This window comes from Camellia sinensis, chromosome 9 (genome assembly GCF_055761805.1).
Source record: "Camellia sinensis isolate YWXY chromosome 9, ASM5576180v1, whole genome shotgun sequence".
Lineage (NCBI taxonomy): Eukaryota > Viridiplantae > Streptophyta > Magnoliopsida > Ericales > Theaceae > Camellia > Camellia sinensis.
Genome location: NC_138969.1, coordinates 2,298,559 through 2,429,479, shown reverse-complemented (window position 1 = coordinate 2,429,479; position 130,921 = coordinate 2,298,559). Strand labels below are relative to the sequence as shown.

Here is a 130,921-nt window from a genome sequence, read left to right as displayed (position 1 = left end):
CTCAAATTTTCTTTTTATTTTATTTAATTTTTTTATTATGATATATCAATTGTGATGAATCAATTTTTCATTGTTTTGTCCAATTCTTTCTCTCAATTTTTTTCGATTGAAACTTTTTTCTTTCTCAATTTCTTTTTATTTTATTTATCTATTGAGTATCGTCGGGTGGTTTATTCACGTGGGCTGGATCGTGTAAATTCGGGACATGACAATTTGGTATCAGAGCTAACCAGGTTTGAAAACCTTGAGCTCGCGGGAAGTGGTTAGCCATAATGGGTTTATCATGTTCGGTGAGGACATTTGTATGTTGTGTGCTAAATGATAACATGCTTATGTGTTACATTTTATGTGGACATGGGGTTGAGACTCATAGATATTATTCGGTATCTAGTTGACTAACTTAGAGGTCTTATTGGAAACGCGCTTGATCGACGTTGTTTCTAATGAGAATTCTAAGGGTGTCCTGGAACAAATAGCTATCTTTGTAGACTTAGCTCAATTATGTTTTACGTGTTATGTGATAAACGATGTGTGAATTTATTGGAGTCTGAATGCGGTTGTTTGAGTATTTGTTTATATTATAGTACTATGTTAGTATTTCAGTGAAGGGTACTTGTGTTATGTATCCTAGGTTGCGTGTCTTCTCTTTAATAGAGATGTTTTAGACGATGGTAGTTAACGTTGTGTAGGTACCTCAGTGTGTGCCATATAGGTGATTTGTTGCGTATCAACATAAGTTGTGACTTGGTGTTGGTTTGTTCTTAGTGACATTTAGCATGTGTTGAGAGAGACGTTGGTGTTTTGAGTCCTTTGTACTTGGTGGTTTGGTGGAGTTGTTATACTCATTTAAGTGACGTCGTGTAGGTTTGGTCTTGGTTATTAGTCAGTGGACTAGTGTGTTTTGAGTTAGTTATGACCTTGGGTGGTCGGAGGTTGTAGACACTCCATTTTTGACTGTCCTCAAGACTTGGACGTCATCATCTGAACACTCGATGATCATCCATGCTCGTGTTCGTTTTGAGTTCCCGGAAGTCTTGGCCGCGCGCCCTGCCTCAGGATCTCTTAACTTGTCTATTTTGTACTTGGTTGTGGACCAAGCACTTGTGTTTTGCTTCTGAGGGAAGAGGGTGGCTTGTTGGCCATCCTCTCAACCCATCGGCTAAGGCATGATGCCATCGGCCCTGTTTTCTTGCCATCGGCCAAAAGTGTTGGTCGATCGGCACTCTTTTTGGTCGATCGGCACTCCTTTTGGTCGATCGACCATATTTTTGAGCCGAGACCTTTCCATCTGCTTTTTGAAGATATTTTCTGCCAGCTGTGACAGCTGGTATGCACATTTTGCATCCTCTATACACGTGTATGGAGGGATTTGTTTCAAGACTCAAGCTTGTTCAGCAAGCTTGAGAATTGGATTTCTATAAGAAGGGAGCCTCCCCTCCCTTTCCAGAGGTTGAAAATCTGAGATACAAGTTCTATATCTCTCTCTCTCTCTATATATATTTTACTTCTCTCTCTTGTTTAGCCTTTGTTTGTGCCCAAAAGTGTAATATCTTCACACTATTGCACACAAACACCTACTAGAACACCATCCTTTGGTTGCTGAGGTACTACAGAGTTGGTTTTGGAGTTCTTGGACTGGTTTTAATCAGAGAAGGGTGTTGGAGTTGTGTTCTTGAAGGTGTTCTTCAAGGGTGAGTAAACTACCTTTTAATCCCCCATTCTTGCTTAAGCTTTTAGACCTACTTGCATATTGTTTTAAGTTGAACTCTAAACTACAAAAAGTTCTGTTTTTTTATGCTTAAGATGATTGTTTAAGGCCACTTTTTGGTTGGGGGTTGTTTACCCCCCCTTAGGCCTTGTTTGGCCTTGTATTGTGCCTTTCTTTTTGAGCTTTGGAACCATCTTGTTTTGACCTTTCTACCACTGAAATCCAGAGGATTTTCAGTGGTAGAAAGGTGGTTTTGGAGTCTTGAATAGGAAAGGGACACTCCCCTCTCCTTGTGTCTTATATGCTTGCATTGTTGGCTCATAATAGTAGCATGTTTACTTAGCATGTTTTGGTCTCATCTCAGCAAGTATTTGGTGTTATTTTTCCATGCTATACCTCTATCTAAGGTTGGTTTGATGGTCTCTTGCATGCACCATGTACTTGTCTTGCAATCCTCTCTATTGCCTTAATGTGCACCTTGCATTTGGACCATCATTCTTGCATGTTTTGGCTCAACTCAAAGGAGCTTTTAGCTTTGTTTTATCATGCTTGAGCTCTGATTTGCATTGTTTTAGTCATGAATGCATTGTTTTGTATAGCCATGGTTCAATCTAGCTTGTTAGCTTTGAGTGTCCAAGTCATTAGCATGCGTTGTTTAGGCTTTTCTCATGATTTGGCATCATTTGAAATGATATTTCAGTGCACACTTCATGGTCAAACACTTGCCTTTGTCATCCTTTCAATGCTTTAAAGAGTTGGTGTTTTATGCCTTAAGAGTGGACCATTGTGCATGCCTCCATGCTTAGACCTTTAGGATGCCATCTCAGTGGATTTTTGGGCTTATTTTGATATGCCATAAATCTGATTTTTATTGGTTATGTCATGCCATGTTTGGTTCTAATAGATGTAGTGCAATCATCTTTTTTGGCCTTGTATGCATCATATTTTGTGCTCACCTTTCTAGCATGTTTTGACCTCATTCCTTGCATGTTTTAGACTCACTTTGGCATGCTTTAGGACTATTTTGGTTTGCTTAGGCCATTTGCTTCATGTTTTGCATAGCCTTAGTGCAAGATCCTTGGCTAGCCTTAAGCCTTGAGCTTTCTTGCATGACATGCTTGACTTGTTTGAGTGGTTTGGCATCACTCCTCACATGATTTCAGAGCTTATTGCATTACCGCATTCTCATGTTTATCACACCTTGTTCATGTTTGAGGGTTGTGTTCTTGTTGCCTAGCTTATGGGCCAATTGGCATGCATGCTTGTCTTGCATTTCATGTCTTCAATTCATCACTTTGGCCACTGATTTGTGCATGGCTGAGGTCTGCCCATTTTGGTTTAAGTCCATCTCTGCATGTTGTTGCATGCTTGACATGTTGCATGTTGTTGCATGCCTGTCCATCTTTGCATGCCATGCATGCTTGTATGTTTAAGTTGCATCTTGCATGCTTGTTAGTTTGCATTTTGCCACATGCTTGTTTAGGTTGCATGGCATTTGGCATGCTTCTTACCTTAGCTTTGTGTGCATGTTTGAGTCATATTGCATTTGGCATGCCTATGATGCATTGCATAGCTTTTCCATGTTGCATACATTGCATTGTGTTTGGTTTGGGGTGTCAAACCAAGCACAAGGACCGAGGGACATTTCGTACCGGAGGTGACGAAACATGCCTCAATCCTCGGTCACCGACACTCTTGATCCAACATGATAGAGTGTGAGGCATTCATGTGTTTTAGTGTATTCATTCCATATTGATTTGTGCAATTCGGCCTCTTTGGCCATCATGCATCGAAATACGTGATCGATGGCTCGAGAGTCGAACACTACACTCCTTTGAGTTCCAAATATGATAAAGGGTGTAGTTGCACAACATTATCTTGCAAATGTATTTCCATGCCCTTGTTTGTCTTCTGTTGCAGCAAAAGGAGCAGTCTGCAGGAAGAGATGGCCGATCAGCTATCTGCGGTGCCGATCGGCTAACTATTTTTGGCCGATAGCCTAAAAAGTGGTCGATGACCCTTTTCCCCTGGCCGATGGCCATAACTTTTGGCTGGTGGTCTCTCAGAATGTCCATGATGTGGTTCAGAGGCATCACAGAAGTTTTTACAGTTTTCAGAAGAGCATAAGTGTGCAAACAGAGGCAACATGGGGCATGGCAACGGATTTCCGAGCGAAGCCGATCGAGCATGCATTTGTCCCTCCTCTTGAGGCCGCTTTACTGTTTTGTAACTTAATTAATTTGCTTAATTAGTTAAGGGTTGTGTAATAATTAATTAGTTTGTTAGTTAGTTAATTAGTTGATTTGTATTATTTATTCGGACCCTCCGTCGAGAGGTCCAACTGTTGTAATAAGTGTGCGCGAGTGTGTGAATGTCTTCCAACCCCACGTCTTTCTCCCTTTTACTTAACTGCTTTCGATGGTTAGTTTTAGGGCATGTTTTGATTAGCATCCTTATGTTTGCATGTTTGCATTCATTCATTTGTCTTGCATGCACCGGGCTTGGCGCATCATACTAACCGCATTGTATTTCAATACATCTACTTGAATACGTGTTCAATAGCATGTTATCAAGTTGCATTTCATATGCCATCTTAGAATAGCCGAGCCTATTTCTAGTTGCATTTTGCATGTGTTGTATAGTGATCCCAGTTTTCCTTTCCTTTGATTATTGCATTCCGGACTTGATTCCGTGGTTATGTTGTTGTCTTATTCTCATTTACATCATTTACTCTTTGTATTTGAGTCTTGGGTTGTGTTGGGCAGGTTTGGAACAGGTTGGTTGGGTTAGAAATCAAAAGTTGATGCCTAGATTTTGGCCTTTATGCTCGAGCGGGCCCTTTATTGTTGCTTCTCCGCTCGAGCGGGAGTTTTGACGCTCGAGCGTGAATATCCATCTCCCAGTATTTTGTCTCTGCAGGTCGTCGTACGTTCGAGCGGGAGTTTTGACGCTCGAGCGGGACCTTTCGTTTTTATTCCTCCGCTTGAGCGGGGAGTCTGACGCTCGAGCGGGGACCATGGTCTGCAAAACTTCTGGAAATGTGCAATCGACGCTCGAGCATGAGTCTGTGTCTGACACTCGAGCGGGGAGTTCTACGCTCGAGCGGGGTGACTTGTATATCAGTCCGAAGTTCGACTTTTTGGATCACATTTTCAACTCCTTTTCTCTCTCTTACTTTTCAAAACCTCCATTGGAGAGCCTCTCTCTCTAAAACACAACTTCTCACTAGGGTTTGATCTAGTTTGAGTGATCTCCTACCTTGGTGTCTTTGTAAAAAGTGTAGAGCTTAGCTTAGGCTACATTTCTATCCGAAAATCTTGGGATTTGGAGTACTTTGAGTTTTCTTCATCTTCTCCGTTGAGCTCCGAAATTTGAGGTAGGGATAACTACTCATTTTTATGGTCTTTGACATAAACTATTAGTCATTTTGATTTAATGTTGATATTGGGTAATTTTGGGTGTTAGGGTTTTCAAAATGAGAAAGAGGGGTTTCGTTATTTTGGCCCACACTTGTGTATTTTGGGTCATAAAATGAGGGTATTGATGTTATTGAAGATATTTAGGACCTTTGGGTCAATATTGAGAAAGAGGGAGAAAAGCCCTAATTTGATGATATAAATTAATTTATATAATTAATTTGGGAATGTTATGGAAATATGAAATTGAGTTGGGAATAATGAAATTGGCTCATTATGTAGTAGAATGGTGGAGTTGGATTCGTTAATTACTCACCTTTGAAAATGTTGATAATTTATCTGTTGGTGCATTTATTATCTGTTTAGAAATAACTGCTTTGGGCTATCGGTGGAAGATAGTCTTGCTTGTTGTAGACACTGCATGATGATTAGGTGAATTAAAACTAATCAATTTGAGTATGTCATTGAGTATGACGGTTGGAAAAATACAACGAATTTGTGTATTGGTTGTCATTGTATATGATGAGTATTTGAATATATGGGTGCCGAAAATCGCGGATGAAATTTCTGTAAAATGGCAATTCAAAAATATCTATACATGGGTGCTGAATTCTGCGGACAAAATTTTCGTAAAATGGCAATTCTAATATAATTATACATGGGTGCCGAATCCCGCAGATGAAATTTCTGTAAAATGACAATCTGAAAATATCTATACATGGGTGCTGAGTCCCGCGGATGAAATTTCCGTAAAATGGCCATAAGAAAATAATTACTCATGGGTGCCGAATCCCGCGGACGCAATTTCCATGAAATGGCAGTTTGAAGTATTGTTGGCATGAGATGTAGTCTCACTTAAGTTGTTTGGCCAGGTTCTGAGCCGAGTCTATAAGTTGAGAATTGGATAAGTAAAAGATTATGGAACTAGATTGTATTGTATGTTGGCTTATATGAGTTGAACATTTATCTAGTGCTAATGTTTTAGTCATTGCTCATATTATGTTTAGCGTATCTCTACTAGGTGTTGACTCACCCTATATGGGACATCATTTTCAGGTACAGGTGTTATGCCACCTCCAAGGACGTAGCTTGGGAGGCTTGAGGCTGTTAGACCACTTTTTGTTGTTTTTGTTGTATTACATATATATCAGGCCAAAGGCTTATTTTGTGTAGAGTTAGTACTCTCCTTTTTGTAACCAAGTGTTGACTTGGAAAGTTGTAAGCCTATAGGGCATTTACTTTTGTTGTCAACATGTAATATCTTTCGTAAGAATACTCTGATGATTGTAATATGAAATCTCTTCTATTTATCGTGAATGTATGTTATGATGGGTTTATTTTTTAGGGTGTTACATGTTGTATTAGGCATCTTAACATAGCTAGGATCATGCATTGATTACTAACTAGCTTCTTTTTTGGCTCGGAATACTAGGTAAGCTTTTATGCTTTAGCATCTTGCATGAGTGTTAGTGTTGCCATGATAGCATGCTTACCATGGGGCTATGTGCTTAACTGCTATAATTGCTTGAATGCCTGTGGGTGAAGGTTACATTACTTGAATTGGAACAATTCATCGAAATGTGAGTTTTAAGCCCACTTGAGGGTGGCAAATCCACGTCTTACCCTACTTGTGAGTAGCACCTTCAAACCATTTTCAGACAAACAAACATGAGATGTTTTGTTCCAACTTAGGCGATCTAGTCTATACTTGTGTGTTGTGCACATCACATAGTAAGATTAGCTAATTAACCGGAATAAGAACACGTGTTTTCAAAAACAAAATATCATGTTAGTAAAGGCCGATCTTTGATCAGCTGAGTGGGGGTGCTCATTGCATGACCTTCCCCTCTCGTACCCAAGTTCCCGAGCCGAGGCAACTTTGGTGATGACGGACACGTGGCCTTAGGCACGAGTCAGGGTTTCCTAAATTCCCCCAAAATAAAATATTTAGGTGGCGATTCTGTATCTGGCAAAGCAGTCCATGTTTGACACTTCTTTACAAAAATCAGTTTTCCAAAACGATTTGCCGGATTTGGACTCTTTGGTGATTTATCAGTCTTGCATTGCACTTTGCGAGATTAGATTCAGAACCGTGACATTGAGTCCGAACTGTAGTAGTCCAATGAACAAAACGAATTTTTGTGCCAATTCGCGCGCGGAGCCCGGGACGTTCAGGCACGTCTACAGAGGTGTGTGGTGTAGTATGGGGGTGTTCCCTAATTGAGTGAGTTGTTTAATTCTAGTAACCCGATGAAAGGGTGTAGGTGGTGTTGGAGTTTTGGGACACGAAGAGTCGGGTTGAACTAGTATGTGTCGATGGTGTTAGTGTGTGGTTCCGACTATGGTGTTGGTAACCTAGAGGCTAGTGTTGTGGAGTGTGGTCGGTTGGGATGTGATTGGTGGTTGACTTTTCTCGGCGTTAATGGAGTTTGTTGGGTCATTTTGGCTTGGGGTTCTCTTTGAAGATGATGTATGATTGAAATTGGTGAAGTTGTTTTCTTTGTAGTTAAGTGAGGTAGTTGACTGGATGCTTGGCAGGTTTATAGTTGACTTGGGTAATTCGGTAAAACATGAGGTGTGTTAGGAGGTCGTGAATGGTGTGAATGGTTTTGAGTTGGTGTTTTAGCGACGGATTGTTGCAGTGGGCTGGTCTAGGGTTAATCTAATGGAATGATGCGGTGTGGTGTAGGGACGTATCCAAAGGTGGAGCATTCTTTTATTCTGGATATGGAGAGACTTAGGGTTACTCGTGTTTTGAGAATAGCGTATTGTTTCATTGGGATAGACTTGTATCTTAATGGTAGGTAATGTTAGATGATCTTGGTCTTACCTGGTTGGTTGGTTCTTGTGAAGGATGTTAGTCCTTATTGTAATACTGGTTGTTAGTGTTTGGTGGGTGGTGTGTTTTAAACACCCTGTGTTGTATTCCGGGCTATGGTACTGCGGATTTTTCCTCAGTTCTAGGATTTATTTATTGTATTTGGGTGCGGGAGATGTGTATCTCAATTCTGGTTAAGTTAAGAGATGTTTTTGGAAAGGTTGGTGTGTGACCTATGTGTAGAGTCACGATGTTTTGTGTTTGTTGGTTGAGGTTTGGAATGACGGTGATGAGGTGATTGTCTTCAGAGGTGGGCCGTGTTTTGGCTCACGTAGTGTTCTAGGTTGGTTGGGAGAGTAGTTGGGAATGTAGTGTTCCATGACTCGAGTGGAGGAGGTTGAGAACTTCTTTGTTCTTCTGTGGAGTTAGAATAGTATGACTTTGAAAAGTTTGTAAGTGTTGTGTGTATGTGTCGGGGTTAGGTTTAGGGTGTTTGTTCTGTAAGTATTAGCAACTAGTAGTTTGACCAAGGGACTTAGTATTTGGTTGTACTTGTGTAATGGGAGACGAGATAGAATGTGGATTAAAGAGTTGACTTTATTTGTCACTAATGGATGGGGGTGTTGTTTTTGCTTATTGTTCAGTTTAGGTTGTTATGTGGTAACGGTGGCGTTGTAGCGTGGTCGGTTTTTGTGAGTTGGCTTGGTACGAGAAAATAAATATGTGAATTTCGTTCTTGTGAACATGGTCGAGATTGTAGATACATTGGCAAAATGAGGGATATAGTGCTGAGATTACCCATTTGGGGTTAAAAGTGAGATGTTGTGCAATAAGTAATGGAGTTTTGCATGTGTGGTGTGTAACGGTGTATGATTTGTGTATTGTTGTTAGATGATGTGGCGAGGGGGATGGATCATTGGACTATCCCAGGAGGTTGCCTCGGTGTGGCAAAAGTGCGTTTAATGTATTGATAGAGTGGTCTAATGTTCATTAGTGCTGAGCCACTTTGGTGTGTATTTTCGTTGTTTGGTAGTTTCATGTGGAATCTCTCGTATTGGGACAATTCTTGTTGTGATTTCGGTTTGGAGAAGGACTCCGAGTGAAGTAGTAAGATTGTGTGGAGTGATTGGTGCGCTTTGTCAGAGTTGTTTTAACCTTATCGGTTCTTGTGCGTGTGGTGTGAAGTGTTAGTGTGTGCGTTGACTTGAGAGGGTGTGTTGTATTTAACTTGAGAAGTCCAATTCGGACTCAAATGTGAAGTGAGGATGTGCATGCCACATAGGCATACGTGTAATGGGTGAATTGAGAACTAGAGTACTATGGGTTAACATTGAGGAATCCAGAGTAATTGAACGAGTATGGGAGGTTACGTAGAGAACTCCATTTCGGAGTTGGTGAGGTTAGGCAAGATGTTGGTGTCAATGTTAAGATAGATGAAGGTAAGTGGTATGTCAGTGTTTGGAGAATGGTGCGAGATAGTGGTGTTGGATAGTTGATTGGTTGGTATTTGGATTGGTAGACATATAGTCACCTCGGGAATAGATTGGAATTGAGGATTGTGTAATTGAAAGGCATCTTGGTGAGGCATGTAAGTCCCGTATGGACAATTGGGAAGTTGTTTTGAGTTTGTGGTAACCGATTTGAGGTTACAGTTGGGAATTTTGGTCTTATACTGTGCTTTTGTGCCATTATGTGATTGGTGGGTGTAAAATTTCTTTCTTTTGTGTTATTGTGTTGCTTGCATTTTGGAAATTTCTAGGGATTCTCATCGCGGAAATTTGGTATTGTGGCATCACCGTGGGTGTGATGGGTTTTCTTGGGTGGTCGTGTTGTGGTTCACCAGAGGAATGCTAATGAATGGAAAAATTTTTTTTTGAAAATGAAACTGATTTTGGTGTTATGAGTAACACTTGTGGTTTGTAGAAAAACGGTTTGGAAATCTCTAAGTTTTGTTGTGGATGGTTGAAAATGTATTTGGATTGTGATGGTGCGGTTTGAACACCTTTTTGAGAAAACAAAGTGTTTTGAGACAAGTGAGAAAAGTAATGAATTTTCTTTAACTTGGATATGGTATCTTGTGTTGTGATGTGCATTGTGATCTAGCTTTAGTTGCTAGTTATGTGCTATGTGTCTACTTTGTGGAGGTTTAGAATTTTTCCGAGGCTTCTTATGCCGTATTCGTTGTTTCTTAGCCGTATTTTACTTTGTGTTCTCATTCCGAAAGTTGATCGAGAGTCTATTGTGCGAGGAGTTTTATTATTCTCTGTGTCTGAGTGTTTGAGCACTCTGTGGTAATTTGGGTATTGTCGGTGGTTGAGGCGTAGATGACGTCTTTGGATCTAAGGAGTTATTGTTGTTGTTGTGGTGGTGGTGGTGGTTGTTTATTGTCTCGTAGACCACAGCGAGTTATGTGGATGGAAGAGGTATCCGTGAGGTTTTCTTACTATCCTTGATGTTCGAGTGTCTTTGGGGCCTCGAGGTGTTGGATCGAGATCCAGGAACTTATCCAAAAATGGATCTAAGTGTGAGGTGATGTTGTGTTTACCTGTATCGTGGGGTGGCCTTTTTGGTTTTTGGCGTTTCTTTAATTTCGGGGATGAAATTTCCTAAGATGGGGAGGTTTTAACGCTTGTATATTTTATACTATTGGAGGGTGTAATTAATTCCTTTATTTTCATTTTGGGAGTCTTTAGAGTTGTTGTATCTTGGTTTTGGAGGAGTACAATTCGATTTAGACTTATTGGGATTGTTCGTTCGTGCTTGTTTTCGTCGAAAAGTTCTTTGGGAACTTGAAAATTATGTTTTCGTGTCGACACTAGCCTTCATGGGGGTCGACACCATCTTGTTGCCTTACTCTTGGTGTCTCTGCTAGTTTATAGGGTCGACACTAGGGGTTCCTATGGTCAACCCTTGTCTGCTACTGTGTCCTGGGTTTTGAAATACAATGCAGTTAGTATGATGCGCCGAGCTCGATGCATGCAATACAGATGAATGGGTGCACGCATGCGAAGCATAAGTATGCTAATTGAAACATGCCCTAGAGCTAACCACTGAAAGCTGGTAAATAAAAGGGAGAAAAAAATGGAGATTGGAAGACATGTAGCGCACACACGCACGCTTATTACAACAGTTGGCCCTTTCGAGGGAGGGTCCGAATAAAAAAGGCTAACTAGCTAATCTAAGCTAATTAAACTAATTATTACAAAACAAATTGAATAACTAGCTACAACTAATTATTACAAAACGAAGCTAATTAACTAACAAGCTAACTAACTAGTTATTACAAAACAAATTGAATAGTTAAGCGCATTAACTAATTAAGTACAAAACCAAATAGCTAACTAAGCAAAAAAGCTAAGTAAAGCAAATAAAAGGGGGACTCGAAGCGAGAAACGCATGCATGCTCGGTCGCCTCGTTCGGAAATCCACCGCGATGCCCCAATTTGCCTCTGTTTGCAATTGCTCTCAGAACACTGCACCAAGCTCCAGATAGTTTCTAACTCACCTTGGGGACCCTCAGAAGGGCTGCCGACCAGTTATTGGTGTTGCCAACCAACTGCCGACCACCTACCATTGTTGCAGACCAGAAAAGGTGGTCGGCTAGCTAGTTTTTCTGGTCGGCCGACCAGTTTTGTTGCCACACTTCCAGTTTGCTGCAACAGAGAACAAGAAGGGGCATGGCAATGTATTTGTAAGATATGTGTGCACAACCACCCTCCCTGTCATTTCATGATCTCAAGGGAGTGCGGTTCTCGACTCTCGGGCCACCAATCGTGCATCTCGATGCATGATGGCCAAAGAGGCAAGATTGCACATTTCAATGTAAATGAATGCACACATAACACATAAATGCCTTAACCTCTATCATGCATGATCAAGAGGGTCGGTGACCGAGAATTGAGGCACGTTTCATCACTTCAAGTATGAAACGTCCCTCATTTCTCGTGCTTGGATTAACACTTAATCCAAACAAAATGCAAAGCAACAACAAGCATGCAAACATGCAATGCAACCCAAACATACTAAACACATTGTAAGGCATGCATACTGAATGCAATGCAACATGAGCAACTTATCAATGCTAATGGCATGCATGCACAATGCAAGGCAACATAAGCATTTTAACACAAAGCAAACAATAATGCAAGCATAATGAAATGCAACATAAGTATGCATTAACAATGCAAACAACAAGCCTGCAAAACACAATGCAACTTAAGCATGCAAACATGATGCAATGTAACAACATTTGAACAACATGCTCAATGGACTTAAACTAAAAATGGACAGACCTCAATTATGCCCAAATCAGTGGCCATAATGCTAGGAAATGAAGGCACAAAAGCATATACAAGCATGCACACGCATCGGCCTATCAATTAGGCATAAGAACACAACTCTCAAAAGTGCTCAAGGAGTGACAAATGTGGAAGTGTAACAACACTATAAGCACTGAAATTAGGTATGAAATGATGCCAAATCATTCAATCAACACAAGCAAGGCATGCAAGGAGTCTTTAAGGCACAAGGCTACCAAAGAGGACTACTCTAGAGATATGCAATACATGGCACAAACACATGAACCAACCATGGACAGAGCTCAAATAGGTCAAGACAAGGACCAAAACATGCCAAGATGGGGGCTCAAAGGTCTAGGCATGCATGCATACAAGCAAGGCCATAAACAAGGCAACAATGCACAAGCCTTAGAGGCACTCAAAGGGTGAAAGAAATGTTAACATGGCAATGCTACATGCTCTGAAATGTCTTGTTAAATGATGCTAAATCATCCAAACAACACAAATGAAGCATGCTATGAAGTTCAAAGCTTGAAACTAGCATAGGCATTTGTACTATAGCTATGCAAAACATGAAACATATGGCTAAGGCAATCCAAAACTGTCCTAGAACATGCCAAAATGAGCTTAAAACATGCATAGAAGGAAGCCAAAACAAGCTAGCATGAAGGGTATAAAGCATGGAATATGTAAGGCCAAAAGGGATGGTTACACTACACCTCCCAAGACCAAGCATGGGATGGCTTCGCCAACAAAAATCAGAGTTATATCATAGCAAAATAATCCCCAAAACACATTGAAATGATGGTCCGCAAGCTTAGGCATGAAGGTATACACAATGACTCATGTTTAGGGCATAAAGGACCAACCCTTCAAAGCATTGAAAGAGTGACAAATGCAAGTGTATGACCACACTACATGCACTAAAATCACATATGAAATGATGTCAAATCATGTAAATAGTCTAAGTAATGCATGCTAGTGACTTGGAAACTCAAACCTAACAAGCTAGAATGCACTATGGCTATACAAAGCAAGGCATGCATGACAAAAAAAACACAAATCAGAGCTTAAGCATGGTAAAACATGGACAAAAGCTTCTTAGAGTTAAGCCAAAAACATGCTAGAATGATGATCAAAAGCAGTGATACACATTAGGCTAGTGAATGGAAATGCACTATAAGTGCATGGAGCATGCATGGGGCTATCAAACCAACCCAAAACAGTTCTAAGGCGTGTTAAAACAACACCAAAAACCTACTGAGATGGACTCAAAACATGCTAGAAAGACATGCTACTTCATGAGGCATACAAGGCTAGTTTGTAACATTTACACTACAAGTGTATAACGCATGCATGAGGTGACAAAACCAAATCAAAACAGTGGTATGCCATGTCAAAATAACCCCAAATACATGCTAAGATGGAGCCAACATAAGCTTAACAAACATGCTCAAACATGAAGCAAATGAAGTAAGCATACAAAACACAAGGAGAGGGGATAACCCTCTCCTATTTGGGACCTCAAAACACCATTTCCACCACTGAAATTCCTCTGAGTTTCAGTGGTGAGAAGGCCAAAAGGAGGTGGTCCCAATAGCTTAAAAGGAAAGCACAAAAACAAGGCCCAACAAGGCACAAGAGGAGGTAGACCACCCCCAACACCAACAAGGCCTTAAACAAACATGCTAAGGACTAAAAATCAAAACTTTTTGTAGTAGAAAGTTAGGCCTAAATAAGCATGCAAATCGGTCCAAAAGCTTAAACCAAAACAAGGGTTTTAAGGGTTAGAAGCTCACCCTTGTAGAACCACTTTAGAGCAACAACTCCAGCAGCTTTTTTGGATCAAAACCAGTCCAAAAACTCCAAAACCAACCTCAAAGGGCCTCAGCAACAAAAGGGTGGTGTTTGAGTGTGTGTTTGTGTGCAAAAGTGTGAAGAATAGTCACTTTAAGTCACAAAACAAGAGAGAAATGAAGAAGTATAGATATAGATGATATGTATAGCTCAAGCACAATTTTCTGAACCTAAGGCAAGAAGGAGGAGGTTCTCTTTTATAGAGAACCAAAGGTTAAGCTTGTTGAACAAGCTTAAGGCCTAAATCCATCCCTCCATACACGAATAGAGGATGGTTTCTGTGCCCTCCAGCTGTTACAGCTGGCTATAAAATATCTCCAAAAAGGTGCTGGAAAAATAAATAACTATTTTTAAAATTATATTTGTCGTTTATTTTTTAAAAATAAATATTATTCAAATATATAATTATTGATATTTAATTATTTTAATTTTTTATATAAATATTTTAATTAACGAGCCTTAAAAAGTAAATGAATCAGATCATCAAAATTGATCTTAGAATAATCTAATTATGTCCAAATACTGTTTCAAATTAAGATGAGAACTTGGCTCAAACCCTTAGTAGGACAGTTGTGCATCATGGTATTTACCCGAAAAAACACTCACGATTAGTGAATGAATGACTTGCAGCCTAGTTTTAAAATGGAAGAGAGAGAGAGACAGACTGGGTAATTGAGAGAGAGAGAGAGAGAGAGAGAGAGAGAGAGACTGGGTAATTGATTGAATGATGGAGACAAATCAACATTCCATAAAAGAATTCGAAAGGCATCATTGGAGAATTGGTATTTTCAAGGGTGGGATAGAAGGGGGACCAAAAAACCAAAATTAAGAAGAGAGAGTTGGTCGAGTGTTATGATGGGGATGTTCCGACTTCCAATACACGATGGAAGGATGTGTCATAACTACTATTTTATAATTAGACAAACACAGGTATTAATCTAGCCAATGTATGTTGAGGTCAACTCCATAATTAAAATTAGGAGGGTACAAAATATTATTTAATATGTTAAAATTATATTGATTTATATTAATTCGCACTGTTTTATTCGCTAATTACGAATTAAATTTTAAAATTTATAATTCGTCTATGAATTGCTCTGCTCCGCTATAGTTAATATATATATATTTTTTAATCTTTAATAAAATATCAAATCAAAAATGAGTATGAGAGATATTCAAGATGTGAAACTTGTTACAAATTAATAGTTATATATATAAAAAATATTTTGTAAAATTAGTTTGTGTTATATATATGAAAAATATTATGTAAATTAATATTATATATTATGCAAATGTTGATAATTTGTTAAGAACATTCTTCAATCTGCCACAAACTGTCCAAACCATAATTTGGTCATCTATCAATTCGTCATTTAATTTATAATTTTACTTTCAAAGTGTTCGAACATACTGAGCACACTCCTAATTAAGGCCATTCAAGCATGCATTGTCCTACTATATGTGGTTACTATATATATCATGGAGGATGCAACTTTGCTCGAATTACAAACTAACACTTTCTATTTCTTTAAGAATGACCTTGATATCCTCGTGCCCCACGTCAAACAATGTTGAACATAAAACCAACATTATTCTTACTCTTTTGGCGAGAATCTGTACTTCTTTATTAAAGAAGTTAATGATTTGAATCTTTCACTTATGTGAGGAATTTTTTGATTTTCTTCTCAAAATACATAATTAGATATAGTTTCAATTTAAAATCTTCAAAAATCTTCGATCGCTACTGATTACAATGCAAAATTTCTTATTAATTAATGATATATATCATTATGGGATAGTATTGGACAACGTAATTTGTAAAGAATTAGTAATAATGTAGTATTTTTGTTGTTTTTTTGGTTCAACAGGCAAATGTGTCTAGGCTAGCTTACATATAGCTCATCTAATTCTCTCCTCAATTTGATCAAAGGTAGGCTATTCATGCCGGGACTAGAAAATTCACGATAAATTACTTTCTCACAATCTGATCCCAACCCTCATGTAATATTCACTATACTATTATGATGTGAAATTTCTTTAAGTAATTTTTTTTTTTTATTTGATTCATATAAGATATATCCTTAAGTAATATTTGATTGACTAGAATGAAAATAGAAAAAGAGTAGATTTGTTATTCCTTTTTCTTTATTATGAAAGGATATATATCTTAGACTATGTGATTTTGCAAACAAGAGTGGAATAAAGAAAAGAACAAAAAAATAGAGAAAGATGAGGACAAGGGAAGAAGGAAGAACAAAGAGAGCAATGACTCTCTCTCTCTCTCTCTCTCTCTCTCTCTCTCTCTCTTGTGGCTATATTATGATAGATAATATTCATGTGCCTTTAACGTTTTGTAAGTCTTTGTTTATTTGTCTCTTTTAGTATCCTCCTCTCATTTCTGGATGTCCTTTCTCTTTCTCTCTCCTCCTCTTCGTCTTATTATTCAGTGCCCCCATCTCTTGTCCCACAAGCACTTTGTGGTCCACTTTTTTTCACTCCCTTGTTAATCAAACCGGTTTGAAGCCATATAATCCCGGTTCAGATTTTGACCCAATTTCTTGCTTTGCTGGCCTAACCCTACCTAGACACATTTATCATTAGCCAGCCACAGTTTTAGTCCTAAACTACCAAACCCGACTCCAAATCAAAGACTTGTCATAACAATTTGGATAAAGCTAGCTTATTTGTCATCTACTATCACCATTGCCATTACACCTACTCCAATCCCAACCATTAAACTGAGCTCCCACAACCACCATCATTAACTAATCTACTACCTAGTTTGGAATCACTTATCTTAAGACTGTATTTAATTCATAAATTTTGAAAAAAAAAAACAAAAAATATTAATAAAATATGAATGAAATATAATTATATATATGTTTCACGTATTTTTTCTCTCAAGCTTTCTAAATCTCAAATTCATGCACCAAACACAGTGTAAATCTAATTTTTTTTAATTAATTTGTCTTTAGTGAATGCGCTTGATAAATTCTAAACTGAGAATCAGAGCTTCGTGAGTGACCAAAGTCATCCATGAACCGTGACTTGTCGGCAAAAGGATACCGCAAGTATCATTTGCGACAAAGAAGCCCCTTCGATGGTTAAGTCACAAATCCGAGACAAAAGAATGAGAGCAAAGCAAGCCAGAATAGAGATTGTAAAACTACCACGCACAGCCGGAACCATAAGCAAAGGGGTACAAATAAAAAACAATATCTGCGAAATCCAGTAACCTAAAACATTAATTCTAGGTTGTGATATGCCAATTTCTAAAAGTAACATTCATCAGCTTCTTGACAGATCTGCCAAATCAAATTCATTTTGGTATTTATTTGCCACATGCTTTATTAAATCCTAGTATTTCAAGTACGAGTGTTCCCAATTCAACCATTCCTCTATCTTTTGCTATTTGGAAAATGATTTTCCCCCCAAATTTTGTCCCCCCCAAACAGCCCGATTTTTTTTTTTTTTTTTTTTGTGGCCTTTCCCTCTTATATCGCTGTGCTGAAAACAGAGGGAGAAAGAAAGAGAAGATAGAAGAGAGAAGAAGAGAGGAAGAGGAGGAAGATGTTGATGGCGATGATGATGTGTTAAAAACAGAGGGAGGAAGAAAGAGAAGATAGAAGAGAGAAGAAGAGAAAGAAGAAGAGAGGAAGAGGAGGAAGATGTTGATGGCGACGATGATGTGTTGATGGTGATGATGTTGCTATTGGTGAAGATGTTCGCCGATGATGCCGATGAAGATGTTCGCCGATGACGATGTGTTGATGGTGATGATGTTGCTGTTGATGAAGATGTTATTGTTGATTATTATTATTTCAAATTTTTTTTTTTTTGAAAATCAACAAAACAGATTAGATCAGATCTGTTTAACAAGTTGATTATAATTTTTGTTTCAGCTTCATCTCACACAAACAGATCAGATCTGTTTAACATAAATTTGTTCAACATAATTTTTTTTTCCCCTAAATCAGATTTGTTCATCATCTTGCTTCAATTTTGTGGTGAGTTTGGTAATTTTTAGAGAGAAAATAGAGGAAGAAGATGAAGGAGGTTCTGATTCTGTAGAGATGATAGACTTTAAATAGACTTTTGTTTTAACTTCAATTTTCTGGTTCTGTTCATCATCTTCTCATATAGGTTCTGGTTCTGAAGTTTTTGCACAATCATGAAGTTTTTCTCTCAAATGTTGAGAAAAGAGAGGAACGAAGGAAGATGACAAAAAAAAAATTGGAAAACGACGCCGTTTTTCAAATTCGAGCCATTCGGGGTAGCAACTTTTGAGCTACCCAGCAGAACCCTTGCTATTTTTCTCTCAAATTATAACTTTTACAACACGGAAGTGTAGGTACAGGAAAAAGTTGCCTTTCTCATAAAGCTAAGAGTAAATGTTCACAGAAGGGCTATCATCAAGCCTTCCTTATTATTTGCAAATAATAAGAGCACCGATCAACTGAGCAAACCTGCAGCAAATAGGAAAAAATGTATCACCAAATCAGACTCTATCTCTCTCTCTCTCTCTCTCTCTCTCTCTCTCTCTCTTTGTTTGACTGAGTGACGGGCCCCACTTCTCGAGTAATGGGCAATGTTGGCTAATGATAATGTTAGTGTTGCCCATTTGCTCTCCACATTCCGTCACTGCAGTCTCTGCTTCAAATCTCAGGCTAGAGTAGCTCTTTTGCCTTTTGCATCTCTTGACTGCAAACAAGTTTTATCTGTTAGACACACTAGCAACATTCTGAAAAGGATTTAAAGGAACTGTGTACATTGCTGAGAGAGAGAGAGACCTGTGCAGCAACAGATCTTTTTGAATCCAAGAACTGGTTGTAAATGCCATATAATCGCTGCTTTTCTGCTTCCGACACAGATGGTCTTGCCTTGGAAGCAACAGAATTCAGAAGACTACGCGTGATGACTGGCATTTTTCCAGGCTTGTCGCTCTCTGCACTGTCTAGAAGGTCATGGACCGCAGCAAGCTGTGCGTCAGATAGAAGAGCCTGGAGGTCGGCTCCACTAAATCCTTCTGTCACATAGGCAATGGCTTCCAAGTCAACGTCACTGGCCAATGGTAACTGCATTAATTCCAACCAGCTAACTGATTAAGATGGCTAAAATTTGGGAACAAGTGCTGTTTTAGAAGCAGTCAAAGGCACTAAGGTCATGTTTGATTCACAAGACTAATAGTGAAGTATTAATAATCCTATTAAATTAGTGTGGTATTCACTATCCAATTGGATTAATGTCTATTGGATTAATAATCCTAACACTACCCCATTACTAATAATCTTACAAATTTGTTGGATTAATTATCCATTGGATTAATAATCCTAAACCAAAATGTTAAAACAAACATAGGATAATTGGACTCACGGATTAATAATCCCAATCCCATGCTCTAATCCACCCAATCAAATATGCCCTAAGAGAATTGTGAAATAGATGAATACTAAACAGCTCCAGAGACAAACAAAGTTTTAATCAGCAGAAGATAGTAGAGCCTGAGGAAATCCCATTTCCTCGGGCTAATTTTTGACACATGTCCCACCAATATTTATACCAACCAATGTTGCCCCTGAAGAATATTTACCTCCCCGAGGAAATAATAGTCGAGTGGACCTCATTAAAGTAAAATGATGTAGACATATATATATACAGTTACTATTGGTTCAATGGTAAAACCTTGGCCTACCTTAAGGTTGTGGGTTCAAGTCTCAGGACAACCACTTTGTGCATTATGCAAACGATTAGTTGTGTACCTAATTTTTTCCCTCCCAAACACACATTAATATATACTAATTGGACATTGTTTTTATATAAATACAGTTACCAGGAATGCAACTCAATATATTACTTAACTGAAGATTAATACTAACCTTTCTTGAAAGAACTGTCAGAATATCAAACCTTTCATGTTTTGATGGGAAATCACAAAAGAGAAGGCGATCTAGCCTACCCGGTCGCAACAGTGCAGCATCAAGTAAATCAGGCCTACTGTTCGGTGCAAAAATGCAAGGGGTCAATTTTTATCCAACATGACATAATTAGAATAAACTGACAAATTTTACACTGTGTTTGGTTGGGGGATTTGGGAAAGGATTTGGAAATAGAAAGGGAAAACGTAGGTAAAATGTGAATAAAATATACCTACATTTCACCTAATTTTACACCTTTTCTCTTTCCTTTTCTAAATCCATTTTCAAATCCCCCAACCAAACACAACGTTAGGGAAAAAATACATAAGAATTTAAGAAGTTTTGCCAGTCAGTCACAAAAACATGAAATTGAGATAACATATTTTCATGACATTTCACACAAAACAGAGGTGTTCAGTGCATCTAAATATGCTTCACGCAAGCTTCTCCAGAAAAATGTAATGTGTACTTAAGAAATTATGTCTGCTGTAATTAAGTCTAGTGAAGAGTGTGTTTTCAGTTCATAATTCAAATTATAAACAGTAATCAGCAATTCCAGAGGCAATATAGAACTATTGTCCAGATGCAACACATAAATTATTTTGGTAGTGCAGCAGCATCCCAAAATGGTTGGCTAAACCAAATAGTAGACAAGGTTTTTTCTTTTTTCTGTTGGATATCTAACAGCTTCTATATGGCAGGGCAGAGAGTGAACTGGACTTGTTACACTAGTAGACAAGGTTTTTTTTTGTTAAAATCCACCTACTCTCCACCTACTTCACCCACTTAAACCTACTCCACTAAACCTAACCCACTACACCACTACCACCTCACATACTCCACTAAACCTAACCCACTACACCACTACCACCTCCACTTCACCTACTCCTTACCTACTACACACTCACCCTCTTCTATATATAGGAATCATGAATCATTGTAATAGATATCAATATAAATCAATCAATAATACAATTCTCTATTTCTCTTTATACATTAAATTTCTACATGGTATCAGAGCAAGGTTAAGCACTTAGTATCCCCTCTCTCTCCTCCGTTTGATTTCAAAATCCATTATTTTTATTTATTTTCTTCAAACCACTTTCCTTATTTCCCCCATCTTTCATTTTGATTTCAAATATATTTTTATTATTTCTTTCTTTATTTTTCTTTCACATTATTTTTTAATCTTTTTCAAATTCCATTCATACCATATAGCTTTGCACACCAAACCATCTTTTATTCATCTCAGGGATCAACCCCGATCACAATTTTAACAAAAAAAAAAAAAAAAAAAAAAAAAACAACCACAACAACACCAACCACAACACCACAAGATTTGTTTTCTTTTCTGCAGACGGCCACCCACCGACCTCACTTTTTCGCCTATTCCGCCGGTCTTTTCTTCTTGCCTCCGTCCTGGGCGGCCCTTGACGGTGTTGCCTCCGTGTTTCCCACTCCACTGGGCACGATCACTCCACCCTGCTCCTCAACTACAGCATATGGCGGACCTCCAAATCGGAACATAACGGTGGCCTTCCGCTTCAGCTCCTTATTTTCCGCCTTTAGCACACTTATCTCTGCTCGCGCATCCTTATACATGCGTTGGAGCAGAGCCAGTTGGGCGTTTAACTGCTGCACCTCATTTGTCCTACTCTGCAGCCGGTGCGACAAGTTTGTGACCGCAGTCATAGTTTCAACACAGGACTTCAATGTATACTGATTAGCTTCAATATCCGTTTGCACTGCCATTTTTTGCTCCACCGACCGCATCGGAAAGTTCAACGGAGCAAAACCAGAGGTGTTTGGTTGAGGTTCACAGGCCACCGCACCAGTTATCTCTCTTGTTGACTCGTTGAGGTCGGGAAAGAGAGTGAGCAGACCACGGGAAGAAGAGGCTATGTTCTGAGTAGCTGAACGGGAAGAAGAAGCCATGTTTTTGGGTTGCTGAGTGTTTCAGAGAAGGGTTGGTTACAGAATGTTACAGAGAGCGAAGAGGTTTCAACTGGTTTTTTATGCTTCCAAGCCTCAGACTTCGCTTTGGTTTATAAAGACAGAGACGACGAGGCCGACACGCGCTCTGTCAATCACGTGCATCGCCGCGTGTCAGGCGCCCCTTTTGATGGCTCGACGCTTTTTGTCGGGCACGTCTTTTGATGAAGTGGGCGCGCCTTTTGATGGCACGCCTTTTAATGGCACGCCTTTTTATGGATTGGGCACGCCTTTTGATGGCACGCATTTTGAAAGATTGGGCACACCTTTTGAGGGTGCGACTTTTTAAGGGTCCGACAAGACTCTGTAAACTGTCCCGACATTGATTCCGGTTAGCTCCTTCATGGGTCCGACAAGACTCAGTAAACTGTCCCGACATTGATTCCGGTTAGCTCCTTCATGGGTCCGACAAGACTCTGTAAACTGTCCCGACATTGATTCCGGTTCGTTTCTACAAGGGTCCAGCAAGACTCCGTAAACTGTCACAACATTGTCTGCTACAACGGTCCGACATGACCCCATAAACTGTCTTCTATATCGGTCTGACACCGCCATCCAGTGTCCTCTACACCGTTATGACACCACCATACAGTGTCCTCTACAACGTTATGACACCCCCATACAGTGTCCTCTACAACGTTATGACACCACCATACAGTGTCCTCTACAACGTTATGACACCACCATCCAGTGTCTTCACCAATGGTCTGACACGACCATACAGTGTCTCCTATCATCTTTTATTTTTATGTATTTTCTTGTTTTGTTACTCTCTCCAAACTCAAGTTGGTTACTTCCTATCCCCCTTGAGTTTGCGGGGGGCTGTTAAAATCCACCTACTCTCCACCTACTTCACCCACTTAAACCTACTCCACTAAACCTAACCCACTACACCACTACCACCTCACCTACTCCACTAAACCTAACCCACTACACCACTACCACCTCCACTTCACCTACTCCTTACCTACTACACACTCACCCTCTTCTATATATAGGAATCATGAATCATTGTAATAGATATCAATATAAATCAATCAATAATACAATTCTCTATTTCTCTTTATACATTAAATTTCTACATTTTTGTCTCCCACAAATTGCTTAGAAACAATAATACTGAGCATCTTGGGCAGATTTATATTCTAAACAGGAGCTTACCTGGTGGCAGCAAAAACAAATACACCGGTCAAAACTTCCACACCATCTAATTCAGTCAGAAACTGGAAAACATAAGGAAACTGCAATAAGCAAGTTTGTTAAAAGAAAACATAAGTAGGGAGTAAATGAAGAAACTAACTTGATTAACAACACGATCAGTCACTCCAGTATTGTCATGCCCTCTCTTTGGAGCAATCGAATCAAATTCATCAAAAAAAAGAATGCATGGGGCTGCAGCAGCTGCTTTTGAGAAAATATCACGAACCTGAAACCAAAAACCGGGCAACAGCGTCATCATATTAGTTATGTGAGCTCATCTGCTTCACCAAAATATTTTACTTTTATTTTTATTTTCTTTTTTTGATCAGCAACAAAACAGAATTTTATTTAAGCTTATCAAGAGAGGGTAAAACAAGTTCAATGAAAGACATGTAGTTCTCTATAACAAGAAGAGGAAAAAGAAAACAAGGTTACAAATCACACACCGCTCTCCAATCACTATTAACTAAGTCTAATGGAATCCCCTTAAAAAGGTGAGGTAACCAAAGCTTAAAAAGATGCCATAAAGTGAACCTTGTCCCAAATCCCATTAAGATCCTTAGCCTTATCTTCAAATACCCTAGCATTCATTTCTAGCCACACTACACATAACATAGAAAACCACACACTTCCAAAGATGAGAGCCTTCTTGCTTGAACCAAAACCCATAAAGTTAAGAGTAAGCATTTGACTAGGAGATTGTGGAGGCAGGCAATCCTCCTGCACCTCAAAAAGCAGACTTCGCCATAACTCCAAGGAAACTGGACAATGCAAAAAAAAGATAGTCAATTGATCACCTCATTCTCCTTACACATAATGCACCATTGTGGAGAGAGCACAAATGAGGTCTCCTCTGAGTTGTGTTCTAGGTATTGATCTTCTAATGAGCCACTGATCGAACAAAAACTTACACTTTAAGAGGTACATGTGCATTCCATATCAATTTGTTAGGCATAAAAAGAAGTAAATTTGGATTACCACTGATATTGCCAGAAAAGGAAATACAAAAAAGAGTCCCGAAGAATGAAGATTGCAAACTATATATCAAATCAAACCCTAAGTACTGGTAATGACTAAAATAACTAAAATACAGTTCACAAAATCTTTTCTCCTGATGTCTTCCAATTTGAGAAAATATCTGAGTAGCAAAATGATTAAAAAATAGAAATAATTACTATCAGCCATAAATATTGCCTGGGGCAAAAAGAAAAGAATAAATAAGGAGGAAAGAAAACAATCTCTCAGAGTCAATATGATGCGATAACATAACAAAAATTCAGAATCAAGACTCAGACAAACATCACAAATTGAATGCAAGATTAGTTAGAATCAAACACTAATTCAGTAAGAGAATGATTGAAGTTAACAATGAGCCTTCATTTCTCACTTACAGCTTGCTCAGAAGCACCAATGTATTTGTTCAGCAGCTCAGGCCCTTTGACAGAGATAAATCGTAGTGAACAAGCAGCAGCAGCAGCACCAATAATGTGTGTCTTGCCACAACCAGGAGGACCATATAAGAGAACATTTGACCGCAGCCTTAAAGGAGCTTGTGCAAAGATATTTGGAAACTTTGAAGGTAACTCAATCATCTGAAATATAGATATCAGAAAAACTAGATACAATAATTTAACAATAATAAAAGGCATAGAAATATAAGAGACAACAACGAAATACGTGAAAGAGAGATGGTACAAGGCAAATTTGGAAAATAGCATAGCATTTTAGACCGTACAGGCATAAATTAAATTTTAGAACTCATGTTGTGATTGACATCACAAATGTATTCCTGTCATTATTTAAATCTAAGTCAGTCAATTTGCATGACAGAAGCCTCCTATTCTGCCTGTTGATGTTTCTACAGGAGTTGAGATTATATTTCCGAATCAGTTCATGGAGATCAGTTTGTTAATGTTATGAGAAGTCCACACAGTATTCTCTCTTGGTGATTATCTATGCCACTCACTGTTGTGAAAAGCATGATGCGGAGCTGGTTTAAGGGTGAGGCGAGGTGTGGCAACTCTCTGGCACCTTGCATAAGTTGAGGTGAGGGGATACAAAGAAGTGACACTTGAGCACTAAAAGTGCGCACCTCAAGCTTTAACGCAAGCTGCCTGGGAGCTTTTCCCAGCTTGAATTTTTTTATCTTCAAATCTCGGCCCTTCATTTCTTGAATTTTGTAGTTTGTATTAACTACCTACCACAGTGACTACATTTAATACCTCTCTAAATATAAATTCTATGTGAAACTCTAAAAGATCAGAGCATACATACAATCGATTGGCACAGAGGAACAATTATTCAGTCGAAGGAACAATTCTTCAGTCAAAGGAACACTGAACAGTTCTTCTTTCTCACAGTTGCTTTGATTATTTTTTTAAAGAATCCGAGAAGCCCCTGATTTTTCCTTTCAAGGTTGTTCGAGTTGTCTTCTTCACAGATGCTTCAACTTTTTTTCTTCTCACAGTTTCTTCAAATCTCTCTCTTTTTTTAAAAATAAAAACAAAATTTGAGAAGTCCCTGGTTTTTCCTTTCAAGATTCTTCTTCAAGCCACTAAAATTTCTATACCTATATAAAATTTCATGGCTCCATCTTAACGTTGATTTTGTGTTTATCTAGGTCACCTATTATTTCTATTTGGAATGTTGGATCCATCATGGTTCTTGGAAATATTAGTGTTTTTGTCTAAACTATTTATTTTTAAAAAAAATATACTTAGTGTTCGCCTTGCTTCAATGAAGCCCTCGCCTCACCTCACTCTTAGGTGACCATATCAGCTCGGTTTTCTTTTCACTTACTTCATTGGGATACAAGCAACCGATATTTAGCCTGAGGATGCATTTCATCGATCTCATGCCATCTAGGTTGAGGAAGTGCTACGACAGCGTGAACTTCAGGAGCGCTTTTTCTTTTACAACTGTCTGGAGGAGAGTTTTTCTTATCCAGGGAGAAAGATGGGGAGTGGAAAGAAATTGATTGAGATTAGGGATTTGTTTGATTTAGGCTTGATTTTATTTCAGGATTTTCCATATTAAAAACCTTGTAGTTAGCCTATAAATATTAAACTTATTGTCAATGTTATAAAGCTCAAATATTGAGAATATTATTGGGTTAAGAGATTTAAGGTTTCTTTTATTTTCTTTTGCATGACATTTTGCTCCATTATGTCGGCCGGCCGGAATCACATTTCCTTCTCTTTAATCTAATTTGGAAACAGAATAAGCAACCGGAAAAATAAGTGTTATCTGTATAGTAACCATAGGCCTCATAATCCAGCCAAATCAGCATATAAACTTTCTAACCTTAAAATCAAATTGCTTTGCACACTTCGGTACATGCGAGATTTTCCATTGCAAAAAGTAAAAGCATGCCTTATGAAGCACAAACTAGAGGGAGAAGTCCTCTCATTCAATTGAAAGCAATTTAATTGCCCCCAAAAAATGATAATCTTATGGTTTACAAATGCATCTGGTACAGGACCAACAGGCAAAGAAGTACCTCTTTGATGGCATTCCTGATGTCCGTAAGACCACCAACATCCTCCCAACCAGCACGACCGCCTTCATGAGCAGATTTACTAATGTCACGTAAGGAAACTGGAAGAAACCCTTGCATTGCGTGCAGAAAATCCTCCCCAAGTAAAGCAGGTTTCTCATGTTCTAGAAGAGCCAAATCATAAGACAAAAAGCGACAAATCCCAGCATGAACAGCCCTATCAACCAGTATTTGCTGCAACAGTAAAGTTGCTATAACGATTTCTGTTTCATGGCATGATGGAGTATATATATCTAGTAGAAAAATTAAAGAGTCTAAAGCAGCAACACATTTGCCCAAAGATTCAATTGCCAATATCGAACAAATTCAAAAACATACAAATAATTTATGAGGCTCGAACAATAAAACATAAGTAAGACCATCCATCAAATATCGAAAACTTCAAAGGTATAATAAGGCAGAGCAATTAATCATGATTTTAAGTATGAAGACAAACATGGACTAAATATAACTGACACCTCTGCCACCATCTGAACAAATGAAAATAAAATTGAACTAAATTCTTCTCTAATTCATATAGCAAACTCAAACATTGTTGGAGCAGACACCTTCTTCAGGAAAACGTTAAATATGAATATATATATATATTTATATATATATATATATATATATATTTATATAAGCACAAGAAAGTAATAAAATGGAAATATAAAATATAACCGCTTAACAAATAAAGAGAAATAATATCTACTTCACTCCCACTGCAATAATGATATCCATGGAGTCAAAAGGGAATCAATTTTCAGGGGGAAGCCAACATATAAAGTAGTACATAGAGATGCTCAAACTAACCAATGTTATACATTCAACTTAGGAGATTACACAATTGATGTGGAAGGTGTAGACAATTAAGATCAACATAAGGTTAGGGTAGTAGTCAGTGCAGCTAGATGAGGTCAAGTAAGCAACCCACATACCATGTTACAAAAAATTAATAAATAAATAACTTATCCACGGTTATTATGACAGCATAAGGGAAATGCCGTTTATTTTATTTTATTTTATTTATTTTTGCATGTCACTGACAAAACTGTCATTGAGCTACTTTGCAGAATTATGGAGTAGGAATGTCCCAACTTATGAAGATATTCTTGCAACCAACATTTCCACTTAAAGGCTGATCAAACCAGCTGCCGCATGCCCAAAATTTGCAATACTTGCTTTATCAATTGTGATTCTCTCTGGAGAAAGTCAAGTCTATGAATATCCATTCCCTTACAAATGCATTAACGCACTTGTTTCCCGAAAAGCAAATTGTACTTTGTCAGTGTTGCCACGACAAATATTCTACGACTCTTTAAAGTAGTGAACAAAAGCTTCTAAAGAAATATCATGGAATAGTGTTCTCCATTTATTTGGTTTGTAGAATGGAATTTAAATACAGGTACATAACATGCTTACCTGTCATTATTAATGGATTCAGTATTTTCCATAGAGCACATGATAATTATAAACACACACACACACACACACACACACACACACACACACACACAAAGAGCATCGAAGGAAGTGTCACAAAACCTATCAAGTAATAAAGGTAAAACCAAAACAATGATAACTTATAATTGAGGTTGATTTTGCAATCAAATATTCAAGAAACTTTGAAACGAGCAAAATACCAGATCATATGCATCATATCCATCACATTTGGAAGCTACATCTAACAAGATGACATCAGAACATTGTAAGGAACGCTTCTGGATTTCATGTTTCAATAAAGCACCACGTTCAGAGACAGCAGGAGCAGGCAATTGCACATGAAAGTCAAACCTTCCTGACTCGAATTGAATTCCAAAATACACAGTTTAGAATATGAAAACCAAAAGTGCAAAGAGAAAGACTGTTTGAGTGCTCTTCAAATTATCTATTAGCCATTATTGAATAGGACTTTAAAGTCACAGAGTAACTAACCCGAAGAGCACAAAGACTGAGGTATATTAGTGAGAGACTGGGCAGAAGCTATGAATGCAATAGGGCCAATTCCACATGAGTTCCTCCGCTTTTCCTGCACAGTGTAAAAAGAAGCTTAAGTTGCCCCATTTGAGAAAAACTAAGGTAATGAATTACAACAGTAGGTTGTGGCACCATATACTGCAATTTTGTGATTACCCAAAGGTAACTAAAATTATTTCACAATTCAGTACCCATAATACCCAATGATACATACCTTACTTCGTTCAATTCTATTCAGAGAAGGAAACAAAAATAAAAAAGAAATTTTTTCCAGAAGAATGAGTGCGCTAAATGATCAAAATCTCACACATTTATAGTTATGTTATATTTTCAAACAATATAAACACGAAGTAGCTGAAGAGTCTTAACTCCACAAAAGAATGGAGAATTTGATTAAAAATAATAAACTACTATTTTGCTAACCAATCCATTCCTCACAAGGAATAAGAAAGTGACTTAACAGATTCTCATCATGCTTGCACATACCAATTAACATGTACTTGCCATTTTCTAATTAAATCATAACAATAAGGATCTTCTCATCCAAAGCACACCAAACAAACAAGGCCACCTTAGACGGGAATTTTGTACTTCAAGCCCCTTTCCAAGGGAAAGAAGATCCCCTTAAACCGGCCAGAGAAACATAGCAAGATAACACAAAACTGCACAGAGAGATCTCAACCATTGGACAGCATCACCACCATCACCAATACAAGTCAAATAAAGAAGCCCAAGAAGATCCAACAACTCCGTTTCTTCCCAATCATTAGCCCTCTACAAAGAAAAATGTTCCAAAAGACTCGACCATCCTTCCTCTTCAAATAGTCACCCACCAAAGCCTGACCATCAAGAGCCAAACGGGCAATATTACGATGGGTAGTCCAAACTGTCATCCGCACGCCATCTGTTGCTTCAAAACCTAATCTGCTCAACATTCTTGACCACAAACGAAATGTGATCGAAAAAGGAGACCAACCCATTTTTTATACCTTCCCATAAACTAACACCATAGGACAAAGTAACCTCTTCTGACGTCCAGCCCCCGAACACACTCATATTTACACTGCACCACCTCCTCCAATACTTCTCCGTATCACAAGAAAAACTACACAACCACTCCCCCAACAAAGCTTGATTAAAAATTGCCAGGCCTAAAGATGCCCAAACCCCCTTCCTTTAGAGAAGAACAAACAGTATCTCAATCCACCATAAGAGATTTAAACTACTCTCCATATGTAGCTAAATGAAGCTACTCTCCATATTCAAACTACTCTCCACATGTAGCTAAATTAAGCTTTAACAAAGTTCATATTTTCATTATTTTTGTCTCTCGGTTCAAATTTTTCCCAAAGCACATTTGAGGAAAGCAAAACCACAATAGAAGCATCATTCCTTCAACCCACAGGTAGCTGAATGAATCTTTACGAAAATTTTATTTTAGTTCATCTAGAACATCTAATTGTTGATGGTCTAGCTTTTGTTCCACAATAATAAAGAAATCCGGTCAATTTCACCGATGAATGCACAGTAAGTCAGTAACAAATCTTATTAGCATAAAAAGGAACTTTTCTTTCCATCTTGAAAATGTTGAATGAGTAAATTATAACACAAATTTTACCTCATATTCATCCATAATATCTGTAAGAAACTGTGCAAGCTCAATGACGGAAGAAGAAGGTTGAGATCCTTCCAAGTCAGTGGAGGATGATATAATGCTATCAAGATCATCAAAAATGACAACTGAAGGTGCATGATCTAAAGCTTCAGATACATAGCCAGAAAGTGCTTGCCGAATAGTTGCAGACTTCTCCAACGCAAGTTTAGAACAATAAACAAAAACTCTGGAATTACAAATATTCATTAGAATGCTAATACAGATTTTACAATCAAGCCTAAACAAGAAGTTAAAAATAATCAATGAAGTCTCAGTTACTGTCATATTGTTAGAAATTGAACAAACATTTTCATTATAAACTAGACAATATATGAATGTATTGTATAATTCCATACATGTGAGCCAAGATGTCTTCATGTTCTTCAACAGATTTTGAAACAGCTATCGCTAATAATGTTTTCCCCGAACCCTAAAACAAGGAACATGACAATCATATTAAAATTTAAACCATAATGCTACTTTCTTTAAGGCATGTTTAACAGTTATGGTGCTGCACTATCAAAATGGATAGAAAACCCATAGTAGTTCAGAATTTTTCTTTTCAGTGTCAATGTTAAACATCAAGATTCACAACAATTATTCCACTCTCACAGAGAAATTGAAAAAATAAAAACAAAAAAAGTATGTAGATTGTAGAAAAATAGGTAGATAATTGTAGAAAAATGCTACAAAGAATCCTATTTCTTTCCTCCTTTCTCACTCCAAGACACAAGTGAGTGGGTCCCATATGCATTTATGAATGTGGGTCCCATTGCTTTGTATCTAGGAGTGAGAAAATGAGGCAAGAAATGGGATTATGTATAGCATTGATTATAATTGCATTATATGTGCACTATTTCAAGAAGTAACTTTGTAATATACCACTCAACTTAAATCAGCATATGAATGCCATAAACATGAACATATGGAAATTACACAATTAAACCTTTTCATTTCGTTCGTCAGCTTTAACTAATAGGTCAAAAGGCACCAAACAATTAAGACATCCAAAACCTCTTCCCTCTCTCAACAAAACCTCCCCTTCCACTCAACAATCCCAAACCCCCTGAGACAAGACCCCACCTCCCTTCTAACACTTTCTAGAAACTCTCAAACCCTCTACAAATCTTCCCCATCCAAAACGCTGCCATTTTGGATCCCCTTCTCCAAACCTAACCCTCCATCCTTACTGATACCAACAAACCCCATAATTAACATGTCACTTAATCAAAACAGGAAGATGAAATACCACAAAAAGCCACAGAGAAATTATGGGAAAAGCTTAACCGTAAACATAAGAAAGTCGACAACAACCCAAATGGAAACCCAAAACAAGGATCCAAGATGAAAAAAAAAGAGAAGCAAAAGGAAAAGGAAAACCACACTATCAAGAGGAAGCCAAGGGCAAAAGAAGCCACCAAATAAAGAACAAAAAAGAAAAGGAAGAAGGCGAATGGAAAAGAGAAATGGAAAAAACAAAAGTCATATAAAGTAAAGGAAAACAAGGATCACAAGCTCTAAAAATCAAAGATTGAACCCAAAAGGACTTCGATCGGAACCCTAACCGTATATCATGAGAGCAAGAGAAGAGAGAGTTTGGATAGTGTGCCCAACACGCATTGGGCATTGTTTGACGAGTGTTAATCCTCTCACACTAGCTGACATGTGCAGTATGGTTGGCGTTGGTGCTACTGTCATAGGGCATTTCACTCACACATCGGACCTCTTTAGTAATGTGAGGATTTTGTTCTGTATTTGTCTATATCTGTGGGCCACATTGCCATATCCTTTTCAACCTTTGAGGATTGTTGAGGGCATTTCACTAATGAGATGCCATAGGAAGTTCTTGCAACTGGAAAAAGAAAGAAACAATGCTGAATCCCCTTGATCACACACATTTCTATTTGGTTAGAAGTTTCCTACGCGTGAATCACTCACATCACAACCACAAGATGTTTTCTATGGAAAACAGTATAAAAGTATTTAAAACTTTGTTTTGTTTTTCATACAATTGTACTCTAATGCTATATTTTATGAATGAAGCACATCAATATTCGGGATGCAATGATAGATATCCTAGAGTTTATAAGAAGCATTGGATACTTTTCAAAAATTTATTTTTACACCACGGATAATTTGAGTGTCAAACATATATCCGCTAATATCCAAGAAGTTTTGGCATTCAATACAAATACGACTCCACTCTAAAAGTATCCAAGTGCTTTATAACAGAGTACTGATAAGTAATTGATTTTTATTCAGCACAAATTCTAGAACACATACAGTTATGTTCCAGACCACCAAATAGAACATAAAATTTAGTTATGTCCTCTATAACTACCCTTATTCACAAGTCAAGACAAAATATAAACTTGCATTACCTAGGCAGAAATTTTATTAATCCTGAGAAGCAATATATGAGCTCTAAACACCAAGAATGCACAAAGAAGGTTATAACTATGTCTCAGAAATATGTAAAGTGCACAATAAGCATTGGACCAATGTCCATGATATTTATGTTGCTGGTTATGGGAACCTTTGCTTCACCAGCAAACATTATATTACCAAATAGAAATTTTGGCAATTGAAGAGAAGAACTCACAGTAGGTCCATGTATTAGAACATGTCCAGGGAAAGGAAGACTATAACTACTCAACATCCCCCCAGAAGCAGGACATAATAGCACAATCAACCCTGCAGGTAGAAAAGATAGAATGTTAGGGAGATCCAAGCTTCATCAGATGGCAGAATGGGTGCTTACAGTAATCATAAACTAAAACATAGCACTAATCAGAAAAAAAAAATTAATAAAAAAAAAAAACAGTATCACAGAAGACTACTGTCTGCATTAAGGACCCAGTTAAAAAGTTGAGATCACTAACTCTTCTAACGAACGATGGCCAAGATAATTTAGGTCAGGAAAAACTGAATGCCCTTTTTGTTGGCATGGTATGATACAGCAGTTACATAAAGAAAAGAACTGAGCAATTTCTTGTAATCCAATGCAAAGCAGGAAAACGTTCAAGTGTTCCAATTCTTCAGCCAAAGAATATAAGGCATTCTCTGCCAGTTCTAACCTGCCTTAAAAGGATCAATATATTAACAGGAACAAGGCAACAAAATTTTACAGCAACTTCAAAAGAAATGGGAAATTTTAGGAAGTTCAAGAGAGAACTTGGGATACATGCAGTCTTCACAAATAGAAAGGCAACTTCCTAAATTGCTTTTTCGACTCATTTTATATTGTGCACAAATGGAAAACTGAATAGAGAGGGTGGCTCACAATCTCTCTTTCTTAGAAAGAGATGAAACAGCTGCCTTGGGAAATAAAAAAAGAAGAGACTTTTACCTAATCTCATCATTCGTGGGCGTTCCAGAAGACAAAAGAAATCAAAAGCACCAACGAAACGACGATACATGGAAGGGCAAGGATTTTTTATTATAATATTCGTTCGGGTTTGGTTCGGCAGGTTTGGTCTATTCAAACCCACAATCCGAACCAATACTAAAAAATATGTAATCCTCAGGTCTGTTGCCGACTGTACATAATTTCGAAACCGTCCATGTCTCTTGGGTCAGTCTGGTAGAATGGGTTATTTGGATATTTGTGCAGCCCTAGCCAATATAATGTATTTTGGGCCAATGGATGTTGAACACCTTATGTCTGTACTAATTGCGTAATGACGATGGTGGGATTGTATTTGAACACTTGAATTTCTCTTTAATTATGTCAATATAATACATGTTTTCAGCTAGATGTATGGATTTCTAACCAAAAGAAAGAAAGAAAGAAAGAAAATTCAGTCACTCAAGAACTGCAGAAATTTTGCATTTCTTGAGTTATCAAGCAACTAAAAGCATAATGGTATACAGAAATGTTAAGGAGAAAATACCTACTATTAATAATATCAGAAGCAGCAGTGCCCATCCATCCCAAGGAGGAAATTTTTGGACTAAAGAATTTGTTAGAGGTTCTTTCTTTGACCGAATAAAAATATACAGGGTCACCCAAACTCAGCTTTCCAACCAACAATTCTGAGCTACTCAGGTTATTGTCCCCCATATTTCCTTTGTCAAATACAAATTCATATGCGTAAACTTTGTCATCATGCAGAGGTTCCTCAGAAATAGACAGAACATATAGGATGTCAATCCATGGTTCTCCAATTCTGTTTGTGATTCCAAAAGAAAAATTAGACGATGTCTGCACCTTTCCATGTTTTCCAATACTGTAATCCTTAACAACAAAGTGAAGCAAACTTTCATTTCCTAAAACTAATGAATTAACTTCCACTCCTGCATTTGAAGCAATGGCATGAAGGTGAGCAGAATGCCATGCATGCAAAAGATTGTGCAATCCCTTTTTAATGATGGACTGGGTAGCAGCCTCTTCATCCTTGTTACTAGGTAATCCATTAGAAAGAGCTGCTAAAACTCTTTCATGGGTAGACCATTCAATTATACCCATGTTAGTGTCTGATTTTGTCTTGAGAAGTACATCATTGGTCTTACGATTCTTTTGGCTTCCTACAACTTCTAGACCATCGTTGTCAATAGCCTTACTGTTCCCAGACATCTTCAATTGGCAAGGAGAAACTGAAAGTAAAGGAACTTCTCTCTTCAAGTTAATATTGCATCTCCTTACATATATCCCTGCAAACATAAGAATAACCCTATTTCATAAAAGTTTATTCAATATTCTGGGGACAAATAAAAGTTAACTATTAATTAATAGTAAAAATATTTTGTAGTATGTGTGCACAAAATATTTGGTAGTTATTTATTTTTTCTTCAAAAAGCAGTGATTTCTGCATGTACTCCTTACCTGATTAAAATATGAAGGTCTAATTACAATAGTGATTATCGCATGTACTCCCTATCTGTTTATAAAATAAAAGCAATGTCTAATTATAATGGCACCAACACATGGAAATGTTGAAATGATTAAAATTAACTGGAGAGAAAACTGAACATTAGCTATATAAAAGCAGTCACCACTTCAACGTGTTAAGAGACAATTTTTCATCGTTCCTGTACAGTTGCACACCCACTCTCCCGAACGACCTCCCAAGCATCACCCTCTACATCTCCAACTCCCTGAAAACAACACCTACCACCAGCATAGCATGAAGGCTATGTGATTAATACACTAAGATGCTAATTATGTTCTATGTGGCTTACAGGACATGGCATCCAATACAAAATCCACCATGATTTGATCTAAAATTAAACCAACCATGCAAATCAGAGGTTACCACCTAAGAAGCATGGATACTTCTAAAAAGGTGGTGTGTCCATGTCGGACACCAACACTCATCGGACACAGTGTTCGACACTCATCCAATTGTGTCTTATTTAAAATAAAAAGAATAAAAAAGAGGCCACACATGTCCATTGTTTAAACACACGTGTCCATTGATTAGACACACACAAAACTAATTATAAGTTAAAACAAAATAACTTAGAATACAATGATAAAGAGGGAAAAAAAAAAAAACATCAATTTATAAAAATTAGCGTTATATTTCATTATTTATTGTTTTGGAATGATATATTCATATATATGACATATAATAAATAAAATTACATATTTTGTACGTGTCCCCCATGTGTCATGTCTTACATGTTTTTGAAAATTTCCATGTCGGCATGTCCGTGTTGTGTCACATCACATGTCTATTTTTGTGCTTCTTAGGTTACCACTAAGGTCTACAACCTCGACGAGAACAATCTTCACAACCAGATGCAGGCCGTACAAGGAAATGTTGCATGCTCTGGTTGAGTAGTCACCCATGGTAATTTCAGTGCAAAACACAACCACATGCAAACAAGAACAAATTCTCAACTTTAGGCTATATTAAAATTTCACTCAAAACTGTCCAATTCTGATGAAGTTAATTTGTCACCTAATTCCAAAACTTCCAATGTGAAAAGGAACCTATCTTAATATAAAAAGTGAAATTTTCCACACAAGGGAAAACATTTTTAAAGACATAAGAAAAACAGCTACTAAGCATGCAGCAGAAATTTCTCTTCAATTTTTCAAATTTATTCCATTTTGTTTGTGTTGTTGACCAGAGGAATAGACTAATCCATTACAGAATGAAAAGTAAAGTAAATACGCACGCTAGATAAAACTTATGAAAAGCAGTTAATCACCAAGGCCAATCAACCTTGAATAAAACTATGCAACTAGAATAAACAATGCAGACTAAACTGGATGTACATTAAATAGGACAAACTTTACTTTGGCTCTTGGAAGGATTAACGTACATGAGCGTAAGCTTGCTCTTAAATATAGATGAAGAGACTTAGAAAGCATTACATGTCCTTTAGCCACCGATTCTGAAATCAAAAGATGAACAACTGCCTCACGACAATCCTTCTTGTTAGTTAGAATTCCACCATTAACTTGCTTCGCAGTAGAACTGTTTTTTAGAGTATCAGTTTCATGATCTTTAAATCTCTCCTTTGATAATAATCTGGGCATTATAACTACTGACTGAGAATCAAGTGAATAGTTTCTGGCTGTTTCTGGATGAATGAAGATGACAGAAGTGAGCACCACCCCCATCTCAACACCATTGATCTCACACTTGTGCATCAATCTACCATCCGGATCCTGGACACGCAGTAGTGCCTTTCCCATAGAGTGCTCCTTATTTGAAGATTGTGTGGAGGAATCCTCGTAAGAGTCATTGATTTTTTTCCGCCTCTTTGGAGCAACAGCAACTTCAGTACCCGGCACCAGTTGCACTACAAAAACATCACAAGTCAGACATAATTTTGCAATGCATGTATCTAATTGTAATAAAATACAAATGAAAATATGCAATGTGCAACATCTTGCTAGTCCTGAATTTAGAAGTTCATTATTCCCTTTGCCAAAGGTATTGCCCAAACCCTGGTGATTATTGTCTATTCGGTAAGCATCACAAAGCCACTTTTTGTTCCATTGCTAAAAGAAGATCAAAGTTGTCGAGTATAGTTTACTTTGATGTATGTGGTCCCGAAAAGATGGAGACATTAGATATCGATAGATATTTTATAACCTTTATTGATGATGTTTCATGAAAAGTGTGAGTGTATTTCATGAAGACAAAAGAGCGGGTGTTTCAGCATTTTCAGAGATTTCATGCCATGGTGGATAGAGGGACTGGAAAACTATTAAAGTGTATCCGTACAAATAATGGAGAAAAGTACAATTCTAATGAGTTTGAAGTATAGTATTGTAGAAATTTAATGTATAAAGAGAAATGATTGTATTATTGATACATATTGATATCTATTACAATGATTCATGATTCCTATATATAGAAGAGGGTGAGTGTGTAGTAGGTAAGGAGTAGGTGAAGTGGAGGTGGTAGTGGTGTAGTGGGTTAGGTTTAGTGGAGTAGGTTTAAGTGGGTGAAGTAGGTGGAGAGTAGGTGGATTTTAACAGCCCCCCGCAAACTCAAGGGGGATAGGAACTAACCAACTTGAGTTTGGAGAGAGTAACAAAACAAGAAAATACATAAAAATAAAAGAGGATAAGAGACACTGTATGGTCGTGTCAGACCATTGGTGAAGACACTGGATGGTGGTGTCATAACGTTGTAGAGGACACTGTATGGGGGTGTCATAACCATGTAGAGGACACTGTATGGTGGTGTCATAACGGTGTAGAGGACACTGGATGGCGGTGTCAGACCGATGTAGAAGACAGTTTATGGGGTCATGTCGGACCGTTGTAGCAGACACTGTGTGGTCGTGTCAGACCGATGTAGAAGACAGTTTATGGGGTCATGTCGGACCGATGTAGAAGACAGTTTACGGGGTCATGTCGGACCGTTGTAACAGACACTGTTGTGACAGTTGTTGTGACAGTTTACGGAGTCTTGCTGGACCCTTGTAGAAACTAACCGGAATCAATGTCGGGACAGTTTACTGAGTCTTGTCGGACCCTTGATGGAGCTAACCGGAATCAATGTCAGGACAGTTTACAGAGTCTTGTCGGACCCATGAAGGAGCTAACCGGAATCAATGTCGGGACAGTTTACAGAGTCTTGTCGGACCCTTAAAAAGTCGCACCCTCAAAAGGTGTGCCCAATCTTTCAAAAGGCGTGCCATCAAAAGGCGTGTCCAATCCATAAAAAGGCGTGCCATCAAAAGGCGTGCCATCAAAAAGGCGCGCCCAAAAGACGTGCCCGACAGAAAGCGTCGAGCCATCAAAAGGGGCGCCTGACACGCGGCGATGCACGTGATTGACAGAGCGCGTGTCGGCCTCGTCGTCTCTGTCTTTATAAACCAAAGCGAAATCTGAGGCTTGGAAGCATAACAAACCAGTTGAAACCTCTTCGTTCTCTGTAACATTCTGTAACCAACCCTTCTCTGAAACACTCAGCAACCCAAAAACATGGCTTCTTCTTCCCGTTCAGCTACCCAGAACATAGCCTCTTCTTCCCGTGGTCTGCTCACTCTCTTTCCCGACCTCAACGAGTCAACAAGAGAGATAACTGGTGCGGTGGCCTGTGAACCTCAACCAAACACCTCTGGTTTTGCTCCGTTGAACTTTCCGATGCGGTCGGTGGAGCAAAAAATGGCAGTGCAAACGGATATTGAAGCTAATCAGTATACATTGAAGTCCTGTGTTGAAACTATGACTGCGGTCACAAACTTGTCGCACCGGCTGCAGAGTAGGACAAATGAGGTGCAGCAGTTAAACGCCCAACTGGCTCTGCTCCAACGCATGTATAAGGATGCGCGAGCAGAGATAAGTGTGCTAAAGGCAGAAAATAAGGAGCTGAAGCGGAAGGCCACCGTTATGTTCCGATTTGGAGGTCCGCCATATGCTGTAGTGGAGGAGCAGGGTGGAGTGATCGTGCCCAGTGGAGTGGGAAACACGGAGGCAACACCGTCAAGGGCCGCCCAGGACGGAGGCAAGAAGAAAAGACCGGCGGCAGAGTAGAGAAGAAAAATCCCACTGTGGGTGGGTGTTTGTTTGTTTTGTTTTGTTTTGTTTTGTTTTGTTTTTTTTTTTTTTTTTTTGTGTGTATGTGTAAAATTGTGATCGGGGTTAATCCCTGAGATGAATAAAATATGGGTGTATTGTGCAAATCCGAATGGCTGGAAGCTACAAGACTCAGCAGAAAAAATGAGAGGGAATGAATATATATATATATATATATTTTTTTTTAAAAGAAAAGATAAAAAGTTGAGGTTCAAGGAAAAGTTGAGCGGTGGAAAGAAGAAAAAGAAATATATATATATATATATATATAAGAAAAAAAATCAATTTGTGTTTCGTTTTCTTTTCAAAAGATGGAGTAAAATAATAAAATAAAAAAAAGAAAAAGAAAGTTGAGTGGGGAACAGGAGTGTGTGGAAAGAAAAAAGGAAAAAATATGGGTTGGAGAATCTGAGCATCGGAGAAGATGAGAGGAAAAGGAAGTGGAGTGGTATATGCCAAGTGGTACAGCAAAATCTACGTCCCAAACTTTGTTTCAGCGATGGAAAACATCAGTGTACAGATGAGAACATCTGGATTCGGAGTAGCTGTCACAGGAGAAACATAATCCCTCTTCTTAACAAACCGAGCAAAACCAAACAATCCCAATAGGAGCGTCCAGAAGGACAGCTCGGAGATGAAGTCTCTCACGGCTGCAAAACCGATTAAGCCAGCTACTGTAAGAAGGTATGGTTGGCTGTCTACAGAGTCTGGAACAGAAGCTTCAGCAATGGCAATTACGGAAGATACCAGCACGATGATCAGAGTCAGCTCTGGAATAGGAGTATATGCTATCACTGCTGAGTAGAAAGCTCGAATGGTGTAAAGTGTAGTTTCTATTCCTCTGATCAGAGAAGTTACTGGATCACCAATGAAATGGAAAATAAGGGCCAGTGCAAGTTTTAAGAGGTATCCCACGAACTGGGTAATGGTTGATAAAACCTTTTTCCAGTTGGACAACTCCCACAAGACTGTTCTCCAGGCATACAAAAGGAAAGCAAGAGCTATGAACCAAGGCCACCTAACAAGTGGGCTTGGGGCTTCCTTGGTCAAGGGCCTGAACCGGTCAGGCATGGTACTGTGCCCAGAGTGTACCCAGTAAAGGGTAGTAGAGAGGGATGATTGTGAAGAGGACAATTTCGAAGCTGCCGTTGCTGACTTGGATGACGCCGATGAAGGTGGTGATGATATTATAGCGAAAGTGACTTTCGACATGAATGAAGTGCCTACAAGGGTTCCACCAGATAGCCCTTTGGCACCTCAATGGTATAGACTAGAGCATCGGAAAGGTGAGACCAAGGTGAAAGGAGAGGACGTATGTGTTGAGGTCCGGCGGGCGGCCAAGGCGAGACTGCCGCCCGCCGGTGAAGCAGAATGACTAGGTTGTTAACCTTGCTCTGATACCATGTAGAAATTTAATGTATAAAGAGAAATGATTGTATTATTGATACATATTGATATCTATTACAATGATTCATGATTCCTATATATAGAAGAGGGTGAGTGTGTAGTAGGTAAGGAGTAGGTGAAGTGGAGGTGGTAGTGGTGTAGTGGGTTAGGTTTAGTGGAGTAGGTTTAAGTGGGTGAAGTAGGTGGAGAGTAGGTGGATTTTAACAAGTATACTAATCATGGTATCCGTCATGAGAAGAATGTTTCTAGCACCCCCACAGCACAATGATGTTGTAGAAAGGATGAACCATACCATTATGTAGAAAGTTAAACGCATGCTCAAAATGACTAAATTGCCCAAACCATTTTGGGGTAAAGTTGTTCACACTACCTGTTACCTAATCAATGGATCACCATCAACTCCCTAAATTTTGAGAAACCAGAAAGGGTTTGGTCCGGCAAGGATGTTTGTTACTCCAGCCTAGGAGTGTTTTGCTGCAAATCTTTTGCACATGTATCCAAGCAGCAGATATCGAAGCTTAAAGATAAAGTGCTCCATGTATTTTTGTGAGCGATGGAAATGAAGATTTTTGTTACAGGATGTGGGATCTAAAGAAGAGATGTATTTCATAAGAGCCAACCCTTGGCAGAAGCTCACATAACATAGGGTTCGTAGTGCTCCAGACCTCATTCCAAGTCATGCACCATCACTTGCACTCTGATTTTAAATTATTCAAAAGATGATAAACATGACCATCAGGTTGTGCCATTTACAAACAAAATAAAGTAGAATCACGTGTTGCTTCATGTATGAGGAAAGTGACAATCATCCAACACATGACCAGGTCTATCAGCTTAAGCATAACTACATAGCAAGTACGAGCATATAAATAACATGCAAGTGGTAGGTATCTTCTTACCTACTGGATTCTTAGGAAGGGTAGAAGCTACAAAAAACACAATGATAGTTCGACCATGCAACCACAAAGGAAATCTCATAGATTCATGAACAATCCCAACCTGCATGTTGTAACAGTTGCCTATCAGTAAAAAGTTTACAAAAAAATTTATATCAATGTTTAATTAAGGGGACAACTCTCCAGTACTTTCAACAGCATGGCTAAAAAAAACATATAAGTTTCAAGGGGAGAGAGAAAGGTACAAAAAAAAAATTCAACAGCATGGCTAAAAAAAAAATATAAGTTTCTAGGAGAGAGAGAGAAAGGTACCAAAAAAAAAAAAAAAGGTAGCATATTATAAATTGTAACAATTTTAAATAACTCAAACAGCAGTTAACAGAACATGTGAAAGCTCAATTTTTTCCAGGTAGCATTTTTATTAGAGATATCACCAAAAATTAAGGGCACAAAGTGACGTATACAAAAATCCGTTTCATATAAATGTCCTGTAAAAATATATGTATTATTGATTGATATCTGATTGATTGTTCATATTCTGTATATTACAATTCCTATATATAGAGGAGAAGATGGTAGTGGAGTGTGTGATAGTGGAGGTGGTAGGTGTGGAGAAAGATAGTGGAGGTAGTAGGTGAGTGGTAAATTCTAACAGCCCCCCGCAAACTCAAGGAGGATAGAAACTAACCAACTTGAGTTTGAAGAGAGGAACAAAACAAGAAAATACATAAAAATAAAAAAAGATAGGAGACACTGCATGGTCGTGTCAGACCGTTGATGAAGACACTGAAAGGTGGTGCCATAACGTGGTAGAGGACACTGTATGGTGGTGTCAGACCGATGTAGAAGACAGTTTATGGGGTCATGTCGGACCGTTGTAGCAGACAATGTTGTGACAGTTGTTGTGACAGTTTACGGAGTCTTGCTGGACCCTTGTAGAAACTAACCGGAATCAATGTCGGGACAGTTTACAGAGTCTTGTCGGACCCTTGTAGAAACTAACCGGAATCAATGTCGGGACAGTTTACAGAGTCTTGTCGGACCCTTGTAGAAACTAACCGGAATCTATGTCGGGACAGTTTACAGAGTCTTGTCGGACCCTTGTAGAAACTAACCGGAATCAATGTCGGGACAGTTTACAGAGTCTTGTCGGACCCATAAAGGAGCTAACCGGAATCAATGTCGGGACAGTTTACAGAGTCTTGTCGGACCCCTTAAAAAATCGCATCCTCAAAAGGTGCGCCCAATTTTTCAAAAGGCGTGCCATCAAAAGGCGTGCCCAATCCATAAAAAGGCGTGCCATCAAAAGGCGTGTCCAATTCATCAAAAGGTGTGCCGGACATGATGGCGAGGCACGTGGGTGCCTTGGCTTGCGTGCCCGTTTGTCGGCTGGTGGCAAGAGGCGCGCGATGCGCGTGGCTGCCTCGGCTATAAGACGGAGGCTGAGGCTGAGGCAGAGAAAAGCTGCGAAAAAACCTCTGAAAAAAAAACTTCGTTGTGCTGAGAGAGAGAGTCTGAAAAACTCTGTTGCGAGAGATATTCTGTAACACTCTGTTGCCCAGAAAATGGCTTCGTCTTCCCGTGGTCTGCTCACTCTCTTTCCAGACCTTAACGAGTCAACAAGAGAGATAACTGGTGCGGGGGCCAGTGAACCTCAACCAAGCGCCCCAGGGTTTGCTCCGTTGAACTTTCCTATGCGGTCGGTGGAGCAAAAAATGGCAGTGCAAACTGACATTGAAGCCAATCAGTATACTTTGAAGTCCTGTGTGGAGACGATGACGGCAGTCACAAACTTGTCGCACCGGCTGCAAAGTAGAACAAATGAGGTGCAGCATTTAAACGGCCAACTGGCTCTGCTCCAGCGCATGTATAAGGATGCGCGAGCAGAGATAAGTGTGCTGAAGGCGGAAAATAAGGAGCTGAAGCGGAAGGCCACCGTGATGTTCCGATTTGGAGGGCCGCCATATGCTGCAGTGGAGGAGCAGGGAGTAGTGATCATGCCCAGTGGAGTGGGAAACACGGAGGCAACACCGGCAAGGGCCGCCCAGGACGGAGGCAAGAAGAAAAGACCGGCGGCAGAGTAGAGAAGAAAAATACCACCTGTGAATGTGGTTGTTTGTTTGTATTTTGTTTTTTTTTTTGTTTTTGTTTTTGTTTTTTTTTTTGTTTTTTTTTATTTTTTTTTTATTTATAAAAATGTGATCGGGGTTGATCCCTGAGATGAATAAAATATGGTTTGGTGTGCAAAGTTATATGGTAGGAATGGAATGTGAAAAAAAGTAAAAATAATGTGAAAGAAAAATAAAGAAAGAAATAATAAGAATAAAGTTGAAATCAAAACAAAAAATGAGAGAAATAAGGAAAGTGGAATGTTTGTGGTGTGATATTGGTGGTGTTGTGTTGTAGAATAAGAAAAAGAAAAATAAAATAAAATAAAATAAAATAGATAAAAGACAATATTTTTGGAAGAGTGATTTGAGAAAGATCGGTTTGGTTTTTTTTTTTTTTTTTTTTTTTTTGTTTTTTTTTTAATATATATATATATATATATATATATATTCTATATACTCTAGTGGGATGAATGATGAGTTGTAAGAAAAGATAGGAACAAATCCATGTGGGTTAGGAAATAGTGATGATAATATATTGTGGATGGTGGAGTTTGCCGACACATTCCTTTTCTGAAGATATGCATTCCAGCTCAAACCACTTCAATTAATTCACAAATCCCATCGTCACCCCACGTGATAGAAGACAAATTTGCAGCTGATTACCAACTCAACAAGCTCTCTCAGACAATACTTATCTTCTACTCTGCCTCCTCTGTAGCTTTGTGGTCTCTGACCCACCACCTCATAACCACCACCACCACCACCGCACACGGTGTCTCTTCGCCCCCTGTGAATTTCTTTCTCCGGCGAAGATGGTGACAGTGGAGGAAGTGAGGAGGGCACAGAGGGCCGAGGGACCCGTGATGGTGATGCCGATCGGGACGGGGACTCTGCCCAACTGCGTTGATCAGAGCACGTACCCAGATTACTACTTCCGCATTATTCACAGCGAGCATAAAACGGAGTTGAAAGAGAAGTTTCAGCGCATGTGTGACAAGTCCATGATTAAGAAGAGGTATATGTATTTGACAGGAAATTTTAAAAGAAAACCCAAATGTGTGTGCCTATATGGCACCTTCACTAGATGCTAGCCAAGACATGGTGGTTGTTGAAGTACCAAAACTAGGCAAAGTGGCTGCAACCAAGGCCATCAAAGAGTGGGGCCAGCCGAAGTCCAAAATCACCCACTTGGTTTTCTGCACCACCAGTGGCGTCGACTGAAAAGCCCAGCGAGGCACAAGAAAACTGACGCCGTAGACGACCGGCAGTCTGACAGGACTCCATCACCGGCGTCCCTCTCCACTAATCCTCAGTCATGGGTTCACCATGGTTGAGGCCGGTGTCTCATGATTCCGGGGTGAGTCGTCACGAACTGGTTTCCAGCAGCATTCACAGCTTGAGGCTGAACTTGAACCTGTGCCATCACTCCGGTGTTGAAGTAGCAAGGGCTTCCAGGTATTCAGACAAGAGATTGGAGGTTCAAATGATTGTTTGAGAGAAACAAGGATTGAAGCTTGCCTTTTAAGATACAGATTGTGCAGAGGAATTGAATGAGAAGGTGTGAGGAGGATGAAGAGGATAGAGAAGATGAAGAGAAGCCTCATAATAGGTTCGGAAGCAGCCATTAATGGAAGATTTGTTGAACTCAGAAGGTGGTGATTTTAAAGAATTCAACTGATCTGCCAGAGACACAGAGGAAGAGAGAGGTTTGAATTGGTTGAGATCCGGCGGGCGGTCAAGGCAAGGTTGCCGCCCGCCGGAAGGCGAAGAACACCAAGATCTTTAACCTTGCTCTGATACCATGTAAAAATATATGTATTATTGATTGATATCTGATTGATTGTTCATATTCTGTATATTACAATTCCTATATATAGAGGAGAAGATGGTAGTGGAGTGTGTGATAGTGGAGGTGGATGGTAGTGGAGTGTGTGATAGTGGAGGTGGTAGGTGTGGAGAAAGATAGTGGAGGTAGTAGGTGAGTGGTAAATTCTAACATGTCCCATATATGTGTTTACAGGGAAATACCGGACCCCCAAAAAATCAACAAAAGAATGCAAAGAGAAAGGAAAAGCAATTCTAAGCCAAAAATACTATGAGACAACTGACATTTCTCTCAAACAATGAATAAAACACTCCAAGCCTTCAAAATATTCATGTTCCCATATCTCCAAAAGCACCATGTCAAATATAAAGAGCAGCCTCCCAAGCCCTCCTATCTTTTCCTCTAGTTTACCTCTTCCCCCGCTCCAACAAGTAAATAGCTTCCTAACTATCATGAGCATCACCCATTCAACTTCAAACAATGGGAATACCAATCCCCAAATCTCTTGTACAATGCAACAATAGGAGGTAAGCACAATTCCTTGCTGCCCACATGAGCATAAAGCACCATTCCATCAAACTTTACCCCTCCCCAAATTAGCATCCAGTAAGAAGATAACATCTCAAGGTGTTGTCCATGTAGAAAAAGCCACCTTATTGCAATTTCAGCTATAAATCCAATTAAAACCAACCCCAAAAACCCACCATTGCTGTTGTCCCTAATCATTCTGCATCACTTGTACTAAGATCATAACTCCAAAAATAGGAAATATCATTATTTGAATAGTCCAAATAATCTAAACCCAACATAATGTAAGACTGAAAAATATAACTTGACAAAACACTGTAGCGACCCTAATTTTCTTAAGTCATGATTGATTATTATTATTATTACCTTATTTTATTTTTGGACTTCATTAATTGTTTGGTTACATGAGAATTTAATGTGATATTTAGTTAATTTAATATGTTGTTTAATTAATTTAATGTGATAGTTAATTATATATAATTAATTTGAATATTTATATATTATTATATTTTATATATAAAAAAACAATATATTTTATATATTGATAAAATATATATCATATTTATGTATGTTATATTTGTATAATATAAATATAATAGTAAATTAGATATAATGTACTATACCTGGGTTTAAACACAAAAGTGAAGTTCCAAGAGGAGAAGCAGCCACAAAGAGGGATTGAAAAAAAATAAATAAATAAATAAAATAAATAAATAAGGGCTCACAGCAACAAGTCGACAGAGAGAGAGACAGGGACGGCAGAGGAGAAAAGGAGAAAAAACGATTAGGGTTTTGGTGGCTCAATTAATTGTTTAAGTGATTCTTTGATCTTCAAAAAAATATTGTGAGTACAAAACCCACTTCCCTTAATTTATATTTAATTTGTTGTTTTTATTTATTTATATTTATTTGATATTGGTTTGATTTTGTATTTATATAAAGATGATAGATTGATTTTAATTATTTTAATTAGTTGTGTATGTCAGGTTTATGATTTTTATATATATTTATTTTATGATTGTAATCACACTCATGGATATATAAAATTAAAATAAACTTAGAATCCATAGATAAATTTCTTATACTTCACCATGACTCCATGGATTTATTTGAGTATTGGTGAGAAAGAGTGTATAAAAAAAAGTGTAGATTATGAGATTTATTTAAATGCCTTAAGCTTAACATTGTTATGTTTGTTCTCATGAGTAGATGAGAGATTTTGTATATATATATTGTTGCATCTTTTTCATGAGTAGACGAGTACTTTGATTTACGCGCGTACGTATATGCTAACCATACGGGGAGTGTGGGTCAAACTCGGGGCGATATCCCCGGGACAAATTTAGCTTTGGAGTAGTGTCAAATATACGGGAGGCACATGGGATATATGTGTAGGCCGGAAGTAAAGGGCCCAAGTGGTGGAATTAAGGTACAAAGAATTAAATATGAACTTCTTGGTATAGGTTGAATTGCTTTGATTTATACATCTCAAAAAATAGTAAACAACCTTGATAAGTTATGAAATTTGGGCAGAGGCGTGTATATGTAATTCTTGACAATTTTTGTATTTTAACTTTGTGCTAAAAAGATCAATTAGAATCTGTAATCGGTTGATCTTGTTTACAATAGTTTTTATTCATTTTAGCAATGCAAATTTTAAATGCTGTTTTAACCCACGAAACGAGCTCATTTTTATTTCGCATAAACTGAAGTAAAACATTATTCTAAACACTTTTCGTGTTTTGAACTTTTCTCAAAAAAATCATCTTAAGGCAGTTTCTTTCAGTTTTTAGTTCCAGATTTTTTGATCGAATTTCGTCTATATTCTTCTATTAAGTTTTTCTCCCAACCTGTTCAGTTTCTACTAAATTCGTCCACGTCCCTTTTAGTAAATTCGATTTTGTACAACTTTTGTTCTTTGAGTTTTGGTCAATTCGAATTATTTAAACATGAAACAGGGCGTTTTTATACTTCTTTAGTAATTGACTTATGATTAAATTATACTAACTTTACTTTTTTTTTTAACTTTTTATGCAGGGCTGACCCACCATATTTTTATTTTTATTTCATTTATTTTATACTCAATTTATATTTAGTTGTACGGGCAATAAACTAAATGTCACCGTATCTCGGGAAATTATCTATTCGTTTCGGTGCGGATGGAACTACTTGTCTTGTCCCGTAACAATAATTAAATGTACTTTTGTTTGTATCTGGTAGACACGTGGGTATCAAATCTTATACTCATATTAGTATACTTATATATTGATCCGTTTTGTCTTTTGGCAACTCAGGTGCGTTCTGTTTGAACACAGCCGAACTTCCTTTGCAAGATTAGTTAGGGCTACAGTGGTGACGAGAAATAACTATGCTCGTAGGACATGTCTTTCAGACTTCTTTTATTTTTTTGGAGTTTAGGATTGATATTAGTTTATTTAGTTTTTTTTTTTTTTTTTTTACCTTAGTATTTTGACAATTTGACAATGAGGGTTATTTTTCAACTTTACATTATTTAAGTTATTTTGACTAGTTGCTGTTACTTTAATGTTGGAGGTGTTGGATAGTTATAAATCTATGATGGATAGTTTGGTTGGCGTTTATTATTATTATTTTTTTTATATCCCTCGTTTTTTTTAAGCATTGAATTTACTTAAACCTTATGGTGACAAGAACATTTAGGCTGTGTTTGGTTGTGCTTTTGAAACGTGATTCTACACCTGTGTTTCAGTATAATGTTTGTTTAGGATTTTGTAATCACGTTTCAAAAGCTCTGCTGAGAGCTCTGTACCAAATCTGTCTCAGCCGCTCTTTTGCTCTGTTTTTTTTTTCAAAATTTTTGCTAAGGGGACGTCCGGCCGGTCGTCCGGCCGGTTGACCGGCCGGCTGTCCGGAACAGTAATTTTTTTTTTTTTTTTTTTTTTTTTTGCAATTGATTTATATAATCGGAAAAAATATTTTCTGAAATTTTTTTAATTTTTTATGTGCTTTAAAATAATTTTGAATTGTATGTTTAGTTATGAGTTGTAAATTTTTGTATCACATATCAAATGTCACATCAATAATTCCCCACTCAAATCAAACCTCTTTTCCAAAACTATTTTCAAAACTCTTTACCAAACAAATTTTCTACACTCAAATCATAACTCCACAACACACAAACTCAAAATACAACCCATACTCTCAAATCACATTTACAAAACTCTACCAAACGCTACCTTAGTTTTTTTGTTTCACCCCTAGGATTTGGATGATGGAATATTAATTAGGGTTTAATCCTAATTTAATATTTAATTGTCCAAATTTTGGGACGTGACAGTATATTGTAAGGTCCCGGTATCCCACATCGGGAATGGAAAAGGAATTCCTAGGTTATAAAAGTAAAAACCTGGACCCTTATATAGCATTGAGGCCTTTTCCCGGGTGGTGAAATCCTTAGTAGAACTCTCCAGTTAAGCGTGCTTAGGCTGGAGCAATTCTAGGATGGGTGACCCACTGAAAAGAATAAAATCCGTGCGGGCGTAAGCACAAAGCGGACAATATCGATGACGTGTGAAGGGCTGGGGCGTTACAAATGGTATCAGAGCCGACTCTCCGGAGTACCGAGTGTGGGCCCCTGGCGTCTCTCGATGCATGTGGGCGGGCTTGTGAGCTGGCAGGCTATTGCACAGGGACGTGCAGCCCTAAAGGGAAGTGATTGTAAGGTCCCGGTGTCCCACATCGGGAATGGAGGGAGAGTTCCTAAGCTATAAAAGTAAAAACCTAAACCCTTATATAGCATTGAGGCCTTTTTCCAGGTGGTGAAATCCCTAACAGAACTCCCTAGTTAAGCGTGCTTAGGCTAGAGCAGTTCTGGGATGGGTGACCCCCTGGAAAGAACAAATCCGTGCGGGTATGGCCCAAAGCGGACAATATCGATGACGTGTGAAGGGGTTGAGGCGTTACAAACACTACCTGTAGACCAAACCTACAGCCTTGTCTAAATATGGAACTCACCAAAATAACCCCAACTCATAAGACCTAATAAAACATATATTTAAAAAACTAGCAAACAGCCAACTTATATGAGACACAAAATTCGGACTCAAACTCACCATAAACTTCATTAGCCAAAACCCAAAATATGGTCTATACAAAATTCCAGACTTGACCTCTTTCTTGTTCGATTACATCAATCCTTCTTCTTCAACTGCTTTCTTTAACAGCAACATTCCTGTTTATGGATTCACTATTTACAACCATCAAAGAGCCCCAGGCTCATTACCAAACCCTAGCCTAGTAAGCCCCTTCTCCTACCTTTTAACATTTAATCTAACACCCACTCCCTAAAATTCTTTCTTTACAGAATTTCCTGCAACTGTTAAATCTGAAAGCTCCATGACCAACTACTTTAAAAACCAAACTTTTTAAACCCCTTCAAAAGCCCAAAGCCTATGACCTCTAACTTATCTACTCAAACCCCAAATCAACAAATCTTAGCCATTTTTCACCTGATTTAGAATAGCTGCCTCTGCATGCTCCGAATTAAGCTCCAAAACTTCCCAATCATCTTCGGTGTGGGGTTCTATCGTGACCAGAGTAGCTTTAGGAAGATTAGCAACAGCTCGCACTTGAACAGTAGTATGATCTGGCAGACAAATGCATTCTGCATATTGTTGAGCAATCTACATTCGCATTTAAAGAAAATAAAATAAATGAGAAAATTTACTTATAAGAGCTCTTACCAATATAGAAACCGAGAAACATCATTGTATGAAACCTAGTGAAAACAATGCAGTACATTTTCTTTCATAAACAAACTGAGTGTTTCCATCTTGATTGTCTTATATGATAGTTGAAGAAGATGCACACGCAATACATGTGTTTCATGCACATTTTGACAAAAATTATTCTAGACAGTTTTCCATGTTTTGCAAAAATTGAAGTTAAAGAAACAACTAAAAAATGGCAGTGTGATGAACTCAACCTGGGTCTGATACCAAAATGGTTTAGAAGCAAAATAAGAAGAAGAAGTAATTTAATAAATAAATAAATAAACTAGAAATAAAACTAGAAAATGAAATATAAAGAAAAAGAATAATAAAATCCCTAAATTATGTAATTGCTTTGTCATCCGATACCTGTGTTTCATTCAAAACTCATGACTGACTCCATCATCAGAATTTTCTAAAAAGGAAAACTAGTTTCTGAAACTGAAAGTAAAGGCAAATAGTTTTTTTTTTTTTGGGACCTAGTAGGAGCACAAAACTAGCAAATCAAAACCTGAAGATATTCAGTTGACGACATTGAAACTCAATTGTATATCAAACAAAACAAAAGATAGTAGCAAAGCTAATGTATTTACTTGTAAAGATACTTGGGGAAAAAACCCCACAAGTAAAAAATTTGAAATTCAGAAAAGACGTAGTATTTGAAAACAAACTACATAAATAATAACAAAGACCAAAAAAACAATCAAAATGAAGTTTAAATTGAGGAATAAGATATAGAGGTAGGTAGGTACCTCAATTGAGGAGGAAGAAGAAGCAGAGCCAGACCAGGCAACATGCCAGAGATGTTGGTTGGGAGAGCGAAGCTCGAGTGCGAGAAAGTGGGGGAGAGACCCTGAGGAGCGAGTTTGCTGTAGGGTTTGAAGGAGAAGCAGCGGGAGAGAGACGAAGCAGCTCTCAATCCCTGCAACTACTCTCACCTCCAACTCCATCTCCATCTCTAGTCTCTACTACTACTACCACTACTAATTCACTAAGTCAACCCTAAACCCCTACCAAACCCACGCCCAAATCAATCAATAGTCTGTCTTTCCTCTAAGTTAACACAACCCTCCTCCCTCCTCGCGGAGCACTGTCCCTCTGTCTGGGGAGAGAGATAGAGAGAGAGAGAGAGAGACTGACGAAGGAGGATATCTGATGATGAACAAATTGTTTGGTAAAAAATTCGCTTTTTTGCTTTTTTTTTTATTTAAAAAAAATAAAGAAAATAACTTTTTTATTTAAAAAAAAAAAGAAAAAAAATAAGTAAGAGAAAAAATAAAAAATAATGTGACCCCAAAAAAAGTTAATAAGTCAAAAAAAAAAAAAAACTTTTTAACTTTAATTGTTAAAAAGATGGCCAATTTTCCTTACAGGCTATTGGGAAAAAAAAAATAAAATATTTGGCTAATTACTAAGGTGCCGTTTGGTAACACTTAGGGTGTGTTTGGTAACGTTTACGTTTTCAGTTTATATTTACAAAAATTTTATAAACTGGTTTTTGTTTATTTTTTGTTTATTTTTAAGAAAACATAAACTACAAATGCGTTTGGTAATTGACAAAATGTTTAAAAAATTTTAAAAATATAAAAAAGAGTGAGAAATGACAAGTGGCGGCAAGTGACGGCGGAAGACGGTGGTGGAAAGTGGTGACGGTGGGTGGTGGGTAGCTGGTGGTGGTGGTGGTGGCGAGTGGGTGATGGTGGTTGGTGGGTGGGTGACGGTGGCGGGTGGTGGGTGGTAGTGAGTGGGAGGTGGTAGTGTCGGGTGGTGGGTGGTGGATGGCGGGTGGTGGTGGGTGGCGGGTGGTAAGTGGCCGATGGTGGGTGGCGGGTAGGTGGCGGGTGGTGGTGGTGGGTGGGTGGGTGACGGTGGCGGGTGGTGGGTGGTAAGCAGTGGGTGGTGGTGGTGGCGGGTGGGTGGTGGATGGCGGGTGGTAGTGGGTGGTGGCGGGTGGGTGGTGATGGTGGGTGGGTGGGTGGTGGTGGTGGTGGTGGTGGTGGTGGCGAGTGGTGGGTGGCGGATGGCGGGTGGTGGTGGGTGGCGGGTAGATGGTGGGTGGTGAGTGGCCGATGGCAGGTGGTGTTGGATAGCGGGTAGGTGGCGGGTGGTGGTGGTGGGTGGGTGGGTGGGTGACAGTGGTGGGTGGTGGGTGGTAGCGAGTGGATGGCGGTGGCGGGTGGGTGGCGGATGGCGGGTGATAGTGGGTGGTGGCGGGTGGGTGGTGATGGTGGGTGGGTAAGTGGGTGGGTGACGGTGGCGAGTGATGGGTGGTAGCGAGTGGGTAGTGGTAGCGGCGGGTGGTGGTAGCAAGTGGGTGGCGGATGGCGAGTAGGTGACGGGTGGTGGTGGTGGTGGTAGGTAGGTAGGTAACGGTGGCGGGTGGTAGGTGGTAGCAAGTGGGTGGTGGTGGTGGGTGGTAGGCGGTGGTCGCAGGTGGGTAGCGGGTGGTAAGTGGTAGCAAGTGGGTGGTGGTGGTAGTGGGTAATGAGTGGTTGTGGCAGGTGGGTGGCGGGTGGGTAGTGGGTGATGGTGGTGGTGGTGGCAGGTGGGTAGCGAGTGGTGGTGGCAAGTAAGTGGCGGGTGGTGGTGGCGGGCGGTGAATGGTAGTGGCAGGTGGAGGGTGGATGACAGGTGGGTGGTGGTGGTGGTGGTGGTGGTGGCGAGGGCTGGCTGGTGGTGGCGAGTGGGTGGCGGTGGCGGGTGGTGGCTGGTGGTAGTAGGTGGGTGGTGAGTGGTGGTGGCAGGTGGTGGTGGAGGATAGGTGGTGGGTGGTGGTGGCGGAAGACGGTGGTGGAAAATGGTGGCGGGTGGTGGCTAATGTTGGGTGATAAAAAAAAAAACTGAAAACTCAAAATGGAAACACATTTTTTGTGTTTTCATTTTTTGGCCTAATTTATAAACTGAGACCACTGATTTATAAATCAAAAATTTTACCAAACAGGTTTTTATTTGAGTTTTTTAAATTTTTGTAAATATAAACAGAAAACTGAAAACGTAAGTGTTACCAAACGACACCTTACGTTTTCAGTTTTCTGTTTATATTTACAAAAATTTTAAAAACTCAAATAAAAACTTGTTTGGTAAAATTTTTGATTTATAAATCAGTGGCCTCAATTTATAAATTTGGCCAAAAAATGAAAATACAAAAAATGTGTTTCCATTTTGAGTTTTCAGTTTTTTTTTTTTTACCACCCAACACTAGCCACCACCCGCCACCATTTTCCACCACCGTCTTCCGCCACCACCACCCACCACCACCACTCACCACCCACCTGCCACCACTCGCCACCACCAGCTACCACCCACTTGCTACCCGCTCGCCACCACCACCCACCCCTCGCCGCCACCACCACTACCACCACCACCACCCACCCACCCACCCCTCGCCACCACTACCACCACCACCACCCACCCACCCACCCCTCGCCGCCACCACCACCACCACCCACCTGCCATCCACCTGCCACTACCATCCACCGCCCGCCACCACCACCCGTCACCTACTTGCCACCACCACTCACCACCCACCTGTCACCACCATCCATTCACCACCCACCTGTCACCACCATTCACCACCAACCACCTACCATCCACCTGTTACCATCAGCCACCTGCCATCCACCCGCCACCACCACCCACCACTCACCACCACCACCACCACCACCATCACCTACCACCCACCTGCCACCACTACCCACTCGCTACCACTGATCACCCACCACCTAGGGGTGAGCATGGTCCGGATTGGACCGGATTGGGATAAAACCAGGACCAATCCGTTATTTACGGTTCCTAAAAAATTGGAACCAATCCAATCCGTTTAAATCATGGAACCAATCCGAACCAATCCATTTAAATACGGATTGGATCGGTTTAGGACCACGGATTCACATAATTAAATAACAAAAATATATATATAACACTTGAATTTCATAAAAATATAAACATAGCGCTATATTAGTTCCATAATAGCAACATGTTTTTCTATAATAACGACATACTGTTCTAGAATTTAAACAACCATAAGAAAACTGGTTTAACCATAACTATTTAGACCATTGCAAATTAAAACTTAAAACTAACAAACAAAAGTAATAAAAGAAGATATTATACGATTTTAGGTTTGAGTTTAGATTTTACATAGAATAAGAAAAGATACTATGGGGGAGGATGTATAATAAAAATATAGACTATTTGTATACGGTCCGGATCGGTTCCAATCCGGAACCGTGGGATTCAATCCGGAACCAATCCGTGAACTACGGATTTTTAATTATTCAATCCGGAACCGAACCACGGATTCAAAAAACCAATCCAAACCTATCGGATTGGACTGGACTGGATCGGATTACGGATTTCACGGATTCCTTGCTCAGCCCTACCACCACCATCACCCACCCACCCACCACCACTACCACCCGCCACCCACTTGCCACCACCACCCACTTGCTACCACCTACCACCAGCCACCGTCACCCACCCACCCACCCACCATCACCACCCACCACCCACTCGCCACCACCCACCACCACCCGCCATCCGCCACTCACCTACCATCACCACCCACCACCACTACCACCCGCCACCCACCTGCCACCACCACCCACTTGCTACCACCCACCACCCGCCACCGTCACCCATCCACCCACCATCACCACCCACCACCCACCCGCCACCACCCACCACCACCTGCCATCCGCCACTCACCTGCCACCACCACCCACCTACCGCTACCACTACCCACTTGTTGCCACCCGCCGCCGTCACCCACCCATCCATCACCACCACCCGCCACCATCACCACCATCACCACCACCCGCCACCACCACCACCCACCCACCCGCTCGTCACCACCACCCGCCTGCCACCACCACTCACCACCCACCTTCCACTTGCCATCCGCCACCCACCAGCCATCACCACCCACCTACCGCTACCACCACCCACTTGCTACCATTCACCATCCGCTACCCACCTGCCACCACCACCCACCTACCGCTACCACCACCCACCACCCGCCACCATCACCCACCCACCCATCACCACCGCCCGCCACCTACCCGTCACCACCACCCACCACCGTCACCCACCCACCCGCCACCACCGCCCGCTACCTACTCGTCACCACCACTCACCCACTACCACCACCCGCCATCCTCCACCCACCTGCCACCACCACCCACCATCCGCCACCACCACTACCACCCACTCATTACCACCCGCCACCGTCACCCACCCACCCACCACCACCACCCACCCGCCATCAGCTACCCACCACCCACCGTCACCACTTTCCACCACCGTCTTCCGCCGCCACTTGCCATTTCTTACTCTTTTTATATTTTTAAATTTTTTTAAATATTTTGTCAATTACTAAACGCGTTTGTAGTTTATATTTTTTTAAAAATAAACAAAAAATAAACAAAAACCAGTTTATAAAATTTTTGTAAATATAAACTGAAAACGTAAACGTTACCAAACACACCATTAGCTACTCGTATGACTAATTATTGGCAGAGATTAGGACAAAATTGGTATAAAAAAAAAATTACAAGACCAAAAATGAAGTATGAGAGGAGTGAAACTCCAAATGACCAATCAGAAAATTCTCATCTATTCTTACTTAATCAAAATTAAAAGATTATTTTATTTTTACCCCTATACTTTGTCACGATTTTCAATGACCCTCCAGACTACTCTTATTTTCACACGTACCTATGTACTATTTAAGTTACTATCAATTTTGCCCCTGCCGTCAGATTTGAAACGGAAAAAGTTAAAAAAAATTACATTTTGACTTTAAGGGGTTGTTTGGGGTGTCCTAAATAAGTGTATTTTTTGTCTTTTTAGACTAAAAAATTAAAGAAAAAAATATGAATGTTTGGGTTAACTTTTTGATTTTTTATAGAAAAATGTGTATTAAAAAATTGTAAAAATTAGTGTGTAGAAGAAAATTAAGATTGAGAGTTGTGCAACCGTAATTTTTGACTTTTGGTGAACAGTGATAACTTTTTTACTTTTTGAGTAACTTTTTAACTTTTTGACTTTTTTACAAATTGCCAAACTTGGCCTAAATTTCAAAAGAAAGATGCAGACTCACCATTTCCTACCAGGAAACCACCACCAGCAACCACCATGCCCTTCTATCCCCTTCGTCATAATTCCGTTTCGCCTCATTTTTACGTCGTTGGATTCAATTCACGGTCTAGTTTTCGTATCACATCTCACATGTCTCGTTCTTTCTCTTTTTACATGTTATCGAAGCTCCGAAAGTTAATAAAAAAAAATAAATAAATAAGACTTTTCTTCTCGTTTTCAACTTTTCTTCGAGCCATCTTTCGGACTTCATATCTTTCTCGATTCTTGACGATTCTACTTCATTCTTTCGCCATTCTCTTCACCTCACTTTCTACTTCGCCCTACACTACCTCGCTTTCTCACTTCTTCGTGTAATGGGCGGTTTTGGTATGCCAAAAGTTGTCTGAAAACTAATTTTAAAAATTTTGAAACATTCATTTTTTGTTTATTTCTTCTCCATCTTTCTCATTCTTCTTCTTCTTTTTCTTCACTTATAACATAATGATGAACATGGTTCTAGGTGGTAACAGAACTAGTGATGGTGGTGGTGGTGGTGGCGGTAATGGAGTTCAGTGGTGGTGGCGGTAATGGAGTTCAGTGGCGGTGAAGTTGGTGGTTCGGGTATTGATCTTTTTCTTCTTCTTCTTCAATTATATACATACATATCATCTTTCCTACTGGAATTTTCTCAGTCCATTTGAATGAAACACCGCACCCCATTTAGACTTGGATCGTAAATAAAATGCAAACCTCAACTGTTTTGCCAAGAACAAAAGAAATTTGTATTGTTAAGAAAAATCTCATAGCAAATAGCTGATTTTGTAAGAAAGGCTTTGTTGTTATAGCCATTGATGTTGAATTACAAATTAATGAGCATCTATTAATTTCTCTATTTGCTATGATTGCTCTATCATGATATGAATCTAAACTTGTCAAATAAGAGTTTTTCTCTCAGTTGAATATCTCTAGGCTCTCTCTTCAAAATTACACATATTTTCAATGCAGCACCATACAAATTACAAGCACTCAACTGCCTGCCTCGTCGATTGAACTCACTAATTGAAAGAAATCTTTGTGGGGACTAAACTTCCTCAACGCATGAAGACTAATACCAACAATGCCTCATCCACTTTTCCCACGACACAAAGTACTCGGATGACATTGTTGAAAGTGATATTCTTCGGGGCATATGCAATTTCAACTATTAACTTCACCAACATCACCACTCGAACTGTAACACTTGTGTCCTTCAAAGCTTTTGGGAATATTTGAATCCTTTATTTTTATTTTGAAAATCTTTGGTGTTGTTATGGATTGGTTTTGGAGGAGTATAATCTGATTTAAACTTGTTGGGTTTGGTTGTTCGCACTTGTTCTTGTCAAAAGTCCCTTGGAAACTTAGAAATTCTATTCTAGAGTTGACACCAGCCTTCCTAAGGGTCGACCCTTACCTGTTGGTGAAATTCTGGGAGTGTTGCTGAAAAATAGGGTAGACACCAGACTGGGAGAGGGTCGACCCTCTTATGTCTGTGTGTTAGTTGCTGGAAAATAGGGTCGACCCCCTCCTGTCTAAGGGTCGACCCTCTTGCATGCTGTCAAACATAAGTTTCTTCATAGGGTCGACCCCTACAGACTTTTTTCTAGATTTTCAGTCCAATTTTGGGCCTATTTTTTTGGGATTTTGACTTGATCTTTTGGGTTGACTTTGGGACTTTATTTCATTATGACCTAGCACTATAAATAAGTCCATCACTTAACCTTTTATTTACTTTTTCTTCTCTTTCTCCTTCTCCAAGCCGTGAGTCACTCTCTCCCTCTCCAAAATCACTTTTTGCTCAAAGATCTTTAGATCTACTCACTTGGAAGCATCTTCTTGCCTTGCTCCTTTGAGATTAAGTGTAGAGCTTATCAAGAGCTTCGTTTTGATCCAAGTAGAAGTTGGGTTCGACAACTTTGGAGCTTCAACCTTGTTTTGCTCATCTTCTCTTCTAAGCTTGAGGTAGGGATTTTCTTTCAGTTATATATATGTTTTTGCAAGATCTAGATATTTTCGAAATCATCCATTGATTAGTTTTGAAAATTGATTGTTGATTCAAAAAGATGAGTGATTTTGAAAGTGGGTTTACTTTCTTTTCCTTCTAAAAATAGAAATTGAGCATTTTTGAACTATGTTGATGAAAGAAAGATGTTTTTGGTGAGATCTTCTCTAATATTTGAAGATGAATGGTTTTTAGTGAGAAAACCTAGAAATTGTGGATTTTTAAGAAAATTGTTGAAAATCTTTAGAATATGTTGTTATATTCATTTTGTGTGCCAAAATAAATAATGTTTGAAAATTGTTTATTTATTACATATAAATGATGGTTTTCCATGGAATAAGAGAATTGTTGAAGTTTTGGAAATTGTTGTGTAAAAGTGTTGATATAGTCTTGAAATAACTAAATTGTTGGAAATGTTTGAAATGCGGGAATTTTGTTATCCCTTGGATGAATTGAAATAAAAGTATTTATTCATCTTGTGAAATTGCATTGAAGTGAGAAATGAGAATTTTGATCACAATGGGAGTATTGTGTGGGAGTATTGACAGTGGAAGAAATATTGCATTGTATTATTAATCATTGCATGGCATATCAATTCATTTGATTACATTGAACTTTGAAAGTTGATTTGAAAACTTGCATTGAGAAAGGAATGTTAAGAAACAAGTTTTCATGAAATGGTTTTGGGGTAAATAAGGTGGTAAGTCTTGACAGGTGGTGTAGATTATAGGTGTCGAGCCTTCTAGTTAACACTGGTAAAAATGACAAACTGGAGGTGTCGAGCCTTCCAGCTAACACTAATAAAAATGACAAACTAGAGGTGTCGAGCGTTCCGGATGATACCAGTAAAAATGACAAATTGGTAGTACTTGTATAGTCTACTTGCAGACACTGACCTAGGGATTTACGGAGTTGTATTTACCGCCCCTTGAATAAATTTGATAAATGTTGAGCAGTTGAAATTGCATGACATCATTGGGTATGATGGTTTTCAAAAGGTGAATGTGTCTTTTACTTTCAAAAAGGCATGGCATAGCATAAGCATTCCATCTCACAAGACTTGTATAAAATGTATGTACTTTGCTAAGGATTTCCTACTGGCCTTTATGTTCAGCCTACGAGATTTTTGTGCAGGAAAAGATGTGGTGTTTTCGCCTAACTGAAGGCGTGAAAGTGTGTACAGAGAGCATAATGTGCTCATTTGCTGTGACTCTGATTGTAAGCCAAGGGCTTTGTATGTGTGGGTTTGAATAACCGTTTTGTGTAACCAGGCTCAAGCCTTGGAAACTTGTAAACTCTTGGGGGTATTTGTTGTTTAATTAATCGTTGTTGGATTAACTGTATTATCGCATGAAGACTATTTACATCATGTAATGCAAGTATGATGATTATTATCAGTTTTACTTTAAAGGGCCATGATTATTGTATTACCATTTGGGCATGAAAATGGGGGCGTTACACGAACCACCAACATCATCGCCACGGAACTCCATTACCACCACCATGAGCATTACCATCACCACCACCTTACAACACCAAACCCACATTTTTCACAACCAAGTTCCATTACCACCACCATGAGCATTACCATCACCATCACCTTACAGCACCAAACTCAACGCCATCACCGGACCGCCACCACCACCAGTTCCGTTACCACCTAGAACCATGTTCCACATCATGTTATAAGTGAAGAAGAAGAAGAAGAATGAGGAAGATGGAGAAGAAAGAAACAAAAGATGAATGTTTTGAAATTTTTGAAATTAGTTTTCGGACAATTTTCGGCATACCAAAACCGCCCATTACACGAAGAAGTGAGAAAACGAGGTAGTGTAGGACAAAGTAGGAAGTGAGGTAAAGAGAATGGCGAAAGAATGAAGTAGAACCGTCAAGAATCAAAAAAGATATGAAGTCCAAAAGATGGCTCGCAAAAAAGTCGAAAACAAGAAGAAAAGTCTTTTTTTTTTTATTTATAACTTTCGGAGCTTCGATAGCATGCAAAAAGAGGAAGAATGAGACGTGTGAGATGTGATACAAAAACTAGACAATGAGTTGAATCCAACGACGTAAAAATGAGGCGAAATGGAGTTATGACGAAGGAGATAGAAGGGCTTGAAGTGGTGGTTGTTGGTGGTGGTTTGCTGGTAAAAAAGGGTGGGTCTGCATCTTTTTTTTGAAATTTGGGGCCAAAATATAATTTTTTTAACTTTTTTCATTTCAAATTTGATGGCAAGGGCAAAATTGATAGCAACTTAAATAGTGTAGGGGTACGCGTGAAAACAAGAGTAGTCTGGGAGTCATTGAAAATCGTGACAAAGTATAGGGGTAAAAATGAAATAATCTCCAAAATTAAAACCCTAATTTCAAAAAGCATTAATTTTGAAATTGAAAATCCCAAATGAAAAGTTAAAATCCTAATTTATGCAAAACGAACCTCAATGTGGACAATGAGAGAGAGAGGTGCGAAGCTCGGACATGATAGATGTGGGATAACTATGACGTGAGAGGAGTGGGGCAGTTGCTGGTTGTAGTGATCTCATTTTTGCGGTGGCTGTCACTTTGAGATGGTCTTTTTTTTGGCTTGTGTCTGTTGTATCGTTAAGTGATGAAGTGTAGTGTTGGAATAAGTGTTTGATTTCTCTCTCAAGTCTTTCCGAAGGACATGGCAGAGAAGTTTGAAGACGTCTACTATAAAATGTTGGAGATAAGAAAAGTTGGAGCCCAAAACGTTGATCACACTTGAAACTCGAATTTTTTTTTAATGTAAAAGCGATTTTTGTGAAACCGTTATTGATTTTAATTAATTAAATTTTAAAGATAACTTAATTAAAATTGACTTTTTAAAAGTATGTTTCTATATTAAATTATTATTATTATTTTAATTAATTTTGTACAGTAAAATAGGGTTTTTGAAAAACCGATTTCTAGAAAATGGCTTTAAAAAAGTCAATTTATCTTATAATGAAAAGGAAAAAAAGAAAAAGAAAAAGGAAGATAAAAGTCCACCATAGAATGGAAATAAAGTTGTGGCAGTACCTCTGTGAGAAATTAGCCCAACTGGATGTTTTCGGCTCACCCGGACCGAGGGGCTCAAACACATATGTGAGGAAAGTTTTTAAATAAAAAAAAAAAAAAAAGCAAACAATGGATATTGCGTGTCATTACTTGTCTAGTATTTTTTGGAGTTAATATATTACTAACTCACTTTAATTAGGAAGGTAGCATGCATACAAAATGATAATCCACACACTTTGTCTACTAAAATTACCTCATAAACGACACAACATTTTATTGCAGAGTTTTTAATCAATTTCCAATTTTAAGAAGCTAATGATAGCCATATTTTTATATTATGTTTTGTTTATTGTATAATATAATATGTAATTATTATGTACAAAATTATAATATAAACACTATCAATTTAAATTTTTCCTACTAATTAATGTGGCTTTCAATAATACTATTATTAGTGTCATATCAATAAATAAATTTAAAAATATATATTAATTTCTATAGCATTACTTTTGTTATATTGATAACAAATAAAATAGAAAAAATTAGTAAAATCTTTTCAAACCCAAGCCTATGAGTGCTCTACTTTAAAAAAAAAAAAAAAAAAAAAAAATACTTCACAAATAAGGTCCATAAATTTTAAAATTTTGAAGAAAAGAAAATTCCTCATCATATTTTTTTCCCCTTTTAGTTTTATGATCATTTCTTAATTTTTACTCACTTCGATTCTCGCTAGTTCATATTTTTCATAATTTATTTTTTCTTTATTTATATCTTCAACAATGAGCATGCTTTGATCTAACAATAGATATTTTAGTTGGACATTATGCGAGATCTCTTACATACAATCATTTACCTTTTTCAAATTAGTAAATGCTTGTCAAATAAACACATTATTATGTTGTTTTTCAGTCATTGGAAAATTGCATGTTTTCTTTGCTTATTTGGCTATCACAATCATCGCATCATAACACAAGTGGTTAAATTGGAATCTTACAATGTTTTTCAACAGTCATTCCAAAACTTCATTTACCTACGTGAAACTCTAAGATAGGTTCATCATAAATAAACAGTTAACAATAACTGAAAAATAATTACTCAAGTTGAACAACAAACATTACAAAGTGAGCAACAAGGCAAGATACATTGTTACAAGCTCCAATAAGTTGTAGACAATGCATCCATCCTATAATCAAAAATTCAAAATCGATAGCATAGATCCACTAAACCATGCTTTCTAATTATATTCTACATCAAGCTCAAATTTTAGTTTCCTCTTTTTTTTTCTTTCTTATTGTATTTTATTTTATTATCACAGGATAAATATGCAACAAAAAAATAAAAACAATTTCCAAACTAGCAAATGTACTGCATCCTGTAAACCCTCTACAAGCATTGGTCTACAAGGACTAAGCTGGAGAATGAATGATAACAGAACTGAAGGTTTGAACCTTTTATTGATCGATCAGTCAAAAAATAGAGCTGAAGCTTTCGATTGGATCAGATTCTTCAAGCATCGAGGCTGCCTGGAAGCAATCTATTGCATCGCTTATCCGTCCATCATCCCTGTGAACCAATCCCAAGTAATACCAAGCCATGCGATTCGTAGGTTCTATCTTCAATGCATCTGAGAGTAAGCATCTTGCCACCGGTGATACCTTTGACCCCATCTTCGACAATACTCCACCAATCAAGATCTTGCTGGGCACATGACTCGGTTCCAATAAAAGAGCATTAATAAAAGCAGCCAAAGTTTTGTTCATGTCTCTCTGTGCTTCGCCTATAATACCTAACAAAGATATAAAGCAATACAAGAACTTTCATTCTCTTCTGAATTTAGAATTTAGACGTTTAATTATGATTATGAAAGATGGATCATAAATGTGATACAATACCAAATACTTTATAAACAAATACCTTCCAACCAACCATTGATTAATTTTTCAAGACACCAACTTGGCCCCATGATACATTATTAAAATGAACTAGATAGAACAAGTTTGATGATATACCATACTTGCCTATTTTATTGACTATGAGAATGCTTCTTACATGCATGAGTTTTTTCCCCACGAATGTACATTAACAAACGACCAATGTGTATTCACATGAATTAAGTTTTTGGGTAAATTACAATTAACTCCCCTAAGGCTTGTTGCCATTGCACTAGTACCCCTGAGGTTTTGGAAGTTACATTTTCCTCCCTAAGGTTTTGAGTAAAGGGGGATTTAGTCCTAGCCCCCTCACTATCTAATTTCTCTTTCAAAAGGACAAGAATTATATAAGTACTTTCAAAACCCCCTGATATTTTAAAACTTGTTTCTTTTACTATATTACTCTCATATCTATCAGCTCTCCTATTAAAGCATTTTCACTATGTATTTCAGAGTAAAATTTTACTCTGTATGAAAGTAAAATTTTACTCTGTATAAAAGTAAAATTTTACTATGAATGAGAGTAAAATTTTACACTCTGAAACTAAAAGTAAAATTTTACTCTGTATGAAAGTAAAATTTTACTCTGTATAAAGTAAAATTTTACTATGAATGAGAGTAAAATTTTACACTCTGAAACTAAAAGTAAAATTTTACTCTGTATAAAAGTAAAATTTTACTCTGAAAAATAAGTAAACTGTAAGATTCTGAAGCTAAAAGTAAAATTTTACTTTGTATAAAAGTAAAATTGTACTTTGGTTCTGTCAAATGAAAAAAACAGAGCAATAGAACCATTCTATCAAATGAAATTTGATGTTTACTCTGAAAAATCGATGGAACTTTGAGCTTTGAGCTTTGAACTTTGAATCAGGCCTATAATCCTTGAATCAATCAATGTTTACTTTAAAAAACATTGAATCATGCCTATAATCCTTGAATCAGGCCTATAATCTGAAAATTTTAGAGAAATCTCAATTTTTCATACTCCGGTTCTTTAGATTTTTCAGATTTTTAAAACTTTGAGCTTTCAAAAATCTATATATTCGAATTCAAATCTCAAAACACACAAACACACACACACACACATATATATATTACAGATAGGAATATGTAGATATATATATATATATTCGAATTCAAATCTCAAAACACATATATATTCGAATTCAAATCTCAAAACACACAAACACACACACACACACACACATATATATATATATATATATATATGTATCAGCGCGATTTGCAAGTTCTCTATAGCTCCGACCATGGAGGAAGCTAGGATTAGAAGAGAGAGACGAGATAGAAGATGAACAATTGAAGGAGAGTTGACAAGATGCAGAGAGAGATCGTCGGAGCTTAGGAATGACACAGCTCCAGCCATGGAGGAAGCTAGGGTTAGAAGTGAGAGACGAGAGAGAAGATAAATTTTGTATCTAGATTGTGTATATGTGAGGATATAATAGTCTTATAAAATATTTAAATAATAAATTTTGTCCTTTATGCAAGATTTTATAATTATGAGGGGGTTTAGAAAGTATAATTTTTTTCTTAGTCCTTCTAACAATGAAAGAAAGGTAAAGGGGGTTTATAGCCAAATTTCCCTTGAGTAAATTGTTAGCAAATAAATCTTTCAAAAAACCAATTTTGACTCTAATGTTTAACCCAACACTACATCTCACAGTACTTCCCTCAAACACCTACCAAGCATATTCAAAGCACCAACACTATCTGTCATAGCTATTCCATCAAACACCTAGCAAGCATGTTCAAATCACCCATACAATTGAGAGACATATGCCTCACCTCCACCACCTCACCTATATATACGTATATGCATACACACAAGCACAGTGAATCAAAAGATTCAAACAATCTACTCACAATGAGAGAGAGAGAGAAGAAGAAGAAGAAGAAAATTTTGAGATACAAATGAGCTTAAGCATCAATAGAAATCCATAATTTTAATAAAATATCTATACCTCGCCCTGCCCCTTAGGTCTTTAATCCAATTCCAACAACAAATTCTAACATGTATTATGCAAAGTCAAACCCCAAATTCCCTTTATTTCAAATATTTTTTGTCCAGATGCAAGCTGATGCTCTTTTTTTTCCTTCCCTTTTTATTTTATCTTATAGATATTATTAATAATTTGTAAATGGAATTATCAGTCTTATAATTGTATGGATATGTAATTCCAGCCCCTCCCTCATACATAAAACACAAAGTAGTAGTCCTCCCATGTCCCTATCCTTGTCTATTTTTCTTCAAAGTTTGCCATGCTGACACGACCATAATTGATCATACCATCTCCCTGCCCCAGTCTATTACTTTTGAGCCATGTGTACAAGATAAGGCACATGTGAAGGTTAAGGCACCTAAAATTTTTACGTGTGAAACTAATGTCATTTTATTAAAATTTTACAGCAACTATAATTTACCATTCAAGATGTCTCAAAATCACCAAGAAGTACAAGCACAGTTACATGCCGGTATGTCATGGTTCATTTTGTTTCTGTATGATGATTACATGTATGAAATACCATCTAACATTGTTACAACTAAAGATGGAGTTTAACTCTATTCATGTTGTCAAATGCATGAATAGAAATCCACCACTTGTACGCCTAGTTGAAGAAGATGCAGATCAATAAATGATTCAGACAGGTCTTCACCTCAATAGGTTATGAGAAATATGCCAGAAGACATTAAGATTCCAAACCAAACTAAACCAAACCACGTCAAGCCTTAAGTCCCATCAAATAGGGTCGGCTACATGAATCCTTCTTCTTCACGCGGCCTTATCAAAGGCCATGTCGTTAGTCAAATTAAGTAGATTCATATCTCTATTTACAATGCTAGCCAATGTTAATCTAGGCCTATCCCATTCCCTAACACTCCTATCTACCGTTACAACATCGCATCTCTTCACTACTGCCTCTGTTGGTCTCCTTTGAATGTAACCAAACCATCTACATCGATTCTCTCAACTTATCTTCTATCGGTACCACTCCTATCCATTCCCGAATACACTCATTCCTAATTCTGTCCTATCTTGTCTAGTCTTGCCACACATCCACCTTAGCATCCTCATCTCAGCCACACTCATCTTATGTACATGTTATTTCTTGGTTGCCCAACACTCTGTCCCATACAACATCACTGGTCTAATAGCCGTTCTATAGAACTTACCTTTTAGTCTAGTGGGTATTTGTTTATCGCACAGTATCCCAGACGCACTTCTCCACGTACACCATCCCGCCTTAATCCTATGGGCCACATCCGCATCAATCTCCTCCGTTATGATAATCGATCCTAAATAACGAAAATGTTCACTCTTAGGCAGTTCTTAGTTCTCAATTTTCACTTCTCCTATGCTTTGATTGTTATTATTACTAAATTTACACTCCATATACTCTGTCTTAGTTCTACTTATCCGAAATCCTTTAGATTCAAGAGTTTTTCTCCAAATCTTTAACTTTGTGTTAACTCCTTCTCTAGTCTCATCCATTAGCACAATATCGTCCACAAAAAGCATACACCATGGCACGTCAGCCTAAATATTTCTTGTTAACTCATCCATAATTAAAGTAAAAAGATAAGGACTTAAGGTTGATCCTTGGTGTAACCTTACAGTGATACCAAATTCATTTGTCTCTCCAACAAGCAATCTAATAGTGGTCATCACCCCTTCATACATGTCTCTAATCACATCAATGTAACCTTTTGTCACTCCTTTCTTCTCTAACACCCACCATATTATATCCCGGGACACTCTATCATATGCTTTCTCAAGGTCGATAAACACCATATGAATGTCTCTTTTCTTTTCTCTATACTTTTCTATTACTCTCCTCAAAAGATAAATCGCTTCCATTGTTGACCTATCATACATAAATCCAAATTGATTTTCTGACACATTTGTTGTATCTCGCAATCAGCATTCCATCACCCTCTCTTACACTTTCACTATATGACACATTAGTTTGATTCCTCTTTAGTTGTTGTAATTCTAGACATCTCCTTTATTCTTATAGATTGGCACTAAAATACTCTTCCTCCACTCATCTGGCATGTTCCTAGTCAACAACATTTTGCTAAACAACCTAGTAAACCAAGCAACCCTTTTTTTACCCAAACACTTCCAAGCTTCAATAGGGATATCATCGGGTCCTAAAGCATTATTTGATTTCATCTTCTTAAGGGCAATCTCCACTTCAAAGTTCCTAATCCCGTGATAGAACCTATTTGGTTGTATTACTGGCTATTTCTTCCCCTATTACCGTACCTCCATGTTCCTCATTTAATAGTTTCTCAAAATAGTTATTCCATCTTTCCTTAATCTCTTCATCCTAAACCAATACCTTAGAATCCTCACTCTTGATACACTTAACTTGATTAAAATCTCTTGTTTTCCTCTTCCTTATTTTAGCAAGTTTGTATACCCTCTTCTCTCTCTCTCCTTACTATCTAGTCTAGTGTATAGGTCATTATAAGCTTTCAACTTAGCGTCTCACTACTTTTTTGACCTCCTTATTAGCCCATCTATAGTTCTTAAAGTTTTCCTCAGTTATATCCTTTTGCTACTTTTTAAAGCACTCTTTTTTTACCTTAACTACCGCTTGAACCTCTTCCCTCCACCACCAAGTTTCCCTAGAGCTGGGTCTCGTCCTTTCGACTCTCCAAGCACTTCCCTTGAGATTCTCCTCATACAATTGGCCATCGAGTTCCACGTTGTGTTAGCATCATCTTCCAAGTCCCAAGTATTTTCCTTATCCATTCTATTATTAAATATTTCTAGCTTATCCCCTTTTAGGTCCCACCATCTCGTCCTACGATGGCCACCATCCTTCCTAGCTTGGTATTGCCCTCTAAAACATAAATCTAGTACTAAAATCCTATGTTGAGAGGCCAAGCTCTCTCTAGGAATCACCTTACAATCATTGCATTTTAGGCGGTCCCCTTTTCTCACTAAGAAGTAATCTATTTGGCTCTTAACTGACCCACTCTTAAAGGTTATCAAATGCTCCTCCCTCTTCTTATACATAGTATTTGCCACCACCAGGTCAGAAGCCAATACAAAATCTAAGATACTCTCTCCAGCCTCATTTCTGTCACCAAAACCGTATCCACCATGCACCCTTGCATAGCCTAATTAATCTATGCTTACATGGCCATTAAAATCTCCACCTATAGCCAGGTTCTCTCCTACGGGTATCTCCTGTAAGATCTCATCCATTTGCTCCCAAAAATCCCTCTTAGTTTGATCATCTAATCCTACTTGAGGGGTGTATGCATTAATAACGTTCACTATATTCCCTCCAACAGCTAGTTTAACTAACATAATCTTATCCCCTTTTCCTAATGACCGCCACTACATTCTCCACAAGACTCCACACAATAAAAAAAATACGGTATCTTCTTCTTGTCATGTATCACTTCACTTAAACTATGATCTATCATGTCTTAATTCCTCAATTTCTAAAATACATAACAGCAGATTCCAACCCTTTAGAATAGGCTGATTTGTTTTGTAGTTTAAAGCACTTCCCAAATGTAGAAAACAAGAACCATGCAGGCAAATTATTCAGGAAGTAGCAAATTAGAAAACAAAGAACATATTAAGAAATACACCCTCCAAATATTCGCCATTGCAGTATATAAAGTTTCATGTCTTACCTTCTATGTGCAGTGTTTCAGCAGAGTACTCATTGAGCTCTTTAGCTTTCCCCAAGCATATCTCTGCATCCTTCCAATGTGAAAGCCTAGAGTATAACTTCGCAAGACCATGCCAAACTTCAAACTCATTAACTTTATCATCCTCAATCTATCATAAAGGAGGAGTATTAATTTTTTGAATAGCTACAAAAGAGAAATGCCATTAAAAGAAAAAATATAAAGTACAAGGACAATAACAAGATATTGTCCAACAGAAAGAAGAAAAAAAAATTTGCAGCTAGCATACAACTCTCGAATCTCTGCTAATAAGAGATAACGGAATCCCTTTAAAAGGTGTCGAAATAGACACTCAAAAGGAAGTCAAATATCCTCAGAACAATGTCATTAGTATTAAGTTTCTTGTGAACAATAAATTAGGAAGAAAAAAAAAACTATGACTTTAAGGGGTATATTCTCTTCCCAAATTATTTTATGGGGATAAAAAATGGAAAATTATGATCATCAATAAACCAAACCAACCAAGCCTTAAATCCCATCAAATAGGATCGGTTACATGAATCCTTCTTCTCCACTCGGCTCTATCAAAGGTCATTTCGTTAGTCAAATTAAGTATATTCATATCTCTATTTACTACGCTAGCCAACGTCAATCTAGGTCTACCCCGTTCCCTAACACTTCCACCTGCTATCATTGCATCGCATCTCTTTATTACTGGTTCTGTTGGTCTCCGTTGAAAATGACAAAACCATTTCAATCTATTCTCTCTTAACTTATCTTCTATGGGTGCTACTCTTACCCATTCTCGAATATACTCATTCCTAATTCTATCATTCCTAGTCTTGCCACACATCCACATTAGCATCCTCATCTCAACAATACTCATCTTATCTACATGTTTCTTAGTTGCCCAACACTCAGTCTCATACAACATAGTTGGTCTAATAGTCGTTCTATAGAACTTTCCTTTTAATCTAGTGGGTACTCGTTTATTGCACAGTATCACAGACGCATTTCTCCACTTAACCCACCCCGCCTTAATTCTATGAATCGCATCCGCTCCAATCTCCATCGCCGTTGTAATAATCAATCCTAAATAACAAAAATGTTCACTCTTCAGTAGTTCTTGGTTCTCAATCTTCACTTTTTCTCTGTTTTCATTATTATTGTTACTAAATTTACACTCCATGTACTCTGTCTTAGTTCTGCTTATCTGAAATCCTTTAGATTCAAGTGGTTCTCTTCAAATCTTCAACTTTGTGTTAACTCCTTCTCTAGTCTCATCCATTAGCACAATATCATCTACAAAAAGCATACACCATGGCACGTCATCCTGAATATTTCTCGTCAACTCAGCCATAACTAAAGCAAAAAGATAAGGACTTAAGGTTGATCCTTGGTATAACCCTACAGTGATTGGAAATTCATTTGTTTCAGCAGGCGATCTAATAGTGGTCACCACCCCTTTATACATGTCCCTAATCATATCAATGTAACGTTTTGTCACCCCTTTCTTCTCTAACACTTACCAGATTATATCTCAAGGTACTCTATTATATGCTTTCTCAAGATCAACAAAAACCATATGAATGTCTATTTTCTTTTCTCTATACTTTTCTATTACTCTCTTCAAAAGACAAATTGCTTCCATAGTTGACCTACCAAGCATAAACCCAAATTGATTCTCTGATGCCTCTATTATATCTCGCAATCGACGTTTCATCACTCTCTCTCACACTTTCATTATATGACACATTAGCTTGATTCCTCTATAGTTGTTGCAATTCTGGATATCTTCTTTATTCTTATAGATGGGTACTAAAATACTCTTCCTCCACTCATCTGGCATGTTCCTAGACAACAAAATCTTGCTAAATAACCTAGTCAACCAAGCAACCCCCTTCTTACGCAAACACTTCCATACTTCAATAGGTATATCATCAGGTCCTAAAACCTTATTTGATTTCATCTTCTTAAGTGCAGTCTCTACTTCAAAGTTCTTAATCATGTGATAGAACCTATAGTGTTTGTTTTCCTTATTACTAGCTATTTCCTCCTCTATTGACCTACCTCCTTGTGACAACCCTCACCACGGTTTACTGATAGTACCACTGATTACTGTTAAACTGTGACTGAACATGATTAAGTAACTAATTTGACTGACATTCTGAACTAATTGATTGAGTGTATTAGTTTAAACGCATTTCTATCTGTTTGACTGTTAATTGATCTGTTCATGTTTTAAGTGTCGAACTGTGAATTGAAGGCCTTATCGGCGGCCGAATCTGAAATCGATTAGTGTTTCATGATTATTAGAATTTATGTGATTTTATGGTATGTTTAATTGAAATTTGATTTGGTATGATTGAATTGGATTAAATAATGTTAAATTACATTAGTTGACTTATTTACCAAAATGCCATTAAGTGGACTTTGCTAGACCAATTGTTTTGTCTTGATTTACATGTGTTGGTTACATCTTTTGTTCATCTTTGAGAGACCAAACCGACTAGAGAGAGAGAGAGAGAGTTAGGGGAGCTTTGGTTTCATCAAGAATTGCTTGGAAATTTAGAGGAATTGAAGGATAATTGCAAAAATTGAGCTTCTCTTCTTGAACTTGAAGACTTAAGGTAGAGTTTTTGCCTTCTTGTTTATGAATTAAGTTGGTTCTTGCATGGTTTTGAAGAATGTTGAAGTCTAGAGCCAAGTTATGGCTTAAAATGTTGAATTAAGGCTTAAATCATGCATGCATGTTTACATTCTTGAATTTTGAGGTTATTTTCTTAGAATCCTCACATGCATATCCATATTTGGGTTATAGTTCATGAATTCATCATGTTTTGGAAGGATTGGCTCATTTGATCAAGTATTTGAAGCTTTGATTTCAATTGAATACTTGCATGTCTTATGTTCATCATGTTCATGTAGTTTTGTTTGGAAATGGGTTCAATTGAACTACCTTTGGGCTTTGATTTTGCAAATTGATCTTTAAAACATGTCATAATATGAGTTTTAAAGTGTTTTCCAGAAAGTTAGCCCAAAATGATCGAATTTGATGCTTTAAATGTTGAGTTTCATGCTTGGAGACAAATCTAGAAATTTCAGATTTTGGATCCACGCTCAAGCGAGGAACTTCACGCTCGAGCGTACACTCTGAGTTCATGTAGTCCACTCGAGCGAGTAAAGTAACGCTCGAGCGTCAAATGCGTGTATCCAGTACTTTGCATGTGTTTACAGTCCGCTCGAGTGAGGGAATGCACGCTCGAGAGAGGACTTGTGTCTTATGCTCGAGCGGGGGTTGAGCGCCCGTCGAGCGTGAATTTCATGCATCCAGTACTTTTGCAGTCCGCTCGAGCGAGGAAAGTCACGCTCGAGCGGAGATCCTTTGTCTGCATGTCCGCTCGAGCGTAGAAAGCCACACTCGAGCGAGACCCCTGTTTTCTAAAAATTCTGAAAAGTGTTTTAAAGTGTATCTTTACATTCTCATTTCATCCTAGGCATTCCTAGACCTTGCTTAAGGCATCTTAATGAGGATATTGATGTAGAACCACACCGAGTCAAGATAGGGACTGAGTCATTGATTCCCAAGTGTGTAACTTAGTGTGTGTTCGTTCTATAACTGTGTAGGGTTGGCATCCGAGAACGCTCACTAGCCTATCTGTAACCCAGAACTCTGTGAGTAATAATGTTGTAAAGATATATTCAATCATGAATATTTTCTGAATGATCAACTGTACTGCTTTCTGAAATGATATTTCTTACTGAATGAATGCTTGTCTTATTTGTGAACTGTATTCGTGGCATCCATAGCAATTTACTGTTACTGTACTGTACTGTTACTGTCACAAAGATCTCTGTCGGTTCCCATGTTTGGAACCTCTACTGTTTACTGCTATGATGGCCATCAACTGACTGTTCGGTCTGTTAAGACCTACTGTACTGTTTTGCTATGGGATGTACCACATACGACTGCTATGACTGAATGACTGATATACTGTTATAACTGACTGTTTTAAATACTAAAAGGACATTCATTCTTAACCTCTTTACGCATATGTTATTCATTGGGCTTTAGCTTACTGTTTATATATATATGTAGGTGTCCAGGCATCGGATCGGAGTTAGGAGCGTTGGGTTTAACTCCCTTTTTGTCCAGCCAACCACTGTGCCTCACTGAGAGGTTTCAAGTCCTGCAAGCTAGGGCTTTTTGGGGTGTTTTAGATTCATCTTGTCTGTCTCTGTTTTTGTATAGACTGACTGTACCTGTACTGTACTGTTCTAATAGGGATTAGGTCCCTGTCCTGGATGATTGTATATGTATGTACATACTGCTTTTGTTCTGCATGTGAATATGTATGAAAAGTCTTTTTGCATACAGATTGTCACAGCTCATTGGACATATTTTATTACTGTTTTGGCTTTCGCCAGCCCCTGTACTCTGTATTACTGTTATTACTGTTAAGCAGGCCTTCGGTAATCACGGATTATTGGCCGGTTACGGTGCTAAACCCATATGGGCGGGTTTGGGTCGTGACACTCCTTGTTTCTCATTTAACAGCTTCTCAAAATAGTTCTTTTACCTCTCCTTAATCTCTTCATTCTTCACCAATACCTTAGAATCCTCACTCTTGATGCACTTAACATGATTAAAATCTCTTGTTTTCTTCTCTCTTATCTTAGCAAGGTTGTATACCTTCTTCTCTCCCTCCTTATTTTCTAGTCTAGTGTATAGGTTATTATAAGCTTTCAACTTAGCCTCTCCCACTACTTTCTTGACCTCCTTAGAGCATCCACAATGGACACACTAAGCTGTGTGTTAGTGTCAGGTGCCAAGTTTTGGCTAGCTGAGGGTGTTGTTTGGGGCTGCAATGGAGCTGTTAACGTGTGTGTTAGTGTCAAATGTTAATACGTGTGTTAACTGCAGTGAGCGTTTTAGCCAGCGAAGTAGAGAGCGAATGTGTGTGTAGGACGTCCCCCCGGACGTTCGACCGGAAGTCCCCCCGAACTTCCGACTCCGAATCCTTCAAGAAAAGAAAAAAAAAAATTGGTTTTACTAGTTGACCGGCCGGACATCTGGCCGGTTGACCGGTCAACGGCAATTTTATTTTTTTTTTTACTTGTTGGGATTTTTTTTTGGACATGAAATTTAATTTTGGGCTTGAAATTTTTGGTTAAACTAAATTATTTATTTATTTTATTTATTATATATACATATATATTTTTAACACACACCTTAACACACCTCTTAACACATCCATTGTACCACCATTCATTCACTATTCACTCACCAAATTAACAAACTCTTAACACATATTTTTGAGTCCCACTTTTAACACTCTTTGTCATATAACACACTTTAACACATCCATTGTGGATGCCCTTATTAGCCAATCTATAGGTCTTAAGGTTTTTCTCAGTTCTATTTTTCTGCCACCTTTTAAAGGACTCTTTTTTCGTCTTAACTACTGCTTGAATCTCCTCTCTCCACCACCAAGTTTCCCTAGAGTTGGGTCTCTTTCCTTTCGACTCTCAAAGAACTTCTCTTGAGATTCTCCTCATACAATTGGCCATCGAGTTCCATATAGTGTTAGCATCATCTTCCAAATCCCAAGTACCTTCTTTATCCATTCTATTCTTAAATACTTATAGTTTATTCCCTTTTAAGTCCCACCATCTCGTCCTACGATGCCCATTATCCCTCTTAGCTTGGTATTTCCCTTTAGAGTATAAATTTAGTATCAAAATCCTCTATTGAGACGTTATGCTCTCTCTAGGAATCACCTTACAGTTACTATATTTTAAACGGTTCACTTTTTTCACTAAAAAGTAATCTATTTGGCTCTTAACTGACCCACTCTGAAAGGTTATGTGAGAATAATATTAGTATAGTAAATATTATTATGTGAATATTTTAGATTATGTTAGGTTGTGTGAATATTTTGATTTAGGTTTGTTCTTTCCTATTTAGGATTGGTTTAGAATTAACATATTATTACGATGATGAGTGTGCCTTCTACCATCAACGAGGCCATTGGAAATATTACTGTCCCAAGAAGGGATGCCTGCTTGCCTCATTGCTTCAGCAGTCTCAGAATCAGTTTCGTGTTCCTCTCAACGCTTCGACTGTATCTGCTCCAGCTTCTGATCCTAACTTGGCTTCCTTGAGTGCTCAAATTAGTCAGCTTCAACATATACTATCTACCTCCCAGCCATCCTCGTCTGTTTCTATTGTTTCCTCTCTTTATTCAGGTTTGCTTGGGTCTTCTTCAAGTATCTCTTCGTCTGTCTGGATTTTTGACTCTAGTGCCTCTCCTCATATGACTCCTCATCTCTCCTTACTTTAGAATTGTACTCCCCATCCCTTTCCTATTACTGTTAATACTGCTAATGGGTCTGGTATGTATGTTATATCTGTTAGGTCTGTCCTACCGTCTGCTATGTCTGCTTTCTCTATTCCATCTGTCTTATATGTTCCTCAATTATCTGTTAGTTTATTATCTACTAATCAACTTGACGCCTCTGGTTTTGATGTTATCTTTTCTTCTTCTATCTGTTCTGTGCAGAATCGGATGTCCAAGTAGCAAATTGGGATAGGCCATGGAGTTGGAGACCTCTATATGATGGAAAACTTGCATCTGCCTATGACTACCTCTCCGACTGTCTTTTCTTCTTTTTAGTTAGATTCTCTGTCATGTCCTTTCTATTTGTGGCATTCCAGATTAGGGCATTTGTCTGCTGACCACTTATGATCTTTAGCTCAGTCAAGTATATTGGGTAAAATTTCTCCTAGTCAACTTACTGAGTGTCGGGTGTAAACTTGCCAAAATGACTGCCTTACTTCTCCATAAAAGTACTTTTATATCTGATACACCATTTTCTTTAGTTCATACTGATGTCTGGGATCTTTCTTCTGTTCTCACTAAAAAGGGTTCAGCATACTATGTTTCATTTTCTGATGATTGCACTCGTTATACTTAGGTTTTTCTTATGACTCATAAGGCTGATTTCTACCAAATATACAGTACTTTTCAGTCTATGGTCACTACATAGTTTGGGTCTACTATTAAATTGTTACAGTCTAACTTGGGTGGGGAATATTTTAAAACTAAGTTTTGTGAGTATTTGACCAATTTGGGTACCATTCACCAAACTTCCTATACTGATACACCTGTCCAAAATGGTCGAGTTGAGCTTAAACACCATCATCTTCTTGAGACAGCTAGGTCTCTCATTCTCTCTGCCTCTGTTCCGACTCCATTTTGGAGTGAGGCAGTTCTTACCGCTGCTATCCTTCTCAACCATATGCCTATTCCCATTCTCTCTGGTCGATCTCTTTATGAGGCTCTGTTTTCTCAACTTCCCAATTACTCCCTTCTTTGTGTGTTTAAGTCTGCTTGTTTTGTCATTTTACCCCATAAAGATAGAACCAAACTTAGTGTCCGATCTGTCATGTGTGTCTTTTTGGGTTACAGTCTCACTCAGAAAGGTTATCGCTGTTATGACCTGTTTCCCGTCGCCTTTATGTCTCATGCCATGTTACCTTTCTCGAACGTCTACCTTTCTAGAACGTCTACCTTACTTTCAACTTCCTCCTCTTACAACCCCAATTTCTAAAAAGGATTTTTTTTATATTGATCTATTTCTTAGTTGCACGAAGCGGGAGCGGGGGCAGGGGCAGGAGCGGGAGCGAGAGCGAGGAAGCTTGAGCCGATAGAAGTTTCTTAGGTTGGGAGCGCCTTGGGGAGCGGTAATATATATATATATATATATATAAATATATTAATACACATTAGAAGTTTTTTTTATAAATTTTTTTATTTTAATACACATTAAATATTTTATTTATTTATTATATTTTTTGAATAATGTATTATTGTTAATTTATTTTTTTATTTTAAATTGATATATATTATAAATAAAAAATTACAATAAATAAGGAATAATAAATTATGTTAAAATAAACAAAAAGAAAAATTAGATATTTTATTTTATAATTTTTTTATTATATATGATTTTATTTTATAATTTTTTTATTCTATATGTTAATGTTTAGGATATTGAGAATATTAAAAATATAAAAAAATAAATAAAAGATGTAAAATGGTTTTTTTATTACTAAAAACAAAAAAAGGTAAAAAAAATAAAGTAAAGAATAAAATAGGGAGAGAGAGACAACAACGAAGAGAGAGAGAGAGGAGTCGAATAGAGGGGAGGAACAAGAGAGACGAACAGAGAGAGAGAAGACAAAGACGAAGATGAACACATAAAGAGAGAGAGATACGAAGGACGAACGAGACGACAACGAAGAGCATCGAACAGAGGAAGAGAGAGAGAGAGAGAGTCAAAGAAGATAAACAGGTTCGACTTCGAAGATGAAAAGAGGGAGAGAGATAGTCGAACACACATAGATTGGAAGAACATACCTTGATCTAGTCTCGATTAGGGCTTCAACAGGTTTTTTCCCTTTCCCTTTCTCTTTCTTTGTCTTCAATGGGTTAGGGTTTCTATTTGTTTTCTCTTTCTCTGTCTTCAATGGGTTAGGACTTCTCTCTGTCTGGGTTTCTGAGTTGTTTTATTTCCACCAAAGATCCCATCTTGGACAGGATTGCGTTTCTCTCTCTACAGAAACGCGATTCTTACACGTTTCTTTCTAAGAAATGCGGAATCGCGTTTCTTACGAAGATTTGTCACCTGGTTGCACGATTCCTGCAACTAAGATCTATTTCCTTTTGAGGTCCCTCTTAATGAGTACATATCTACTATTCCTCATGAGCTTGTTCCCTCTCCTGCTCATACCACCCCTTCTGATGAGTCCCTCTCCACTGACCCCCACGAGTCTCTTCTCTCTTCTCCTCCTCTTGCTCCTCTTTCTTCCCCATCTGCTCCTCCTCTTCCATTGTTAGTCTATTCTCGTCGCAAGACTCTCCCTCCACTAGTTGTCTCTGCCCCTGTTGCTGATCCTTCTACTTCTGACGACTTTGATCTTGCTAACCGTAAATATCCCCTTCGCATCTGTAAATAGGTCGAAAAACTTGGTTTTGCTAAAACATGCTTTTCTCCTTCATATTGTACGTTTTTGTCTGCTATTCACTATTTCTCAGAACCTTAGTCTTACAAGGAGGCCTGTCAGGATCCTCATTGGATTTAAGCTATAGAGGATGAGTTGTCTGCTCTATAGAAAACTAGTACTTGGGAGTTGGTTCCTTTGCCTGCTGGTAAGAATCTAGTTCACTGCAAATGGGTTTACAAAATCAAGACTCATTCTGATGGTTATCTTGAGCGCTACAAAGCTCGTCTAGTTGTCAAAGGTTTCTCCCAAGAGTATGGTATTTATTATGACGAGACTTCTACTCCTGTTGCCAATATGACTACTGTACGTACTTTGATCTTTGTCGTTGCTGTTTGTTCTTGGCCTCTTTATCAGATGGATGTTAAGAATGTTTTTCTTAATGGCCATCTCATTGAGGAGATTTACATGCGTCCTTTCCCTAGCCTTCCCTATTCCTCTGGACATGTTTATCGTCTTCAGCGTGCTCTGTATGGTCTGAAGCAGTCTCTTCGTGTTTGGTATGATCGCTTTCAGACTACCGTTACTGAGCTTGGGTTTTATCCTTTTGCTTTCGACTCTGCTTTGTTTCTAAGACATACCTCGGCTAGTTTTGTTGCTCTCTTACTATATATGGATGATATGATCATCACTAGCTTTGACTCTTCTGCTATCTCTGAGGTCAAGCAACATCTCTTCCGCACCTTTAAAATGAAGGATCTAGGTCCATTGCGGTATTTTCTTGGTATTGAGGTAGCTTCTTCTCCTAAAAGCTACTTTCTGTCTCAGGCTAAATATGCAAATAAGGTTATTCACCGTGCCGGCCTTACTGACACTAATATTTCTGATACCCTCATTGAGCTTCATGTAGAGCTTAACAATAGTGATGGTGTTCCTCTAGATAATCCTACTTTATATCGCGAGCTTGTGAGTTGCTTAGTCTAGTGTTGTTAGAGGCGCGCCTAAGCACTCGCCGAAGCGAGGCTATTGCACTTCATAGGGTTTGAAGCGAGGTGATATGGAGAGGCGAGGTTGAGGCAAGTGAAACGAGACTTAGGCGATCAAGCGCAAGGCGAAACAAAGCGTCGCTTCTTGCTTCTAAGATCTGGGCCCTTCATTTTTCCTGATTTTGTGTTATTTGTGGACATGCATTACACCTTAGAATTGCTTTATACTATTTATTGAGTGTAAAACCCTAGTTTCTGGGGGTATTGAAAGGAGAGAAACGAACTTGGTCCTGCTTCGTCTTCTTCTTCGACATCGTTCTACTTCTTTTTTCTCTCTTCCTGCTTCGTCTTCTCCCTCTTCTCTTCTTTTCGTCTTTCCTGCTTTGTCTGTTTTTTTTGTTCTTCTCTTCTTCTTCTTTCCTTTATTTCATCTCTCAGTAGATTTTTTTTTTCCTTTTGTCTTTTTATTCACTGTTTTTTTTTTCTTCTTTTTTCCGCTGTGGTTCTGGGTTTTTTTTTCTTCCATGAGTCTTGTTTTGTTTCTCTTCTATTTATTTTGCTAAAAAAAATTTCAATTAATTTTACTAAATTGATTTTACAATTGTATAATTATTTTGCTGAAAAATATTATACAGACTAATAAATTTTATAACATTGTCTTACTAATTAATATGTCATGTACTAATAAAAATTTAAAATATAATTCACTTTAATAATAAGATAAGTGTCACATTATTGAATAAAAAGAATAATAAAAATTATTAAACCGTTGCATTGATTTTTGATTAAAGAAGGGGAAAGAATTATTTGGGATGGTTGATTGCTTTGATGTTTGATGTTTTTTTATGAATATTTAGTATTTAGAATGTTAGATTTGTTGGATATTTTGTGTTGTTTAAGGATATTTAGTATTTAGAATGATAAATGCATGATAGTTCTTGAAGATATTTATGTTTTTGTCTAAACTATTTATTTTAAAAAAATATATCCTTTGTGTTCGCCTTGATTCGATGAAGCCCTCGCCTCGCGCTTAGGTGTTAGGAGACCTTGTCGCCTCAGTTCGCTTTTCGCCTTAAAAAACACTGGCTTAGTTTATTTAATTGTCCATTTCCTGATCTTACCTATGATGTTCATGTGGTTAGCCAGTTCGTTTCTACTCCTCGTTCTACACATTGGACTGTTTTGGTTCGCATTCTTCACTATCTTCGGGATACTATATTTCAAGACTTACTATTGTCTTCTACTTCTTCCTTGGATTTGGTGGCCTATGTTGATGCTGATTGGGTTGGTGATGCTAATGATCGTAAATCCACTTTTGGTTTCTATCTGTTTCTTGGCAATTCCTTGATGTTTTGGAAAAGCAAGAAACAAATTATTGTTGCCCATTCTACTGCCGAAACTAAGTACCATGCTATGGCTCATGCTATTGCTGAAGTTGTCTGACTTCATTGTCTCCTATCTAATTTGGGCATCCCTCAATCCTCTCCGACCTCTCTCTACTACGACAACCGAAGTGCTATTCAGATTGCCCATAACACAGTCTTTCATGAACGGACGAAGCATATTGAGATTGATTGTCACTTTGTCCGTCAGCATCTGCAGTCTGGCTCTATCTCGCTTCCTTTCGTTTCTTCGACTCTGCAACTTGTTGACTTCTTTACCAAGACTCACACCACTGCTCGGTTTCAGTTTCTTCTTGGCAAACTCTCAGTGTTTTCTGCCCAAACATCTTGAGTTTGAGCGGGTGTAACAAGCCCACGGGGGACCTCGCTACAGCTCGGACTCGATTTGCGTCACGGTTCTAAGTCTGAACCAAAGAGTCCAAATCCGGCAAATCGTTTTGAGAAAAACAAATTTTTGAAAGAAGTGCCAAACATGGACTGCTTTGCCAGATACAGAGTCGCCATCTAAATATTTTATTTTGGGAAATTTAGGAAACCCTGACTCGGTGCCAAAGGCCACGTGTCCGTCATCACCAAAGTTGCCTCGGCTCAGGAACTTGGGTACGATTGGGGAAGGTCACTTCGTGAGCACCCCCGCTCGCCCGGTCAGAGACCGGCCTCTACTAACCATGATATCTATTTTTGAAAACATTGTATGTTCTTATTCCGGTTATTAGCCTAGATTACTATGTGATGCGTACAGCATACAAGTATAGACTGGGTCGCCTGAATTGGAACAAAACATTTCATGTTCGTTTGTTTGAAAATGGTTTGGTGGTGCTACCCGCAAGTAGGCTAAGACGTGGATTTGCCACCCTCAGGTGGGCTTAGAAAACATGATTTTGCCACTATCTAGTGGGCTTAAAACTCACAGTTGATGAATTGCTCCAATCCAAATAACCCAACCTTCACCCACAGGCATTCAAGCAGTTATATCACATAAGCATATAGCCTCATGGTAAGCATGCTATTCATGGCAGTCACTAACACGCATGCAAGGATGCTAAAGCATAAAACTTACCGAGTACTCCAAGCCAAAACAGAAACTAATTAGAAATCCATGCATGATCCTAATTATACAGAAATGCCTAATGCAACACATGCAAAAGTGCAACTATAGCAGGCTCGGCTATTCTAAACATGGCATATGAAATGCTACAACTATCATGTATTCAATTTGGAATTGAAAATACAATGCAGTTAGTATGATGCGCCGAGCCCGGTGCATGCAATACAGATGAATGAATGCAAACATGCTGTCATACTGTATGCTAATTGAAATATGCCCTAATCTAACCATCATAAGCGGATAAATAAAAGGGAGAAAGACGTGGGGTTGGAAGACATACAACACACACACGCACACTTATTACAGTTATGCCCTCGCGCAGAGGGTCCGAATAAATAATACAGTCCCAAATGAAAGAATAGTACAGTCCAAATATTACAGTCCGAAAAATATACAAATTCCTACTTAATTAACAAATTAACTAAGAAAGCTGTAAAACTGGCGTGCAAGCCAGGGACTGCCTCGCTTCTGATGAATGATGTATGTTAGGCTGCTTTGCGCGGAAATCCACCGGGATGCCCCAATTAGCCTCTGTTTAGCAGTTATTCTTGGAAAGCGTGCCAGACTCCGAAAAATTGCTGATTCTTTATTTTGCTGCAACAGAGAGCAGGAAAGGGGCATGGCAATATATTTTCACAGATATATGCATGCCTCGATCCTCGTGCCACCAATCACGCATATCGAGGCATGATGGCCGAGGAGTCGAATTGCACAATTTAATATGTGATGAATGCACATGAAAACACAACAAGACCTAACTCCATCATGGATGATCCGGAGTGTCGGTGACTGGGGAACTGAGATACGTTCCGTCACTCGGAGTACGGAACATACCTCGTTTCCCGTGCCCGGGCTAACTCCTATCCCGAACACGATGCAATATGCATGATATGCATGAATGCAACTAAGATACAGCCGAGCATGCACAATGCTATGAAAATGAGATGTCTCGAAATACGTGCACACGGGCACGCAAACCGAGAAAAATGACTGAATGCGATCTAAGATACAACCTTGTATGCACTATGCTTGTAAAAATGAGATGCCTCGAAATGCGTGCATACGGGCACGCAAATCGAGAAAATGACATACGCAATACACATGACATGGAAATATGATATGAGCTTACACTAACATGAGAGAGCCTTAGCCACACTCACATAAGAGGCCGATAGATGAAAATGAAGTGCCTCGAAATGCGTGCACACGGGCACGCAAACCGAGGCAATGGTATACGCAATGCAATGGCATGGAAATGTTATATAGAATGCAACATGGACTTATACTAACATGAGAGAGCCTCAGCCACACTCATATAAGAAGCCGATGGATGAAAATGAAGTGCCTCGAAATGCGTGCACACGGGCACGCAAACCGAGGCAATGGCATACGCAATGCAATGGCATGGAAAATGATATGCAAGCATGCTAATGGATTTTCAGCAATAAAATGTGGGGGGAAAACAGCCCCGAAATGAGGCGAAAACACACCCGATGCATGGAATCTCTCCCGAAATGCAAATTAGGCGCATAGAATGAACTACAGCTATACAAAGCATGCATAATTGGTACACGAGATGAAAAGACAGAAGCAAGGCAGCCTCAAAATAAGCATTTTTACAGTACAAATCATGGCCAAACAGCAAGCAAAGATAGGGCAACAATGGCATGCAAAAAAATGGCCCTAAACATGAGATTATGAAGCAACTCACAGCTGCTAACTCCAAATAGGTTAGGGCCCTTCAACAACATTGAAGAGGGGCAAAAAATAAGCCACTTTACAGAACTGTAAAAACCCTAAAAACAAACATAGATATGGCTAAGCTCTTATGCAAGAAAAAGGGCCAAAAGGTGGCCAAAGAGGCAAGTGGTATATGAAAAGCCCAAACAGAAAAATTCCCTTCTACAACATTGAAGAGGGACCAAAAATATGCACATTTACAGAACTGTAAAAACCCCAAAACAGTATACAAACATGCTAGAAATGCAATGCAAAATGAGGCTCAAAAGTGGCTATAACACAAAGTATACAAAATATTCATTAAATAACCAAAGACCCTTAATGAAACATGAATAATGGGCCAAAATAAGACTATTTTTAGTTCTATAAAATGACCAAAAACCGAAGCATGATAGGCTGCCAAAACATGCAAGAAAAGGGGACCAAGGAGGGATATAACATGAAGTAGCATATAGAGGTCCCAAACCATGAAAGGCCATTAATAAAACATGAAGAATGGACCAAAATACGACTATTTTCAGTGCTGTAAAATGACCAAAAATGGAAGCATAATAGGCTGCCAAAGCATGCAAGAATGGAACCCAAAAGAGAATATAAAGGCAAGTATAGCATGGAGGTCCCAAACCATGAAAGGCCCTTAATAAAACATGAAGAATGGACCAAAATAAGACTATTTTTAGTACTGTAAAAAGGCCAAAAACCGAAGCATAATAGGCTGCCAAAGCATGCAAGAAAATAGCATTTAAGGAAGATATTGAAGCAAGTGCAAGATGGGGGGCTCAAACAGGGTTGAGCCCTTAAGAAAAAGTGAAAAAAAGCTCAAAATAAGGCTACTTTCAGTTATGGCTGGAGCTCAAAGCAAAAAGAATATATGGTTAAGAAATGTTGGAAAAATAAGCTCAAAAAGGGGGAAATGGCAACTCACCCTTGTAGACCAATCTTTGGTTGCTTCTTGGACCAAGTTGCAGCACCTTTAGCCTCTGAGAAGCCCTCCTTGTTGCTGGAAATGGAGTGGTGGTGATGGTGTTAGGTGGTAGTGAAGAAAAGGGGATGAAACTTGGGTGTTTTAGGGTAGAAATGAGAGAAGGAGAGGGGATCTAATGCAAGAAGCTTAATGGAATTTTTTGTAACCTCTCATACAAATGCTGGCCCCTGGTTATATGGAACAAAAAGAGGGTGTAAAGGTGGGGAAAAGGTGGGGGAAAAGGAGGCAAGTTTTCCCCCAAAAAATATCCCCCAGATTGAGATATTTTCTAGGGGATACAGCTATACAGCTGTAAAGTGTGTTTTGTGAGGAACATGGCCGGCTGGTTTTTGGACTTGCAGGTGGCCGGCCGGCCACCCCCCCTAGCCGGCCGACTAGGGGTCAAAAGGGTCAAGTTCAGTTAGTGGCCGGCCACCACAAAAAGATGGCCTCCCAGGTCCCCTAATCACAACCCTGTGGTTCGAATTTGGAAACTCTAAAACAGGAGGGAGAACAAGCCATTTTTAGGAGGGGTTCAAAAGGTTCAATTGGATTTTCTGGCCGGCCATGAACTTTTAGGGTCCTCCCATGTGTGTACATCACAAATATGTGGTTCAAAGTTCAAGAAAGTGGCCCAAGGGTGTTCAACATTGGCTCGGAAGGAGGGGTTCAAAAGGTTCAATTGGATTTTCTGGCCGGCCATGAACTTTTAGGGTCCTCCCATGTGTGTACATCACAAATATGTGGTTCAAAGTTCAAGAAAAAGGGCCCAGGTTGTTCAACATTAGCTCGGAAGTGAGAAAAACGGGCGTTGGAGGGCGCCGGGGGAGCAAAAACTGGTTGTTGAAACAATTGCTGGCCTCCCACCCTTCTACGGCCTTCTCGGTGATAAAACAGAGGTACCTGCCAAAAATGAACAAAAAACGATGCAAAACGAATGCTCGGGGGCCAAAATGCGAAGTTCGAGGCCCCGAAAATTGCCTAGTAAGCACCGAACGTGGCATTCGGGCACGAAGTGGGTCTCTCAGACCCCAGTGTCCCTCAAAAGGGAGTAAATAAGAAGTATGCCGAAAATCAGAGCAAACGGAGATGGTTAGGCGGTCCCGAACAGAGGCACATGGCCAACTGTCCCGAAAAACCGGAAACCGGGCTCCGAAATGGGCAAAATGGCCTACGGCCACCAAATGTAGCCCACGGCCACTGAGAGATGGTCTACGGGACCTCTCCCTCCCCTCAGGAAAAGAAACAGCGAAAACCGAGCCTGGTTCGCAAACCGAGGCAAAGCATAAAAGAGGGTTCGGAAGTCCGGAGGCAGGGCTCACGGCCGCGACTCTGAAACTTCTGAACGAGCACATTATGTAATATCACCAAGCACTCAATCGGTGACGTCTGAGTCTTAAGGTCGGTCAAAAATGGGGTGTCTACAGTAGCCCCTCTTTGACAGAACTCGGAAGTCACAAGTGACGGGAGTGAATGTCAAAGCCCGGAGACGACCCATTTTTGACAAGGCCGAAGACTTAGACAAACGTACAAAGTAAACAGAGATGTGCCCGCAGGCAGGGGGGCAAAATGCAAAGCGATGTGCAAGAAGCCGAACATAACTCAATGATCATGCAAATGCAGCAAGCTGTAATGAAGCAAGTATTCGCAAATAGATGCAACAGTTTTAAGCAAGAATGCAAAGCAACAACTACATTTCATGCAGTTAAGAATGCGGAGAATTGTTCAATTCTCGTCGCGTCTCACACGGAGAAGATACGATACCTGCGCGATTCGTCTGGTCGCACCAGCCTCAAATGAACCGTACATACAATATCGTGCCTGTAAAAGAGAGAAATTCAACAAGCACAATATGCTAACAACATATATTCAATGTGATCCCGAAAGTTTGACACACGCAGTGCCGGCGAGTGAATGCATCGTGATGCGAGAAAGGAAAGTGCGTGACAACGCATGCTCAAGCACAGAGGTATGGCAATATCAAGAAATGTGCATAATAATGCAAGTATGCTCATGAGAATGCAAGTTATGTGCATGATAGTGCAAAACGAGCATAAATCATGGTGCCCGTTTGTTACGAAATGACGAGCAAGGAAACGCGTGTTTCGACGAAGGCGACTTCGATGACGGCCTTCGATTCAATTTCCTGGAAAGACTACAACATATTCAAAAGGATACATCTTGATTTTGATGAATAATGATGAGACACATGTCAGAACTTGAAGCTGAAGTTCCGGCGGAGCAATTTCGCGACCGGAAGTGTACTTTTCTTGAACTTTTTCAGGTCCCGGGAACTCCAATCTTCCTCAAAATTTGCAGGGAGCTAGGTGAGCCTGTGAGGGACATGGCCGGCTAGTTTTATGAGGGATGAGAGCTGGCCGGCTGGTTTTACAAAAAGAGAATGGCTGGCCGGCCGATTTTCCAAAAAGGAAATGGCTGGCCGGCTGGAAAAGGTGGCCGGCCGGCCATCTGCCCAAATCCGAGGGCATTTTGGTCCTTTCACCTCCTTTCTTCATGCTCCCTCATCCAAAGACTTTGAGCCTGTAAATGCAGCGGAGATCTTCTCTTCTCTTGCCTCCTACACCACTTTCTTCTCCAGATCTGAGTTCCATACGCGTTTTCCAACGCCCCACGCAAGTTGTTTTCGCAAAAATATTCAGTTTCAAGCACTTTGTACTGATTAAATTTTGGTTTCGGAGCTTCTTTTCTCATTTTCGACACTTGAGGTGAGTTTGTCTCAATATTTGGAAGATTTTCTCGGGAGTTAACTTTTATTGACTTTTTATTTCCCGAGAGTTGACTTTTGTTGACTTTTTCCAATTTTGGCTCATTTTGGCTCATTTTTTGCTCCTTTTGCAGATTTTCTGAAAATGGCGGGTCACTCTCCTCATGGTGGAGGTTTTCCAGGTGCTGGGGATGATTTTGATCCCATGACTTTGCCCCCGAGGGTCCGACCTTTTATTCCCGGGAGGTACGCTCCGCCAGCACATGTCCTTCCTCGTGCCGTTTTTCGTCATTTCACTGATTTTGATGAGCGAGCACCTGGGGATCTACTTCTCCGAGAGCCAGAGCATCACCTCTCCCATGAGGCCCGAGAGGTATTTACTTCATTTTCTGCATTTTTCGTACATTTCGTGCCTTTGCCATGCTTGAACACACAGTTTAGCTTATGACATAGTACTTTATTTGCATCCTGAATATGTAGCTTAAACACTTGAATTTCTGAACACTCGGCTCATTAATTGATTGCGAACGCACAGCACACATTAGTTAAGAAATGAACACACGGCTCACACTCTGATTTGTCGAACACACAGCCCGAATTAAAATGGTGAACATATAGCACTCACTGACTTAGAGTAGAACGCACAGCCCAAACTCCGATTTTCTGAACACGCAGCCCAGATTGATAGTGAACACGCAGCCCACACTAATTGAGAGTTGAACACGCAGCCCAAACTTAAATTTCCTGAACACGCAGCCCAGATTGATAGTGAACACGCAGCCCACACTAGTTGAAAGTTGAACACGCAGCCCAAACTTAAATTTCCTGAACACGCAGCCCAGATTGATAGTGAACACGCAGCCCACACTGATTGAAAGTTGAACACGCAGCCCAAACTTAAATTTCCTGAACACGCAGCCCAGATTGATAGTGAACACGCAGCCCACACTAGTTGAAAGTTGAACACGCAGCCCAAACTTAAATTTCCTGAACACGCAGCCCAGATTGATAGTGAACAGGCAGCCCACACTAGTTGAAAGTTGAACACGCAGCCCAAACTTAAATTTCCTGAACACGCAGTCCAGATTGATAGTGAACACGCAGCTCACACTTTAATTTTCTGAACACGCAGCCCAGATTGATAGTGAACACGCAATCCACACTGATTGAAGTCGAACACGCAGTTCATTCATTTCATTGGCACACAGCTCATTCATTTTATTGGCACACAGCTCATTCATTTTATACTGACACATGTATTCATTCTGAATGCAGGTTGGTTCTCGTAGTGTACGGGGGTATGGCTCCACCGCCGCGTGGGATTGGTACGTTGAGCTCCCGGAGGCTGTCCGGGATTTAGTAGACTTGGCAGGGTTCGGGGCCTTCTGCATTGGATTGTCACGTTGTCCTGTCAGGAGGACACTGATGGCGGCTTTGGTAGAGAGATGGTGGGACACCACCAACTCCTTTCATTTCTCTGCCACTGGGGACATGACTATGACCCCTCTGGATTTTGCGGTATTGACCGGCCTGGACATAGGAGGTTGGTCCATTCCTTATGACGAGGACATGGGCGAGTGGGAGGCCGCTTGGATATATCTACTGGGAGCTCGCCCGCCTGTCGACAGAGTCTCCGGGAGAGTTCGATATACTTGGTTCTCTTCTCACTTCCGGCGGGCGGAGATGGAGCCCGAGACTCCTGAGGAGACAGAGCAGTATGCCCGCGGTTTCCTTATGTTCCTCTTCGGGACTACTCTGTTTGCCGATAGAGGGAACACGGTCGGGCTATATCTGTTGAGCGCTCTGGTTGACCTATCACAGGTCAGTCGATAGGACTGGGGTGGTGCCGGCCTGGCTACCCTTTACTACTATATGAGCGCGACCTCCCGCGGGCGGGGAGACTTACTTGGCGGTTATTGGAGAGCCTGGGAGGTACTTTTCTGTCCCCTTGATTTACATTTCTGCTCTTCATTACTTGTACATCGTACACACAGTGCACTTTACAGTCTGTATTTTGCTCTCAGCACTTTGTACTTACATTCTACACTGCTTTTCTCAGCTATGGGTCTGCGTATACTTCCCAGCATTAGCCCCAGAGTTGGAGGTGGCAGGGCCCCCCATGACCCCATATTCACTGGTGTTCGAGGGCCCGCACCGGCCGAGACCCCGAGAGACTCTCATTTATCTGCGACAGTATTTTGACACTGTGCGCCCATCGGAGGTACTTCAGAACCCTCAGTTCTTCCCATTTTTTATCTCTGATTTGCCCTGCACGTTCCTGATTTCTGATTGGTTTATTCACTTGTTATCCGCAGATTACATGGCAGCCTTGGGAACCCTTGGGCGATGGTCTCCGATTTCAGTATCCCGGAGGATCGGGCACCTCCCAGTACAGGTTCCTGCTCGAAGGACCTGTTGGTAGAGCATGGTTTCTGGGGGAACGCTTTCTGCGTCAGGTATGGGGGTATACTTCTCAGGACCCTCCCGCAGCACCCCCAGTCAGTATGCGGACTGCTGATAGGCTCTCTCACCAGGAGATAGTCGGCGGTATGCTGGGTAGTGATGCCCTGTTGTACCTCGAGGAGGGGGATTATGCCACTTACCGTCATACATATTTGATGCCTCCACTGGCGGGGGCTCGCACCCCGATGACGAGGTCTGCTGGTACGTCATCTTCGAGCCAGGCCCGGGCTCGGGCTGCAGACGCCCCTTCTACTAGTAGGGCTGGTACATCGAGAGGTGGGGGTAGATCGGTTCCTCCGAATCCTCCGACTTATCCTCATCCTGGATGGCCGGACATGCCGTCCGAGTTGACGGGATGGCGTTTTGGGACTCCTTACCCGATTCCGCTAGAGCCTCCACTTCCTGACCATAGATATGTCAGGGATCCTGATTCACCACCGGTATGATTTATAGCTTTGATTTATCAGTCGGGTACTTAGACATTCATTCCTTTATTGATAGTTTTGCATTTGTATCTGCAGCCTCCGGTTGAGTATGTGGACGAGATTCTCGGGGTGATGGCCGCACTTGAGGGCATGGTCCTTCGGAGAGAGACGCACCTATCCGTTATGGGTGTGCAGGTACCGTTCATCTTTCTTGTATTTATCACACTTCTGATGACACACTGGTTTTGAACATTTTTCTGCATTGTAGAGCACATCCTACACACACCCCACTCACATACTGTACTCGTATCTGATTTTCATGTTTGAACTGATGTATTGAACTTTTCATTTTCAGATGCCTCCTGTATATGCTCAGCCGCGGGCCGGGCCACCTGGGCCTCCTTGGGGAGTTGGGCCATCTGGGCCTTTTTACGGAGCTGGGCCATCTGGGCCTTCTCAGGGAGCTGGGCCATCCAGGCCTTCTCAGGGAGTTGGGCCATCCAGGCCTTTCCGAGGAGCTAGGCCATCCAGGCCTTTTCGAGGAGCTCGAGGAGGGTCCTCCCGCAGACGTAGGGCACGCGTTGTAGAGGCGGAGCCCGAGGAGGAGGAGGAGGAGGAGGTTACCGACCGCCAGTCAGAGACATCTGCTGAGGAGGGGGGCTCCGGTCTTGGTTCGGGGAACAGAGGCGAGGCTGAGGGGGATTCTGAGGATGACAGCTCCGACCCGGATGATGATGATGGTGCAGAGGTTGTCCCGCCGAAGAGGATGAGGAGTGCTTCTCATTCCCGCTCCCGAGGACATTGATGCTGCTGTTTCCTGCTTTATTTTTCTTTTTGCTAGTAGTTTGTAGCACTTTGCTCATTGTTGGGCAGTTTTATTTTTTGTAAAACTTGTACCTTTGTTCGTTGTAAAACATGATGGAATGAAACAGCTTTTGAAAAGGTGTTTGTATTTTAAACTTTTAGCATCGTATCGCATCATTTTATTTCGCACAAAAAAATGAAATTGAATGGGAATGTGCATTGTGTAATCACCAAGTCAGGTAGCGAACCGACGCGACAAACTAAGCAACTCAACTTACTAAGATATAACAGAACCCCAGCAAGTTTACTACTCGATAATCAAAATACAATAACGTTGACAACGCAAATAAACAAGACTTAAACAAAGATTGCTTAAACAGAGAGCAATGCCTCAAAAACTTGAAACACGTCCGCTCGACAAACAACTCGATAAGCAAAATAACAACTCGATAATCAAAACAACAACTCGATAATCAAAACTCAACAACAACAAAGTGTACTTCGGACGATCTGGGCACCAGAACGCATCCGAAACAGAGGGAAATGAAGGCTTTTGACTCTCCCGTTGCATGGAAATGCTTGAAACTTTCCCTCGAAGGGTAAAACAGGGCCAAGGAGATACACTGAAGCATTGCCGGCCACCTTTGGGAGCCGGCCGGCCAATTTTATGGAGAGGGGGAGCCGGCCGGCCAGTTTTGGAAAAAGAGAATGGCCGGCCAGCCAGAAAAGGTGGCCGGCCGGCCACTTGCCCCTACAGTCGCCCAATTTTTGACACGTGTCCTCCTGAATAGTGTTTTTCCTTCTATAAAAGCCTCAACTTCGGGAACATTCATTTCATCTTAGTTTTACACAAAGATGGAGGCGTTTCTCGCAGAAAATCTCACATCTTGGATCTCTTCTCTAGATGGCTCGGAAAAGCTGAATTTCCGGGGTTTCGGTTTGAATGCACTATTCACGCTAAGCCGTACTCCGCTACATCTCCCTTTTCTCCATGCCGCGGCAAGGTTCTGGAACCCAGTGACGCACGTTTTTAGCTTCGGCGGCCAAGAGGTATGTCCCACTTTCGAAGATTTTCAGGTTTTGATGGAGTCTGAATGCTCTGAAGTGATCTTGCCCCAGCTCTGTTTTGGCCATGCCCAGGCTTTAGGGCAGATGTGTGGGCTCACGGCGCATGATGCTCGATCTCTGATCTGCAGTGGGGAACTGGACATCCTCGGCTTGATCCATCGTTTTTCAGACGCCGGTGACCGCAGCAACCATTATTGGCAGGGTTTCCGGCAACACGCCCTCTGCTTGTGTTTGTTGTCTCACTTTCTGCTTTCCTCGGGCTTCGGCGGAGCTAGCATTCGCCTGATTGAAGTTGCCCAAGGCTTGAGAGAGGGAAAGAGCTGCATCGCTATGACCTTGGCCGAGACGCTGATGGGTTTAGATTCTGTCTATCGCCGGGAGGCGACTAGGTTTGCTGGGAGTCCACTGCTGCTGCAGGTAATGTTTCCCACCCAATCTTACATATATATTTGCTCACATCACTCGACCCTCAGGCTCGGTTTTTCTCACAAAACCCTTGTCTTACTTTTCTCTCATCGTACATCTCTCTGTTCTTTATTCTCTCATTTTCCATCCCTCCCCCAGGTATGGTTAATAGACAAGTTGCAGGTTGTGGACTCTTGCCTGGCCTATTCAGCTCGAGGCTACTTCTTTCGGTAGCGCCTAGTCAATGCTCTTGACGAAAGGTGGTGGTTTGATTGGATGTGCAATTTGTCCGCAGACCGCATTGCTTGGCGTTGTCCTTGGCTCAAACTCCCGGCAATGAGCTATAGTATGTCCCGGCTGATTGGGATCCAGTTGATTGGTCTAACCCACTGCGTATTCTATTTTCCGTTTCGGTTCCTGCGCCAGTTCGGTCATGATCAGATCTGCCCACCGGAGGGGATTGAGTACCCAGCTGCTTTCCCGGTCCGAGGTGCACAGCTTGCCCGATATGCCACAGCATGGAGGACTAGAGAGCTCCTGGCTCCTGCTCCCACTTTTAGTTGCACTTTGTCTGACGAGTGCTTGGATTGGTTTAACGAGGAGGCGCAGGTTGGGCCTAGCTTGGCATCAGATGCTTCGTCCAGCTCTAGAAGGGGGAGCAGAGATATTTGACTCGACTATGCCCCAAATTTATTGCTTTATTAGTATTTTCAAGTTTTCTTTATGAATGTAATAAAAAAGCAACCTCGATTGTATGCAAGAGCAGGAGAACTCTGTTTTGAAATCAATGAAATTGAAGGTTGTGGTACTGAAAATTTTCCGCTTTGGTCCAAAAATGGTCTTAGTCGTAAAAAGATTAATTTGAACAAAGTCGACTTTTATTAAAACTTTTCAAAACTATTTTCGATGTGGATCAGAACCGGACACGCCGAAGATCTGTCACTGAGATGCACAACCCCAGATCCCTGCAACTGGAAAGTTGCCCCTAGTCTGAAGAATAATGCGGCACTTCATGGCAACGGAAAGTTGCCCCTAGTCTGAGTAACTTTGCACCGTCGCGGCAACGGAAAGTTGCCCCTAGTCTGAATAGCACTGTACCGGAGATCGCTATAAATGCTGATGGATAAAGATGACTGAGATGATCAAAATGGACAGAGTTGATCGGAGAAGAGTTTATGGCTGAACTTCAAGGTGAAGTTGCCTACGTATCCCAAAGATGGGAATCAAGCCTTACGTAGTTCAGGCCGAGGTTCACTCGAGTATTTTCACTCTCCTTTTGCGCTCTAACTTTTACCAAGGCCGCCCTTTGCGGGTTTTCAACCTTGCGAGCTTAGTTTTTATATTTTCTAATTTTTTGTGCTCTGACTTTTGCCTAGGTCGCCCTTTCGGGTTTTCGGCCTAGCGAGCCTCTCAAGGGTAATATTTCTTCAACTTGTCCATATTGATCAGTTGTGAGAACTCCAAGCCATCTAGATCCATCAGAACCACAGCTCCACCTAACCAGATAGCTTTGATGATGTAAGGACCAGTCCAATTGGGGTTGAACTTGCCCCTTGGGTCGTGGATGGGAGCTCGGTTGTCTTTGAGCACCAAATCTCCTTCTTTCAGATTCCTGGACTTAACCTTCTTATTGAAAGCCCGGGCAATTCTGCGTTGATAGCCTTGGATGTGGTACAGTGCTTTCAGTCTTCTTTCATCAAAGAGCATGAGTTCTTCAAATCTGCTCTGCTGCCAATCTGCTTCGGCTATTTGGCACTCAGCCAATACTCGTAACGACGGAACCTCAATCTCGATGGGTAGAACAGACTCCATTCCATAGACCAATGAATACGGAGTCGCTCCAGTAGAAGTTCTGATTGAAGTCCTGTAGCCCCACAGAGCAATTGGCAGCTTGTCTGGCCAATCCCGATAGGTTTCCACCATCTTCTGCAGTATATGTTTGATATTCTTGTTGGCGGCCTCGACCGCTCCGTTGGTTTGCGGTCGATATGTAGATGACTTATGGAAAGCCACGTTGTATTTTTCCAACAAGTCTATCACTTCTTTCTTGAAGTGGGAACCATTATCTGAAATTATCTCGTTTGGCACCCCGTAGCGATAGATGATGTTGTTTCTGATGAACTTTGCGACGTGCGACGCCTTCAACACCGCGTATGATTGGGCCTCGACCCACTTTGTGAAATAATCTATCGCCACCAGGATAAACTCATGCCCGTTTGACCCCTTCGGGGTAACAGCTCCGATCACATCAATTCCCCAAACTGAAAAAGGCCATGGCAAAGTCATGTTGTACAGCTTTGACGGCGGGATGTTCATGCGGTTTGCATGAATTTGACACTTGTGGCATCGCCGAACAAAACTAACACAATCCTCCTTCATGGTTGACCAGTAGTAGCCCTGTCTGAGGATCTTTCTGGCCAGCATTACTCCATTCATATGTGCACCGCACTCCCCTCCATGGATGGCCTCCATCAGGCGCTTCGACTCTTCAGCTTCTACACAGAGCTTATGCATTCCCAGATGACCCCTTTTGTACAGCTTACCCCCGCAGATGATGAATTGAACAGCCATTCTTCTGACGGCCCTCTTATCCTTGGCATTTGCCCCTAGTGGATACGTCTCCTTTTCCAAGAAGTTCCAAATGTCGTAATACCAGGGGTTGCCGTCTTGAGCCTCATCTATGGCGGAAATCGACTCGTATGCTGGCGCAAACTTTTGATCAATAATGACTGGACGCATCCGGACTCCGGACGGGATGTCTATCATGGAAGATAGAGTTGCTAGTGAATCTGCGAACCTGTTGTTCTCTCTTACGAGGTGGGTGAAATTTAGCTTCTCAAACCGAGGAATTAACAAATCCAAGGTTTGGTGGTAAATTATCATCCTTTCCTCCTTGACTTTCCAATCTCCTTTTGCTTGAGACACAACAAGGTTTGAGTCCCCAATGACGTCCAACCGTCTTGCCCCTAGTTCTAGGGCTGCTTCCAGGCCAGCAATACATGCCTCATACTCTGCTTCATTGTTCGAGACTTTGAACCGGAGCTTGAATGCTAAAGGGATGCGGGAATCGTCAGGCGCTATAAGCAACACCCCTATCCCATACCCGTACTGGTTTGACGCTCCGTCAAAGTACATCGTCCAAGTTTCATCTTCGATGTGCAGAATGGCTTCATCTGGGAATAGGTACTCAACCGCTTCATCCCCCTCAACCGGGTGGTCGGCAAGGAACTCTGCTACCGCTCTTCCTTTTACTGACTTGCGCGTTACATACTTCAAATCAAATTCGGAGAGCAACAGCAGCCAACGAGCTAGCCTACCCATAAGTGCTGGTTTCTCGAAAAGATATTTGATGGGATCCAAACGTGAAACCAACATTACAGAGTGAGCTAACAGGTAGTACCGCAGCTTCCTGGTAGCCCATACCAAGGCCAAACAAGCCTTCTCCAGCGGTGTATAGCGGGTCTCGTAATCCAGCATCTTTTTGCTCAGATAGTAGATGGCCCTTTCCACTTTGTCTTCTGACTCCTGCGCGAGCATGCAGCCCATGGTAGTCTCAGTTACCGAAAGGTACAATATCAACGGTCTCCCCGGCTCTGGTGGTGACAACACGGGCGGGTTCTGTAGATACTCTTTGATCTGTTCAAAAGCTGCTTGGCATCGGCCGTCCCATTGGAACTTCTTTCCTTTCTTCAAGAGGCCAAAAAGTGGTTCACAAGTCAAGGTTAATTTAGAAATAAACCGTCTTATGAATTGCACTTTACCCAGAAAGCCTTGCACTTCCTTTTCAGTCCTTGGTGGTGGCATTTCTAAGATGGCCTTGATTTTGGAAGGGTCGACCTCGATGCCCCTTTGTGTAATCAGAAACCCTAGCATTTTTCCCGTTGTAACACCAAACGTGCACTTCTGGGGATTCAATCGCAGCCGAAACTCTCTGATCCTTTGAAAGAATTTTTCTAAGGCGGTGTAGTGGCCTTCTCTTTCTTTGGACTTGACAATCATGTCGTCCACATACACCTCGACCTCTTTATGGATCATATCATGCAATATTGTAGTTGCTGCCCGTTGATAAGTAGCTCCAGCATTCTTCAACCCAAATGGCATCACTCTATAACAATATGTACCCCACGGGGTAGTGAATGCAGTCTTCTCTCGGTCTTCGGGTGCCATTACTATCTGATTATAGCCTGAGAAACCATCCATAAACGAAAGCAAGGCGTGTCCTGCCGTGAAATCCACCAATTCCTCAATGTGTGGCAAGGGAAAGTCGTCCTTCGGACTGGCCCTGTTCAAATCTCTGAAGTCTACACAGACCCGAATTCTGCCATCCTTCTTTGGCACCGGAACAATGTTGGCCAACCAAGTTGGATATTCGGATACCAGCAGGAACCCTGCGTCAATTTGCTTGGTGACTTCTTCCTTAATTTTGAGAGCCCAGTCCGGGCGGATCCTTCTGAGTTTTTGTTTGACAGGTCGGGCCTCGGGGTCAAGAGGGATCCGGTGCTGTACGATCTCAGGATCGATTCCAGGCATGTCTTCGTAGGACCACGCGAAAACATCTTTGAAATCTTTTAATAAAGCGACTAAGCGCTCGCGTTCCTCCGAAGACAACGTGGACCTGATCTGGACCAGCCGCGGGTCCTTCTCAGTACCAACATTCACGGTAGTGATTTCATCCATTAAGGGTTTAACAAATCTTTCCTGCTCTTGATCAATTAGCCGTTGCAAAACCGGAGGAATTTCTCCCTCGTTGTTTTCATCAAAATTTTGAAAATCTTGATTTAAGCAATAAATCAAAGGCACAGAAAAATACTCAGAAACCACATCCACATCATTCTCATTAAATATTTCCAAGCTGTCGGATTCCTCTGTTACAACAGACTCAAAAGAAAATGAAAATGACGACCTAGACAGGACTGTGGCATTCGGGTTATCACCCCCAGGAATACCGGACTCAGACTCAGCCGAGCTGGAACCTGATTCCGACGCACAAGATTCGGTGGAATCAGATTCCGGCTCACTACCTGACCCGAAGCTGCTAGATAAAAAGCCTTCTTCATATTGCCAGATGAGAGAAGGTGCGATAGATGCATCCAAGATCGGCGCTGGAAAACCCGCAGCTATTTCATCTCCAATCATGGAAACCGAAGAGTTATCCCCCAAGCACTCTTGGTCGATCGGAGGATCTGAAAGTAGACAAGCCAGTGCTACTCCCATTTCAAGCTCGGTGCTCTCAGAATCTACTGCTTTACACTGCTCAACCTCAATTGGTGGGTCTGTCTGCGCTTCGGCAACGCCATCCCCAGGTAATTGTAAGTCGAAGAAGATTTCGAAACCAGGCACGCGCTTCCTCTCCGCGTTCAGCCATGGTTCTGGGAAGCCGCAGAATGGAAAGTCTTCCCCCTCCCGGACGAAGCGTCCATTTAGGGTACCCCAGATGGGCCTATGCATTAACTCAAATGGCTTCCCAGCCTTCTTTGCTCTGGCTTTTCCGGCCATTTCTTTCCCCTTCCTCACCCAGTCCTCTTTGGTGGGCAGATAACCCAATCCAAAGGTGTGAGGGTTGTGTGGCACTTCGGCCGATGCCGCGACGCCTTTCCGGCCGCTTCTTCCTAATCCCATTCCGGGGATATGTTGTAGCTTGTTCATGAGGTAGACAGATTGAGCACTGACGTACATACCCTCATTCACAGCCATGACATTCTGCACCACTTGAGCCTCGGCCAAAGTGAACCCCGATAAAAACACATCCTCCGTGCCGTGCTCGATCTCCAAGACAGGTGTGGACACTTCCAGCGGCGGATGGATTGATGAATTCCCAAAAACGATCGCTACCCCTTTCCCGTGAGGGTACTTTAGCATCTGATGTAGAGTGGAAGAGACTGCCTTGACCTGGTGCAACCACGGTCGCCCTAAAAGTAGGTTAAAGGTTGCGGGAACGTCCAAGATGTGAAATTCAATGTTGTGTTGTCCTGGACCAACCTTGGTTTGAATTTTAACAGTCCCCATCACTTCTCTGCTTGTATTGTCGTATGCTCTGATCACTTGAGTAGTTGGGATGAAGTCCACGGGCTTCAACCCGATTGCATATGCCGTTCTGGTCGGGCAGACATTAATCGCAGACTCGGTATCAACAAGTACCACCGGTATCCACTTATCTCTACATTCCACAGAAATATAGAGAGGTTTGTTATGATTTGTGCCCTCAGGCGGTAGTTCCTTGTCCGAAAAGGTTAATGCCGGGGAACCTCCTCCCGGAAAAACCAGCCCAACCAGTTGTTCAGGCGTGGTGTCTATGGAGAGTTTGGACTTGTCCATAGCAGACAGGATAGCTTCCCTATGTACTCGTGATGCCATTAGCAGTCCCCAGATGGAGATGTCTGCTTGTATCTTTTTTAACTGTTTCAGCACAGCTTCCTCTTCAATCTGCTTCTCCTTCTGTTTCTCCGCTTCTCTATCCTTCCCGGATGCCTCGGGTTGGTCCAGGTGTGGGGGTTTGAAGTACAGTCCACTTCTCGTCATATGGTCAACCTCATCGAGGTACCAAGTGTCATCCGGTTGATTATTTCCCCAGTCTTCATCCGTGTGGGCAAGACATAAGTCATCGTCTTCCCACCACATTCCGTCGGCAGCCAACAGACACCTGTCTGGCTCCGGTTCAGTTGCACTCGCAGTACTCTCTGTCCACATGCTCGCAGCATTCTCTATCTTCGTGCACACAGCACTTTCAGTCCCCTCAGGGCCCTTAGCTTTCCTAATTCTCTTGGCATCCTCAAAATTTTCTCGTTCCAGCTGCATCAGTACAGCTGGTTGTTCAACAATTCCCGTATCCATAATGCCCAAGTCTCGAGCGGAATCCTTAGCACCGACGCTCTCCGGCGATACAACTTGACTTCCGGCCATTCCGGCCACAGTTGATACTCCTGCCCCTGCCGGGCTCTGTTCTGGTTGGGCTTCCCCCACTTCATCTGGTTGATCCTCGAGCCATCCAGTGGCCTCCGCCGATTCCTCATAGTCGAACCAGTTGATTGACGCATCCCCCGGTTCCTGGTCATCGAAAAATTGCAGGTTGGCAAAGTCTTCCTCTACGGCTGTCAGATCATCTGCCCCTAGCCCAGATCCATCCCCTCGGATCATGCACAGCTCTCCTGTCTCTGGCAATTCTATACCTAGCCCAATTCGGCTCGTTGATAGGATGTACTCGCTTGGATCATAGGCTCCCCCAGCAAAACTCTGTCCAGTCCCAAATTCAACAATCTCATTCTCTCCCGAAATCTGCCCTGCCCCATCTTCGACGGTCACCACCGTCGGTTCTGGTTGGGTTTTGGAGATGTCCACCATGCACAAGAAGTCAGTGCAATCGGGGAGGAACACCTCCGGCTTGGGTAGGTGGGATGGGGTGATATAGATACTGGGATCGTAAGATGCGACCCCAGTTTGGATAAAATTGATTCTGTTGGGAGGGGGAGCTTGGTTATGTGGTGGGAGAGGGTTGGTTGTGACATTGGGTTTATTGGGAGGCGCGATCACCTGTTTGTCGATAAGATCTTGGATCTCATGACGCAATCTGAAACAACGGTCAGTGTCGTGACCGTGTTGTTGGTGATATGCACAGTACTTTGCTGGGTCATGAGAGGGAGGGAGTGGATTCGGTAGTGGCTTCGGCTCCAGGGGTTTCAAATGCTTTTTCCTGATCAATACTCCTAGAGCTTTGGACAGGGGTATATATAATGGGGTGAAGGTTCTTTGGCCTCGAGGTTGGAATCTGGTGGTTTGTGTGTTGCTTCTGGACGCGCCGGAGAAGGGTGTGGCAGCCATGGGCCTTGGAGGGGGAGGGGGAGTGGTGGTGACCATACTGACTTCTGAGGCTCTTGTATTTGCAGCGCCACTCGGGCCCGCATTGTTGTTATAGTTGAAAGTCCTCCTCGGTTGTTCCCTATCGTGGTCAAACAGACCTTGTTTCATTGCATCTTCGATTTGCACCCCCATCTCGTGTAAATCTGAGAAAGTAGGAAAGGGGATTACAATAATTCTCTGCATAAACTTTGGGTGGAGATTGCGCACAATCATTCGGATTTGGTCCTTATCCGTGGGCCTTAGAGTCATCATTGACGCCTTTGCCCTCCATCGGATTACAAAGTCCGAGAAAGTTTCCTTGGGCTCTTGCCTTGTTGTTTCAAGATCACGAGTTGTAATCTCGATCTGAGTGTTGTACGAATATTGCGCGACAAAGGCCTCAGCCATTTCATCCCAATTCTTCTTCACTTCATCCTCTAACTTTGCGTACCAGTGGGCGGCCACACCCGACAGGGTTCGGCCGAATAATGAAAGCTTCTGTGGTCGCGTTAGGCCCATTGGCTGCAAGATGTCTGAGAACAGTCGGAGATGGACCATGGGGTCCCCGGACCCGTCAAAGCGGTCAATTTGAGGCATTTTGAACCTATCGGGCAATGTTACGGCCACGTCGGTATATCCATCCTCGATATCCGGGATAGCCTTGACCCCCTGGGATTTCTTCAAGAGCTTCTCAAGCTTGCTCAATTTCAGAGCTGTATGATCAATCTCGAACTCGAAGGGAGAGTCCGGGTGATTGGGTGTATGGGCCTTGGACAGTTGTGGCGGAAGCGGGGGCAGAGCTGGCCCCGTTGGAAGATTCGTGTCCTCTTGTAAGTTTTGGAGATTTGGCACGGCGTTCTGGGTGTTTGGCGGAGCGTTCTGAACAGTAGGTGTTTGCTCAGGTAATGGAGCCCCTGCCGGAGGAGGAATTTGGTGTGAAGCAGATGCCGCATTCTGCTGTTGCAGTCTGGTGATTAGTTCGGCCTGTTGGGCCATGATCGCGGCCTGCTGTTTGGAGAACTCCGTTTGTCGGGCGGCATCATCATGCATCTGTCTTATGCTCTCCTGCATCTGGCGCATTAGAGCCTCCATCCCTGATGTATTTGCTGATCCATCTGACTAACTGGTATGTCTATTTCTACAGCAGTAATTGAGACCTCAGTCCTATAGTCCTCTGATGAAGTAACCCACTGCTCTGACAACCTCTGTTCTGACACACTGCGCCTTTTCGGCTTTCTTTTGGTAACGGGGGGTAGAGAATGGAACACTGGCTGTCCATCGATTAGATCCTCAGATCGATTGAGTCGACGACCTCGTGTCCAAAGTGCTTGGGGAATGCCTGCTGGGTTGGAAGCAATTGTGCTAGAACTGACCTAGCAAAAGATAAATAAAGCGAAAAGGAAATAAATAAACAGTTAAACGGACAGTATAACAGCTTAAAATAAAATGCATGACACACAGCCGGGCATAACAACACACAGTCAATAAGCTGAATACACACTGTCCTCAAACACTGATTATTATCCCTGTATCACTGTCCCCTAAAACAGAATCTGATACCCGCAGATAACTAATTCTCAAATACTGGCTGATGCCTACAGGCCTGATACCCATAATACTGAACTGATGCCCGCAGGCCTGATGCCTAAACTCATATACTGAACTGATGCCCGCAGGCTTGATGCTGACAATACTGAACTGATGCCCGCAGGCCTGATGCCCAAACTCATATACTAATACATGCATTCCTGTAGAGACGCACTCTAAAGCACATAACAGATAAGTGAGAGCCAAAACACCCCTATGTTGGGGTAGGGTTTCCTTGTCCTATTTCGTCAGGAGCTAGGGTTTCACTACGCACGCAGCGGTTTCAAACAACCTATAAACGGGTAAGCAACCTGTCCTAGTTTGGAATGGTCTCTATGGATCCGAATATGCACTAGGTCGAATGGTCAAAGAGGGTGCCCCGGTAAAACCGGGGTTTGTGTTCCCATGCTGGCAGAGCCCACAACCGGTCAGCCTTATGGTCATGCCTTGACAAGACAAGCCTCCGGCAAACCGTTCAGGAATAGCAGATGGCAAACACGGTGTCCTAGGCGCACCAATGCAAATGCAATGCAAAGAAACACACAAGTGTAATAAAAAACAGATATCATGAGTTCGAGTCAAGTTCTCTAAATCCCCAGCAGAGTCGCCAGAAACTGTAACAAGCCCGCGGGGGACCTCGCTACAGCTCGGACTCGATTTGCGTCACGGTTCTAAGTCTGAACCAAATAGTCCAAATCCGGCAAATCGTTTTGAGAAAAACAAATTTTTGAAAGAAGTGCCAAACATGGACTGCTTTGCCAGATACAGAGTCGCCACCTAAATATTTTATTTTGGGAAATTTAGGAAACCCTGACTCGGTGCCAAAGGCCACGTGTCCGTCATCACCAAAGTTGCCTCGGCTCGGGAACTTGGGTACGATTGGGGAAGGTCACTTCGTGAGCACCCCCGCTCGCCCGGTCAGAGACCGGCCTCTACTAACCATGATATCTATTTTTGAAAACATTGTATGTTCTTATTCCGGTTATTAGCCTAGATTACTATGTGATGCGTACAGCATACAAGTATAGACTGGGTCGCCTGAATTGGAACAAAACATTTCATGTTCGTTTGTTTGAAAATGGTTTGGTGGTGCTACCCGCAAGTAGGCTAAGACGTGGATTTGCCACCCTCAGGTGGGCTTAGAAAACATGATTTTGCCACTATCTAGTGGGCTTAAAACTCACAGTTGATGAATTGCTCCAATCCAAATAACCCAACCTTCACCCACAGGCATTCAAGCAGTTATATCACATAAGCATATAGCCTCATGGTAAGCATGCTATTCATGGCAGTCACTAACACGCATGCAAGGATGCTAAAGCATAAAACTTACCGAGTACTCCAAGCCAAAACAGAAACTAATTAGAAATCCATGCATGATCCTAATTATACAGAAATGCCTAATGCAACACATGCAAAAGTGCAACTATAGCAGGCTCGGCTATTCTAAACATGGCATATGAAATGCTACAACTATCATGTATTCAATTTGGAATTGAAAATACAATGCAGTTAGTATGATGCGCCGAGCCCGGTGCATGCAATACAGATGAATGAATGCAAACATGCTGTCATACTGTATGCTAATTGAAATATGCCCTAATCTAACCATCATAAGCGGATAAATAAAAGGGAGAAAGACGTGGGGTTGGAAGACATACAACACACACACGCACACTTATTACAGTTATGCCCTCGCGCAGAGGGTCCGAATAAATAATACAGTCCCAAATGAAAGAATAGTACAGTCCAAATATTACAGTCCGAAAAATATACAAATTCCTACTTAATTAACAAATTAACTAAGAAAGCTGTAAAACTGGCGTGCAAGCCAGGGACTGCCTCGCTTCTGATGAATGATGTATGTTAGGCTGCTTTGCGCGGAAATCCACCGGGATGTCCCAATTAGCCTCTGTTTAGCAGTTATTCTTGGAAAGCGTGCCAGACTCTGAAAAATTGCTGATTCTTTATTTTGCTGCAACAGAGAGCAGGAAAGGGGCATGGCAATGTATTTTCACAGATATATGCATGCCTCGATCCTCGTGCCACTAATCACGCATATCGAGGCATGATGGCCGAGGAGTCGAATTGCACAATTTAATATGTGATGAATGCACATGAAAACACAACAAGACCTAACTCCATCATGGATGATCCGGAGTGTCGGTGACTGAGGAACTGAGATACGTTCCGTCACTCGGAGTACGGAACATACCTCGTTTCCCGTGCCCGGGCTAACTCCTATCCCGAACACGATGCAATATGCATGATATGCATGAATGCAACTAAGATACAGCCTAGCATGCACAATGCTATGAAAATAAGATGTCTCGAAATGCGTACACATGGGCACGCAAACCGAGAAAAATGACTGAATGCGATCTAAGATACAACCTAGTATGCACTATGCTTGTAAAAATGAGATGCCTCGAAATGCGTGCACACGGGCACGCAAACCGAGAAAATGACATACGCAATACAGATGACATGGAAATATGATATGAGCTTACACTAACATGAGAGAGCCTCAGCCACACTCACATAAGAGGCCGATAGATGAAAATGAAGTGCCTCGAAATGCGTGCACACGGGCACGCAAACCGAGGCAATGGTATACGCAATGCAATGGCATGGAAATGTTATATAGAATGCAACATGGACTTATACTAACATGAGAGAGCCTCAGCCACACTCATATAAGAAGCCGATGGATGAAAATGAAGTGCCTCGAAATGCGTGCACACGGGCACGCAAACCGAGGCAATGGCATACGCAATGCAATGGCATGGAAAATGATATGCAAGCATGCTAATGGATTTTCAGCAATAAAATGTGGGGGGAAAACAGCCCCGAAATGAGGCGAAAACACACCCGATGCATGGAATCTCTCCCGAAATGCAAATTAGGCGCATAGAATGAACTACAGCTATACAAAGCATGCATAATTGGTACACGAGATGAAAAGACAGAAGCAAGGCAGCCTCAAAATAAGCATTTTTACAGTACAAATCATGGCCAAACAGCAAGCAAAGATAGGGCAACAATGGCATGCAAAAAAATGGCCCTAAACATGAGATTATGAAGCAACTCACAGCTGCTAACTCCAAATAGGTTAGGGCCCTTCAACAACATTGAAGAGGGGCAAAAAATAAGCCACTTTACAGAACTGTAAAAACCCTAAAAACAAACATAGATATGGCTAAGCTCTTATGCAAGAAAAAGGGCCAAAAGGTGGCCAAAGAGGCAAGTGGTATATGAAAAGCCCAAACAGAAAAATTCCCTTCTACAACATTGAAGAGGGACCAAAAATATGCACATTTACAGAACTGTAAAAACCCCAAAACAGTATACAAACATGCTAGAAATGCAATGCAAAATGAGGCTCAAAAGTGGCTATAACACAAAGTATACAAAATATTCATCAAATAACCAAAGACCCTTAATGAAACATGAATAATGGGCCAAAATAAGACTATTTTTAGTTCTATAAAATGACCAAAAACCGAAGCATGATAGGCTGCCAAAACATGCAAGAAAAGGGGACCAAGGAGGGATATAACATGAAGTAGCATATAGAGGTCCCAAACCATGAAAGGCCATTAATAAAACATGAAGAATGGACCAAAATACGACTATTTTCAGTACTGTAAAATGACCAAAAATGGAAGCATAATAGGCTGCCAAAGCATGCAAGAATGGAACCCAAAAGAGAATATAAAGGCAAGTATAGCATGGAGGTCCCAAACCATGAAAGGCCCTTAATAAAACATGAAGAATGGACCAAAATAAGACTATTTTTAGTACTGTAAAAAGGCCAAAAACCGAAGCATAATAGGCTGCCAAAGCATGCAAGAAAATAGCATTTAAGGAAGATATTGAAGCAAGTGCAAGATGGGGGGCTCAAACAGGGTTGAGCCCTTAAGAAAAAGTGAAAAAGAGCTCAAAAGAAGGCCACTTTCAGTTATGGCTGGAGCTCAAAGCAAAAATAATATATGGTTAAGAAATGTTGGAAAAATAAGCTCAAAAAGGGGGAAATGGCAACTCACCCTTGTAGACCAATATTTGGTTGCTTCTTGGACCAAGTTGCAGCACCTTTAGCCTCTGAGAAGCCCTCCTTGTTGCTGGAAATGGAGTGGTGGTGATGGTGTTAGGTGGTAGTGAAGAAAAGGGGATGAAACTTGGGTGTTTTAGGGTAGAAATGAGAGAAGGAGAGGGGATCTAATGCAAGAAGCTTAATGGAATTTTTTGTAACCTCTCATACAAATGCTGGCCCCTGGTTATATGGAACAAAAAGAGGGTGTAAAGGTGGGGAAAAGGTGGGGGAAAAGGAGGCAAGTTTTCCCCCAAAAAATATCCCCCGGATTGAGATATTTTCTAGGGGATACAGCTATACAGCTGTAAAGTGTGTTTTGTGAGGAACATGGCCGGCTGGTTTTTGGACTTGCAGGTGGCCGGCCGGCCACCCCCCCTAGCCGGCCGGCTAGGGGTCAAAAGGGTCAAGTTCAGTTAGTGGCCGGCCACCACAAAAAGATGGCCTCCCAGGTCCCCTAATCACAACCCTGTGGTTCGAATTTGGAAACTCTAAAACAGGAGGGAGAACAAGCCATTTTTAGGAGGGGTTCAAAAGGTTCAATTGGATTTTCTGGCCGGCCATGAACTTTTAGGGTCCTCCCATGTGTGTACATCACAAATATGTGGTTCAAAGTTCAAGAAAGTGGCCCAAGGGTGTTCAACATTGGCTCGGAAGGAGGGGTTCAAAAGGTTCAATTGGATTTTCTGGCCGGCCATGAACTTTTAGGGTCCTCCCATGTGTGTACATCACAAATATGTGGTTCAAAGTTCAAGAAAAAGGGCCCAGGTTGTTCAACATTAGCTCGGAAGTGAGAAAAACGGGCGTCGGAGGGCGCCGGAGGAGCAAAAACTGGTTTTTGAAACAATTGTCGGCCTCCCACCCTTCTACGGCCTTCTCGGTGATAAAACAGAGGTACCTGCCAAAAATGAACAAAAAACGATGCAAAACGAATGCTCGGGGGCCAAAACGCGCAGTTCGAGGCCCCGAAAATTGCCAAGTAAGCACCGAACGTGGCATTCGGGCACGAAGTGGGTCTCTCAGACCCTAATGTCCCTCAAAAGGGAGTAAATAAGAAGTATGCCGAAAATCAGGGCAAACGGAGATGGTTAGGCGGTCCCGAACCGAGGCACATGGCCAACGGTCCCGAAAAACCGGAAACCGGGCTCCGAAATGGGCAAAATGGCCTACGGCCACCAAATGTAGCCCACGGCCACTGAGAGATGGTCTACGGGACCTCTCCCTCCCCTCAGGAAAAGAAACAGTGAAAACCGAGCCTGGTTCGCAAACTGAGGCAAAGCACAAAAGAGGGTTCGGAAGTTCGGAGGTAGGGCTCACGGCCGCGACTCTGAAACTTCTGAACGAGCACATTATGTAATATCACCAAGCACTCAATCGGTGACGTCTGAGTCTTAAAGTCGCTCAAAAATGGGGTGTCTACAGCGGGGATATGAGAATAATATTAGTATAGTATATATTATTATGTAAATATTTTAGATTGCATTAGGTTGTGTGAGTATTTTGGTTTTGGTTTATTCTTGTTTCCTGTTTAGGATTGGTTTAGGTTTGCTATATATTTCAGATATACACATTGTATTGATACACAATTGAATATACAGTTTCATTTAGAAAACTTACAATCAAATGCTCCTCCCTCTTCTTATACATAATATTGGCCACCACCAGATCAGAAGCCAACGCAAAATCTAAAATACACTCTTCAGCCTCATTTCTATCATCAAAACCATATCCACCATGCACCCTCTCATAACCTAGTTTATCTATTCCTACATGGCTGTTGAAGTCTCCACCTATAACTAGGTTCTCTCTTACGGGTATCTCTTGTAATATCTCATCCATTTGCTCCCAAAAATCCCTCTTAGTCTGATCATCCAAGCCTACTTGAGGGGCGTATGCACTAATAACATTCACTATATTCCCTCCAATAACTAGTTTAACTAAGATAATCATATCACATTTCCTAATGAGTGCAACTACATTTTCCACAAGACCCTTGGCAACTATTATTTCTACCCCATTCCTGTGTCTATACTTGCCACTATAATACAGTTTAAAACTGGTATCCTCAATTTTCCTAACTTTCTCACCCATCCACTTAGTTTCCTTATACTTTTAATTGGCTCAATTATGACCCTTAATTTTAGATTTTGTGTCAGTTTGGTCCAATCAATAATGCCGTTAGTGTTTTTGATAGAAAATTATCACTGAATTGATTAAGCTTAACTCACTAAGTTGAGTTTTGTCCTTAAAACATGACATATGCCACTTATGTTTGTATTTTACAAAAAAAAAATGTTAGGAGTTGTAATCAATTTGACTGAATCAAGACAAAATTATAAATTCAATGTCAAAATCGAGCCAATTGAAATTACATAAAATGACACAAGAACCAAAATAGAGGGACTACCGTCATAATTTACCCAGGAAAAAAAAAATTCCCTAAAGAATGAATAGATCATGTTCTTCTATCCTATCATTGGCCTCCCGTCTCAAAGAAATATCATTAAGAATGGACAACAGAGAAACTAACTCAAACGTTTCTTAATCATTAAGATTTCTAGAAAAGCTGAAGTTCCATGTGACAGAAAAAGAATAGGACGAAATCATAGAAGCATTGGAAGCAACACGAGACAAAATAACCATGCAAGCAAGGAAATAAAATAGCAAAATAAGTCTCTCCCTTCTAAACATCTTTCCAAAAACAAATAAAGTCCATATTACCCACAACAATACCAAAATGTCTAGGAAAAAAATGTTAGGATGTGTTAGGATATTTCTTATTTTATTCTCATTCAGTCTCTTTATTTGCTGTAATGGGCCTTTATTTAGGCCTTAACTAATGTTTATGATTTAATATAAAAGGGTATGATAAACCACTCATACCCTAACTTTTTTCTCTTCTAAACTTAACATGGTATCAGAGCAGAACTAGAAGACGAAAAAAAAAAGAAAAAAAAAACGTAGCCATACCACCTCAGCCCGAAAGCCCCAGGCAAAGCCACAGCACCACCACCTTGTTCCGACAGCCCCAGTCGAAGGCATCTAGGGTTCCGACAGCCCAGTCGGAGTCACAACTCCAGTCGAAGACACAGGCGCAACCCCTAGGGCTTCACCAGCTCCTTAGGGCTCGTCGACGCCTTCCTGCTCTACCCCTGGTCTGTTGTGGCTTGGAGCCCTGTGTTGGCTTGGAGCCCTGTGGTCTGTCTTCGTCGACATCTCTCTCTCGGTCTCTACATATAACTCTTTCGTCTTCATCTCTCTCTCTCTCTCTGTCTTCGTAGTATGTAAGTTTCACTCTGTCTCTCCGTATGTAACTCCTCTTCTTAATCTTTCTCTGAAGGTCTTCTAAATTTAAAAAAACAAAAAAAAAAAAAAAAAAAAAAACAAAAACAAAAACAAAAACAAAAAAAAATAAAAAATAAAAAATAATGTTCTCTTAAATTTATTTTTAACTTCATTATTATATTCTCCCATCTTTCGGGTTTGTGATTCACTCTGGGTGTGTTTGTGAGGGTTCCATTGCGACATCTTTATGGCTGAATTGACTGGTGAGTTTATTACTTCGCAGCCTGCTACATAGGGCGCGAGTCCTGTTTTGACTACTTCAATGACCGATTCTCTCCACCCTGGCCAGAAAATCACCACCTCTCTCTTTAATGGTCAGAACTATCTAACGTGGTCGCAGAGTTTGACTATATTTTTGAAGAGCAAAGGGAAGATGGGATATGTTGATGGGTGTGTTCAGGCTCTCAGTGTCACCGATACAGGTTATGATCAGTGGGAGATTACCAATTCTCTTATCATGGGTTGGTTGATACACTCTATGGTTCCAGAGATCGGTGAGGGCTACTTGTCTATGGACACAGCACAGGATATTTGGGAGGCTGTGGCCACTACGTATTCCCACAGAGGTAATTTCTCACAGACTTTTAAGTTGCGACGCTCTATTAACTGGTCCGTTCAGGGTGAGATGACTATTCTCCAGTATTTTACTTTCCTTAGCAATGGGTGAAAGTGACTTGATCATCTTCAAGACTATAAGCCTGTCTGTCTCGCAAATTCTGCTGGTTACCGGAAATTTGTTGAACAAGTGCGGGTCTTCAAGTTTTTGGAAGGATTGAATGTGGAGTTTGATCTAGTTCGGAGTCGTGTGCTTGGTATGGATACGCTTCCTTCTCTCCAAGAAGCGTTTGCTTATGTGCAGAATGAGGAGCGTCGTCGTTCTACTATGCTTCCGGCTACCTCTTCTGATTGATCTGCCCTAGTTTCTGCCCCCTCTCGAGATGGGGATTGTGATTCTCGTCCTCCTTCTGAGAAGGATACTCTCTTCTGTGATTTTTGTCGTCGCCCTCGCCACACCTGTGAGACTTGTTGGAAGTTGCATAGGCAACCATCTGGAGGCCGTGGAGACCGTTCTGGTTCTCGAGGGGGTCGCTCCGGACAGTCTCGAGGCTGTGGGCCCAATGCTTGAGCCCATCATTCTGATGCAGTTGAGCCACAATCCACAGCTCCAGTTGATTTATCTGCTGATATCTCAGGGTTTTCTACTTCTGAGTTGGAGGTTGCTCTTCGCCACTTGCTAGACCATCGGGCCTCTAGTTCATCTTCAGGTAATATTGCCCAGTCAGGTAACTTAGCTTTTTCTACAAGTGCTTTCCTCTCTCATCAAACGTTACCTTGGATTATCAATTCTGGTGCTTCCGACCACATGTCTGGTTCTTTTGATTTGTTCTCTGCGTATACCCATTCTTCAGGGCAGGATAAAGTTCAAATTGCTGATGGTACCATTTCTTCTGTGTCTGGAAAATGTTTAATTCATGCCACTGCTTCTCTTCCTTTATCTTCTGTCCTCCATGTTCCTAATTTTAGTATTAATCTTTTGTCTTTGAGTTGTATTACTCAAGACTTAAATTGTAGTGTGACCTTTTCCCCTGATCATTGTCTGTTTCAGGACCTTATCATGAGGAAGATGATTGGCAATGGTAGACATGAGAATGGTCTCTATATCTTGGATCAAGCAAACAAGCTGGCTCACTCATCCATTTAGTTTTCATCTACCAAGGAAGACATCTGGCTGTGGCATCGTCGTCTTGGACATCCATCTTTTTTGTTACTTAAGCATCTTTTTCCTTCTATTTTTTTGAAAAATAATGTTTATGAGTTTCATTGTGAGTCGTGTCAACTTGGAAAACAACACAGAGCTTCTTTTGCTTCTTCTATTAATAGAAGTTTAGTTCCTTTTTCTTTGATTCATTCTAATGTACGGGATCCCTCTCGTTTTGTGTCTTTAAAGGGTCAAAGATGGTTTGTCACCTTTATTGATGATTGTTCTAGGACCACCTGGGTGTATCTTATGAAGGAAAAATGTGAGGTATTTTCTGTGTATCAAAATTTTCATAAAATGCTTTGCACTCAATTTGGGGCTGTTATCAAAATTCTGCATTCTGATAATGGAGGGAATACATTGATTCTGGCCTTGCTAGTTATTTTGCCACTCATGGTATTATTCATCAAACTTATTGTACCAATACCCCTCAACAGAATGGTGTTGCTGAGCGTAAAAACCGGCATCTTCTTGATATTGCGCGTTGTTTATCCTTTGAAATGCGCATTCCTCGATCCTATTGGGGGGAAGCGGTTCTCACTGCTGCCTTCCTCATCAATCGGCTTCCTACCCAGGTTCTTCATAAACAAACTCCTCTTCAGGTTTTGTTCGGCTTCCAAGCTTCTGCTGCCTTCTTCATTCCTCCAAAAACCTTTCGGTGTGTGTGCTTTGTTCATAACCATTCTCCTACCCGTAGTAAGTTGGATCCTCGGTCTCTTCGGTGTGTCCTCCTGGGTTACTCCATCACTCAAAAGGGCTACAAGGGTTATCATCCCCCTTCTCGTAAATGGTTTGTCTATATGGATGTGTTTTTCTTTGAATCTCAGTCCTATTTTCTCTCCTCCCTGGTGTCCTCGTCATCTCTTTAGGGGGAGCCTTGGTGTGAAGAGACTCTTGTATCATTACCATCACCATCAGTTATTGTAACTCCTGAGACTATTATTACTGATGACCCAACTCCATCTGAGAATGCTGACTTTCCATCTGTAGTGAAAGACGACAAAGTGTATGTCAGGGACAAGGGTAGACAAAAAGTTACTTGGGTACAAGAGACCAATTCGGATTCTCCATTGCTATCTTCTTCTTCTGATGAGTGTCCAGAATCCTCTCCTTCTGGTGAACCTCCAGGTAACTCATTCTTTCTGATCTAGATGTTCCCATTGCTAAAAGGAAGGGGGTTAGGTCGTGTACTTAACATCCTATTTCTCATTTTGTCTCCTACACTAATTTGTCTTCTTCCTATAAAGTTTTTCTATCTAAGGTTTCTTCTATGAGTCTTCCTTCCAATTTTCAGGATGCTCTTTCTACTCCTGAGTGGAAACATGCCATGATGGAGGAGATGAGAGCTCTTGCTAAAAATGGCACTTGGGAATTGGCTGTGTTACCTAAGGGCAAACGATCTGTTGGATGTAAGTGGGTCTACACTGTAAAGCACAAAGCCGATGGTTCAATTGAACGTTACAAGGCTAGGTTGGTGGCCAAGGGTTTTACTCAGACTTATGGAGTAGATTACCAGGAGACATTTGCACCGGTTGCTAAGATGAATTTTGTCAGAGTCCTTTTTTCCCTTGCTTCTAATCTTGACTGGCCTTTCCATCAATTTAATCTGAGAAATGCTTTCCTCCATGGAGATCTGGCAGAAGAAGTGTACATGGACATTCCCCCAGGCTTTGAGGATGTTAAAACCACAGGAAAGGTGTGCCGGTTACGCAAGTCACTTTATGGCCTTAAGCAGTCTCCTAGGGCTTGGTTTGAGAGGTTTACTCAGGCCATGCTAAGATATGGTTTCAAACAGAGTCAAACTGATCATACTTTGTTTGTGAAACACTCCTCACATGGTAAAACGACAGCCCTCATTGTCTATGTGGATGATATTGTACTCACAGGGAATGATGTTGAGGAGGTTCCTCGGTTAAAGGAGTATTTGGCTAATGAGTTTGAAATCAAAGACTTAGGCAACTTGAAGTACTTTCTAGGCATTGAGGTTGCTCGGTCCAAAGATAGTATCTTCATATGTCAACGAAAGTATGTGCTTGATTTGCTAAAAGAAACGGGAATGCTTGGAAGTAAAGTTTGTGATACACCACTAGAGTCCGGACTGAAGCTTAGTGAGGATCAAGGAGGCGAGCCTGTAGATAGGAGGAGATACCAGAGACTAGTGGGTAAGCTTATTTACTTATCCCATTCGCGGCCTGATATTGCTATTGCAGTGAGTATGGTTAGTCAGTTTATGCATGCTCCACGTGCAACTCACTTAGAGGCGGTTGTGCGGATTCTGAGGTACTTGAAATCTTCTCTGGGAAAGGGTCTTTATTTTTTAAAGCGTGGTCATCTCAGTGTGGAGCCATATACAGATGCTGATTGGGCTAGCTCAGTAACTAATAGAAGATCCACTCTGGGTTTTGTACCTTCGTTGGAGGAAATCTAGTTACTTAGAGAAGCAAGAAACAAAATGTTGCTGTGTGGTCTAGTGCAGAGGCCGAATTCAGAGCTATGGCTCAAGGTGTGTGTGAGCTTTTATGGATTAGATTATTATTGCGGGATTTGGGGATTCATCAGACAGATTCTATGAGGCTATACTGTGAAAATAAGGCCGCCATTAATATAGCCCAAAATCTGGTTCAACATGATCGGACTAAGCATTTAGAGATTGATCGGCATTTTATCAAGGAAAAGCTTACTAGTGGCACTATATGTACGCCTTTCGTGTGGTCTGGGGGTCAATTAGCTGATGTTCTTACCAAAGGATTAGGGATTAAACCATTCCGTGACATTCTCGACAAGCTGGGCATGAGAGATATCTTCGCACCAGCTTGAGGGGGAGTGTTAGAATGTGTTAGGATATTTCTTATTTTATTCTCATTCAGTCTCTTTATTTGCTGTAATGAGCCTTTATTTAGGCCTTAACTTATGTTTATGATTTAATATAAAATGGTATGATAAACCACTCATACCCTAACTTTTTCCTATTCTAAAATTAACAAAAAATAAACTATGAGAATGGATTTCCAAGGAGATCGAGACTTTCCCCGATCCTATTGAGAATCCCATCCATTTAGCTTATCAATGTCTCAAGTTCAAAACCTCCTAGGTGTAAACAATTTCTTGGGACCAGTCTATATAGAGTTTTTGCCATGGCTTTAATTAGGACCCTAACAAGTGGACGGTGGGATTAGTCCCCCAAATTAGTTGGTCCAATTATCTAGATACCGAGTTATATAAAAAAAGAAAAAAAAAATCACATCAGCAATTTAACCTCCATTTCCACAAACAAGCCCGCTCCAACTTTCAATCTTTTAATAAGCTTCCTCTTTTGTATACCTTTTACAATTTTTGAAACAATTTAGGATTATTATGCCCCTCCTTCAACCACTTAATTTTAGCTTTTTGAGCCAAGGAAATTTCTCCCCTAAAAATTGCTTCTTTAAATTGAAATATGAAATGCCTTCTTCCTAATCTAAGCACCATCCTAATGCAATTCATCAAATATGAAATCAAAATTCTTTCATCATGATATACTAGTTCACTAAGTAATGATCAATCAAATGATAAAAGCACAGCAAATCCAACCAAGATAAGAATTTTGAAATCAAGAAGCAAATAACCAAAACATATCACATTAAGCCTTGTGTTCCAGTCAACTCAATACGCAAATGCGAAGAAACAATTACATTTTATAGCAACCACTAGACATCAGTAAATTGCTATACAGGTAAATCATTATTTCAAGCAAATCCACTTTTCTTCATCCACAACATGACAAAACCACATGTATTAGTTTCTTCTCAAAAAAATAGCTCCAAGGCACCACATACTACTGCAATAATTTTGTAACACTTTCATTAGTTTTTGAAATGTAGTGTTTGACAAGGGGGAAAAGGATCCAACAACCAATGACAACCCCTAAAGAGAAAGAATTCGACACATAAAATAATTATAAAATATGAAATATATAGAATGTAAAAGTTCACTCAAACACCATTAAATTTACCATCGATCAAAAATAAAATAATTTGGAGGGCTAGTTTTCTTAAGGTAATATTACAAGATCATGATATTTCCATTGTCACACAACTGATTTTGATAAAATACACAATGGTGTTCATTCAGGTGAGATCGAAATAACAATTTTCATCTAAAAACATAGGGAAGGGAAGCAATGTAAGCATAATGAATCAGAATATAACCTGAGGCAGATTTCGGAAAGGCCCAAATGATTTCCTTTGGGCTTGAACCAATGCCAGGAGGTAATGGTAAGTTTCAATTGCACCCATGGGTATTGACTGGGAAATTTTCAGCTTTGCTTTCATCCTAAGCAGTGGCCCTTGCTCCCATTTTGCAGTCTCATCTAAAGCAGCATCAGTGACCACTTCAGCCTCTGAAAAACGTTGTTGAGTCTGAAAAACGTTGTTGAGCCGACAAAATCAATGCAAGCAATCTCCAACCTTTTAGTATGGATCCACCTGTGGCATCAATGAATTGCTTGGCATACCGCAAAGCAGCATTCAAATTCCAGCGCTCTGCATATTGAACTCCCAGCTCAAAAATCAAGTCAAAATTGTTACGCTCAAGAACAATTGCTTCATCTAATGATTTTAATGCATCAGTCTGAAGACGAGACCTCTCGTGGTCTGAAGAAGAGACTTTGGCTAGCTTCCCCAAACAAAGACCTAACGTGCAAAGACCAACACCTTTTAGATGTTCATTTAGCCCCTGCGCATGCGAAATTGCCCATTGTGCATATCCCACTCCCTCGGCAGCAAGAAGGGCATGCTCGCTGCATATTTTGGCAGCCAACAACAAAGATGTAAGATCATCTGGCTTTTCATGTTTGTGTAGAGACTTCCTCAATAGATTCAAGGCAACCTTGTTTTGTCCAGCTCCACTGTAGCAAAGTGCCATGGCTTTCCAACGGTTAGCACGATGAAATACTCCAGGCATGATCTCTTCAAGTTGTTTCGCTAGAACAGAAGTCTGGCTGCACAGAGATAGAGCAAAAGCAAGGTGCTCCATCACTGACGGATCCCATTTAGTCTTACCTAGGTAAAACTTTCTCATAAGAATCATCAGAAGTAAAATTGCCTCTTCCAGATTGTTTCTAAGTACATATGATCCGTCAATTTGAACAGCTAAACTAGGTGGGCCAACCTCCACTCCACTGTATAGCAAAAAGATAGCAAATCCCTTCTGGATCCTTGCACAGCAGTCATTGTCAAGATTCCATTGACTAAGGAGGCCTCGCCGATAAGCAGACATTGCTTCATGATTGCTGCCATCCAGCTTCCAAAGCTCTGGACGGAGCTCTACGGCACCGCTAACTATCTCTTGCAACTTATTGTCCACTAACACATCAGGAATGCCATGATAAAATATCTTCTCCACCGCATCAAGCACACTTTTACACTCATTAGCAGCCTCTATAAAAACCACATCAAAAGAATGTTTTGTAGATAAACATACACAAAATAAAAGAAAAAAGAAAAAAGGGGGAGCAGGAGAGAAGAACCAAAAGGAAAGTAAATCTCCAAGGAAGCATATAATAAGATAGTGGAAAAGTTCCATACCAGTTACCCTCCCAAGCTTTTGAAGAGACTTGGCTTTTAAATATAAAGCCTCAAGCACCAGGCTAGCAGCTTGCTGTGATGATGAGTGGACGGATTCATTGCTTGGACGACCCTTCTTCGAGGGCAGTTTTTCAGCAAGAGGTTGCAGTTCCTGTACAGCCACTTGGAGATCAATTCCATCAAATGCAGAAAGAGCACCTTCCAAATTTCGCTTTTCGTATTCCATCCTTCCATGAACAATTAGTTCTTCCTGTAGTGATTTCAAAATTTTAAACCATAAAGCGTCACATCTGATACATGTCTTCAAATTTTATAAAGCATGCCATTCACAATTCAAATTTTATGTGAATAAGGCAATACAAAAGATAATAATACCAACAAAGACCATAAAGGAGGGTCTCTCAGTGGTGGTAACAAGTCTTGCCTACATTCGTGTTGGGTGGATTTATGTGGGGCTACCATTCACTATGTAACTCATAACCATTGATCAAAAGAAAATGATTGTGGTTGCATGAGGCCTCACTAATGCTTATAACAATGCAAGTTTTGCCTGCTAACATATCATTTAATCCAAGCATGAGTTGACATCTGTGCACAATTCTAATAATGTCCTTGGTGATTCATTTCATATTTAAGATATCTCATGAGGCTCAATGAAATATAATCTAATATAATAACGACTTTTAATAAATGTAACAAGATGGTGTAGTATTAATTTTCATGAAACTCACAAATTAATAAATAAATAAATAAATACAAAAAAAAAAAAAAGACACACAAAGAACATATGCACTAGGGTAGGTGTATGAAGCGAAGTCTCACATTGCCTGAGTACTAAAGTAATATTAAGCATATAAGCGTGAGAGCACCCTCACCTTAATAGATAGCTTTTGGGGTGAGTTCTACCCAAGACCGTGCAACTTGGTATCAGAGCCAGAGTACTCAAGGATGGGTAGGGTATGTGTCCCTAGCCTGCACGCCGCAAATGCTGCTAAGTGAGCAAGCTAGGCATGAGGGAGGGTGTGAAAGTGAAGTCCCACATCGCTTGAGTACTAATATAATATTAAGTATATAACCGTGAGAGCACCCTCACCTTAATAGGGTTTAAGTTGAAACCAAACCAAACCAAACCAAACTTTAATGCCATAAAAGAGAGAAAACATAGAGAGAGAGAAAGAAGGCAAGAGTGACAAGGCAAGAGACGAATGTGGAAAAGAGTTATGCACGTCTAAATTGTGCCCTACATCTACCCTAAGAAGGTGACATATCCGTGTCGTGTCCGTGTCGAACACCAACACTCTTTGAACACTTCCCCGACACGTGTCCAACACTCTTCAAAACGTGTCCTATTTTTAAAATTTTTTTAAAGACCCGGACACTTGGAGGACACGTGTGTCTATCGCTTAAACACACGTATCTATCGATTAAACATATGTGAAACCAATTATAAGTTTGAACAAAACAACTTAGAATACAATAATAAAACAAAAACTATATAAATTTATAAGAATTAGTGTCATATTGCATTTTTTTATTATATTTGAATAATATATTCATATATATAACATAGAATAAATACATAAAATTATATATTTCATACGTGTCCCCCACGTGTCATGTCCTATATTTTTTTTTAAATTAACGTGTCGGTATATCCATGTCGTATTCGTGTCGTGTCGCATGTCCGTGTCCATGCTTCTTAGCACCTACCTTTCTTCTAGTAATAGACAACTTATTTATGCTTTGTTTGTTTGGGCATAAAACTTTTTCTAACGGAAAACATTTTCTACAAAAAAACTCTTTCCATAAAATGTTTCAAAAACATTTTGGGTAAATTATATTGACACCCCCTGAAGTTTATGCTTATTACAGTTCCCTCCTCACATTTGGGAAATTACACTGACCCCCTTGTCAATGTAATTATTTGACGGTATTAACTTTTAAGCTAGAATGACATATTTACCCTTAACCTTTACATACTTTAAAGGGTAAATTACATTGATACCCCCTCAGGTTTCAATTTAATATGGATCCCCCCCTCACATTTAAGAAAAAAAAAACCTAATTTAATAAAAATAAATATGAAGAAATATAATTAATTTGTAAAAAATTATTTCTAGCCATTCGAAAGATAAAAATTATAATTATTTTTTATTTTTTATTTCTTAACCAAATTAATTTTTAATTTTTTTTAAAAAAATTCCAAAAATCAAACCATACATAGCCTAAGAATCTTTTGATAAGTCATTTCTTACGCTGGTAACTTATTTAATTATTTGTTAATTTTATAACATTTTTACCATCCGAGACCTGTTTGGTAACCATTTCGTTTTCAATTTTCAATTTATATTTACAAAAATTTAAAAAGCTGTCATAAAAACTTGATAATTTTTTTAGTTTATAATTAGTTGTCTCAGTTTGTAAATTTGAGGAAAAAACGTAAATTCAAAAAATGAGTTTACGTTGGTTTTCAAACAGAAATTTAAAAATTTGACTAACAAAAAAAAATTTCAATTAATTATTTTTTTTGAATTAATTATTTTTTTTCAATGAATTTTTTTTTCAACTAATACTAACCGAGGAGGCAATTGATAATGCTACTTTAAACCTTGAGAGGGGATTGTAATTTTTAAAATGTGAAGGGTGTCAATGTAATTTACCTAGTGAGGGCAAAATTAGTATTTAAAAAAATTAAATTGCTGATATCAGCAAAATCTGTTAGTTGGACTTAGCAATCAACTAACTAAGGGAACAATTTGTAATGAAACTTTAAACTTCAGGGAGAGATATAATTTCTAAAAGGTGAGAGAGGAACTGTAATAAACATAATCCTCAAAAAGCGTCGATGTAATTTACCCAAACATTTTCTATGTTTGGTGGTGGTACGACGATGAATCTACAAGACTATTTTATTTATTTATTTATTTATTTATTAGAGAGAGAGACATGCACACATGGAGGAGATCGTGAATTTATTTATTAGAGAGAGAGACATGCACACATGGAGGAGATCGTGAGAAAGGCGCGAAGTAATTTGCTAGAGATGGATTCGGAGTTCCTCTTCTGCCCCTTAATTCTCTCCATTTCCTAAAGTTAATGGGAATTATGTTTTGGCGCCTACTTTGAAATAAATGTGAGGCTAGTACTTCGTTTGTTTTACTTTTTGAATTCAATTTTCCATTTGGTTTTGGATTCGATTGGGAAGCTTTTTGATTTTTTTGATTATTTTAGTCTGGAGTTAAAAAATTTCGTTTAGGAAGAACTTTTGACTTTTTTGACTTTTTTTTTTTGTGAGAGGAATAATATAATGATTATGGATTTGATGTGATGTTTTGTCTTATCGGACTAAAAAACTTATTTTGTTTTTTGTCGTAAAAATAGCTAGAAAAAGCCTCAAACTTGGCTTCCCAAACGAAGCCTTTGAGTTTTCAAAAATACATTTCAAAATCCATTTGAACCTAAAACTTAAAATCCGAAAACCTATTTACTGTATTTGATTTCAATTTTTTGAATTCAATTTTCAAGAAATTGAGTTTTTTTTTTTTTTTTTTTTTGTGTGTGTTTTTTTTTAGTTAATATTTTTAAAATTTTAAGTAATTTTTTTACTTTTTTATATTCATCTTACTTACATATATCTAAAAAGTAAAAATATTTTAAAAAATTCATAAATATACAAGAATACAAAAATATACTAAGGCCTTGTTTGAGAACATGCTATTTTAGTAATTTTTTGACTTTTTGACTAAAATATGAGATAAAAAAAACTAGTATATTTATAATGACTTTTTGATTTTTTACAAACAGATGACTCTTTGGTATAGGTTATAAGCTTTTTGATTTTTTTAGTAACTTTTGACTTTTAAACTAAAACACTCGCATGTCATATGATGCCTAAATTTTTGTTTTTCGTTTTTTTATTTATATTTTTAGTATTTAGTGACTTCTTAAAATATTTTTTTCACAAATATTATACTTTTTAAGTGTATTTATGTTAAGTATATCTAAAAATTTTAAAACATACTTAAATTATAAAAAAAAATCATTGAAAACAAAAAATAAATAAAAAACAAAAAATTTTAATTTTCTAAAAAGTAATTTCAAAAACTCAAACCAAAGGCTTTGTTTGGTAGAGCTTTGAAACTTTAGTTCCAATCATTGGTTCTCACGTGGTGTTTATTTGCAGCTTTCAAAAATTAATTCCAAGCTCACTTTTGAAAACTCGGTCGAAGGCGGGAAAATTTGGGCTAACTATTCGTCCCACTGGACGTCCCACCAATCGTCCAGTCAGTTGACCAGAACAGTGCAATTTTTTTTATTTTTTATTTTGCAATTGACACGTGTTAATTTTTATATATTCACCAAAAAATATTTTTCGAATTTTTTTATATTTTTTATAGCTTTAATAGAATTTTGAGTTGTGTGTTTGGTTATGAGTTGTAAGTTTTTGTATCAAATATCATATGTCACATCAAAAATTTCCCATTCAATTCAAAACTATTTTCAAAACTTATTCACCAAACAAATTTTTCACACTCAAATCTTAATTCCAAAACTCACAAACTCAAAGCACAACTCTTATTCTCAAATCATATTTAAAAAGTTCTACCAAACGCTATCAAAGGTTTTCTTGAATAGTCCTACCAGCTCTCTTTCCGCTCTTCTTATGTTTAGATATATATATTAGCTACTTATACTTAAACATTAAGCAAAATATGAAGAAATTAAAAATAAATTTAATAAATACATATAACATTAACATTGTATTAATTTTTAAACTGGGTCAAACAATTTTTTTATTTTTATATTTCTCATTATTCAATAATTATATGTATATTCATAAATATGAAATATTTTAAATACATGTAGATTGAGTGGATATAAATTAGAAAAAGTGTTTTTTTTAAATAGTAAGACATAGAATTCAAAAAGAAAAATTTAGCCAACACCCCTCCATTGAACCCTTATTTGGTGAAAATGACGGCCCTATTTATTTGGCTTCATAAACCCTCTAAGGAGGAGGAGCATAATTGAGTTAGGCAAAATAAAAAATATATTTTTTTTTAGACAATATTACCAGAGTAATATGTTACTGTTTACATCAATTGCAACTGTAATAAATTTTTTTCTTAAAAGAATTTCATAGTCTATATAGATCATGTTTGATAGATCTTGATTAGAGAATTCTAAAAATACGAATTTTATTAAAAATCAATATTTAGCTCAAAACTTATATTGTTTTAAAGTTTAATATTTTGATAATAGTGGTATATACTAAATTTTTTAATAATTTCTGTTTATGTTTATTCTTAATATATTAAAATTTTATTAGGAGGGGCTTTGACAAAATCCACCCATCCAAAACAAATTAAACCAACAAGCTTCATGATCAGCCAAATCAAGACTATAGCGATGAAGGAACCTCCTCCATCCAAACAGTACAAACTACTCAACTCAAATACCATCAAAGCGAGACAATGCGCAATTGAATTACCTCCCTTTTAACACATATCACTTCCCATGATCAAAACCTCTGCACCCCTAACTGAGTAGATGCCACCAAGTGGTTGAAGGAAGAAAGCTGCTCTATTGGAGACTGTAAACCTTGAACCACGATATAGAATCACTTTCAACAATGACTTAATGCAGACCCAAATGGCATGCTAACTGGATCGAGTGCAACACAACAAGTGCTTCAAAACAGTCCACTCCTAGTGTAGATGTTAATTTTGTTGGACAATCTTCACTGTATTTAAAAAATAAATTCTGTTTGTATACTTAACAACAAACGAAATACAGAAGAAATAAAAGAAATGAGAGAGATTGTTTGATTACAAAAATCAAACCAGTAAATAAAAATAAATTAATTAATTTTTTTTTATTTTGTTACAAAAACAAAATCAAAATCTGATATAAATAAATAATAAAACAGAAAAATAAATTAACAAATTACTTTATTAATTTCTTGAATAAAGTTTTGATCAAGTCCAGTGTTTAACACTGTGTCCTTAAGACAGATTCGTTTTCTCCATGGTGCTTTCAGATTGTGGATGTCTATCTTCCAAGATAAAATTATCAATAGTGAATTGCAACAACACTATACACTATTCACACAACGAACACACTATGTGTTTACACTCTTTCTCACAAGGAAAATGATGCAGCAAAATGTAGAGAGAGAAGACAGAATTTGGGACGAAAATTGGAGTGAAAAAACCAAATGAGGGACTACCTATGTAAAAACCTTCATTTTGACTTAGCCATGCTTGCATACATTCCTGTAAGATCTTATCTCGTGATATTTCAAATCTTGTTTATCTTGTTTTGTCTTGCTTTGTTTGAAGTGTTGCTTGCATGATTTTGGTTCCTTGCTTGGTGTGTAGCCGAGGTCATCTTGAGCTTAGTTCACCTCTGAACCTTTGTACTTAGAACTGCTTTGGAACCACTTGGTCGACCCCTATCTTCACCTCGGGCATGTTTGCCGAGATGTTTTGCACTTAGAGATCCTTGTCTTCGGGCAGGTATGGCCTAGACTGAGGTGTGGCACACCCAGGCCAAGGTGTGGCACGGCTTAGTCAAGTGTCGTCCTCCCTAGCCGATGTCTTTGTTACCCTGTTGCCGAAGCTTTGATCTTAGCCGACATCATTACTTGCCGATGTGTCTTGCCTTAGCTTGCTGCATACGCTTTGTCATAGACTTGTCTTATCAATCAGTCACCTTTTGAGTCGAACCAACCCGAAAGCGCCACGTGTCCGAGCTGAAGGTCAAGTCAGCCGGCAGGCCTGTGAACATATCATTCTTTTGCATCATTTTGTTGCAAGTTTGTTCTTGAAGAGAGAGGAGCTCTAGAAGAGGGAGAAGGAGTTTTAGGGTGAGAGAGTAGGTTTCTGAGCTGACCTTTGGAGTTTGAGCCGTTAGATTCGAGCTTTGGGGTAAGAATCTTAATCTACTCTGGTTGTTGTTATTGATCATCTAGCTGCATTGCATGATCGAATTTGTTTTGCATGTCATGCATCGATTTGAAGTTGGTTTCGAAAGAGAAAAATAGTATTCATGCGTTCTTGAAGAAAAGTCTCGTTTTGATCCAAAAGTTTAGAACAAGAACCATGTTTTGTGGTTGTTCTTGCATGATCTTCTTGTATGGGTACCCAGGTCCATGTTTTGAACTCAGGGCATGAAATCTCAGATTTTTGTAACAAGTTATGATCTTGCATTCATCTTCTTCATGATCATGTTCTTCACGTTCTTCACGTTCTTCAAAGGGAAGACCCAGGTTTTCCCGACTTTGCTTTTGAATGAGGCCATCGGGACCACACCTCGGCAAGGAGGTGTAGGACCTCGGCAAAGACCTGGTTGGTACCCAGTGTATTTTCATGAGACGGTAGCAGTGTTTAAACTCCCAGCATGTTTTGCTTTGTAATTGACTTGGATCTGGTGAGAATGTCGGATCATTTGCATGCATGTAAAGCTTGTTTTAAGAATGTGATTGCCACGTGATTGTAGGTCCTTGATCTTTGCTTTGAGCCTACACCCGAGGAGATCTAGGTGAGTGGTATTTTTAATAAAGCTATGTTATACTGTTTTGATAAAACTTGTTTTGCTTTGTTTTGACGAAAGTATGTGTTAAGCATGAATGAATAGCTCTGTTTGATGTATCAAGTATAGGTTTTGTTTTGATGTCATTCTTGAAAAGTCCCTTGTACTAGAGGACTCTAAACTTTCGCAGTACCAAGTATAAAAGTCCCTTGTGCTGGAGGACTATAAACTTTCGCAGCACTAAGTATAAAAGGATACGGTCCTTCCTTGGAAAGACTATTGTGTTAAAGCGGGCTACGAGCCTAAGTAACACAAGACCATCGTGTTAAAAAGAGCTACGGGCTTAAGTAACACAAGTCCCTTGTGCTGGAGGACTATAAACTTTCGCAGTACCTTTGACTAACCGATTACGGATCGTGCAGTCTTTGTTTTGCTACTGATGTTTTACCGCGTGGATTTGTTTGTTCGGAAATCTTGATTTGTGTTTTGCCGATGCCAGTAAGCATCCCTTGAGACTTGTAAGACTTGATAGATGAATACGGTTCATCTCTTGTTTTGGTAAAGTTTTGATGTGTTTTGTTCTGAAAGGATCTCGACTAATGTTCATATGGTTTTGGCATGTTTTGTTTTGAAAGACTTCGGCTATATTCATGCAAAACCTTTATTACTAGTACCATTCACTGATTATCCAAGCTCACCCTCTCTATATATATTTAGGTGATGAGCAGGACGGCGGCGACGCCTAGATGTGTTTTGCAAAGCTTGTTTTGGATTCTTGTCATGTCGGCTTGACTTGTTCTATGTCGGAAAAATTTGTGTTTACGTCGGCGAATCTTGAAGATTATGCTTCTTTGGCTTGTAATCATTGTATTTGCACATGTCGGCTCTAGAAGCCTTTTGATCAAGATTCTGATATGTATTTCGTTATTATCAACCAAGTGTGAAACTATGTCATGTGCGCTATTACATTTGATCTATGCACAGCTCTTATGGACCACTTGTATTTTGATTTATCGCTTCTGCAATTGTGAGCCCCATATACTATACTCTGATTGTGTTAAACTTTTGAAAGTTGGCCTTCAGTAATCTCGGATTACTGGCCATCATGGCACCAAACTACTAGGGGCGGTTTGGGGTCGTGACAGAATGGTATCAGAGCACAAGTTCCTCAGTATACGTTATTCACACACTTTGAGTCCTAAAGAGCATAGGATTTCCCTTAGAAAGATGTTAGGATTGCATCATGGTGCTTGCTATTTGAACGAGGTGTGCATTGTCTTGACATACCTATTTGTTACTTGCCTACGTGGTTATTTGCTTAATTATTTTAAAGTCACACTTTGCATGCTCATAGCATCATGAGGAGAGGTAGACCTCCAGTTGGCCGGGATCAGCCCGAAGATAGATTGGACATATTGGAAAGATTAGTTGAAAGTTTGGCCCGCGAGTTGAGGCAAACAAGACAGCAGTACGCTAGTGCTACGTCGACTCAGGCCGAGCAGACCAACGGCCGAAATGTAGTTCCGCCTCCACCTCCCCCAATGCCGCAAGTTCCTCCGCAGCCAGCCTTATATGGGGATGGCACGATAGCTTTGATTAGGGAGTTCAAGAAAATGAAACCACCGAGATTCTCTGGGGGTATAGAGCCAATGAAGGCTGAAGCGTGGGTTTTGGAAATGGAAAAGTTGTTCGAGATCTTTCCTAGCACCGACGCTCAGAAGGTGACACTGGCAGCATTCACATTAGATGATGACGCTCGCAGATGGTGGGTGATGGTTCGAGAAAGCAATCCAGATTTGACCTTGACCTGGACCCGATTCTTGGAGTTGTTCTACAACAAACACTTTCCCCTATGTGTTCGAAACCGCAAGGCTACCGAATTTCAGACTTTGACGTAAGGCAATCGAACAGTGGCGGAATACGACCGCGTTTTTACGGAATTGGCGAGGTTTACACCTCACATAGCCAACGATGAATACATGAAGGCCAGGAAGTTCGAGAGTGGGCTTCGCGGACCGATTCAAGACCGGGTTAACTTGCACAATATGCGGACTTACGCCGAGGTGTTGGACAAAGCCATTCTGGCTGAAGCTAACTTGAATCGATACCAGAGCTCGGGGGAGAACCAGCAAAAAAGACAGAATTATGACAATCGTCAAGCACAGCTGGGCACCAAGAAGAAGACGAACATGGGCAGTGCTGGTAACTTAAGGCAGGAAGGTAATGCTAAACCGACGTGTTCGGATTGTGGGAAGCAACATTTCAGGGTCTGTCGTCGGGCGTCTGGAGCTTGTTATGAATGTGGCGAAATGGGTCATTATGTGAAAGATTGCCCTAAGACAAAGGCTGGTAGCAACAAGAAATGTGAGAATATCTCGGAAGGGTAATGTTGGAAAAGGACAGATGAGACAAGGCAGAGTATTTGCGCTAGTACCAGGAGACACTCAGAATGCTGAGACAGTGGTGTTAGGTATGCTCCTAATTTGCTCCCAAGATGCTTATGTGTTGATTGATTCGGGTTCTACGCATTTGTTTGTATCTGCTAAGTTTGCCGAGAAGATTAATAGAGAACTAGAGCCTCTCGATTATGTGTTATCTGTGTCTACCCCATCTGGGAGATCTATGATTGTTGTATCCATCTATAGAGCGTGTGTTATTGTGATTGAGAATGTTGAATTGTTAGTAGATTTAATGCCTCTGGACATAACTCATTTTGATGTTATACTGGGAATGGATTGGTTAGTCGCAAACCATGCATCTATTAATTGTGTTTCGAAAAGTGTCACACTGAGACCCCCAAACCTTATTTTCCAGGGTAAAGGGATAGTGTCCCCACCTTACTTGATTTCGTCCATTAAGGCCTACAAGTTAATTCAGAAAGGGTGTCGAGGCTGCTTGTGTAGTATACTGGGTGATCAGAATGGAAATGCTAATTTAGCCGACATCCCAGTTGTTAATGAATTCCCCGACGTGTTCCCAAATGAATTGCCTGGCCACTTAGCCGATAGAGAGATAGAGTTTACTGTTGATATCATGTCGGGAACCCAGCCGATCTCCAAAACACCCTACAGGATGGCCCCAGCTGAACTTAGGGAATTGAAACTGCAATTACAAGAATTGTTGGATAAGGGATTTATTAGGCCGAGCACTTCACCATGGGGAGCACCTGTTTTATTTGTTAAGAAAAAGGATGGCACACTCCGTCTTTGTATCGATTACAGAGAAATTAATAAGGTCACCATTAAGAACAAGTACCCATTACCTAGGATTGATGATTTGCTTGACCAATTACAAGGAGCACGAGTCTTTTCTAAGATTGACCTTAGGTCGGGTTACCACCAGCTTAAAGTCAAAGCCGAGGATGTTGAGAAGACAGTTTTTTGGACAAGATATGGACACTACGAGTTTTTAGTAATGCCTTTTGGGGTGACCAATGCCCCTGCTACATTTATGGATTTAATGAACAGAGTCTTCAAGCCATATTTAGATGAGTTTTTAGTTGTCTTCATTGACGATATATTGATCTATTCCAGGAGTAAAGCTGAACATGAAAATCATTTGAGACTTGCCTTACAAATTTTGAGAGACCGGAAATTGTATGCTAAGTTTAACAAGTGTGAGTTTTGGCTTCCTACTATCTCATTCTTGGGTCATGTGATTAATGAAGAGGGTATCTCGGTTGATCCTAGCAAAATTGAAGCCGTAGTAAATTGGCCGAGGCCGACTAATGTGTCCGAGATTCACAGTTTTCTGAGTTTGGCAGGTTATTACAGGAAGTTTGTTAAGGATTTCTCAAGGATTGCAATTCCATTGACGCAATTGACTAGGAAGGGAACGCTGTATGAATGGACTAAAGATCGGGAGGCAGCTTTCCAAGAACTGAAGACGAGGTTAGTTACAACACCAGTACTCGCACTTCCATCAGGTATTGAAGAGTTTCATATCTATAGTGATGCATCGCGTAAGGGTTTGGGCTATGTATTGATGCAAAAGGGTAAAGTCATAGCACATGCATCTCGTCAGTTGAAGCCACATGAAAGGAACTATCCTACCCATGATTTGGAGCTAGCAGCCGTCATATTTTCTTTAAAGATTTGGCGTCACTACTTGTATGGAGCTTCTTGTCAGGTTTTTACAGATCATAAGAGTTTAAAGTACCTGTTCACTCAGAAAGAATTGAATTTGAGACAGAGAAGGTGGCTTGAGTTGTTGAAAGACTATGATATGCAAATTCAATATCACCCAGGTAAGGCTAACAGCGTGGCCGACGCTTTGAGCAGGAAGTCAGATGGAAATTTGGCGTGTTTGACCCTGATAGCAGTGGAGCCGACTATTGTTGACGAGGTAAAGACAAGACAGATGGAGGATAAGTTCTTTAAGAAAGTAGTCGATGAGATTGTCACAAAGCCGAGATCAGGGTATACCATCGAAAATCAAGTGCTCAAGTTTAAAGGAAGGTTATGTGTGGCCGACATCCCAGAGTTGAAAAAGAGAATTTTGCAGGAAGCTCATGCTTCCAAGTTTGCTGTTCATCCAGGGAACACTAAGATGTATCAGGATGTGAAACAGACGTTTTGGTGGCCAAATATGAGAAGAGAGATAGCCGAATTCGTGTCCCAGTGTTTGTATTGTCAACAAGTGAAAGCAGAACATCAAAAACCGGCAGGTCTTCTTCAACCCTTGCCGATTCCTGAATGGAAATGGGAACACATCTCTATGGATTTTGTGATTGGTTTGCCGAAGACACCGAAAGGTATGGATTCGATTTGGGTTGTTGTTGATAGATTAACTAAGTCAGCACACTTTTTACCTGTTAAGACTACCTTCAACGCCAATCAACTTGCCTTGTTATATGTGAACGAGATTGTCAGACTTCATGGAGTGCCGAAGTCAATCGTGTAAGATCGAGATCCTAAATTTGTTTCTAGATTTTGGCAGAGTCTACAAAGGGCTTTCGGAGCCGAGCTGAGGTTTAGTACAGCTTTTCATCCCCAGACAGATGGGCAGACAGAGAGGACAAATCAGACACTTGAAGATATGCTTAGACTTTGTGTATTGGACTTTCTAGGAAGTTGGGGAGCGTACTTGCCCTTAGTGGAATTCGCTTACAACAACAGTTATCAAGCTAGCATTGGCATGGCGCCGTATGAAGCTTTGTACGGAAGAAAGTGTAGGTCGCCGATGTGTTGGACCGAAATTGGAGACAGAGCTCTGCTTGGTCCCGAATTGATTCAAGTAACAACAGAGAAGATTAAACTTATCCAACAGAGGATTAAAACTGCCCAGAGCCGACAAAAGAGCTACGCCGACTAGAGAAGGTATGAGTTAGAATTTGAAGTTGGGGATCACGTATTTCTAAAAGTTTCACCAATGAAAGGAGTTTTCAGATTTGGGAAGAAAGGTAAGTTAGCGCCTCGTTATATTGGGCCATTTGAAATTCTTGACAAGGTTAACTCCGTTGCCTACAGACTTGCTTTGCCACCCGAATTAAGCCAAGTCCATAATGTGTTTCATGTTAAGAAAGTATATTCGGGATCCACTGCATGTGATTGACTATTCCAGGACTGAAGTTAATGAGAATTTAGGCTATGAAGAGAAGCCGATGTGTATTATCGACAGACAAGTTAGGCAGTTGAAAAACAAGTCGATACCAATGGTAAAGGTGGAATGGAAAGAGCATTACGGCAAGGATGCCACGTGGTAAATGGAAGAGGAGATGAGAATTCGACATCCAGAATTGTTCTTGGAACAAGGTAACCTAAGTTTGGGGACCAAACTTTTAAAGGGGGATAGGATGTAACAACCCTCATTTTGACTTAGCCATGTTTGCATACATTCCTGTAAGATCTTGTCTCGTGATATTTCAAATCTTGTTTATCTTGTTTTGTCTTGCTTTGTTTGAAGTGTTGCTTGCATGATTTTGGTTCCTTGCTTGGTGTGTACCCGAGGTCATCTTGAGCTGAGTTCACCTCTGAACCTTTGTACTTAGAACTGCTTTGGAACCACTTGGTCGACCCCCATCTTCACCTCGGGCATGTTTGCCGAGATGTTTTGCACTTAGTGATCCTTGTCTTCGGGCAGGTATGGCCTAGACTGAGGTGTGGCACACCCAGGCCAAGGTGTGGCACGACTTAGTCAAGTGTCGTCCTCTCTAGCCGATGTCTTTGTTACCCTGTTGCCGAAGCTTTGATCTTAGCCGACATCATTACTTGCCGATGTGTCTTGCCTTAGCTTGCTGCATACGCTTTGTTATAGACTTGTCTTATCAATCAGTCACCTTTTGAGTCGAACCAACCCGGAAGCGCCACGTGTCCGAGCTGATGGTCAAGTCAGTCGGCAGGCCTGTGAACATATCATTCTTTTGCATTATTTTGTTGCAAGTTTGTTCTTGAAGAGAGAGGAGCTCTAGAAGAGGGAGAAGGAGTTTTAGGGTGAGAGAGTAGGTTTTCGAGCTGACCTTTGGAGTTTGAGCCGTTAGATTCGAGCTTTGGGGTAAGAA

At 40.0% G+C, this 130,921-nt stretch overlaps 2 protein-coding genes and 1 pseudogene across 2 annotated transcripts; all 3 read right to left on the bottom strand.

Annotated features, from left to right (window-relative positions):
* Nucleotides 1-18,346: 18,346 nt before the first annotated feature.
* Nucleotides 18,347-52,050, bottom strand: LOC145798448 (peroxisomal ATPase PEX1-like). Its single transcript, XM_082885981.1, has 17 exons — nt 51,627-52,050; nt 50,614-50,787; nt 41,666-41,765; nt 36,644-37,126; nt 34,268-35,023; nt 32,973-33,064; nt 30,727-30,800; nt 30,335-30,557; nt 28,675-28,768; nt 28,383-28,537; nt 26,704-26,934; nt 24,596-24,796; nt 23,305-23,430; nt 23,166-23,227; nt 19,974-20,091; nt 18,888-19,172; nt 18,347-18,798 (listed from the first exon to the last, which is right to left on the bottom strand). Exons 1-17 carry the CDS (start codon nt 51,828-51,830, stop codon nt 18,760-18,762), a joined length of 3,417 nt encoding a protein of 1,138 aa, XP_082742107.1. The 5' UTR covers nt 51,831-52,050; the 3' UTR covers nt 18,347-18,759.
* On the bottom strand, nt 39,700-40,702 carry LOC114312650 (uncharacterized). Its single transcript, XM_082885983.1, has one exon. The coding sequence runs from the start codon at nt 40,569-40,571 to the stop codon at nt 39,834-39,836; it is 738 nt and encodes a 245-aa protein (XP_082742109.1). The 5' UTR covers nt 40,572-40,702; the 3' UTR covers nt 39,700-39,833.
* An 11,421-nt stretch (nt 52,051-63,471) lies between the features above and the next one.
* LOC114295141 (protein NPG1-like) lies at nt 63,472-117,351 on the bottom strand (annotated as a pseudogene).
* Between the last annotated feature and the right edge of the window lie 13,570 nt (nt 117,352-130,921).

Bases quoted from the DNA above. Each gene is read 5' to 3' on its own strand.
- LOC114312650 (XM_082885983.1), bottom strand. From the start codon at position 40,571: ATGTCGAAAGTCACTTTCGCTATAATATCATCACCACCTTCATCGGCG.
- LOC145798448 (XM_082885981.1), bottom strand. From the start codon at position 51,830: ATGGAGATGGAGTTGGAGGTGAGAGTAGTTGCAGGGATTGAGAGCTGC. The intron at 30,801-32,972 runs GTGAGTTCTTCT...TCCTTGTTTTAG, and splicing joins TTCTAATACATGGACCTACT to GGTTCGGGGAAAACATTATT. The intron at 26,935-28,382 runs GTATTTTGCTCG...TTACTGTTGCAG, and splicing joins GATATGATGCATATGATCTG to CAAATACTGGTTGATAGGGC.